This window comes from Cynocephalus volans, chromosome 1 (assembly GCF_027409185.1).
Source record: "Cynocephalus volans isolate mCynVol1 chromosome 1, mCynVol1.pri, whole genome shotgun sequence".
Taxonomy (NCBI): domain Eukaryota; kingdom Metazoa; phylum Chordata; class Mammalia; order Dermoptera; family Cynocephalidae; genus Cynocephalus; species Cynocephalus volans.
The window spans coordinates 60,203,026-60,346,895 of NC_084460.1; the positions used below are offsets into that span (position 1 = coordinate 60,203,026).

General features: G+C 49.0%; 1 protein-coding gene and 1 long non-coding RNA gene across 4 annotated transcripts; one reads left to right on the top strand and one right to left on the bottom strand.

Annotated features, from left to right (window-relative positions):
• Positions 1-11,443: 11,443 nt before the first annotated feature.
• Positions 11,444-70,320, bottom strand: BIN1 (bridging integrator 1). 3 transcript variants are annotated; one of them, XM_063079601.1, is made up of 16 exons: positions 70,011-70,320; positions 40,598-40,678; positions 34,470-34,524; positions 34,253-34,347; positions 33,646-33,741; positions 32,051-32,158; positions 27,396-27,481; positions 27,158-27,233; positions 25,588-25,670; positions 24,140-24,184; positions 22,402-22,549; positions 20,966-21,094; positions 14,700-14,789; positions 14,339-14,449; positions 13,974-14,075; positions 11,444-12,065 (listed from the first exon to the last, which is right to left on the bottom strand). In XM_063079601.1, exons 1-16 carry the CDS (start codon positions 70,092-70,094, stop codon positions 11,958-11,960), a joined length of 1,497 nt encoding a protein of 498 aa, XP_062935671.1. In that variant the 5' UTR covers positions 70,095-70,320; the 3' UTR covers positions 11,444-11,957. The 3 variants fall into 3 exon arrangements, with proteins under 3 accessions (XP_062935671.1, XP_062935680.1, XP_062935688.1); XM_063079610.1 differs by lacking the exon at positions 20,966-21,094 and having other exon boundaries at positions 70,011-70,301; XM_063079618.1 differs by lacking the exons at positions 14,700-14,789; positions 20,966-21,094 and having other exon boundaries at positions 70,011-70,307.
• LOC134363864 (uncharacterized) lies at positions 68,156-88,247 on the top strand. The gene is made up of 4 exons (XR_010021777.1): positions 68,156-68,339; positions 85,126-85,166; positions 86,732-86,805; positions 88,146-88,247. It is a non-coding gene; the product is annotated as an uncharacterized LOC134363864 (long non-coding RNA).
• The last annotated feature ends 55,623 nt before the right edge of the window (positions 88,248-143,870 follow it).

Sequence of the window (143,870 nt, forward strand, 5' to 3'; positions counted from 1 at the left end):
GGAAATCCTATTATGGTAATCGAAGGGTGGAGCCTTGAAGAGGTGATTAGATTGTAGGACCATGCCGTGGCGAATGGATTAATAATGGTGGTCAGGGGCATGGTTCTTAGGGCTTTAAAAGGAAAGGAGAGTCTGTCTTCCTCTCTCTCTTGCTCTCTCTGCTTTCTCTGCTTCCACCATCTTGCAGTGTGAGACCCCTGGGTGACTGTCACCACCATCAGATGTGTTCCTTGGACTTTGGACTTCCAAGCCTCAGAAACTGTAAGCAATAAATTTCATTTTCCTATAAATTACCCAGTTCCAGGTATTTCTGTTATAGCAACACAAAACAGACTAATGCTCTAGACTTTGAAAAAAATTCTTCATATTGAAGCTTATAGACATTTTATAAATCCAAGTGTACATAATTAAACCTCTGGCAAATCAAATTAGCTTAATAGTTTGAGTTTTTAAAAAATGGGTAGATCTTGTCTTTGATTTATAAGTGTTAAATATGAGGGATCTTCAAAAATTTCATGAAAAATGCATTTTATGAAAACACTATGCACAGACCGCAAAATTTAGGGGCACCAAACTAAATTCGTACTAAGTTGTCCTAACATGTCTGAATAGGATCTAGTTTGAGGCACTAAGAAGGATAAGAAATCAGTTTGAAAAAAGCCCCTATCAGAGCACAACATGAATTCTGCTATAATTGAAGTAAGAATAAACATCAAATTTATGGTGAAGCATGGGTGGAAGAATGGTGGAATCATTGATGCTTTACAAAAAGTTTATGGGGACAATGCCCCAAAGAAATCAGCAGTTTACAAATCAGCAGCAGGATAACTCATCTGAAAAAGGCACGAGACCATGTTGAAGATGAAGCCCACAGCAGCAGACCATCCACATCAATTGGCGAGGAAAAAATTAATCTTGTTCATGCCCTAATTGAAGAGGACCAACGATTAACAGCAAAACCAATAGCCAATACCGTAGACATCTCAATTGGTTCAGCTTACACAATTCTGACAGGAAAATTACAGTTGAGCAAACTCTCTGCTTGAAAGGTGTCAAAACTTTGCACCCAGATCAGCTGCACACAAAGCCTTCAATGGAAATTTTAAACAAGTGGGATCAAGATCCTGAAGCATTTCTTCAAAGACTTGTAACAGGAGATGAAACATGGCTTTACCAGTGTGATCCTGAAGACAAAGCACAATCAAAGCCATGGCTGCCAAGAAGTGGAAGTGGTCCAGTCAGAGCAAAAGCCCACCAGTCAAGAGCAAAGGTCATGACAACAGTTTTGGGGATGCCCAAGGCATTTTGCTTGTTGAATTTCTGGAGAGCCAAAGAATGGTAACATCTGCTTATTATGAGAATGTCTGGAGAAAGTTAGCAAAAGTTTTAGGAGGAAAACACCAGGGTAAGACTCACCAGAGAGTCGTTCTCCACCACGACAATGTTCCTGCTCATTTCTCTCAACAAGCAAGTGCAATTTTGTGAGTTTCACTGGGAAATCATTAGGCATCCACCTTACAGTCCTGATTTGGCTCCTTCTGACTTCTTTTTGTTTCCCAATCTTAAAAAACCTTTAAAGGGTACATACTTTTCTTCAGTTAATAATGTCAAAAAGACTGCATTGACATGGTTAAATTCCAAGGACCCTCAGTTCTTTAGGGATGGACTAAAGAGTTGTTATCATCACTTAGAAAAATGTCTTGAACTTGATGGAGTTTATGTTGAAAAATAAAGTTTTTTTTATTTATTTTTATCTTTTAATTCCATTTTCCACAAACTTTTTGAAATCCCCTATTATAAGTGCATATTCTATTTGGTTTGATCTCTCATGAAGAGAATAGGTGACCTGAGCTTCCTAAATAGTTTATTAATCAAAAAACTAACATTAATATAATGTTACAGTTATGAACACCATAAATTTGTATTGATCTAAATTGAATCATTATTTAAACAAATTTATAATATCTACCTATGTTTTGTAGTGTATCAGATTAAATAAATTTCCAAGGTCTTTCGATAACTTCAAATCTTGAACTGACATTAAATGGAGCTTACAAAGGGATAATCACTGGATACCTAGGTAAATTTCTCAGTAAAATATTATACTAAAATACAAATTAGTAAGCATAATTTTAAGCTTATATGCTTTTGCTTCTTCCTTTTCTGTGCTACAGGAAGGCTACATCTTTGGGTTGTGTCAATAAATGTATTCATGTTTGCCACTCAAGGTAGTAAACTGCACATGAGGCCGAGGAAGTGCATTTGCGTGTGTTCATGCACTCTGCTAGCCTGCAGAAATGCTTGCCTAGGGCACCTCTCAATTCTCCACCCACCTCCCTAGTTTTTTTTCTATGAAATAGAAGTTGGTTACTTTGGATAAAAGTTATCATTAATATAAGTAATTGATGTTATACATGAGCAATAGTGAAAAAGAAACACAACTGTGTATGTGCTTTTATCTTGTGAAGCAATAAAGAATAGTTTTGTTCCAGAATGTGAAAGAACACAGTGAAGGACAAAAAAAGTGGATTTTATTTGCCTTGGTTTATAATACCTGAGTCTGGAGAAAAAAACAAACAAACATGAAATATGTTAAAATTTTGGCAAAGTTCACTCGCTTTTGATGGGCTTTGCTGCCTTGCCTCTGTCTACAACACGAAAGGCCATTCTTCACCTTCCATGTAGCCTGTCTGCACAGCACATAGTCTGCATCTCACCCGAAAAAATCCTGTGCTTTATGCTAACGTTAGTATGTCCTCGATTCTTAAAAAACAAAACACACACAAAACCACTTGTTTTTTAAGTGGAACTGAGATAAAGTTCCTCGAAATCACGTCATCTTTCTGTGTTCACTTTAAAATTTGTTATTATTACTCAAAGGGTGCACACGAATTATTTCTTGGGCACCCGTGGTACTCTCTGAATCAAGTGCCTAAATCTTCTCTGACAACTCTTTTGACTTTTCCTTCCTGAGATCAGATCCTAAATATAGAAACAGTAAAATAAAACTTTCAGGATATCTTTGGCTAAAACATTCTTTGCATCTTCCCGGAAGGGCCCTGGAAATTCACCAAGATTTGTTCTTTCACCTTATGAAACGAGAGAGAGAGATGCTAGAAGTAACTGTTTCTTATTCCTTAACCAGCATCTGAAGAGATGTCCAGCTTTCCCTGGGTTAAGTTTGTATTGTTAAAATGTCATTAATATAAATATTTCAGACCCTGCACACTTTATGGGAAGGCCCTGAAGGTTCGTCAGTGCCCTTGCTGTCTGTAATATGTTTTCAGTTATAGATGCAAGGGAGATCTGGTGGTGACAGTTCCTTGGGCTCAGTTTCCTAGCAAATAAAAGGGGCTTTTAAAATTCCAAGCTGAGATTCCTCACGCAAATGCCCAGCCAAAAGCTAATCCCAGGGCCTTCGCAGTTGCTCATTGATGCACAGCTCTCTAGATGTGAAAGCTGACCCTAGGAGGCCTATAAAGTCATGAACACTCTTGCTGTACCTGTGTAAATAATCAGGCCAAGCCCAATGAGACCCATCATTTAATGATCAAGAATAATTTTTGGATATTACTATGATCCTGGGGGAGGAAGTGGGAGACTGTTCAAAACAATTGTGAGAGGCTTTAAATGAGCAAAATCACTGAGTATCCCTGGGCGCTGTCTAGTGGACCCTCAGGAGTTATCTGGTTCTATGGGGACACATGCCTTGATTGCGTGGGGCTGGGCAGTTCTGCAGTTCTGTAGAGTTCTGCAGTTCGTGCTTTGCATATAATTAATTCCTGTCCAAGGCATGCCCATGAAGCTCATCCAACAGGGAATATGAACCTTCGTAAATTCAGTTATTTCAACTGCCTGTAGCATCTTACTGGTTTCCCATTAATTAAATAAAATGTGTAGCTTTTCTATGTATGAGATGTATGTGTACACATATGTATGATTTTTACTGTTCTTTAGAAGTGTCTTGTAATACTTATTAACTCACAACAACCCTGTGAGTTGAGAGTTTTCACCACTATCTTATAGGAAGTGAAGCTGCAGCCAGAGGCCATGTCTCACCATGAAGGTTATAAATACTTCTATACCAGAGCTCAGCTCCTCACCACCCCAACTCCTGCTTCCAGGTGTCTGAATACAACCCAAATATCTGCCTTGTCATTGGCCCTGTGCCCTGGAATCTTCTGAATCCCCCTCTTCTTTGTTCCCAGGTAAAAAGGCTCCATGTCCCTTCCTCTAAGCTGAAAATTTCAGTTCCCACCCGCGCTGTCCTAGGAGCTTTGCTGGGCAGGGCTGGGGACAGACTGCACTTGCCCATTCACTCCTAGCAAACCCTCTCCTCTGGCAGCCGCTCCCCCGCTGCCTCGGCTCCAACGTGGAACTCAGCCCCTTCTCCCTGATTTCCTCAAAGCAACATTGACTCACTCAAGATTTCAGGTTAGAGGTGGGGTTTTCAGCCCAGCACAGAGCAGAACCAACTTGAAATTGAGTGTCAGTCCTCAGCATCCTGCCGACTCAGCCGGTGTTTGCAGCGATGTTTCTCACAGCATGGTCCTTCAGGCGGGGCCTCTGCCCTCTCCTCACACCCCTCTCTCCTCCAGACTCTCCTCCTCATTCTCTCTCCACCCTCCCCTTTCAGGGAGTTCTCACACAGCCCCCCACTTCGGTGCCTCAGGAACAGAGGCAGAACTACCGTGTCTTCATCATGCAGAACAGCTCACCTCCTGGGCTTCTCCCAACCAGCCCCTGGTTGGGGGAGATCATCTTTCAGAACCAAATATGCTCCAACAAATAACCTGTGACTCCATGAGAAGAATCTGTTGCTTCCTCCTGGTCCAATCTGTTCCAACTTCAAACTGTAGGCAACTTTTCAAATAGAAATAGTTTTTTTCCTATTACACAAAAATCAAATTCCCCAACAGAAGATTCATCAGTATAGAATACAGCCAGACAAGGCAGCCACCAGCCTGAAGACGTTTCCCAGAGAGGAAATTCTACAACATGCGAGCAACCACAGCCTTTTGTTAGAGTAACACACACACACACACACACACACACACACACACACACACACACACACACACACACACGACATACTACTTTGAAAGACAAATGAATGTTCAGGTGGATGGATGCTTTCTGCTGGCTCACAAAATTATGGACACACATATTAAAATGTAATCCCTGCAGTGGGATCCCATGGTCTCTCATAAAATTCTTGTGAACAAAATAGAGAAAGATTAGCAGACTGCAGGAAAACAAGGGGGTATCAAAATTGGAGAAGCCAACATTCCAAATGAAAATGTCTGAGCGAGCGCGAGTCTACAGTGCTGTGCCCCGGGGCTCTGCAGGTGGAGGTTAGCAATTTTATTACAACACATAGTGTCATCCAACCTCCTTACTTAAAGATGAAGAAGCTGGGTTCGAGGTGCTTAAGTAAGCTGCTGGAGGCCCCACAGCAGGCTCCATGCAGAGTCAGGACTTGTTCCCCTGTCCCTCCATCTGAGCACGACCCTGGGCTCGGTCTGGATGACAGGCTTAGCCCACGTTAGGACACAGACTGAGATGGAAATCTGCCAGCCAACAGCACAGAGCTGACAAGGTTTTAACCAGTTCAAATGTGGCCAGGAGAAATGCCAGCATCTGCTCTTGAGTTTTTAAAACCTACAATCCATATAGGCAAAAATGAAAAAGATTGCTGGGCTGGGGTGAAGGGATTATGACATTATTTTCCAGTTTTTAGGACACAATGCCCTGTGGCTTCTGCCTCTACAATGAGCAGCAGTGGCTACATTGCAGGACTCTAGCAGAACACAGTGGAGCACAGCATATGCTCGCTGAGCACCCCGAGCTAGACCCTAGCCTGGGGCAGGGGGCTGCACAGGAAGCCAGCATCCAGGTGGGGGTCAGAGGAGTGGGCAGCTGCCCACATCACAACAAGTGTGTGATGGACAGACAGACAATGGGCTAAGCTCAGAGGAGGCAGCCAACTCCTTGGGCTGAGCCCGTGGGTCCTACAGGGAGTGGGAGTCAGCTGGGGGTGGGGGAAGGGCATGTCCCTGAGGGGTGCTCAACCACAGCATGGCAGGGAAAAGTTCGACAATGACAGGAAAAGGACTCCTGCTTGTTTATGTTCCTGGGACAGGCCATTCAGGCAGAGTGCGGTGAACACTGCGGCTAGAGAGATGGTCAGAGGCCAGTGCATGAAGGGCCTGGATTAGGGACCAGGGCCTGTGTGTAGGGCTGAAGCACACAAGCAATACGGTCACAAATGAGCCACGGAAAAATCACCCTGGCAGCCACGTCATAGTCTAGGGGACAGGCTAGAGGAAGACACCATAGAGGCAGCTGGACCCCCCACAGCATTAGTGCAGGAGGAAACGAATGATGAGGCTGAACCAGGGGGGTGGGGGTGGGAGGAAGAAACAGACGCACAACTCTTTAAGGGGCCAAATCAGAGGTCTTGGAGAAAGGACACGTGAGCTATCAGAAAGGCTTCAAGCAGCAGAAACCCCTGCAAATGTGATGGGTTTATTTGTTTCACATAAATGTAAGTCACAAGGACAACAATCACGTTGGACTGACCACTCTGTTAGGCCATCCCTCCACCTTGGCACTCTGCTATTCTCAGTGTGTGGCTCTGTGTCTTCTGAGCATGGCCTCAAGGTCACAAGACGGCTGCTGCACCTCCAGCCCTCATTCCAGGCAGGGAAAGGAGGCAAAGCCCTTTCTCTTAGCAAGGCTTTGACTTTTTATTTGGGAAGAAATGCCCTCCCTCATCTTATTGGCCAGGACGTATAAGAAGAAGCCACACACAGCCACAAGCTGAAAAATGAATGACCTCAGTGGAGTGCATTGGTATCCTGAACAAAATCAGAGTTCAGTGAGGAATGAAGAGAGACTGAGGATTGGGTGTGCACCTAGAAGTGTCTACTCCAGGGCAAGGACAGAGGAAGAGTCCAGGCCATGGCCCACGTTTGACAAACCCAGCATAGAGGCAGTTACAGTTCAGGGAGCCCACGGGCAGGGGGAAGATGGACAGCTGAAGCCATAGATTCGGGTCATTAGCTCATAATGGAGATGACTTTCCAGAAGCTTCCTAGCCCATTCTGTGACTCTGCTTGATGGAAACTATGTCCCCTCTAGACCTACCAAAATAAGACTGGGGTGATGTAGCAGGCTTCCAGAAGAAAGAAGCTGTGCCTCAGCTCTGGGATGTTTTCTGTATCAGACTTCATGCACCACAAGCTTAGCATGTCCTTTGAGGAGGAGCTCTGCCTCCTTCCTGGTCACCCCGGGTAGTTCACACAGGCAGGGAACGTCAGGGACATGGGATAAATGCTTGGGGTTGACTGACAGGGGACAGGGCCAGGGGGTGCAGACCTTCCTGGTCTCTGCCCACCCTGAGATTCAAAGCTTTTCATTTAGTGAGACTCGGTGTCCGCCTGTGCCACTATGTGTTGACGTTGGCTGTTTGGGAGAAGGGGAATGAATGTCCCATCTCCCCTTCTCCCGCAGCAGCCTGGATCCTCACCTGTAATCAGGGGCTGTCAGGAAGGCAGCTTCCTCACTCACTGCCAATTATCCTTTTTAATTATCCTGAGAAGGGCCTTTCCTCAGTGATTTGCTCTTCTGCATAATCAGAGTCAGGGCCTGGAATATCGTTGGCAGCAGCCTGCCTGTGTCCCCTCCCATGGAGCCCCAGGGACCCAGTGCAGGCTGGGCCAGGCCATGGTCTTGACCGTCTTCCCCTTCCTCTCACCCGGTCGACCTCAGACAGCTTCTTGAGGGAGGCTCTTCCTAAGAGAAGGCAGTGGGCAGCTCCTCAGCAGGGTGCTCTACAAAACCTCTTCCTCCTCCCTCCTGTCAATGGCCATGGTCACCCAGCTGCCCCTGGCCCTCTGCCCTCCTGATCTACAAGCTCTCCGGGGCCCTCATCTCTTCCCTGACCCCAGCCTCTCTCCTGAGCTCCAGGCTCCTCAGCCAGAGGATGGAGCCCGCACAGGCCTCTCCAACTCAGCCAACCTCCTGCCCCATGCCTGCCTCTTCCACCCGCTGCTGTCTGCCACACGCCAGCCCCTCAGGAACTCTGCTACCCTAAAGCGCAGCTGGGACACTTCCTCCCTTGAGGAGCCAGGGTGGAAGCTCCTCCTTTTTGTCTCCAGAACCTTGGACGTGCCACTGATACAGCTGTCTGATTTCTCCCAGACTGTGAGCACATAAGGGGTGGGAACCACGTTTTAAACTTTTTCTGTAACTCAGTGTCCATGGGGGAGATGGTGCATGAATGAATGAATGAGTGAATAAGTGAGTGAAAGTTCAAGAAACTGCATGTACACAGACGCAGGCACCTCCACAGGGAGGCAGGCGGGCATCAGGTGGCATTGCTCCTAGAACATGGGGGAACGAACTCTTGAGGCCATCCCATACACTGGATGGAATGAATAAAGCAAGGGTCTCCCAAATGTCACACTCACACTCTCTCACACACACACACACACTGACATACACAGCTATATGTAGTTTCCATCCAGGCAAGTTCCCTGGTCTCATAACCTTTTCTGGAAGCCACTGTGGAGTGGACATTCTTGGGTCTGAGCTCCTAGAATCCATCTCCCCTTCTCTTTGGAAGCCATACCCCGATTTTTGTTCAGGTGTCCACCCCTCCCTCACCCAGTTGGGCCCACCTCCAGCACCAGGCCATTTGTCTTGGGCCAATCAGCAGGTCCCACCCCCAGCCACAGCAATTGGTTCAGGACTGGGGACCTGACCCAATTCAGGACAAGGCCAGAAACGAGATTTTCTGGGGGGGATTGTGAGAAGGAAGTGTGCAGACATCGAACCTGGCACTGCTGGGGACCCAGCCGGAAGATGAAGCTGGCACCCAGAGGACAAGAGCCAAGGATGGAGACCCCCTTGCAGAGGGCCCAAGCTGCAGCCTGAATGCCCACCCACTCAGGCACCGAGGATGCCCAGTCAAGGTGGCTGAAAGAGCAAACCCAATGTCTGGCCACCTCTCACAATATCCCTGCTGGGAGCCTGGCGTTTTGGGGTGGACAAGGCCAGAGGTGTGGATATTTAAATTCCCAGAGGCAGTGCCGAGGGTCTCCAGACCAGTGGAACTGAGACAAGTAACACCAGCCTGGTTACCAAACCCAACCAAGGGCAAGGAGCAAGAGGCCAGGCCAGCAGGCTAGACAGTATCCAAGCCACTGTAGAGGGCCCCGGAAGCTGGCAGGAAGGCAGGGATGCCAGAGGAGCTCCCTGAGCTGGACTGGAGACTTCCAAGACACTGTGGCAGCTATTGGTGCAGAGTCTGGCCTTGGGCAGGGGGCAGGAAGGGCAGTTAGCACTGACAAGGTGTGCGCTGTGATTTGAGATGACAAGTCCCACGACCTAAAATTCTGTTTCCTGACAGCAAATTGGTTCACACATACAGAGAATAAGTAAATAAATTTTCTAAAGATTTTCATGAGGCCCACACCCTCCAGGAAGACATGCCTTTACCCGGGGCCTGGCCCCCCTCGAGCACCTGAGGTGTTGCAGCCCCCCAACCACACCACCGCATACAAGTGTCCAGCCTTCCTAGGCCTGCCTCTGTCCAGGCCCAGCTCCACACCTCCACTGTCTTGCCCACACACTCTGGCTCCTGGAGGCTGGTGGGGAGCCACAGAAGGAGGGCTGATTGGACTGGGCCTCTTCCTGAGCCCTAGCCCAGCACTCCCAGGGTGTGGGGTCTGTGAGAGCCACCAGCTTGTGTGGGTCCCAGAACCCACAGCCCTGGCCTATATGTTATGTGAGCTAGAACCCCTGCTCAGGGACTGGGCCTCCTTGGCCAGGGCTTGCCAAATCTTCCAGAACATTGCATGTCCAGTCACCAGGAGTGGAGGCCAGCCCACACCTGTCCCAAGCCCCCACCACTCACCTCCTGCCCATTTCCTCTGTTCCACCCTGGCCTCGGCCCTGCTCTCCACCGTTCAGCTCACTGACCTGGCTGTTCACTGCCTGGCTCTGAAGTCCCCTCAGACTGACACAAACCTGGCAAGGTCACAGCTCCCAGATATACAGCCCAGCACAGGCTTTGGGCGGCTGCCCCTCCCTGGTGGGATGGGGACCTCCCCTTGGCTCCCTAGGTCTGGGAGCTGTCTCTGCAGCAGCCAGAGCTCCAGCCCTGGTCCTGGCCCTGCTCCCTCCCTGTGGGGCCCAACTGTGAGGTACAGAGCAGGGCTTTTCCTGTCAAATTACCCCAGCGTCAGAAACTCCTTGAGGGTCAGGGAGTAAGCTCAAAGCCACCGTCTGACATATCATGATGAAACCCAATGCATTCTCCCACATAATGTATTTTAAATGAAAATGTTTCAAACTTTCACACTGAAATAAAAGGGAGACTCCTCATGTTGACACCATGGCTGCACATTCCTCCACCACCACCACAACACAGGGCACACACAGGCTCAGAAGCACAGTGGGGGTCTGGGCTCCTCGCCCCCAAACCCAGCTCCACCAATGAGCTGTGTGGCCTTGAGCAAAGGAATGAAACTGTTACTGTGGAAGGAAAGAAGGAGTAAGGCAGGGAGGAAAAGCTAAAGCTTTTGAAGCAGCTCCCTGCGGCTGCCGCAGTGACTATTGCTCATGGATGCTGCGGTTGGCACAGCCAACACTGCCACCCACAGGACAAGGCAGGGCCACAGCAACTACAGTCCTTCCACCTAAAGCAAAGCCCAGGAGTTTTACTCGAAAATAAAGCTCCAATTCTGACATTCACCTGCTTTTATTGGTAGTACAGATTTATGTAGATATAAATTCCTTCTACCAGGAAGTCCAGGCTTGTCCCTGGGCCCCTGAGCACAGCTCCCACAGCTCCTGGGAAGCCACTGCCCTACTGCTCTGTGTCATGGGCAGCTCAGACCAGCCCAGGTCTGCTGATGGAGATATGGAGCCCAGGGTTATGTGCATGGGAGCAACAAAAAGAGGGAGAAGCTGGGCCAACGAGCTCACCCCCAACCCAGGAGCTTCAAGCTCCCAGACTCAGGCACTACCATGCTTTGAGCCAAGCGCTCAGACTCGTCCCAGTTCCACCCTCCCCAGCAGGTAACCGAACCTCCTTGGGCCTCAGTTTCTCATCTGTGGAGTCCTGGTACCTGACCCCCAAGTTCCACATGTATATTAAGGTCTCTTAGGGCAGCACCCAGCGGACTTCTTGGCCCGGAGCTGGCTCTCCAAGCCCTGTCACCCAGTCCGCATCACCCGAGCTCTAACCACCAGGAAAAACGCCAGACCCTAGGACGGGGTCGGGCCAAGATGAAGTGGCGGCCACGCAGCTGGCCCACCCACCAGCACCTGCCCGGGACAGAGGGCCTGCAGGGACAACTGTCTCAGTGGAAAAGCCACAGATAGCCACGGTTCCATTCACGCTGGTAGACAAGAGGGAGAAAAAACAAGCAGGTGTTTTCTGAGTGTTTTTGTCAGTTTTTTGTTTAATTTTGTTTTGAACACTAAGATTTATTTTCAAACAGCACACAGACGGTCTGCGGGGCGGGGCCAGGCTGGGCTGCTGTCTGGGCCCCACCCACAGCAGCTGCCAGGAAGAGGACCCCTGCCCCAGTGGCACGGCCCAAGCTTCAGGCAAGTGGCCTGGCTCCACGGCCCCGCCCCGCCCTATGGCTGGGCACACATGCGGCACAGGAGGGCGCCGGGAACTCAACTAGAGGTCACAGCAGCTTCAGGAACACTGGCAGATTCCACGGGGCTTGCTGGGCCGGGCTCTTGAAAACAACCTAATCTTTGGGAGAACACCTCTCAGATAAGGTCTCTCCTCTTGATTTCCCTTTGCTTTTCAAAAGTTTAAAAGCAAAAACGGAAAAGAAAAAAAAAAAAAAAAAAAAAAAAACAGAGAGAGAGAAACACACATTTTCCGGGAAAAGGCGTTCTTCACACACCCAGGCTGTTCGGTGCCACCGTCACTGAACCCGCTCAGTGAAGTTCTCAGGGAAGACACCCCGGCATTTCTCCAGCTCCTTGTGCTGGTTCCAGTCACTCTCCTTCACGCCCATGAGCCAGCCTTCATCCTGCGGGAAGCCGCACGCAGGTCACGGAGGGAGGGGAGGGAGGGCACAGAACCCGACAGGGCTGCTTCTCGCTTGGGATCTGCGGGGAAGATGGTCTCTCCTCCTGCTGTCTTTCCTCTTACCCTGCCACGTGCATTGTAACACCTCCTCCAGGCAGCATTCCCTGATTCTTGCTGAGACCCACACTCACCAGCCTGCCCTTAGCAGGTGAATTTAGCCCTTTGCAGCTGAGGTTGACAAGTCCTCTCCACTCCAGAAAGGCAGCCTAATTGCTGCACTAGTCTGAACGTATCTAAACTCTGTCAATCCCAGGCCAAGGAGCTTCCCACCATCTGGTGCCTACAGAGAACACGTCCCCTTGAGGAGGACACCAGCTGTCCTTCCAGGCTTCCAGACTTCCAGACTTCTACAAACAATACCAGAAAGTTCTGGTTGCAATGGCCAATTAAAAGCTTCTAGTGGGACCCAAGCTGCCCCACCAATCCCTCCAACTCCAACCTGCCCTTTGCTTCCACACTTACTCCTTACTGGGCTCTTCTCCCCAGACCCTGACCCTGGGACTGCAGTGGTCTTGCACCCTGGCCCAGCTGGTCCATCACTGCCCCTACAGCTGGGCTATCTGGGACCTAACTAGTGTTTCATTATTTCCCTCTGTGTCATTATCCACCTTGTCACAGACCTTACTTACATCCCATCTGGGCCCCCTCCAGCCACTGTGGGCGGGGGGCCAGGATTCTGCTTCCTGAGATCCCACCCAGCCAGAGCTGGCCACTGGGGAGGCCAGTGGAGAGCTGGGAGCACAGGAGAATCAGCCGACTCAGCCTAGGCCCAGGAAACCCTTGTTACTCAGGCCTCCCATCCCTTGTAGCCTCAGTAAGTACCCAGGGCCCTCAAGTCCCAGTCCAGGACCCCCAGCCACATTGGCCTCACCCCATACCCAGCCGGACCCACCCCCACCCTCAGCCACCCTGACCAATCATTCATACAGATGCATTGATGACTAAATGCATTTTCTGAAAGCAGGAAGAGGATGACCAGGAACCTTGTGCATAGCGAGCAGGTGTCAATTACTGAACTGCAGGTGAAACCTGGATGTCCACATGGGCACCACCAATCCTCCACAAGCAAAGGCTCACCCTACACCAACAGTGGGTTCCTGCTGAGGGTCAAGGCCACCTGAACAGAGCAGCTGGCCCAAACCCAGGAAAGACACACTTAGCACCAATCCAAGCCCAGCAGGAGCCCTCACTTTGAGGAGAGTAACCAACATGGAGAAGCCATAGCAGGAGGAGAAGGGTCTGGAGGGCATCCGGGGTGAGACTCAGCTGGGACAGGGCTGGGGATCACCCAGCTGGGAAGCCTGTGGTCCTGCAGACAGGTCAAGGGCAGCCAGGAGGGGCAGCACGTGGGGCCAACATGAGCCCAACAAGAGGCCAGTGCTGGGGCCGTGGCTCTGTCCGGCTGTGGAGCGGCCACTTGTGGGCAGTGACCTGGGCAGGAGGGTTCAAGGATCCTGTCCTGGGTGGAAAGCTGGCCTCTGAGGGAGGGGCAGGGAAGGAGGGGACAAGGGAAAAGAAACTTGAATGAGAAAGCTGAGAGAGGGACAGAGCCCAAAGAAAGAAGTGGGAAGATGAGCAGAGGACACTGAGAAATTGAAGGAGAGAGGGAGACAGGGACAGAGAGAGAGGGGACCCAGAAGAGAGCAGAGAGAAAGGGGAGGGGTTATGGGAGGCAAAAACTAAGATGAGAGAAAAGGCAGGGAATGGCGAGGAGGGGAGAAGCCCTGATGGCGCCCGAGCCTGCGGGTCCCTGCGACAGTGGGCCTCTACTGCCTCCTGCTGGTCTGTCCCCGCCACAGCCGGCCCAGCGGCAACTCAGGGAGTTCAGGAGGCCCCTCCTGGGGCTCACCTGCTCTTCTGGGTTCTGGAAGGGGATCACCAACACCACGTCGCCAGCCTTGAGCTGCAGCTCGTCTGTGTCAGTGGCTGTGTAGTCGTGCTGGGCCTGCACCTGCAGAGATGGGGGGAGAGCGTGTCACAGGCCCTATGGTCCCAACTCCACACCCACACTATGCACTAGGCCTGCAATGTGCTGATCTGGAGACCAGCAGGACTAGGATCACCAACTGGGAGGGGGATCATGGGGATAGTTTGACTTTGGGCAAACCACAGAGCCTCTTGAGGCTCACTGTCCTCATCTGTAAAAGGGGGAGATCCCGCCCGTCAGGGCACCATGGGACAGTAGCAGTCAGAGGTGAGCTAGCTGGGGCTCACCTTGAACATGAACCCTGGGGGCAGGTCCAAGCGCCCAGGCCCGCTGCCGCCCTCCACGGTACCATTCACCGTTGCTGGAAAGGTCTCCACCACAACAGCAGGAAGAGAGCTCTGGGGGCAGGGAGAACAGTCAGCCAGGGACAGAGGTGGGCCAGAGAGGGCAAGGGCAACAGGGGAAGGAAGGGCAGGTGTCTGCGCCTGGTGTCAGACCAGCTGCCCCCAAGGCTCCTTGACAGGAACCATGGCCTGCACCAGCCCCATGGTAAGGAGTGCAGGGGAGTGGCGGGCAGACAGACAGGCAGACAGACAGACAGACAGACAGCAGGGAAGAAAAGACAGGACTTGGACCCTGCCATCTTACGGAGGCTGCTTCACTTGCTGCTGTCTCCCCAGGCTCCTGGGCACCAGTGGCAGGTTGGGTCCCACCCGCCACCTCCGAGGCCTCTGCTGGCTGCAACATAAATCCCGGCATGGGGTCAGACACAGGACAGGACACTGCAACCAGGACAGGAAACAGCTGCAGGAGAGCAGCACTGAGTGGGAAGGCTGGGGCACTGGCCTGGCTGGCCTTGGGTTCAAGAGTTGGCCAGTGCCTCGCACAATCCAAGAAGCCCCTGCAGGACAGGCAGGGTCCCGGGCAAAGTAAGCAGCTATAGAGAAGATGCTAGCAGTACAAGAATGCTGAGTGATGTGTGCTGAGAAGCCTGTACAGGCCTCTGGGGTGCCCCCCCCCACAGCCCTGCCTCACAGGCCCTGCCCTCTAAGCCCCAAGACCTTGCCAAGCCCCAGCCTCCTGCTTACAGGTTGGCGGGTCTGTGGAGCTGGCAGACAGCATGCCCAGGAACGGCCATACACACCTGTCCCAGCCCAACACAACTCAGGGCAGCCCTGGCTCAGCCCTGGCCAGCCTGAGGAGGGTGTGGCACAGTGAGGGGCACCACAGCCTGGCCCCAGCAAGGGCCCGCAGTTGAGCTGACCTGGGCCAACACTCAGACTCGGCCACTTCTGAGTGCTCGAACCAAGTTACTCAACCTTCCTAGTCCTCCATTTCCTTATTTGTGAAAGGAGAAGTGTGTGGCTGACAAGGTTACGGTGAAGATTAAATGAGAAAATTCTAGGAAGTGCCCCGCACAAACCGGCAGGTGCTCTACATGCTCCTCCCTCCCCACTCCAGAAGGCCTCAGCTGGAAGGCTGGGCTGGGGAGGGGGAGTGGGAGAGGGGCTGATGTGACTCCAGCCACACTTACCCACCCCCAGCACCCCTAGAGATAAGTCCATCCTGGGGCCTCCTGGCTCAGGCCCCATCCTCACCCCCAGGCCCATGGCAGCCTGGTCCATCCTGCGCCCCCTGCTCTGGGCTCTTCTTCCATGCTACACCCCGAGATGGGAGACAAGCCAGACGGGGGGCAGGTGGGCAGACACTTACTTGGGCAGGCCCTGGCTCAGCCGTCTGACTAGGCCAGGCCACAGCAAAGGTGCCCTCGGCAGCGCTGGGCTCCCCAGAAGGCAGGCTGCCAGCTGGACTCTCTGTGGGCTAGTGACAAGCCACCAGGAGAGAACAGGGAGGGAGGCAGAGCGGGGAGGCCGGGGTAGAAAAGGTGTTGGGCAGGGGCAGGAACAAGGGAAGATGTTGTGAGCAGCCAGTGTTGGCGGGCAGTGTGCGGGCCCAGCAGGTCACCACCTCCCACCTTCTCACTCCCGCCACCACCAGGGAGACAGCCAAGTGAGACTGTGCCATGCACAGCTCAGCACCCACCAAAATCCACTCGTCAAAATGGCCTGGCCAGCTTGCACCAGGCTGCTTTCTCTGGCCTCCTCCAGAGTGAAATGCTACCATGGAGCTTCCGGGTGTGTCCCCAGGGCAACAGCACACCACACGGTCCTGCCCCTGCCCCTGCTCCTCCAGCACCATAGCCTGTGCCAGGGAGTCTCAGGGACCGAGCCCAGGAAACCCAGGTGGAATTCCAGCTCCACCACAACCAGTTGTTGGGCGAGTCCCAAGGTGTCCCAAGCCCTCTCTGAGCCTCCAGAGGATGGTGACACTTGTGCTGCCTGAGCCTTGTGCCATGCTCTCAGAAGGCACCCGCCTCACCCTGCCTTCCCTGCCTCTCAAACTCCCCCCCTCTCCCTTCCCCCTTCCCCCAACAGCTCCCAGATGAGGGCGAGAACCCTGGACCCAGAGGCCCTCCTGCCTCGCAGACTTCAGGCCACCAAGAGGACAAAGGTCCATTCTGAGTGACTGATGGACTACTGTCTAGAGCACTCACGGGCCCTGACAAGTGGCCACTTCTCGGAGGACCTCATCTCAAGCTAAACCAAGAAACTCCTTTCCCACATCCTGACGTGGAGAGAAGTTGTAGAACAGGAAAGAGCAGCCTCGGCCAGCTTCCTGTGCATGTGAGCATGCACCCATGTGTGCTGCATGTGTGTGTGTGCCATGTGCATGCACCTGTGACCGGGCCAGGTGGAGGAGGATGCAAGTGGCCTGGGCACACACAGAAGAGGAGCTCCCCCAGGGGCCCGGCACAGAGCCAACACTCAGCTTACCTCCCAGAGGTCCCACGGAATTGGCTGAGCGCAGCAGTGAGGGGGAGAAGGACAGAGTTAGCAAAGAGGTTAGAGACAGGCGGCAGGCAAGCAGTCCCTGGGACCCCCACCCCATACCCAGCCCAGCAGGCATGGGGGCAGCACGGAGCTGGCCGGGCTCTGAGGTCTGCAAACGGCCGAATCCTGGACACCTCTCAGGGGGCTATGAGATGCCAGGCCTGGGAGTGCCCAGACAAGACAAGGGGTGGCTGCCAGGAGAGGGATAGGATGCTGAGATGAACCGGAAGTTGCCGGGAAGTGTTTGGCTAACCCTCTCCTGACGGTCCTAGCAGCTGACCCGTGTCTACTCTCTGCCCTACAACCAGAGAAGGTGATGAGGGTCAGGGGAAGGGCAGTGAGTGGGAGGAGGGCCTGGTGACCCTGGGACCCCCAAAGGCCTTGGCCTACATAGGCCCACATAGGTGGTGGGCAAACATGAGCCAGGGCCCAGCCCACGGAGGGTAGTGGGCCCATGGGTGGTGGTGGGTACAACCAACCTGACCAGAGGGCGTGGGTGCCTTCACAGGGCTCGCCACGGGTGGAAGGGGGTCGAAGTCTAGGTCCAGCAGACTGGCCTGCTCTGAGAAAGGCCCCGGGGCCTCAAACTTGGCAGCAGCAGCAATGGAGGAGGAAGGTGGTTAGTGACAGGAAGGGAGCCCTTGCCGCAGGTGCACACAGATGCACATCCCAGGCCCAGCCCATCTACTGCACACACACACAAAGCACCGCCCATGGCCACACACCCTGGCACAAGCTCCCATCCTCACGAGGACAACACCTGGTATCCGCCGCAGACACCCGGCAACAGGCCGCTCTGGGCAGCCACCCTGCGGGACCAATGCCATGTCCCAGGTCCCTCCTGTCTCTGCCCCAGGCTGGTGTGGCCTCCCATGCCTGCACCTCTTTGCTCCCTGTCCTCATGAGCTCCGCTGGCCTGGCCCTTCTTGCCAAGAGCAGCACCAGGCCACAGCCCAGGCTAGACATGACCACCCTCGGTCCCCACAACCAGGAGGGCCCAAAGTTAAGAGCTCTATGCTGGCCTTCCCCCTGCATCCGAGAGAGACTGGTCACCCTCTGGCGATACCCACCCACCAGCCAGCTCCAGGGATCAAGGATATGGCTGAGCCAGCCCACACAGCCTAGAAGGCCAGTCTTTAAAGTGGTGGTTCTCAACATTAGGGGGCTTCAGAACTACCTGGGGCACCTGCGTTAAAACTGCAGGCTCCCCATCCCCCACAGCCACCCCCAGGGATTCCCTCTCAGTGAGCCTGGGTGCATCCCAGGCCTGTCATGTAACAGGCACGGCCCCACTGTGAGAAGCCCCACTGGAAGCTGGCCCAGACCACCATGGAGGAAAGGGGATTTCCCAGAGCCCCCAAAGTAAGGATCCTGGATGGGGCAGGAATAAAGGCTCTGATGGGCCCCCTAAACCTGGAGAGGGTAGGCCGGGGTGGCACCAGTGCCCAGAAGACACGTTGCCTTCCATGGAGGGCTTGCTTAGCTGCAGCCTCCATGTTGTACCTGGGACCTCTCTTTGGGGACAAGGAAGGACTTCACCCAGGTCCAAGAGAAGAGGGATGTGGTTGGTGTCCTCTCCCTCCCCAGCCCTCTGGCAGTTTGAGAGGGTCCCCAGCCCCCAACAGCCTAGCCCACATCTTCCTGCCTCCGCTCCCCTTTGATGGGCGCCTGGCACCCACAGGGGTCACCCTCCAGGGCCTCTACCCAACCCACAGCCTCCATCAAGAAGGACCCAAGACCCAGGGGTGTGGGCAGGGGACCCCCTGAGGGGCCTCCACAGCTGAGTTGTCAGCAAACAGCAAGGTCCTCAGTCCTGAGAACACTCGGGGCCAGCTGCCCACAGCTCAGGGCACCAGGCATCAGGCCAAGCAGCAGAGTCAGAGAGCCCAGGCCAAGTGGACTCACTTCCTGGAACCAGTGAGCCCCTAGCCTCAAGCCCCTGCCCAGGTCTACCCTCAGCAACAGACTTCCCTTCAGATCTGGCCCTGTCCCATGTGCCCAAGGTGGAGAGGTCACACTCTGCCCTGTAACCTGGCTGTCCCTGAGGAATGAGTGCTCAGGACACTGCAGTGTTCGGCCTCGAGGTGCCTCCCACCAGTCAGGGACGCTCCTCAAATACCCCCCATCCTGCTCCTTCAACACCCCTCATTCCCTCCTCAGAGAAGTCAGCTAAGCCCAGACAGCAATGCCCCCTCGTGCTCCAAGAGGGGAGCTGTCAGCCAGGCTGACCACCTCCTCCCTGCCCTGCCCCGCAGGCAGCCCCTCGCCATGCAGGACAGTCTGTCCTTCCATAAAGGGACACAGGCTACTCTCCACACCTCAGCAGAGAAGCCCTTCTGGCAGCAGCAAAATGACCAAAGACGAGCCCCCTGCCCCATGAACACCACCCAACATGTCCAGCTCTCCCCCTCCAGGCTAGTCTGGGCAGACCCGGCTCCCCAGAGATGGGCACGAGGGAGCAGTAAGGGTAGCATGTGGGGACATGGAGGGACAGGAACACTCAGAGCCTGGAGTGGGGGTAGTCTCTGGGACACCTCCTGGTCAGGCCCACCCTGCCTTATCCTAGTGCCAGCCCACTGGATGGGCTGCAGGTGGGGCCTATAGGTTCCTCGCCTGCTGAATGGGGCAGTGGGTGGCTGCAAACCAAGCAAGGGGTGCAGGCAAGTGGCTGGCACCATGCCCTGTTCAGTATCTGCCAGCGCTCCTGTCATCTCACCCCTCATCTGTACACATGCTGCTGCTGGCTGGCCAGCAGCCCAGCCAGCTAGAGCCAGGAGAGCCCCAGCAGCAAGCTGCCCCACAGGTCACTCAGCCCATGCCCACACTGCTCTTCCTGCCCACCCTCTGCCACCCCTCTGCAGAGCAGCTCACATGTCTCCGGGGCCCCTGGACCCGGGCATCACCAGCCCAACAGCAGCCTTGGAATTGAAGTTCCTTGGTTCTAACTCAAAGTCCTTCCACAGAGGCTTGAAGCCCACCTTCCCCTAGGTCTCTCCTAGCAGAGACCACCGTTGTCAGCTCCCCACTGCCTGTCCCCACACTTACACCCTCAACCTGTCCTTCCCCTGCAGGCCTCTGAACTTGTGCAAAGAAGCCTGCAGGAGGCAGAGTCCAGAGATCCCTGGGCCGGGCTCTAAGCAGGGCTCCGGGCAGGGTCTGAGCAGCCCCAAGGCACTTGGCCCAAGTCTCCCACAGTCTGGACTGGCCACCCACCTCCACAAAAGTCAAGTCCTTGCATGGAAAGGGCCTTGGCTTGCCCACAGCGGGGAGGCTGTGAGGCCTATAGAGCCAGCCTCAAACAGGAAGCTCTCTGGGGGTGTAGGGAAGCCTGCTGGCCCCCAAGCTGATGAGACAACATGTCAACCCACTCTGGTGTTAACAAAATGAGCTTCCACCACAAGTGATGCCTCCCTGCTCTGCCCTCCTCTGGTCGATCTGTGACTGGCCATAGCACACCTCTTAGGGCATCTAAAGGCAGCTAGCTCTGCTCTGCAGCCCAGACACCGCCCCCACTGCCAAGTGGCCAGCAGCAGCTCTGGGAGCTGAAGCCTGGGTTCCTCGGCCACGCCAAGGCCTTCCAACTGTGCACCTCCTCCCACAGCCACACATCAGTGTCACTCTCCCACCACACTGAGCCTGTGTCTCACACCTCCTGGACTATGCATAAGCTGCTGTCTGCTCATAGCAACCAGGCAAATGTCACCAGCTCCAGGAAGCCTTCCCTGACTGCCTCAAGACGTCCACGACCCTTGCTCCCCTCTGCCATAGTGTCAACCACACCACAAGGTGGGTGAGCACCTGTCACCTCTGTGTCCCTGCATCTGGTCACAGTACATGCTCAGAGATGGATTATGGATGATGATGGAGGGAGACAGGAAGGGAGGGATGGGAGAGGAAGGCTCAGGCCAACCTCACCAGCCAGATTCCTGGCTCTTGACCCAGAAGCCCAGGGTGTGGGATGAAGGATGGAGGCCATGCATGCCCCGAGAGAGCAAGAGGGAAAGAGCCGCGGCCGCGGCTGACCTGGGAGGGGGTGGTCACGCTGATCTCAGGGACAAATGTGTCCTCAAACAGGCTGAGGATCTGTTCCTGCTTGACCTCCTTGGACGGGGTGTGTTTGGGAGGCGGAGGGACTGGTGGGCCTTTCCGGAGCTGCGGGTCATCAGCAGGTGAGGGGGCCGAGCGGGGAGGCACCACGGAGCATGGGGTCAGGGGAGACAGACAGAGACAAAGCCACGGTTAGTCACACCCCGGGCCACGGCCGCACCTGGCAACTGAGGGAGATGAAGCAAATGAAATCACTGCCCCCCAGACACAGATGCCAGGACCACAGGTACCCCTGGGAGGGAGACCAAGGCAGGAAGTCCAGCAACACCGTGCAGAGAGAGAGGAGAAAGAGGAGAGAGAAGTGCAAGAGGAGAGGAGGCGAGAAACGAGGGGAGGGGAGAGGCCTGCCCAGGCTGCCCAAAGGCCCCAGCTGCCCCCGCCCACCTCTGCCCTGCCCACAGATTCCTCCCTCGAGCCCAGATCAGCCTCAGTCTGTCCCTGTGGAAGCCAGCTCAGAGCCGGGGCCTAGACAAGGCCACACACCTGCCCACAGGTGGGAGACCTCAGGCAAGTCCCACCCCTCGAGCCTGGGTTTCCTCACTTGTCGAATGCAGGTAGTAACAGTAGCCACCTCACAGGCTGGCTGCGAGGACTCAGTGGATGAAAATATGGACAGTGCTGGCCCAGTGGATGTGCTGTTCAAGTGTGGGCTTTCGTTGCCACCCTCGACATCATTATCCTAATCAGCCATCTGATGCGACAACAGCATAAAGCCAAGAGAGCAGCGGCAGGAGCGAGCCAGCTGCGAGAGAACCCCGCACAGCTCAGAACAGGGCCGTGTGGTGGACACCAGTGCCCCCTCCTGCCAGCCCCACTGGCTGGCCAGCTCCTGGGGGCTCTGCAGAGACCTGGGGGGCCTGGTGGGGCAGGGACAGTCCAGGAGCCCAGAGCCTATGCCTCCTTAGCCCCCCACCCTCCCCTCACTGAGCCCTTCCTCTTTCTGTCCCTATGAAAGTCCCACAGGGCCACCTGGTTGGGCTCCTCCTGCAGCCCCCTGCAAGAGAGAGAAGGCAAGTAAGAGGGAAAGGTGGCCGCCTCCAGAGACGCTGGATGCCAGAGCCTCTGTCTAGGGAGGAAAGGGAGATGAGAAGTGCCCAGCAGCCAAAAGACCAGGGGTAGGGGAAGGGAGGACATGCAGTGGGGGTGTGGGGACACCTGGCCAGGAGACAGTGTCACATATGCCCCCTGAAGTGGACCAGGGCCACTGAGCAAGCTGGACAAAGCCTCTGGCTCCAAACCTGCTCAGGCCTAGGCCCAGGAAGGGGATAGATGACTGGGAGGGAGGGGGATGATGGGAAAGCAGGAGGAAGAGGAAGGATGGGAGGAACAGGCCACTGACACATCATGCCTACCTGAGACGGGGACTTGGGGATGGTGGCCCCGGCTGTGGCCCCGCTGGCCGGCTCGGGCTCATGGTTGACTCTGATCTCAGGGGTGGTGGCAGGGGAGCCATCTGGCGGAGGTGAAGGGCTCTTGTTCCCAACTGCAGGGGCGCTGTCACTGTGGGGACAAGACAAGAAAGGGAGCCGGATGCAAGGAGGCCACAGCGCAGGAGAGGGGAGGAGGAAGTGTGGAGGAGCTGGAGTGCAGAGTGTGGACGCCCCCATGGTTGCGGATCCACATGTGAAGTTGTGTGCACACGTACACATGTGCAGCCCTCTGGAACCACATGTGAAATTGTGTGTACATGTGCATACAGACCAGAGGAGGGCCAAGCAGGGAGGGGTCACTTGTGGGTCCACATGTAAAACTGTGTGCACGTGGGTGAGAACAAGTGGGAATGAAGGGGCCTGGGCACCTGCCTGCACGAGTTCGTAGGCCTGCCTAGGAGACAGTGACAGCACAATACAGGACTTTGGGCTGGAAAACTGTGGTCCCCAAGGGCTCAAGCAGGGCCGTGGGAACCACCCGCTGCTGGAGGCCACCCCACAGGCTCCATCAGGCTCAGACCCAGCCTACACTGATGGCGCAAGAAAGCCAGGCATCCTAGAGGCCAAGTGAGTCTCGCCCACAAATCACACAGCAGCCCCTCTGCTCAGGGTGGGCCCCCTCCCCAGCCTGCACCCCCGCCTGTCTCCACCCACTCGCAGACGCTGACCACAGCCCCCATTACACCACATCTTCACTCGCCTCAAACATCTGCCCACAGTCCTGCCAGCCCTGTGTGCCCCTCTGTCCACAAACCCTGATGAAACATCCAAAATCCCAGAGGCCCAGGGCAGGCTTGGGTGTCTTCGTGGCAGAGGAGCAGTAGCTGGGGATGGAGAGGGCCACATCCCCGAGCCAGCGTCCACTGCCCAAACACAGGGGGCAGGTTGTGTGCATGACAGGCGCGTGGATGGGAAGGGGGCAGAGAATACTGTCCCATGTCTGTGCTGGCATGAAGAAGCTCCAGAACAGCCCGATCCAACACAGGAGCCACTAGCCCCAGTGGCTATTTAAACTTAAATTTACAATTAATTAAAGTTTAATTTAATGAGAATTAAAAGCTCAGATCCTCAGTCACACTGGCCACATTTCAAGTGCTCAATGGCTAAATGAGGTGACTGGCTACTGTGCTGGACAGCTCAGGTCTAGACAGACACATCAGAAACTAGCTACCAAGTCCCCTGGGTGGGTGGGGGCTGATGATGGGACAGTGTGAGACATTGCTGGCACCTTCTCACTGTTTTTGAATTTCTGTTTTACATTTTTGCCTCCTTACAGAATGTAGATATATAGTATACACACGCAATTAACAAAACAAAAAGATACATGCTGCAGTGTCCCCTCCCCTGAGCCCTCCCCAAGGCCTCCTCCCTGGCTACCTTCTCCACCCACAAGTGCACTGGTGGCCCGGGCCGCCACCAGGGCTGGACATGAGATGGTGCAGAGGAACGTGCTGAGCTGAGCCTCCCTCCTCCTTGCTCTTCCCACCGACACGCAGACACAGCCCAGCCCAGCCAGGCCAGCAGCCCTGCGGCACACCGCACACGGGGGCAGGTTACGGGTTAGTGGCACCCTTGGAGCAGGGTGCAAGGCACATGCACAGGGCCACTGGCCAGGGCACTGGCCTCTGAGGCCCCACAATGCAGCAAGTACTGCCGGTACCTGTTCTTCTTTCTGCGCAGCCGGGAGAACAGTTTAGTTTTCTTTCTGCGGGGATGGACGGGACGTGGAGGCCTTCATTTTGGGGAAATGCCCAGATGCGGGGCTGGCCCATCCCCTTTCCTCTTTGACAACCTCTCTGCTCAGAGGCGGGCAAAGGGGCAAAAGCCTCCCCTCATCGCCCAGAGGCCATGAAGATGACCTGGGCCTGCCCTTGGGCCCCCACTGTCTAGTTCGGGGTGCCCTGGCTGGCCTCAGCACGCTGCCAGCTGCCAATGGTGCTGACAGGGCCTGACAACTGCAGGAGACTCGGGACAGGGAGATCTGTCATGCCTGTGGTCCCAGCCCACAGCTCCAGGTGGGCCCAGTGCTAGTGCGGGGCCCCGAGAGGGAGAGGAGGCCACTCAGAGAGGACAGGCCACACAACGGGCCATACCAGTGAAAAGAAGGCTCACAAGCCTCCACTTTCCTCCCTCTCCCCTAGGATCCCTTTCCCAAGGGGGGCTGCCTGCACTGCCCAGGACAGCCACGCGTGGCCCACCTCCCTCCCCTCCCAACCTGGAGGCTCCCACCTGTGCCTTCCTCACTACCCCACCCTAGCCTGAGGGCACCTCAGTCACACACGTTTTATTTTCACGGTAGGAAGAGGGTATAATATCCACTGAATACCTTCCTAGTCCTAGGCAACACCCAGCTAACCCAAGAAGCAGAGACAATTTCCCCATTCTACAAATGAGGGAAGCGAGGCTCATTGGTGCTCTCTGCGCTCTGCTGTGACACACGTGTGCGCGCGCACACAGCCAGCAGGAAGAGGAATCCCCGACTGGCTGTTGTTCTTCCTGACCCACAGCCAGAGGAGCAAAGCATTTCCCCTCCTCCCTTGTGATTTCCCTCAGGAAACACAGCTGGGGCCTCCCTGAGGGGCCAGGGCTGAAGACAGGAACCAGGACGGCTTTGCAAGTGTGCAGAATGCCACCATGCAGGGGGCTTGGGTCTTCCCAGGAGCAGGAAAGGGAAAGGCAGCTCTACCTCTTTGCTCTGAAGAGTTCGGCTCGCCCTCCAAATCCTGCACACCCGGGAACCATTCAGTTCCCCCGTGCCCGCCCCTGCCTTCCCAAGCTGAGACCAGATGCTCCTGCTCCACAAATGAGAGGGTGAGGCCCAGGCTCAGGGGCCTGCACACTCCCCAGGGATGCTCCTTCCTCCGTAGGACACAAGTGGAGGAGCAGGGGTGTCCAAGGACAGTGACCTGCCCTCACCTGCTTCTCTGAGCATAGGGAGGCTGAGCCAGGAAGGTCCCCAGACCCCCAGGGCCAAACTCACGGGGCACCAAGAAGGGCACTGATGGGGTCACAGGAAGGCGCCTCCCCCCCAGCGTGCACTACCTCAGCCTGAGCCAGGCCCCACCCAGCCCACCCCATACACCCACAGCCCCAGGGCCACTCACACACCTGGGCTGGGCCTTGACCGTGAAGGTGTTGCTCCCATGCTGCTTCTCCAGGCTGACCAGCACATCGTTGAGGTTCTGGTGGAGCTGCAGGAAGGACAGCAAGGAGGTGGGGGCCTCCAGGGCCACCACACAGCCACACCTTCCCCAAAACACCTCTGCTTCACCCCCTCCCCCAGCCCCTACCCCCAACAGTTAACAAGCTCTTCTTTCCCCATCAGTGAGAGCTGGGAACCAGCACACCAGACCCCAAAAAACCAAGGGAGAAAGAAAACAGGGGAAGTGGGCTGCATTACTAATAGTTATTTCTGGGGACCATCTTTTTCTCTTCTTACTACTTGTAGGGATATCCTAAAATACCACATAGAGTTTGTACTGTGTTTACACACGTTCTTCTTAAAAATTATTTTTGCATACCGTTGATCCTGATTAAGGTCATTGGGCCAAGATTCTTTCAGACCACACTTCAACTGCCAGAGATTTCACCAAAAGCACATGGTGATTCTCATTATCCCATGCACATGGTGATTCTCATTACTGAGAATATTTCCCTCTTTGCTTTGGCCACTAGGAAGCTCAGAGCCAAATTTTCCTCCCATTTGTAATTAGTTGTGCTTTGTAACATATATTTCCATGGACTAACTTTACATAAAGGTTTCCTTTCCTGAAACACCTCTCTCTATATATTTTTTTAATTTTCATAAGTTATCTCACATCTTCGAAGGGAAGGAGGAAAAGTAGGAATGAAAGAAGGGTGTAAAAGGCAGGAAACCACACTCAGAATCGCAAGTCAGGAGAGGCCCCAAGCTGGATTTTCCTCCTCCAACCCTGGGCCTGAATCTACCATCATCACTTCATTCCTCCGGGCCCAAGAGACAAAGTGAGACCCACCCACCGCACGGAGTAGGGAGCTGCCAACACTGTGTTTCTCCAACAGCAGTTGGGAGAGTTTCCAAAACTGGGTTTCTCAGAATTCAAAGTTAAACAGCTTTGCATTTTAACTGCCAGTTAAGTTTAAATGAAAATAACACAACAGAGAACTTCAAGCTAATTAGACCCCTGCATACACCAGATTCTGACAGATAAAGACAGCCTGCTTCAATGTCTTAAGAAACATGGGAGAAAAGTAAAAAACTGAGAACATTCTAATCATTTCTTTATGATTTTCCTTCAAACTGGGAAACCACCACCATTTTCTAATGCTTAGCTCCTTGGGCCAAGGTTGCCTGAGAGCACATTTACAGTTTGAGAGGAGCTGGTCTGCATACCCCAGCCCATCTGTCCAGGCAGGGAAAACAGGACTGGGAGTGGAGAGGGGCCAGTGCTGGGCCCAGAGACCCACTCACAGGCTCTCCAGAGCCCCCAGCAGCTCCCACTGTGCCTAGGCACCCTGTGGAGGGGGCTCCTCAGAAGCAGGCACCAGTCAGCTCCTCTCCAGGGCCCTGAGGGGCACAGTGGTCACCAGTGTGTGCCAAACCCCAGCAAGGAAGGGGAAGTTCAGGCCGTCCCTTCCAGCCTCCAACTCTGACCCTTGGTCAGGGTGGAACATGGCCCAGAGGCTCACCAGGGCCTACCTTACTCATCTCCTTGTGGAAGTTTTCCTCCAGGCCTGCAATGCTCTGAAACGTGTTGACATAGAAACCTACACGGCTGCAGGAGGGAGGGAAGGAAGAGGGTGAGGTGAGCAGGCAACTCACCTGTGACCACGTACACCCTCATCAGAGACACAGCCCTGAGAGGGCACGGGCACCACAGACAGACACGCAGGCCGGGCGCTCTGGGCAGGCACATGGGGCACATTTTGGCCCTCACCTATTCCACAGGGATGGCAGCTCCTCCTGAAGATCCACATTCATCTCCTCAAACACCTTCTGGGCTTTGACGAGCTCCTCCTCAGCCTGGGGGGCAGGACGGGTCATTCCCCTCTGCTGGGCCTTGTCCCAGCCAGCCTAGGCCAGGCCAGGCCAGGCCCACCCCTTAAGCCTGCCCCCCGTCTCCTGCCCAAGGCACTGGGACCAGGGCTCTGAGCCAGAGGCTGAACTGGGTGTAGACACCCACCCCAGTGACCTCCCACTGCGGCCCCTCGGGGACTCTGCACCAAGCCAGTGGTGCCACTCTAGGAAGGGGAGGGCAGAGCAGCCATTGCAAAGGGAGAACCGCCCTACCTGGCCAGGTGGGCTGGGAGAAAGGTGAGTGCTGAATAGGGCACAACGAGAAGATGCAAGACAAGGGGCCTGGAGAGCTGACCCCAGCCCCAGCCGAGAGGGGACCCTTCCCACTTCCAGCTCTCTGGGCTGCTGCTCTTGTGGTCCCCTCTACAGGCTCCTCCCCCTGTCCTAGGGCCAGTCCTGCTCAGCCCCAGCCACCATCCTTCACCTCTCTGGGACCGTCTTTTCCACTAAGCCCTTCTTCTGTGACCTGTCTCCACCAGGTAGAGGCCAGAGGCAGCAACTCAGGCACCTCTAGGAATGGCAGGAGGTGATGGCGGAGAGGGCAGGGCCAGGGGAGAAGGGAGCTGGGCTGCTGGGCAAGTGGTTGTGCCCACTCCCCCCATGCTCCCGCCCTCCCCAGGGCAGGCCCAGGCCTTCCAGGATGCTCACATCCACCAGGCAGTGGTGTTATGGCCCCATCACATAGTCAGAGAGTGATTTGGGGGGCAGGGAGTGAGTCACAGACCCCTGGCCTAGCCAGGGCAAGGAAGGGTCTCTGCTAGCTCACTTGTGGAGAGCAGTGCTGAGGAGAGTGACTCAGGGGGGTGACTAGGATCCAGAGTCTGAGTCATAGCCCAGGAACGTGGCGGCCCCACCCAGGGGAAAACTTCGCACCAGCAACCTCACGTTCTCAGGCTGGAGCTGGGGCTGGGGCTGGGGCAGCCTGCTGGCCAAGGCAGCCAGCTGTCTGGAACGCCACTTTGTCACAAAACACTATTTCCCCCAGCTCAGCCAGCTGTCCCATCCACCTCCACATACCAGGACCAGCCCAAGTCGCCCCCTATCCCCAGTGTGCCCCCAGTGGGGCCCTCAGTGTTACTTGGGGGTGGAGCTGGAGGAGAACCACCATGGCTTGGACTACAATTACCTCCAGGCTCCTTGTCTGACTTTTTAAAATCTAATAAAAAAGGAAAGAAGGAAGGCAGGGAAGGAAGGCTTGTTGATCTAAACATGCATGCCTCTCTTGGAATGGATAAGATCTGGGGGCCCTGGGCACCCCACTCCAGGACCAGGTTGAGGATATTGACCCTGCCTATCTCCAAGCCATAGCCAGGCCCATTCCTACCTTACTCCTCTGGGCACCCCAGCACCTGGCAGGGGATAGTTTGTGCCACCCACAAAATGAGTGACCCACACCTCCCACCCTCACCTACCAAGTGTCTGCCTCAAGCCCCACACTCCCCGGGACCCAGCTGAGACCACCTCTCTGTGAGGATGCAGCTGCCACCCCCCACACTGGTCCTAACTCCCCAGAAGAGCAATTGTGAGGACGGCGGTGGCGACAGCATAGCAAAGTGTATATGGAGCACATCTCAGCACAGGGCCCTGCCCACAGCCCAGCAACGTTGCAAAGAATGGGGCAGTTCCACTTTAGAGTTCCTGGAAGTCAGGGCCTATGTCTTTTATTCCCTCTGGATTACATTCTTCATATTCTGGCTGTTTCGGAAGCACTTGGGGCAAAGAGTGGGGGGACAGCTGTCCATTGTGCGGGACACTTTGCAGCCCCAGTGGCTCTGCTATGTGCTGACAGACAGGGAGAGAGGTCCAGAATCAGCCCAGGGTCCTGCAGGCAGGTTTCAGAAGGCTATGGCAAGTGTGGAGAGCAACCCAGAACTGGCTCAGGGGACACATGGAACTGGCCAGCTCCCTTGAGCACAGCCTCAAGAGGATGCACTGTCTCCCCAAAGTCAAGTTCACCAACAGGGCAACCCCAGGCCCAAGTGCCCAGCTCACAGCCATGGCCAAAAGTTCTCCAGCTTCCAGCCAGGCATGAGGCAGGGTGGGGAGGAGGAAGATATGCTCAGACAAAAATGGAATCCAAATGTGAAAGTCAATTTGGCCAAAAGGCAAAACATCTGCAGTCCAGCATCCAAAGACGTGTTCGCGGGCCTTAGCCTCTCCTGCTGCTCCCACAGGGTTGGGGTGGGAGCCCTCCCAGGAGGATTTCCAACCACGCCAATTGCAGGAGCCCAAAAGCAGCAGGCAGGCCTCAGCCCAAGAACCACAGCCTCCCAGGGGCTCCCCCTACCCAACAAAAATGTTTTACTTGTTTCAGGAAAAATTAAGCAGAAACCTTGGCTCTGAGTCAGCAGTCCCCTTCCCCCTCCAGTCCCAAGTCCTGAACTTGACAGGCAAGACATGCCCACTCCAGCCCCTTGCTTCTCTACCTACCGAGACACATGAAGACCCCATTCTGTCGAAGACCCCCTATCCATCTCCCCCAGACCCTGGAGAGCCAGGGTCTCCCCGACCTCAGGATGAGGCTGTCAAGACTCAGTGCCTCCAAAGTCAGCCCATAGCCTTTGCCTAAAAGAAATCAGGCAGCAGGTCAGGGAAGAAATTGAGCATCGAGCCTGGTGAGCCCAGTGCTCTCCACATCATAGGCACTCAATGCATGCGGGCTAAAGATGATGAAATCAGGAGACAGCCTAGAAAAAATGGGGCAGTTGCCCAGAGAGAAACCCAACCTCCTGGGTCAGCCTTCTGTCACCTGCCCCCACTCGCACCCCCAGGACTGTGAAGGGGTGAGTCTTGTCCAGGCTGCATCTACGCTGAGCTGAAATGTGCCCTGGCTTCACTGGAGAGAAAAACGCGCTGTCCACCACTCATGAGACACCGCCTCCAGTGGTCCCTGGCCACACTGTGGCCCATTCCAAGGGCAGGGGGCTAAGAAGCATGGTGGGATGGTCCAGGAGTTTTGTACAAAGAGCCTCCTCCAGGAAGACCCCCTGGACCTCGGTGGTGCTGAGCATTTGTCCTCCATGAAACCTGCAAAGGGCCAACCCCCCCCCCCCCCGGGACCCAAGTTTCTGCCTCCAGGTCCCAAGATCCTAACCAGACTGGAGAGCCCTTCCCAGTGTCTCTTCCAGAGTCACTGCCGGAGCTCACAGGACCCAGGCCAGCACTGGCAGGGACCACCCACATGGAGCCCCCAGACCGGGAAGCCAGGATAATGACCCCAGGGCTTGAGAAGTGAGCCCTAATTCTGCTACTGATTGCTCTGGGACTCTGGGCAGGATATTAAGTCTCTCTGGGCAGGTTTCTCTCCTCAGTAAATTCAGGATAACCTTCTCATGAGGCTTGAAGGACAACACAAGCCATGATAGGAGCCCTAACGCTCTCCCCTCCCTCTCCACAGGAACCTTCACAAGGACAAATGGCTCAAAGGCAGTCCTGGGCTCCTGGCACTAGGCTTTCAGAGGAGTCTTGAACAATCACAGTTCCAGACACCAAATGGACAAACCTGGGCCCACAGCCCAGGTCAACAGGAGCCCCTCAGCCTCTATCTGCCTCAGAGATTTGGCCTCATGTCTGCTCTGAAGCAGGAGCTCTCCCAGCAGAGGCATTTGAAAACCCTCTGCCCGGCTGCAGCTCCAATGCCAGCCCTGCCTCCCATCCCCAGAAAGAGGCTGAGCCCTCCCCGGCCGAGGGCAGCGCAGGGCAGCTGGGCAGACAGGCGCCCAGAGAGAGGACAGGACGACAGACCGGAAGGCGCCAGCACGTGCAAGGTTAGAAGCCAGTGTCACCTGATTTCGGAGCAGGTTAGTTTGAGCTACGAGATGAGCCTGCAGTTTGCCTTGGCACCACTGGGGAGCGGCTTTCTCAAGCAGCGAGACAGGCTGGGGTGGGGAGGGAGGTCAAGGCAAAGGAGAGTAGAGAGATGGGAGGGAGGTAGGGAGAGAGAAACAGAGACACAGATATTAAACACCAAATCCACTCGCCCCCAATGCAGTGACAGACAAGCCAGCCACCCCTCCAGAGGCAGGGAAAGGCCCAGTGGCTGAGAATTAAGGGAAGCCCAAGGCGGGCATGGGAAGGGGGTGAACTTCAACTGCAAAGGCAAAATGAGAGTCGTTAGCAGGGCAGAGGGGCTCAGCAAGCAGGGTCCTGCCCCTGGGTGGGGAGAGGGTCCAGCCCTATGCCCACCAGCTTGTTCCAGCCAAGACAGGGTCACATCTGATCCCATGACAGAATTCCACTGGAGCACACCAGGCGAAGCGGCACCATTCCAGTGAAACCCAAGCCAGGCCTATTCTTATTCTGGAAAGTGGCCTCGGGAGGGTGGAGGGGCCGAAGAGCAAATATGGGCAAGGATGGGCTGGAAGGGAGCCCCCACCCAGGCATCCACAGGGCCTGTCACTCACGGCTCTGGGCCCAGCAGCATCTCCCACCTTTGCTCCTCCCCAGGGGCTTGGACACCATGCTCTTCTCCCTGGCTCCCCACAGAGCCCCCTGGCCTCACCGTCCAGCCCTTACCTTGGCAATTTTGGCTTCATCCTTCTTTTTGGCAGTTTGAAGGGACTCGTAATGGTGCCGGGCACTGTCGTAGTCCACCAGCTTCCGCCCCCGCTTGGCGATGCGGGACTGGGAGACAGACAGAGGAGAAGGGGGCTGACCAGTGCCTGGCGCCTATGCTGAGAGGCAGGTCCAGGAGGGGCCCCGGTGAGCGTGGGGGCCTGGATAACCAGGAGGGCCGGGCGGCGGACCCCGCCTCAACAGGTCCGTCTAAGGCATTGTTAAATAAAAATCATAGGAAGGCCATTGTTTTGGACTAAGTTCCTGTACTAGGTCCCAAAAGACCAGACTAAAACTCAAAATGGAGTCACCCCTGCTAAGTTCCATGTCACTTAGACTGTGGTCTGACCTTCTGAGAAATCAGGAGAAAGATAACAGCCAATCCCCCGCCACCCCTCAACCCCTGCAACAGGCCAGTTTAAATCTTCAATAGGCATGATAATGAAGTTCTCTCTGCTTCAATCCTTGCACAAAAGAGAGAGTGTGAAGTAACCTAATGTTATTTTTCCATTGTTCTGTCTTCCCGTCCCCACCTTACAAGGAAAGTAACTTTGAAATGACCAATCTACTTTTTGTTGTTTCTGGTTTCTTTAGCATTTTTCTATCTATAAAACCAACCTCCTCTGCTTGGCTCATTGGAACACTTATTCTGTTTTATGGAGTAATGTGTTGCCTGATTCTAGAATCACAATAAAGCCAATTGAGACCTTCAACTGAATTTGTTGTAATTTTGTTTTTTGACCGCATACTGGAGCCCTTTTTGCCCACACCCTTTTGGAGGCAAGGAGCTCACCCCTTCCAGGCAGTCCGTGCCCTCTTGTCAAACCATTTTCTTGCAACATGAACCAATTTGTCAGTACCTGCCAGCCAGTACTGTGTCGGCCAGCCCTCTTCTTTGGCCTGGCCCTGAACTCCTCGAAAAAGCCCCCTGGGCCCCGGTTTCTCCTCTCCAGAGTCACCACCTTCAGCGTCAGGGAGCCTGAGGCATTTGCACTGGGTGGCCCATGGGGCCAGCATGAGCATGACACCCCTCACCTGGGTGGTCAGGTCCAATAGGACGGTCACTCTCCTGGGTTCTGGACACCTGTCTTTGCATGGATGCTGCACCCAGGGGCCTGTCGGCCTTGGTGGAAACCTGGGCACATCAACAACTCCTGATACATACCCAGGCCCGGCAGAGGTAGCCAGCTTTATGGACATAAACAATCATACAAGTACACCCAGACTTACAGACACAGATAACAGGGGTGACAGGCACATCTACACACACACCCTTCCAAGCATACATAGCACACACACACACACACACCCATGGGGTTTTCTCCCATAGCCCTAAGACACAAAGGTGCAAGAAGGCCCAGGTCTGGGCTGTCAGGGAGCCGGTGGACTGGCTGCAGAGGGAGCAGCCCCGGAGGGATGAAATGCCAGGCCAGCAGGTGCCTGCCTCCAGGGCAGTCCCCTCTGCTCCTGAGCCAGCCTGTGTCGCACCGTCCTCTCCAGCTTCCCCCTACAGGCTACCAGGCCAGAACAGAGAAGACCAGCCAAGAAGCCCTCACCTTGATGTCAGGGAACTGGCCCAGGTACGTGTCCATGGTCAGCAGCGCCTGGTCCACCAGCTTCTGGTGGAAATCCATCCATAGCAGGTCATTGTTCTGAAACAGGCAGGAGCTCAAGAGTGTGCCACCAGGGGCACTGGGCAACACCCAGTCCCCAATTCTCACCTCCCAGGGACCTGCGGGTCAGCCCCAGCCCCATCACTCCATGCAGCTTGGTGGCTTCTCAGAGCCTCAGTTTCCCAATCTGTAAAATGAGGGCAACAGCTCCTGCCCTAAAGCCTCTCCCAGGGTGACTATGAGGAATAGATATGCTCAGGACCAGTGGGCAGGTAAGGGAGACCTTGTGAGTCATGAGCCATAACACACACACACACAGACACACACAGACACACACACACGAGGATGGCTAATCCACAATAATGAGTGAGTGTGAGGGCGTGTTGAGAGAAGAAAGACCCTCAGAGAGGGAAGGTGACTTGCCCAAGGGCACACAGCATGTGAGTGCTGAGAACCAGAGGGCTTGTCCCAGAGGGCGAGGCAGGGTAGGACAGGAGCTGAGGCCAGAAGGACTCTCTGGGAAGGACCAGGCCATCTGCCTCATGCTTACCTCTGCAATCTTGTTTGCCTCATCCCTGCCGGGCCAGTCAGGCTCATATACCTCCTGCAGACACTCGTTCAGCTTCTTGGAGGCTTCGTGCATAGCTGTGGGGCAGAGAGGAGGTGTGTGGGCCTCCCACTGACAGCCCTGGTGGCCCTGCCACCTCCTTTCCAGCTCTGTACCCACCACCTCCACACAGGCCAGGTCTGCCCTGCCTGCTCCTTACCTTTGACCGAGGCCAGGTAGGTCCGGAGATCCTTCTGCAGTCGGGTGCCCTCGGTCTGCAAAGAGAAAGAGGAGGACCAGATCAGGGCCCAGGGCACACCCCATCCCTGACCCTCTCCTTCCTGCCACTCCTGCAGGGACAAACAGCAGCCACCAGTTAGCAGTCCTGCCAAAAGGCCCGGCACTGAGCACACGTCAGAGGATGGCAGCCATAGCCTCTCTGGCCACAAATTCACACCGAGCAGCACTGCATTTCTGACACTGTCCCTGCCTCAGAAGCCCTGGACCCACAGGGACATTTGCCCCATATTTCTTGGGCACCATTTACAGCCCTGTAAGGAAGGCAGGAAGACAAGGACCCCTCTGCCCTGGATGACATGTTGAAGGTACGGCTGAATGACGCACACACGGCACAGCACACATGTACAGTGGGACTGGGACGTACAGACCTGCTCTCAGACAATCACGGACAAGTCACCAATGAACACAGAAGCACAGGTCAGGCAGGTGTGGGGACCAGGCACCTCGGTCCACAAGCTCAGCGGGTGTCCAAGAGCAGAGGGCTCCCACTGCACTGTACCAGGTAAGAAGAGCTCAGTGTGAGCCTTTACAGGAACAGAAGATTCTGATGGATGGAGGATGGACCTCTGGGGAGAGGAGACCTCCAGAAGGGAATGGCATTAGCAGGGGTGCATAAGTGTGGGGATCATGCCCAAGACTCTGAGGACACTGGCCCAGCTGAGAGGGCGGATATAGGACATATGAAGAAAAGGCTGAAGAGGGGGAATGGGCGGGTGGTGAAGCTCCCTGAGACAGCAGGACAAGCAGAGAGTGGGGAGCCATGGGCCAGGCCTCAAATCTCCCACAGAGGGCCAGAAGGAGCCAGGAAAGCTGGGCTCCCGGTGCAAGGAGGATTGGTGAACAACAGACGAGGCCAGCAGTGGGGTCTGGGACCACCAGCCATGAGATGCCAAAATTTCCAGAAGCTGTGTGAGAAGAGGGGTAAGCACACACATGCTTTGGGGCCATGCAAACCTAGCTCTGTCTCTTACTAGCAAGTAAGTGAGCCTCTCTGAACCACAGTCTCCTCGTCTGTCAACTGGGGTGAATGATCCCTGCCTGGCACACCGCAGGTGTTCAGGGAATGGCTCAAGTGAGCCAGGCTGGGCCCTTGAAACTTGAAGGTCAGCCTCAGGGGATGGGCTTCATGCTGAGGACAGGGATGTGAGGCAGAGAGGGAACTGGAGGGACATCAGGAGAGCAGCAGTGGCTGAGGCTGACCCGCATGGGAGAAGGCACACCCTCCTGACCACTCCTGCCTGCCGCCAGCCCAAGCCTCATGCCTCAGAGACAACCTTGCTCTCGATCCCCTGGCTCTGGGGGTAAAGGGTAGGGAGATGTGGAGCCAGCAGCTGGCCTTGGTCCCAGGAGATCCAGCACCCCTGCAGAGCCCCAGCCTGGCCAGCCTTGAGCTTCCGCAGGAGCCAGAAAGTGGTCTCCACTTATGCAGGTCAATCTCCAGGCAAGGGCCACTGGGACAAGGCCACCTTCACAGGCTCACCCCCCAGCACCCTCAAACCTCTCCTGTCCCCTCAAACAGGCCCTCCCTCCTCAGCTGGGGCCTGTTCCTCCTCCTCTGGGGTCCACAGAGCTCCATGCACCAGCTGCCCACTGGGGCCGGCACATTCCAGGCACCATCTTCTCAATGCCACTGTCCCCACCTGGTAGGGGAGGAAGCGGAGGGGGCTGACAAATTGCCCAGAATCACACAGAGACTGAGAGAGCCAGTGAGACCCTCTAAGGCCTAGGCACACCTGGTAACATGTGGCCCCCCCAGGAAAGCAGGCATTTGCCTATGTATTATGATGAATGCTTCCACGTTACAGTAGAGTCAGCCGCGAGGAGAGCTTCAGAGCAGCACATAAGGTGCTGTATAGTAAAAATAAAGAAGGGCAGAAGAGAGAAAAATAAAAAATCTTTTCTAAAATTCCTTCAGTCCCCCACAGAGTATATAACCCTGGCCAAACGTGATTCTTATGAACATCAAAGTTCGAGGCTCACTGGTTAAAGATTAAATGAAGAAGCAAAAGGCCAATCCCCAAGCATTCAGGCCTCTGGAATTCCATCTTATCTTAACAAGTGAATGCTTTGTTGGTTGAGATGAGGATGAAAGTGTGTTCATGAGGTGATGCTACTGTATCATCTGATGTCACAGAATCTTTCAGACCCAGCTTCTCTCCCTGCCACACCTCCACCATCCCAGCCGAACCTCTTATCCCCTCCCAACCATCCCCCAGCACCTGCCTCTCCACTGTACCCAAGCCAGGGGGGCCCCTGGGGCTGCTGCACTCACCCAGGCTTCAGGCAGTACCAGGACCCCTTATGCTTCCCAAACAACGCTGGGCTGTGAGCAGGCACATGGTGCACAGATGTGCAAGGGGCTGCCTGTGCTCTGCCTCCCCTGTGCCCACCGCAGCTGGGTCCCTGAGCCACACTTCCCAGCCAATCCCCAGGACAGAAACAGCCCTCCCCAACCTGGGGCTTCTGCAGGAGGCAGCACCCAGGCAGGCCAGCACAGAGTAATGTGTGTTCACTTCCAAACTGGCTCTCTCAGCCCCCTAAATACGGCATCTGAGAAGCAATTCTCTGGAGGTTCCTGAGGTTCTAATTACACTCCTTGTGGAGCCCAGCTGCGGGGAGAATAAGATTTTGCAGCCACTGTCCACCTCAGCCTGCTCCCAGGTCTAGGACTCAGGAGTCAGTGAGGGCCTAGGCTCAGCCAGCATCCCCACACCCCCACTGTCCCCCTCTCAATATCAGTCCCCACTGGTAGCCCAAAGACCCAAGCCCCCATCTTCCCAGTGGGTCTAGAAAACAGAGATGTCATTTCCTAAATAAACCCCCTTCTAGCTCCAGCTCTGATTCTTGCCCCTAGCCAACAGCACCAGAGAATCAATCTTCACTCAATAACCAGGGATGCCCACTTTGAGCAGAGCCCTGAACAGGCCCTAGGGACAAGATGGAATCAGACATGCCCCACCTCAGTGAGACACAGACAAACAGCAACGCTGAGTTCCAGGGTCCTGCAAACTATAGGTGCCACTAGGAGGAAGAGCTTGGAGAAGTTGGGAGAATGGCCTCTAAGGGGGCATGAGTTGGGTTTGCAGTTCTCTGGGGGTAGGGGCCAAGTGGGCCCTCCAGGGTCTGTCTGCTTAGGGGCAGAAGGCAGGGGTGTTTCCTGTGACCAGCACCAAGTGGGCCTAAGAGGGGCTGTGCACCTGGATTGTTGTGAGAGGTGACAGCAGGGTGACCTATACTCTCTCCTATGGCCCAACCCCCTAGGAAGGAGTGGGAAATTCACTTCCTTGAAGACTAAAGGGTCATCTTTGCTCTGCCTAGTGCTGGGCCCACTATGCTTGGGATTCACAGGTAAAGGTGCAGGAGGAAGCATAGCCTCCAGGCTTCCCATGCTCAATCTCCATCTCGCCTTTCCCAGGGTCTCTCAAGCCCCACAGCTTGTCTGAGGCCAAGTCCACCACAGCTCCCTGAATTCACTTCTTCAAGAATAGTGACCTCACACCCTTCCTTCCCAATCCCAGCAGCCACCCCCATGCCCCAGGCATCCCCACGCACCAATCCAACCCAGAGCTGCCAGGCTGCCTTAACCCCTGAGGGAGAGCTACTCCTAGACTTGAACGAGACCTCAAAACCACCCTCCCTACTACCACCCCTAGCCCCTAAAGAGCTAGCCCCCCCACCAAAGCTGAAGGAAGTCAAAGCCCCAGCTCAGGTGACCACTCCATGCCCGCAGCCAGGCAGCCACCTGGCAGCCACCAGCACAGGCTATCTTTAGCCCTGGCCTTTCTGCCCAGCCCCTCTGCCCAAGGATGGGTGAGTGGTTCCTTGCCCAGAACCAGGGACCCAGAGCGGGTGACTCAGGGATGTATGGGGAGAGTAATGCTGTGGTTTCAGCTCTGGGGCCAGGCCACAGAGAACCTCAGCTCCCAGACCTGTGCTTCCTCACCCTCTACCAAACAGCCCAGCCTACTCTGGGGAGACCCCACCAACTCCACCCCAGGACTGCAGCTCAGGAGCTGCCATGACATTTCTCCCCAGCCCAGCCAGCTGCCCTCAAGATGGGGGGTCAGCTCCAGAGGGAACTGAGAGTGAGTTAAAGGCTCCAGGGCCTGGATGTAAATCTCCAAGCCCCTATACCAGCTGTATGGCCTTGGAGGAGTTCCTTAACCTCTCTGAGCCTCAAGTGTCTCATCTGCAAAATGAAGAGAATATCAGCACCCATTTCAAGGATTGCAAGGATATGTCTGTAAAAACACATAGCAGTATCTGGACCACAGTAAGTACAAAAGTAACAGCAATTCCCTAAAAGGCCTTCAGAGCAGCCCAGACCAGAGGAAGCCAGCTGGGTAGGGGACAGTTCCCAGGACTTCCAGGAAACAGAATCAGAAGCTAAGCCTTCAGGTTTCTTGTTCAAGCCTGTATTTTGCAGGTGAGGAAACTGAGGCTCAAAGGGCAAGGGTTCGCCCAGGGCCACAGAGGCAATAGACATCCCTCTTATGGGGCCTAACTGGGCCTTGAAACACCTCCCATTACTGGTCTGGGGGACAGGCAGCCATGATGGCCCCCATACCTGCCCTGGAGAGCCTCTCAGGCTGAGCCCCTCTGGCAGGCCAGGGTGGACACGGTGCTGGAGCCTCTCCCAGCCACTCCCTGGCCCTCTCCCAGAATGCTCCCAGCCCTCTCCCAGCATGCACCCTGGCTCTCTCTCCCAGAATGCTCCTACCCTATCCCAGAATGCTCCCAACCCTTACCCAGAATGCTCCCAGCCTAACTCAGAATGCTCTCTGGTCCTCTCCCAAAATACTTCCAACCCTCACCCAGAATGCTCCTACCCTACCCCAGAATGTTCCCTGGCCCTATTCCAGCTGCTCTCCAGCCCTCCCAGCTGCCCCCATCCCTGGCCAGTGGGTTCTCCAAAGAAGGCCCCTTCCCCTGGGTTCCGCTCCAGCTGTAGAGGCTTTAGTGGGAATTTTCAGTTCTTTCCAAGGCCTCAGACATAGACAAGGATTACAGAGAGGCCTGGTGCCCCCCGCCTGGGCCCACCCCGCCTATTTCCCAGCAGAGCTTTGACCCTGACCTCACTCCCCATGCCTCACTGGTCCCTTTCCTTGTAGCCTCCTCTGGCCTCCATACCCATCTGTCACTCACTGGCCTGCAGAAACCATAGAGCTATGGCCCAGTTTTCCATCCCTTCCTGCTACCTTCCCCCTCCCCAGGGGGGGGAATTGCCAGGGTCGCCTCAGATACTGCCACAAAAATGGCTTATTCTGAACTTAGCAGATCTCTGGGGGAAAGTTTCAGGGCCAGCCCAGACAGGATATGCAGAGCTCTTCAGTCAGGAAGTCTTAAGTGGCTACCCCACTTTCGCAGCTGTAGGCTGCCAACGTGATCAAGCCCCTTCTGTCACTGGCCCCTGGCCTATAATGGGCCTTGGTCAGGATGCCGTGGAAGTCTCTTCCAGGTTTTGGAACTAGACAAGTACGGACCTGAATCCACTTCCAAAGCTGGATGGCCTTGGGCAAATAACTCAACTTCTCTGGGCCTCAACAGTTTCATCTACAAAAGGAACGATCATACGGGCCTCCTTCCAAGGTTGTTGGGAGGCATCCACATGCCATCTACAAACAGCCTGGCCTGGAATCTGCCACATAGCCAGGAACGGTTCATGCTCAGCAGATGCCCAAATCAAATTCAGCCTGCTTGGCCCCCACACTAAGCCCTGCAGATGCCACTCTCCTGTCAAGAAGCTTCCATAGCTCCCACCTGCCTTGACCTGCAAGGTTTTCCAGAGTCTGGCCACAATCTGTCACCTGCCAACCACCCCCCCTTCCCTCACCACCCTTTCTGCGTCTTACCAAGAACCCAACCTCTTTCCAGAGTTTATGGCCTGCCAGTGCTCCCTCCTCAAAGAAGTCTTCTGTGACCTTGCCAACACTGATCCCCATCCCCTGAGCTCTCCTATGCCACAAATTCAGCTCCTGCCATCTTCCACCTGGCAGTCACTGTTCCATTTTCACAAGCTCCCAAAGGCCAAGGGCCACCCACACTCACCAGCTGCTTGTTGAAATTCTGGACACACTGTTCAAACTGCTCATCCTTTGTCTCATCCGCCTTCCCCAGCTTCTGGAGGACCTGCAGAGGCAGAAAGAGAAGGGGAAAGTGTTACCTTGAGAAAGAGTGGCTACACCAAGAGTGCTCAGTCACCAATACCACAGACCAGGGTCTGGGAGGCCCATAGCAAATGTCACCCAGCCTAGGGTGCCGGGACTGTCAGGTCTCCCAGCTGCTGTGTTCCCCAAGACAGGACTGGGTCCATCGGGTCTGGAGGGCTCCCCACCCTCTATCCAGGGCTCAACCATCGGCCACGAGTGGGAGCTTAGGACAGGCTTGCTGTAGTGACCGAAACCAGGAGGAGGGAGGCTTCGAAGACAGCCTGAGGGATCGGGCCCTCCTCCTTGCTGATCTCACACTGAGCCTCAGGGTGCTCAACCCCCACCCTGATGGCTGAAAAGGGAGCTGAGCAGGAGGGGGCAGCAGGGGCTGCCCCCACTTCCCCACGATTCCATTTCCTGGGCCTAAGGCCCATGAATACCCCAGGGGGGGCAGAGCAGGCCCTGAGCTGGCAGGTAACCATCCCAGGACAAGGAGGACAGTGAGGGGTGGCGAGGTCAGGCCAGGGGTCAAAGATTCAGCTCCCAATCTGATTGTATTTTTAAGTGTGATCTGCCCCAACCACCCTGCTCCCTCCCTCCCTCCACAGCCCAATAGGCAATGCTGGGCCCATGCCTTGGCACTCACACTCACTCACACACACACACACACACACACACACACACACACACACACACAGGCGTGCAAGGACACACATGGGCTCACAGCCACATACTCTACTCCCCACTGGAAATCTCAGACTCCCCCTCTGATGAGTCACAGCTGTCCCTCCTCTGCTGTGCTGGTGGAGAGGAGGTGGGGGGAATGGGTGGGTAAGGGCACAGAGGGAGATCCAAGGCTAGGAGAGGGGGAAAGACCTAGAAAAAGGAGGGAGCTAAAGCAGGAGGCTAAGAGAAAACCCTGACCCAGAAGGGCCAGCCCACTGGGTCCTCCCAGACTCCCCTCTCTGTGCCCTGCTCCCTCCAACCCCAGAGCTCTCTCTATGAAGGAGGGAGAGAGGTGGGGTCAGGGCAGGCAAAATAAAGAGGCAAGAGAAACAGGCACAGCAGGAGAGGAGAGAGGCAAAGATGTGGGGGAGGTGGGGCAGAAAGAGGTGGGGGGTGCAGAGAGAGAGGGAAGCAGAGGCCAAGAGGGAGATGAGACACACCCATCTAAGCCCTGGGGAGGCACATCTATGGGGGGGCGGGGGGGGCAGAAATGACAACACTGACACGTCAGCAGAGGTCTCTCCCAGTGGCGAAAACCCAACAAAGACCCTGAGGTGGGCCACACTGCCTAGAGTGCCAGCTTTGCCTGCCCAGGGCCCGGGCCAGGGTCCCAGGGCCAGGAGCGCCCAGTCCCAGGACAGAGCCGGGGCCCTTCCCACCCTGACTGGCCCTTGCAGGGTCTGAGCTGCCCTGCTGCACCTTCCAGGCCCAGTGCAGGAGCCACGGCAAGGCCAGCCGATCTTGGTCATCTCTCGCCAAGCACCTGCTCTGTGCCCTTGAGCATCTCTGCAGCCGAGATGAACCAGACACGGAGTCCAGTCCTGAGAGACAGGGAAGCACACAGGGCTGTGGGAGCCCAGCAGGGGGAGATCCCATCCAGCCTGGGCAGTCAGGGAAGACTTCCTGGGGGAGGTGGCAACTCAGAGGGGAGAGCTTGCAGCAAAGGCAAGGAGACCAGGGTGATGAAGAATGTTACCAGAGAATATCTAATTGCTCAAGGTGACTGGAGGCAGCAGAGAACAGTGAGGGAAGGTGAGAGTGGCAGGCAGGAGAGGCAAGGTGGGCCTTGGGAGGCAGCCACCAATGACTTTGTGCTAAAACAGTCAGGACACAGTCCATTGGCAGCTGGGTCCCCAGGGCTGACACTGGGGTGAGAGGAAAAATGAAAACAAAACCTCCAACAGCAAGAAAATGGACACTTCACACAATCCACGGACTCCCCGCTACTCCTCTCAGCAGCCAACTCTGGTTGGGATCCCCAGAAAGGGGTGGATCTGGGGAGGTGCCTGGCCCAGTTCAACACTGAGCTTGGGAAAGTGACTCAGCCCCTCCAGTCAGAGGCTCGCCCTATAGCCCCATCACCTCCAAAGAGAAAAATGGACCAGCACATGGGACAGACATTCCAGAAGTCAGCAGGGGCCACCACAGCAGAGGCTCTTAGGGAGCAGGTCAGCAAAGGGTCCCTAGTCCCCACGCGGCTGCAGTTCCCACACACTTCTCTACCCAGACAGCTGGTACCACCAGGGAAATCTTCAGGCCTTGAGAAAGAAAGGCCAGTGAGAACCCAACTGGCACCCTTCTGAGAAAAGGGACACCTACTCTCTGAGCATCAAGTGCCTCATCTGCAAAAGAAAGAGAAAGCACCCACCTCAAGCATTACAAGGATTATGTCTGCAAAACATGTAGCCCACGGTATTCAAGTAATGGCAACTCCCTAAGAGGACTTCAGAGCAGTCTTCCAGCCCTCACACCAGGTCCAGACTGCACCATCCCAAGATGCTACATAGAAGTCACACACACACAGACTATATGTGCACACAGCAAACTCCTGTGCATCCTTCAAAACCCTGCTCAGGAGACACCTCCTCTGTGAAGCTTTCCCTGACCTTTTCTTCCCCCAAAACACTCTGCACCACTTAGGGTCTGGGACCTACCATACTCATTGCCACATGATGTGCCTCCACCCAATGCACATGAGCAGCTTGGGGTCAGGGACAGTGCCCCAGTCATCTCTATGTCCCCAGCTCCTGCTCAGGACTAGGCACAGGACAGACACACAGATATTTTTGGTGACCGCTGGCTCATTTGAACCACAGGCTTTGAGGACAGAAACATGACCTTGAACAAAACACCCAGCCTCTCAGCCTCAGTCTCCTCCTATGCAAAATGGGAGGGTAACGTACAGAAAGTACTCAGCCCTGAAGAGCGGAACCATGACAGTACGAGAGGCTGGGCCATCCTCCCCACTCTGTATGCCCTCCGGCCAGCTGTGTAACCTCTCAGCGCTTCAGTGTCCCCCCCTCTGAAACAGGTGTAGTAGCAGCAGCCACAGCAGGGCCGGGATGCAGGGAAGCATCCAATAGGTCATTGCTGGCCTTGGCCTCACTAATCCTCACATGCCTCCCCCCATCTTATAGATGAAGGATTTATAATCCCTGGGTTCCCATCCTCAAGGAGCTCCTAGTGTGGCTACTAGAGGGAAAAACAAGATGAGCACCACCTGCCCCAGGACAGGGACCAGGACAAAATTCAATTCAGTAAAATCCTACCGCCTCCCTCGGGGTTGGCTTCCTATCTCCACCCTCCATAACTGGGACTCCTGCCTTGCCCCAGGCGCTGGGGAAGAGGCCTTTCTGGCCGGCACCTGTGTGCACAGGCCATAGCCACTCCCCACCCCGCTGCCTAAATGCTGCTCAGCTATGCCAGCATCTGTCCCCATCCCATGCGCACGGGCACAAGCCGCTGTCTCCAGCCCCACCAGTGCCTTCCCCTAGGAGACACACTCAGATTCCTCTACTGGCTGAGTCAAGGCCTTGGGGACACAGGTCCTCCATCCCATCCATTCAACACACAGTAGGGCCTCCCCTGTGCTGGGCTCACAGAGAGACCACTGATGAGTGCAGGGGGACTCTGGGTGCCCAGGAGGGGCCTGGCCCAGCACGGGCTCAGGGAAGGTGGGACAAGTGAGCTGGGTTTTGAGGGATGAGCAGGAGCTGGGTGAGGAGGAGGCCCTGATGGACCTGTCAGGATTCACACTCTCTGTCCAGACACTCGGTATCACTTACTCTCATCACACATTTACCAGGCATGTCTCACTCTGTAATAAAGAAAGGGGAGCCTGTGATATTGTGACAGAGGACAGGGCACAGGCCTCCACATCTCTGTGTGAGCACAGGAGACCCAGGTGCAGAGAGAGGGAGGAAGGCAATGGCCCAGCAGGGCCCACAGAGCCAGCAGTCCAGGAAGCCTTACTGGTGCCACTCTGTGTCACCTCCTATCAGAACTTCCTTTCACCACGTCCTCAGCCCAACGCCAGATGTGAGTGGAGCTGAAGTGCCTTAGAGGCACCAGCCTCTCTGAGCCTCAGCTGTGAAGGAAATGGGGCCCACGGCCCCTTCCTGGGGGACTGGGAGGTTCTCAGAGTCTGTGCAGGTGCCTCCTGATGCCAGGACCCACAGGGGCTCAGTGAGAGCATCCTGTGTGGCCGGGGTGCTGTGGGAGAGGAAGGTGGCCCTCCCCAGCCTCTCCACTGTGGCCTCAGACAAGGTCCAGTGCAGCAACAAAAGGCTCTGGAGTCAGCTCACTCCCTACCAGTATGGGGAGTCTTGCCAGGCCTCCTCCACTCCTCCTCTTCCCCTGGGCAAGTCAACAGCCCCCATGTGACAGGCAAGCTCCTGATGCAAAATGTCACAGGGCACATGTCAGTTCACGGCCACCAGCCCCAGAGGCAGGAGGGCCCCTCCTGGCCAGTCTTGTTTGAACCAGGAGCAGTTCCTCACTGCCTGCCCACCCACCTGCACAGACACCAAATGCTTCCTCCTTGCAAGGTGAGTGTCCTCACCTCCATGTGACAGATGGCAGCAGGGCCCAGGGTACCACATGGCTGAGCAAGTTTGTGTAGACTCCTCTGGCTGAGCCCCAGACCCCAGCAACCCCCTCCTAGGGGCTCTGATCCCTCCCTCAGCCCCAGAGAGTGGCAGGGCCCCTGCACTTGTGGTGACACATGCCCACAATCTGCATGGCATGGCACAGGGCAGGGATAAGCACTTTCCGGAACCCAGGGCCCATGAGAAAAGCCAGGCCCAGGGGTCCAGGAGGGAAGCCCAAGGGAGACAGGGACGAGGGCTACATCCCAATCAGCTCTAGCCCTGGGTTCCAGGACAGGCAGGAAAGCTGGGGGCTCCTCCACCAGCCACAAGTACCCCTGTCCCAGTTGCTGCAGGAGGCATCTCAAGTGGCTGGCAGAGATGAGGCCCACCCCACCCCTCACTCAGAGTGTTCCCAGCACCCCCACCCCATCACACACACAAACGCACAGAAGGGGGGCTTCATCCAGTGCATCTCCCTCACAGGCACCCACAACCCACTTTCTGAGACCCCAGAAAATGCACCTGACCTTCACCTTCCTCATCATCTCCTCCAGCACCTGCCTGGCTCCCACCTCAGGAAGGGCGCGAGGCAGAGTGAGCCCCACCAGGCAGCTGGGCGGCCACACCTCACTGCTTCCTCCCAGCAGAGCCTGTGGTTAGGGGACCACAGCGACAGGCGGCACGCCCTCATGCCCTCTCACCGAGTCTCCCCAGACAGGCAGACAGGCCGACAGACAAGCAGAGAGATGGCAGGCAGGCAGGCAGACAGCCACCATGAGACACCCAGCCAGGACTTCCCTGTGCCCAGTTCTGAGGAGACACCCCAAGAGGCGAAAGTGAGGAGGGGCCTGGAATGGGGCCAAGGCTACCTGGTGGCGTCCTCTGCTCACCTGCCTCCAGGCTTCATGCTTGCTCCCCGACACCCTGGGGTTCTCTCTGTGAATCTCTCCTTTCCCCTCCTTCCCCACCATCTCTCTCACACGCAGCTCCTGAGCTGGGAGCTGGGCAGACAGCACAGAGCTGGCCTGTGTCCCTCTGCCCTGATGCTCGGGAAGGGGGGACCTCCCAGGAAAACAGAGAGCAGGTGGACGGCTGCAGGCCTTGCCTGCCACTGCTGGAGACACTGAGGATGTCAGAGGACAAGCCTGCCCCCAGTCAGGGTCTGTGTGGGCAGGAAGTGGTGGGCGCCCAGGTAGCGGAAGGGATCCAAGACTCTCCTGCCTCCCCTCACTTGCCCCAAGGGGCCTCCCATTGTCTGGCCCCCAAGGCTGGGGCAGCAGTGGTGAAGGTATGCAAGGTGAGTCTTGAGCCCTCGGGAGCAGAAGGAACCCAGCCCGAGGACAGTCCTGCAGACCTCCACTCCCCCACCCCCCCATCAACACAAGGCCCCCCACCCAGCCTCCCAACCCCCCTCCAAGCCCATCTCTCAAAGGCAAGCTGTCCCAGCTGCAGACCCACAGGAGCCCTCTCTCCTGGCTGTTGTGGGCACCTCCTTGCCCTGAGGGACAAGGGACTTCTCCCACCCTGGGGTGGCCTAAGCCTGCCCCACACCACCAGGTGGAGTCTGTGCAGCCTCCAGGAATCTAGTGCCAAAGAAGCACCCACAGGAGAGCAAGGGACACGCCAGGCCCTCCACTCACTGCTACATCTCACCGCCCCTCCCAACTTCTCGTTTTGAAAATATAAACCTCATAACAATTTGAAAGCTTAGTCCAAGGAACAGCCATCTACCCTTCACCAATTGTTACTGCTTTGCCGCAGTGGCTTTTATCTCTCTGTATAAAGTTTGGTTCATTTGTTTGTATGTTTGCCCAACCAATGAAAGACGTCATGACCCTTCACCCCAAAATACTTCAGCACATGTCCTAAGAACAAGAACATTCTCCTAAATACCCATAATACCATAAGCACCCCCAATACATTGAATACAAATATTCACTTAGTGATATTATCTAATATACAGCCCATATTCAAATATCCTTAGTCGTCCCTCAAAATGTCCGTATGTCTAGGTCGTTTGTTTTTCAATCTAGGATCCAATCATGGTGCACACATTGCTTTTGATTGTCGTATCTTGTATCTCCTTTAATACAGTATATTCCCCCATGTACCTGTTTATTAATTTTATTTATTTATTTGTCTTTCATGATACTGACTTTTGGAGGGGGAGGGGCAGCTGGCCAGTAACAGGGATCAAACCCTGGACAACATTTTTTTAAAAGTACAAACCAGTCTCTTGAAGAATGCCCCCACTCTGGATTCATCTGATTATTTCCCTGTGATTAAGTTCAGGTGTAACATTATTCTGGCAACAGGACCACAGAGTGATGAGTTCTTCTGACTGCATTATAATGGGATGGCCCCTGATCGGTGAGCTAAGTTTGACCACTTGGTCTGAGTCATGTTTGCCAGGTCTCTCAGAGACAAAGGTAACTCTTCTCTTGGTAATTAGTCATCTGCAAGGTGATCATTGTCACTGTGTGAATGTCCAAGGCCAACAACTCTTCGGCCAGTGCCTTAGCATCCATCAGTACTTTGCTACTCAGAGTGGGGTCCACAGACCAGCTGCTTCACAGTCATCTGAGATCTTGGTAGAGATAAAGAATTTCGGGCTCTTCCCCAGATTGGCTACATCAGAGAGTTCACTTCAACAAGTCCCTGGTGCTTTGTATGTACGTGCAAGCCTGAGAAGTGCTGCATTCTGCTGCATTCTCATCATTGCCAGAACCCCTGTATCCAGCTTCCTCCACGTGACCTGGCATTCTGCAGAGAAGGGCTTCCCTGGTCTCACCCTTGCAGGGAGGGCAGCAGGGCATCACTATGGACTTGCACCTTCGTTTTGTATTCAAAGTGTTATAATCTATTGCCATTACTATTCTTTTCGATGCTCAAATGTCCCAAATGTGAGTGGGGGAGAATTTGGACGTGTCCTCATTAGTCTTCGAGCACTTCCTCACTTCCTGGCACTATCAGATGCTCAACGCTCAGCCTGTACTTTCCTGGCCCCAGCCCTAGGATCAGCCATTTCTTGGAGGAGCCCTGGTTCTCTCTGGCAAAAACACTCATTGCTACTGGGAGTCCATGCTCCTAGGCATTCAGTCTTTATACCTATATTAGTCCTCTTCTGTTGCTTGTAACAGAATACACTGAACAGGGTGATTTATAAGAAAATGAAATTTATTGCTTACAGTTTCAGAGGCTAGGAAGTCCAAAGTCCAGGAAATGCATCTGGTGAAGGCTTACTTTGCTGGTGACTTCAGTGACAGCACGATATCACATTGCAAAATGGCAGAGCAGGGACAACAGAGAGAGTAACCTCCTCATTCACTCTCCTTTTAAAGCCCTCAGAACCACACTCCTTACCACCACTTTTAATCCATTCACTACTGCACTGTCCTACAATCCACTCACCCTTCCAAGGCCCCATCTTTCAATTACCATAACAGGATTTTCCACCCTCTTACAGTCACAGTGGGGGCCAAGTTTCTAATACATAAAACTTGGGGAATACAATTCAAGCTTCAGTGAGTTTGGAGGGGAAATGATTCAATCCATTACAATACCCTTCCTTGAGCTACAGATTAACCCCACTTTAGAGATAAGAAAAGGCTGAGACACCAAGGGACTTGGCCACATGGCTAAGGAGCAGAGCCAGGATTCTGTGGCTTTGTGGCGGCCATGAATGAGGGGCACTCAGATTCGTCTGCAATGGGAAGCCAGACAGACCATAAACTGATGGCCCCAATAGCTGCCCTCCAGGTCAGTCCATCACCATGTTCCTGCCAAGGCCACAAAGCCCAAGGGCTGCTCTGGCCAGTGATGAGTATGGTGGGTCTCCAGATGGACTCCTCCAATAGGCGCCCTTGGCTTGGGGATGCCCATTGGCCTGGCTGGACCCTTTTCTGTGCTGCACTCTGACCCTCTTCTGGCTGAAGCCGCCTTCCTTCCCCCTCTTCTACAACAAGTGGACATTGGGCAGTCCCACTTTGTGAGTGAGGGGACCAAGGCACAGATGCTGAGGTGACCTGGACCAGGACTAGACCCAGGGCTCCTGCTTCCTTTTCTGGTGTGCCACTTGAGGGTGTTGCTCTTGTCCCTAGGCGGTGACTGCACAAGGGGCAGCTCCCTCACCTCATCTAGCCCAAACAAGCTCTGCCTCTCCCTGCTCAGAGGCCAGTGAACTCATACATGCAGAGGTGTCGGCAACTCTGCCTCTTCAGAGTGACAATGCTTAATCCAGAGGCTGGCGATCCTATTGGTGATGGCTTAGGCCTGGCTAGCAGGACCCGAGCTGCTGCTGTGCCCTCAGATTCAGAGGGGATGCTGCCCATGCCTACGATCAAGAAGAGAGGGGCTAGAAGTAGGGGTGGGGCTTCACTGGGAAAGCTGCAGGCCGCTGGGTGCCTTGGCCCTGCACCAGCCCCAGCTGGGGCCCAGCAGCAAAAGTGGCCCAGCTTCCTGCCTCAGAGCAGAGCCCCGGGGCCACTGGGAGCTCAGTCCCAGAATGCAAGTCCAGAACACAGCAGAATCCCCAGCCCTCAGGCTTTGCCTTCCAACTCCCCAAAGGCACGATGACTTTTGAAGAAAGGTACATGTTGAGATCCTGGCCTTAGGCAAGAGCCAAGGACAACATTCCATCCCCAGGAGACAAGAATGCTCCCCAGACTCGGGCCCCCTAAACAGCAGCGCGAGCTTGGCTGTGCCCTGGCTGCAGGCACCTGCAGGTGTGAGACAACGCTCGCAAATGTGTCTGTGCACACGCATTCACACACACCCTCCCTGGCAGGGCTTCCTGCCCACAGCCCTCCAGTCGCCTCTGGGCACATCAGGGAGGTGGCAGGAACAACAATAAGCCACAGAGCTAGGCAAGAGGCAGAGCGGAGGCCCAGGAAACAGCAAGAATCCAGAATGAGGAAGGAGAGCTGGAGAGAAAATCAGAGAAAGGGAAACCATAGTGAGCCCAGAAGGGCCCAGCACCTCTCGAGGGAGTAGAAGGGACATTCCCACTCCCCAAGAGAGGCATCCCTCGGCATCCTCTATGCCCCCACCCTCAGGACCTCTGTTCCCCTAGGCTGGCTGCAAGGTGGTGGCACAAGGGGCTGGTTTTGGGGACAGGCTATCTGCCAACCTGCTTTTGCAAGCTCAGCTCACACTCCGGAGGGGACCTTCCCCATCAGATTTCCTCTCTCAGACATACACCTGCCCCATGGCTCCCCACTGAGGGCACTGCGTCTGCCCCTCCCCCTCAGCTCCACAAAGCTCACAATGCAAGCCATGACCCCCAGGGACCCACCCTGAGGGGCCACCACCCTTGACTCCCCTCACAGCTAGGCTCATACCACTAGGCCACCCTGAGGTGGCAACTGTTGGTCCCATTTTATGGATGAAGAAACTGAAGGTCAGGGAGGTCACTCAGCTAATGAGTAGCAGAGCCAGGACCCCAGCCCTGATCAATTATAAAGCCCAAACTCAACCTGTGACTCTCAAACTGGGGTACAGGGACACCTGGAGCAGAGGGCAGCGTGTCTGGTTCACTGTGGAAGATTCACACTGCATCTTGCTGTGTTTTGAAGAGTTAACTGGTTAAAAAAAAAAACAACAAAAAATAACGCTTTCATGATATAACCCACACAGACAGACTGTGGATTAAAATGCAAAGTTTGCAAGGATTTTTGCAAAAGAGTACAAAACTAGAAAAATGTATCTGGGTTCCTACTGCCCAACTGGGTGGCCCCCACCCCAGGACTCCCAGCCTCACCCCAACGTGGCGGTCTGTCTTTTTAACAAGTCCTCATGCTCAGGAAGTCGCTGTCCCCTAACACCCATACGTACACGAAGACTCCCACACTTCTCTGTGGGCCCCTGGTAAGAGCAGCTGACTGAGGAAGCCACTGGCCTCTCTTGAGAGACTGTCACTCTAAAATTATCACTGCCTTCCTCTTTTTAGCACTTTTCCCTTTCCTTTGTAAAATACTGGTGAGAGTAAAAAGTGGTGTCTGGTTTCCTTTTTTATGTCCTTAATTGACTGAATAAAAACTTAGTCACCCATGTCAGCCCCACAACAATCCCTTGAAATGTCACTGATTGATCAAAAATCAAGGTGCAGAGGCCCAGCTGCCCTCTAGCAGGCCTGGCCCCTGGAGGCCATTCTGCATCGAACCCCCGCCTCCCAGGACTGGCAGCCTGAACCTCCCCGAGAAAGATGGGGGAGGAATGGGAAAAGTGAGGGGTCTCCTTCTCCTGTGTCCCCATCTCTCCAGCTGGAAGGGACAGCTCCACCCAAGGGAAGGAGTGTCCAGTTGACTCTGGGGACCCAGGAAGCCCCCCCATTCCTCCTAGGGTGCCTGAAATTCTAGCTAGTTCAGCAGATAAGCCTGTGGCCAGGGTCCAGGGTGAGGTCACTCAGACCCCAGAGGAAAGCCAGGGAGGGGTGGGGAACCCCAAGGAGCCAGAACAGTACACAGCAGGAGCAGAAGCAGCCGGGGCCAGAGTCAGGATGGGGAAGGGGAAGGGTAAAAAAGCAGAAGGGGCCGAAGGGGCTGAGACTGCCAAAGATGGGGCGGAAATCCTGTGAGATGAGGGAAGCTTTCCACCATGAGAAAACTGAGGCTCAAAGGTTAGGTAAACGATGAGCTGGAATTTGCACAGGGCAGCCCATCACCTCCCAAACCCATGGCTCTTATCTATGGCCTTCCCTAGGCCTCGGGGAGGAGGAGTTGGCCTAAAGGAGGTGCAGGCTAAAAGAGAGCCTGGAGAAGACTGCCGGAGGGCCCCTCCTTTGGTCGTGACTGGCTCCCTTCCCCTGAAGGACCACCCACCAGGCTCAGCCCATCCTCAGTCTTCAGCAAAACCAGGCATCCACCAGTGGGTAGGAGGGTTTTAGAAGGGCCAGGACCACCCAGAGCACAATCAAGCATCCAGCCAGTTTCTCAAACCTCCTGCACCCACCCTCCACCCCACTGAGGAACTTTTCACCAGCCTCTGAGAGTGGGCCAAGCTGCTCACACACACACACACACACACACACACACACACACACACACACACACACACACACACACACACACACACACACACACACACACACACACACACACACACACACACACACTTGATTTCACCCCTCATCCCAGACCTGATGGCCCCCTCACTGTGAAAAGTCCCCAATTCTAGCTCCAGGACTTGACACGTGGGCTGTGAGGGCTGGTGACTGGGGATGGGTCATCTCTGACACCCTCCCCAGCCTTGGTGCACTGGAGGTGAGCTGGTCGAACATGATCAGTCCCTGTCACAGCTCAGCACCAACTCAGAGGGGGGGTGCCAAGAGCCCAAGATCACACCGCAGGGCAGGCACGGAGAAAGGGCTCCTCCCCAACTCCCACCCCAGGGCAGCTTCGTCTCCTGCACTTCAACTTCAGGACTCAGCAAACATGCCCTAAGGGCCACTAAATCCCTGGCCCTGTTCTGCAGGGAGCCAAGCAAGGTCCCTGCTCGAGAAGCCAAGGCCCCAAAAGAGAGGCACATAAGTCTCTGAGCAAAAATGCAGCAGGGCTTGGAGGGTCAGGGGACAGGCGTGCTGCCCTCAGGGTAGGGCTCAGGAAAGTGACATCTGAGCAGAGAACTGATGAAGGAGCTAGACAGGAGGCCATATGGAAGAAGAGTGGGCCAGGAAGAGGGCACAAGTGCAAAGGCTCTGAGGTGGGAGCAGGCTGGGGGTGTCCACGGAACAGAAAGGCCAGTGTGGCTGAAGAGAGGGTGAGAGGGTGGGTGTGGGATCAGGAGGCCCTGAAACAGCAGGTCCCAGGTTTCCTGCTGAGCCCTTGGCATGATTCATCAGAAAATGCCCTCTATGGGCCAAGCCCGTGGCGCACTCGGGAGAGTGCAGCGCTGGGAGCGCAGCGATGCTCCCGCTGCGGGTTCAGATCCTATATAGGAATGGCCGGTGCACTCACTGGCTGAGTGCCGGTCACAAAAAAAAAAAGACAAAAAAAAAAAAAGAAAATGCCCTCTATAATCTCATGAAGGAAATACTATTATATCCCCACTTTACAGATGAGGAAACTGAGGCACTGCTTAAAAAACTCCCCAGGGTCACCCAGCCAGCCAGTGGGGCAACCTGGATCCCAGCACCAAGCCTGGCACCAGAGGCTACGAACTTTAACCACTGCAAAAACAGCCTCAGCAGCCAGAGCTAGACTGAGTTCCCCAGAAGACTCTGGCTCTTAAAATCCAGTGTGGAATAAGATCCCTGGAGAGCTCCAAGCCAAGTTTTGATCTGACCTAGAGTCTGTAAAGACCCCAGGCTGCTGTGTGGGGACACGCTGCAGAAGGATAGGGCAGGGAGCCCACTTAGAAGGTGACTACAGGGACCCAAGTGAGAGGCAACGGTGGCTTGGGCAAAGACAGGGAATGGTGAGAAGTGCTCACTAATATGGGTGACAAAGCAAGCAGCAAAGGGGACTCTGAGATTTCAGCAACTAGAGGGGGATTTCAGCAACTAGAGGGAAGGAGCCATTGTCACCCAAGATGCAGACACCTGTGGGGGGGTGACTGGGTGTCATGGTGAGTTTGAGGTGCCCAGAGATGTGGGGCAGAGAGACTGAGACACAACAGGGTGTCCAGGACAGGGCCCACCATCAGGTTCCTGCCACTCCCCACCCACCTGCCCCCTCAGTCCGTCCCACTCTGAGGGACCAGCTCGGAGCAGTGACCAGCTCAAGGCAGTGACCAGCTCAGGGTGGTGACCAGCTCAGGGCATCTACTCTGTATAGCTGGCCAGGGATCCCTTTTAGTGGGAGGGGCCGCCAGGGCAGGAGGTGCAGGCAGCAGGGCCAGGCTGTGCAACCCTGAGCAGGTAACTTCACCTCTCTGAGCCACTGAGTCTCATCAGTAAAATAGATCCAAGTGCGATTGTGTGGAGAAGAGGGCCCAGCAGAGCATGGCTGGTTTCCCTCCTATCTCCTTACCCCTGTCTTGACCTGGGATTCCTCTCACCCAGGCCAGAAAGCTCCAGCAGCCTCCCCCGGCTTTAGTCCCCACCTTGTCCCATGCCCTAGACCCCAGGCCACACATGCCTTTCTCAGGGCCCACTACCCAGTGCACCTGCTCCCAGGACTCACTTGGGTAGAGAAAACACAAACGCAGCTCTCAACCCACCTTCTCTCAGACCAAGCTCCCCTCAGCAGCCTCCTCACCCCACAGCTCTGCAGGGACCCTGCGAGCTACTACCCCATTTCCCTGGTCCCCTTTGGTAAAAGATTCCATGGAAATCAAACAGCAGCCTGAGGGTAGTGGCCATCCTGGTGAGGCCAGCCTAATTTGACCAGCAGCAGCCACCATGAGAAGCCCTGGAAGGGCCTTGATACTCCACATTCCAGTGCCAGCTGGCAGAGAGGGCATGGCCAGCAGGATGTGAGCAACATAGGGTGACCCTCGGGCCTCTTCTGTTGTGCTGGGTGGGGCCTGCTGAGGACAGCACCACTCCACAGTCATGCACCCCACCCTTGGCCCAGCCCACAACCCACCTGTCCAGAGATGTCAGCACAGCCGCCCCCACCTGTCCCCTCCGCACAAGTGTGGGTGCTATTCTGAGCCCAGGCTGCAGGACACTGGCCATAAACAGAGGGGTGGAATCTGCTCCTCCAGCCCACCCGCCTCCTACCCACCCTCACCACCTGCTTCCTGAACTCAGTTGAGGAACAGCCTGTGCAGGGGAGAAGCAGAGTATCAGCCCAGCCCCAGCCAGGGCAGAGCTCAGGGCCGGGCAGAGCTCAGGGCCAGATGGGGCAAGACAGCTCAGAGCCAGGGGAGGGAAGGTCTTACCAGCACTCATGGGCCTTGGGGCCAAACAAGGGTCTAGGCTGGGAGGGAGATCCACCAAGTCTTCCCCCAGAGGCACCCCCACAAGTCTTTGTTAGAAAACCCCACATAGCGATGCCAGACATGTGGGCCCTACACATCACCTCCTCCAGGCAGACTTCCCTGACTCCAGCCCAGGCACAGGAACTCACAGTCCACCTAAACACCCTAAGTTCTTTGCATGTCTGTTCCTGTCTGAGAAGCTAGACCTAAATCTGCAACCAGGTTATGCATTCATTAATCAGTCATGGGTTTCCTCATCTGAGACACTAGAACTATTAAATGGTACCTTATGGAGATAAAATATGTGTTTATTTCAAATACATCAGTTATTATTTTGGATATTATTGTTGTTATTCTGTTATTCAAAGGAGTGAATGCCCAGAGTCAGGTTTAAATTATCTCCACCCAGTCCTGCCCACAGGGGGTAGGGCTGCCCGCACCCAGCCGTGTGGTCACTCCCAGGGCCTCATCTGCCCAGGTGCTGTACTAAGGACTTCCCTGCCTCAGCCCTGGACTGTCTACAGTACCCAGTACCATAGGGACTCTCCCACTTTGCAGATGGGGAAACAAAGGACAGGGCTGGCTGGTTCAGTCCCATAGCAGAGGAGGGTGGTCCCACTCCTAGCCCAGAGCTGGTTCCCCCCTATTTGGCCCCAGAAATCAGAAGTCCACGCTGGAAGAGAGTTGGGAAGGGACCAGAGGGAGAGAGGATGTTTGATCAACTGGTAATCAGATTAAGGATGGGAGCTGGGAGGTGAGAGGGAGTGTGGAGCAGAAGCAAGAGGGAGCCAGAACAGGCCAAAGGTGTGGTGTGGCTGGCCCTGCCCCTGGCCCTGACCCCGCCCCTGGCCCTGACCCTGCTCCTGGCCCCACCCCCGGATCCGCCCCTGGCCCCAGCCCTACCCCTGGCCCTGGCAGATAGAATGAATGTCAGGAAAAAAGAGGAGTTTTTCAGGCTTCCTCCTGCTGATCCTACACCTTACTATTCTTGTGCTGGCAAGGGTGAGTGATATTAGAGAAATGAGGTGGGCAAGGAGGAGACTGAAGTGGGGGATAAAGAGGCCAGGGGAAAGCACTGTCCTCCCATCCCCATCAGATGCAGGAGGTCAGCACATAGTGGGACAAGAGCAGGGCAGGGAGGGAGAAGGGAGGGGACCACCCCACCCTGACAGGCTGTGTGACTTCAGCAGGTGCCACCCTCTCTGGGCCATAATCCAGGTCCTGCTAACCTCAGAGGGAGGTACCAGGAGAAAAGGGGCTCAGAGGGGCCAACCACTGCCCAGCAGGCTGCCCAGAGTGGGAGACAGAGCTGCTGATTAAATGCCCTGCAGGCCTTCTGTCCAGAGCCCCTGGCACCACCAGGCTCAGCCCTGGAGATGGGCCACCAGCTCAGGGGGCAATGCAAGGGGCATCAGAGTCTCTCACTAAACCATAGCCCTGAGCAGGTCAGCGACATCCAAGCTCAAAAAGTCCTTCCACCCTGGAGCCCCATTAGCACCATGTAAGGAAGTTCCGGGGGGGGGCCCCATACTCCCCTCAACATATCCATGCCTCCTCCAGAGGCTCCAAGAGAAGGGCTGAGGAGGTGAGCTCAGGGAGGGGTGAGAAGCCCCCAGATACCACAGCCAACCCCAGCACGCCCTCTGCACCTGTGGGAAGGGCTGCTGCTCTCCCAGCACATCCCTACCTTGCCCCTTCTCTCCACAGGGCCCTCTTCACCAGGAGAAACACCGTTCAACAGTAAGGGGGAGCTCAGCAGCCAGAGTTACTAATCCATTTTTTTTTTTTAACAAAAAGTCAAAAACCACAAGAATGAGCCAAAAGAGGACAGCAAACAAGAGCAGAGTGGGGGGAGGCTTGGGGTTGCATATCTACCCCATAGACTCCAGGAGCCCAGCCCCTGGCCACCCATGCTACAGCTGCCTGCAGGATGGTAGAGCTGAAGGAACATGGAGATTACAGAACGTTGCCTAGAGCTTGGCCCCCACAAGACTGTCAGGGAACAGAACACAATACTCCAAAGTACGGTACTTTGGCATGCTGAGTACTTTGAACCAAAGGAGACTAGAAGGCCTCAGAAGCAAAGTCTCTCTGATCTGCTCCTACCCTCCTGTCTCCTGCCCCTCTTTATCCCCCAAAGCAAGTCACAGAAATCTTCTTCCCCAAGGCAGGTCACAGCAACTAGAACCCCTCAAAGCAAGCCATAAAACCTAGAAATACTACTTTAACCTCCCCACACCTTGTTGGATATGATCTGACTTTATCTGACAGTAGGTCATTAGACCCTCCTTCCAGAGAGGTCCTGCTCTGTACCCTGGAGGAAGGAATGCTACACAGAGAGGCCAAGAAGAATCTGAACAGATAGGCCTTGCTGGGTTCCCCCCGAGTCTATTATCATAGATCATCCCTTCTGTTCAATCATATTTCTACATGGTGGTCCATTCTTCATTGAACCTAAGCATAAAAGCAGACAGTTTTCCCTGGGTCTTTGGGTCATCCTTTCTGAAGGCTCCTGTGTCATGTAAAACTTAATAAATCTGTTATACTTTTCTCCTGTTAACCTGTCTTTTGTTATAGGAGTGTTGGCATGATCCTTATGATGGGTGAGGAAGGGGATCATACCCTTCTGCCCCCTCTGAACGATCCCCTCCCCTTCCTCTTTCCCTCTGAGACCTTAGGCTCCACCATCTGGATCCCAAGCTGGGCCTAGACTCAGGCAGGATGGCCCAAGAAAACACAAACAAAGGGCACAGGTGCGGCTGAACACCCCACAGAGGGCTGAGGCCCCATCAGAACAGGGCCCAGCCCATGAGCTGGCACCCTGACCCCCCGTGTCCTCATGTGTGAAATGGAGACAGCCCTTTTCATGACTTAATCCTCATGACAATCCTCCCATGTAGGATATTATCCCCGTTTCACACACGGGAAAACAGACCCAGAGGGGATAAGTAACTTGCCCAAGGTCAAAGGGCTTAGGGGTAGCAGAGCTGGGATTTGAACATGGGCCTCGGAGACTCAGAGCTCATATTCCTTCCACTTTGAGGCACTGCAAAACCTTTTTCATCCCTTATCCACTACAGTCTCACTCTCCAACTCGCTTAGCAGTAGGTGCCTACTATCTGCCAGGTGCCAGAAAAACAGTAGGACTAGCCTCTACCCTTGAAGACGGGGGCCCAGCAAGCAATACTGTTACCCACTTTACGGAGGAGCAAACTGAAGCCAGAAGGTCAAGTAACTGGCCAAAGTCCTGGAAGGGGGGAGCAGAGCAGGAGCTACAATCCTGGGGTCTCTCACTGCCTGCCAGTAGTTCTCTGTGCCTGGGAGCTCTAGGTGGTGACATTCCAGCCTCTCTCTTCACCGCATTGCTCAGGCACCAACTCTGAGCACAGGAGTGGCACTCAGCCCGCTGCAGACTGTGGGGGTAGACTCCCCTGGTCTCTGGCGGCACCGCAGGCAGGGTGACCCGCGAATGCAGTGGCACAAGTTGGACATCGGCATCAGGTTCTATCTTGGCTGCTGAGCACAGTTCCCCAGAGCGCTGACTCAGCTCTCCTGGCAGGGCCCTGCAGCCCCACACCCACTTCTCAGGGGAGATTCCGCAGCCTGCCCTGGGCCAGCATTTGATCAGCCTCCACTCAGCCCACCAGATCCAGGACAGTGCTGTCCCCAAAGTCCTCAGGAAGGGCCCAGAGCCCCCTTGCCACGGCCTCCTCCAGGCCCACAATTCACCCAACCAGTAGGACAGGGCCGGCTGGTCCACTTGGGAAAGGTGGTGACATTCCAGCTCAGCCAGGCCCACTTCCAGGACAGACTGCCTCACTGAGTCCTTGGGAGGAGTGGGGCACACAATTAAACTCCTGGCTTAGTTTATATCTCAGAAAAAGAACAATATTTGGGTCCTGTCCCACAGTCAGCAAATGCATCCAATTAATCATAGATTCTGTTTTCAGTTTAGAACAAGACAGCTCATACTCCTGGCCATTAACTCATCCTTAAGTCCCCGCCCAAGCTGCTAACATCCTCCGCGCCCCCATCCACATCCTCCACCTCCTCCTTCGTGGGAGGTGGGAGGGATGGTATCTGTGCCCAGCTCTCCCCCACCTCGAGGCCGTGGGGAGGGAGGGTGGCAAAGAGTCAGACCAGCTTCATTCATGCCTAACCTCAACCCTCTGGGGCGCCTTTGCTTCCCACAGGTACCTAGGTCCCTCCACACACCCCTGGAGTCACTGGGGATCCCAGGGCCATGTGGAAATCCACTCCGGTGTGCCAGCCTCCTGGGGTAACAAGGGCCCCACCCGCACTCCCAAACATACTGCAGGTGCTCCCTACAAGGGCAGCCCCACGTGCTGGAGACACTGAGGCACTCGCGTCTTCACTTCAGTGGTCACTGCCAGCCACCCTCACCACCACCCTCACTCTGGGATGCAGGGATAGGGGTGGCAGCACCTTGGAAAGGCCAACCTGGGGCCAAGTCTGAGGCCCAGGAGAGAGGACTTCCCCAGAGCCTCAGTGTTCTCACCTGCCAGATGGGACCTTATCCATCCTGCCTACCTCACACAGAGAAACAAAGGCACAGCAGCGGGGGTGATGGTTCTCAGTCAATTGCAAAATGCGGGGGAGCTGCTCAGAGGGGCCTGCCCTCCTGCACCAGTTCTGTCCCTCATCTGGCCCCTCAAACCCCAGCCCTGCCTGGAACCATATGTCCTCCATTCAATCAGGGGAGCTCAGGGGACCTCCAACGCCCTTCCTTGGGGAGGTGATACCACCAGCCCCCACTTCAATGTGTTCAGCCCATACAGGAAGAAAAGAAAAAAAAAAAGTGTATTGCAGTTCATTTTCAAAAAACCCATCCTAAGCACAAAGAGCTCAAAACATGAAAGCCAGAATGGTGGGGCAGGGACTCTTATCACCCCATTTAGAGGAGAAAAGGAGGACTCAGAAAGGGCAGTCAACTTGTCCAGGGCCACAGAGCAGAGGACTAGCTGCTCCCCTCTCTCTGAGAGTTTAAGCTTCTTAACACTCCCCTCAACACGTTCCCCCTTAACTCTCTTCTCCTTTCCCCAGTTCAATCTCTGCTCTCCCCTTGCCCACCTGCCAGTGATCCCAGATCAGCTCAGTGTCCCCAATATCATTACAAATGGACTGGAGGGCATGTAACAGGAGACCTGATGCCACCTCAGGCCAGAGAAATAGGGGAGCCACAGAGGGCTGGGTGGGTGGGAAACAGGGGTCCCATGGAGGGGTCTCTCCTGGCCTAGGCCTCTCTGTGCCAGGTGGGTCCCCAGGGCACAATCACGGGCCCAGGCTCACCCAGGACTCAGGCATGTTGGCCACAGCCCCAGGGAGAAGGCAGCTGAGCGAAGGGCCCAAAGAAAGTAGCAGCAGCTGTTGGAAAAAAGGCCGGCTGGCAAGGCTCTCCTGTCACCCCACCCCCTGCCAGCCAGCTGCTGCCCCCCTCCAGTGCCCACTCCCCACCCAGCAGTCTGCGCCTGGAACCAACATCCCCACTGCTGCCAGGACCACTCCTCCTTTGCAGCTCTCCCCACCTCCAACCCAGGAGCAAGGGGACCCCCCTCCATGGCCTTATGGGTCAATGGCCTGGCCACCAGGGCAGAACACAGGGTGCCCTGAACAGCATGGGCGGACCCACTGCAGCTTCCCAGCCGACACGCTCTCTAGGCCCAGCAGTGTGAGCCCCTCCTCAGGTCACCCTGGGACTCTGAAGCAACAGAGAAGCAGCATGTATGTGTGGGGCAGGGGCAGGATGCTGTCCCCCACCCTCCCAGCAACAGGCATCATCCTGCCCCTGTGACCCAGCCCTAACAGGGGTGGACTCCAGGACACCACTGAGCCCTGCCCCAGACCCCTGTGCCTTCCTGGGCACGGCTGGACTCTAATCTGGCCAGGGCCACTCCTCCTGTGGCTCAGGGCTCATCCCTCACCCCAGCCTCAGCCTCCTCCACCTCAGAGAGCCAGGGGCTCCCACGGCCCAGGACAGTAAGACACTGAGTCGTTGGCTGAGCCCAGACCAGGAGCCAGAAGAACGGTTGAGGCAACACCTGAGGAAGAAAGCCGAGGCACACCGGGGTCTGCGGCAGAGCGGCCCCTTCTAGAAGCCACAAGCTGTATCCCAGGCCAGGACCCCACCTATCTTTTCAGACTCGGGCCTCATTCCACTCCACCTCGCATTCACACACTTTCCAGCCGCCCTGAACAGCCACCTTGGCAAGCGCTGTTCCCACCACTGCCAGAAACATCTCCCCACCCCACCACCTGCCTCCTCTGCCCTTCAAACTCGGCTCAGGTGCCACCTTCTCTGAGGAGCCTTCCCTGACTGCCCGAGTCTGATGAGAGCACCTCAGGGCTCCAATGCTCTGCCCCGAGCCCGGTCCTGGGAGGGACACTGTGTGTGAGGCTGAGAGCTCCTTGATAGCAGGGACGGGTTTCCTCCTCTCAGCTCCTCAGCATCCTGGCCCATTGTGGGCAGGCCATGTGAGAGAATGACTAAGGGGATAATAAGAAAGCCACCACAGCCTCTGTCCCTAAGTGAGCTAGTCTCCTGGGGGTTGGGGGAGGGGGCCTAATTCAATGAAAGAAGTTGACACATAAGGAAACAAGGAGCACATTTCAGGAGCCAGCAGGGGTGCCCCTGACAAAGGTTTCCTGAGGGGTCTGAGGATGGAGAGGCCTGCAGTGATCTGGAAGGCCTGGGAGTCATGGCCTCCAGCCCTGGCAGTGAGGACTCCCTCCCCTGACCCAGTGCAGTGGCGGCAGCCCACCCACTCCCATGATGACCAGGGGCCCTCACACCGCAAAGGAGATATGTGTGCAGCTCAAGGCCCTTTCAAAGGGGCAGTGGGAGCTGAGCACCATATGGGGGACACAAATGCCCACTCCCGGGGGCAGTCCTCAGTGCCCCAAGGCTACTGTCTCCCCCAGGCTCCAAGGCCTGACACCTGGCCCCATGCTGTGACCCCAATCCCACCCCATCTGCTGTTGCACTCAGGATCTGGGTCAGGGACTAGCTGAAGGTGCAGGTCCAGGAAGCAGAGGAAAGAGGCTCAGCAAGGAGCCAGAGAGTGACTGAGAGCAGTGCTCACTGGCCCTAACAGTGACGTCTGGGGTCCAGCAAACCATGCTGACCTCCCCCCGACTCCAGCAGCCCTCTCCAGTATCTCTGTCACCTGAAAGCTTTCTCTATGTAACACCCCTCTGCAGAGGACCAAGGCCAAGCTCTACTTGGCATGTGGCCTAAAACTAGGCAGGACTCCCCGCAGGGCCCCAACCAATCACAAGGACCCCATTCCTGGGCACCAAGCACTGAGCCACTGGCTAAGGTTAGGCTCCAGCATGGGCCTGAGCAGTTTACTCATCACAGTTTGGAGTGACACCTGGGTCACCGCAGGGAGGCCTGGGCAGGGTGGGACTGAACCCTCCAGTCTATCCCCTAATCCTGCAGTCACAGCATCCCTCCCCTCCCACTGCACCCTGAAACCCAGGGAGCCTCCAGGGCCTCTGTCAGCCATCAGTGCTGCCTTCTCACCGCCTGAAGAGTCCACACACCCGTGAGTGCAACAGGTATACAAAGAGCACCTCCTACGTGCCCAGCGGGGGATTTGGGTGCCAGTGACCACAGGAGCCAGGGCCCACTCTCATGATGCAGAAACACATGGGTCTGCCTCAGGCCTCAAGCCCAGGCCACAGAGCATGGAATTCCACACCAGGAAAAGTCTTCTCTGTGCGCGTGTGCGTGTGTGCACATGCATGGGAGTGGGTCAGCAACACAGCTATTTCCTCCCCCAAAACATTAAAAACAAGTAGTACAGTATTACCATCATTTCATAAAAGAGACATTGCAGCAATGACAAAAACAAAAGGAGACAGGATATAATTTCAGAATAGAGGGTGTTCCTTTAGATGGAATACATTGGATACTGCTTTTATCATTTTGGAAAAAGCTCACACCACTTGGTCTTGTCTATCTTTATCTGCATGCAATGAACTCCTGTCTCTGTACTTGCATCTGGTCTTCCTGTTGCCCAGAGTCCTCCACACACCCCAAAGTGTAAGCCTAGGTCTTGTTTACAATCTTGTTTAAAGGGGGAAGGTTCTGGGGAACAAAGTCTGTCACAATGATGCCCCTTCACCATCAGGTCTTTCTGGGGGTCACACTGGACACCTCCATCTCATTTGCACATGTCAAAGGCCTCCCCCAACTCCAGTGACCCACCTGCTGACCACAAGAGAGGTGGTAACCTAGACAGTTGGCCCAGACAGCTGGTGGGCTAGTCACACACTGCACCCAGCCTCAGTTTCTTCCTTTGCTGGATGGGAGTCATAAGGCGCTCACCCATTTGCAGTGACAATGGCACGTGGCAGGTACATGGTAAACCACGCCTGTTACTACTAAGTTAATATTTGACAAAGGCTCCCCTCGGCAGGAAGAGCTGCCTTTCTCTTCCCAGTTTCCTAGCCCGGAACCCTATCAGCACTTGGCATGTCCACAACCCTGTGGCCTCTTTAGGAGGTGGCAGCCTCTGGAGGGAGCCCAGGACCCTGGTGCCTTCCATGGCACAAGAAGAGCAATAGGCTAAATCCTACGAGTGAACTTCAGGAAGCAGACCCTTAGCCCTGCACAGGGCTAGCAGCCTCTCCTGCATGTCTCCATTTAATCTTCACAATACTCCATGGCAGGTATCATGACCCCTCCTTCAGATGAGGAAACTGAGGCTCAGAGAGGTCAGAGTGACTTGCCCAAGGGTAGGAAAGCGTGGAGAGACACTCAAACCCAGCTCGAGGTTTCCACTACACCAAGTTGCTGCTAGGTGGGAAAATCTCACAAGTAGCCCTCCCTGCTCTGGCCCATCTTTGGACCTCCATCTTCCTCTTTTTGCAGCCCCTCCTTCCTCCTCCATCCTATCCTCTGGGCAGGAGCCCCTGCCCCCTGTCCCTACACAAACCCCCTACCGAAGCCGCCCATCTGCCTGGGCCTGCCGTCCATCAGTGGTTTCAGGGTTCGTGTCCTTTTCTTTGCACTTTTAATCCCAATGACTTGCCAAAGAGGCAGCTTCAGAAAAACACCACACTCGAGGGTGGCATCTGATGGGAAGTCCTCCTCCCATAGGTGCCTCGTCCTCACCTGCAGACCAGAAGCTGCCGATCTGCCTCTCCCCACCCAGTCCTCCCGCTGCCTGAGCACCCACGTTCACATTCACGTTGGAATCCCCAGCAGCTGCACAGGCCTCGCATGCAGGACAAGCTCGGGACATGCTGAACGAATCAGCTGATTTCCATTGAGGAAAATCCAAAGGCTACCTCCTGTTTTACCTGCCACCACAGTTGTTTCTCTACTGTGTCTCCAGCTGGAATGTCAGCTCCATGAGGGCAGGGGCTTGGTTTTACTCACCCCTATATCCCACTCCCTGGAACAGTGCCAAGCACACAGTGGGAGCACAATATTTGCTGTGTGAGTAAATTAATGAATAAGCAAATCCCATTGTCACTTTACCGATGGTGAAAAGTGAAACCTGGAGATGGGAGAATATGTACTCAGGGTCACAGAGTTCATTTGTAGCAGTCAAGACTCGCCCCAGGGCTGGCTGGTTAGCTCGGCTGGTTAGAGCACGGTGCTGGTAACACCAAGGTCCAGGGTTCGATCCCTGTACCCACCAGCCACCAAAAAAAAAAAAAGATCCACCCCAAAACTGTCTGATTCTACTCACCATAGGCTGCCCATGTACACACATACACACACACACACACACACACAACCCGCCCTAGGACTGTGACAACATCGTAAGCCCTGATCAGCTAAGGGCTCAGCAGGGATTAGCTGTCTACAGAGGCCTGTAATGGACACTCCCAGGGACCCGGCTGGAAGAGGAACATGTGGAAAGGGAGGGGCTCCCAGGATGGGCTCAATGTGTCAGCCTGCTGCAGAGCTGACACTTAATGAGCACTTGCTATGTGCTGGGCACCTGTCCAAGGCTTTACTTCCCACAGCGCACATGTGAAGAGGAAACATCATTATCATGATGTTTCGCCATTTTATATGTGAAGATATCACCTTGAGAAGGTCCTGCAACTTGCCCAAAGTCCCACAGCCAGTCAGGGGAACCCAGAACCCACGCAACTCTCTGCCATCCTCCATGATCTGCAGAACCAAAGGCCTAACGCAGACTCAGGGATTCTAAGAACTTCATGGAAAAAGAAAGAAGAGATAGAAGCATTCTCCTCACTTTGTCCCAGTCACACAGCTTGTAAGGGACAAGCTGGGCCGAGACCACCTCATCCCAGGGCAAGAGCCTGGTCAGATGCCAGAGAGCGAGGCTGAGAAAGGAGCCCTGATGGGGCTGTGATGGTCTATGAAGAAGGTGGGAGAAGAATTCAAGCTTTGACTTCTCTGAGAATCCCTGGGACACATGGATTTCCCCGGCATTCAAGACTTGATAAAACTTAGCTGAATCTACCTACAAGCTGCCCCTGACCACTCCAACCCACCTGCCCCTTCTCTTCAGTGTCCTTACTCTCACCTCTGCACCTTGGCCCATCCTGTGCCTCCTGGAACACCTTTTCCTTCTCCATGACCCAAGCAGCCTGGCAAGCTCCTCCTCCTCTGGCCCCTGGACAAAACAGCCTTTGCCTGGCTTAAGCCCTGCTGTGAGACAGCAGACTGTACTGAGACCACCCAGGGCCCAAGGGGGCTCCGGGAAGCCTGGAGGCCATGCTTCCAACCTTGACCACATGCCTTAGGCAAATGCCCACAAAGCCCCCACGCACACCCTGCCCACCCAGAGAGGATACCCAGCTCAGGAGCCCTCCACCAGCAGGCGATATGAACCATCTACATAAATAGCTCAGGCTCAGAGAGAAGCTGATCTGAGCCTGAAGAGGTACAGGAAAAGCCAATGCAAGCTTAGAGGGAAGAGGCCCAGAGCTCAGAGATACAGAGGGAGACGGAGGACATGACAACATGACAGTCAGGAGGGGAACGAGGGAAGAGCCTCAGGCACTCAAGGACAGAGTTGGACAACAGGATGGAGAGACAGACGGGGAATATGGGTGGAGGACAGCAGATGTGGACTGGGCCTGGGAAGGGCAGGTGTAAAATCCGTGGCCAAGGTAGTGGAAGCCTGGGGCCTCTGGGGGGCTCCCAGCTCCATCGCAGAGGGCCTGTGTGACCCGGGCAGTGGTCAGGCCTGCCTGCGCTCCAGTTGCCCCTTCTGTTAAAGGGGCCACGTACACCCACTCTTGGGTGTGGCACAGCTACTCTTAAGGCTGATGCAAGGATTAGGCTTGGTGCACAGGCCTGGCTCCTACTGAGAAGGCTAGCATGGGTACCGCATGAGGAGACCTTGACCATGCAGAGAAGCACAGAGTGATTCATGGCCATGTGTCAGGTCCTATAAATAAGTGCCATGACACCTTCCTTTAGTGAGCACCTGCTTGGCTGCACTGTTCACTGACAGCCCCAGGCCCGCCCCCCTCCCCACTGTCCCACCTGCACCCCTCCCAGCATGCTCAGGGCTGGCTGGTAGAGACGGACAGGGCGCACACTCCCACCCCTGCCAGGGCCTTCTTCCTGTGCTCACCCCCGGCCCGGCCTCCCTCACGCCTGCTCCATGAGGACTCCTGCGCAGTGGACCTTCAGGGGCCAGCAGGCCAGACTCCAACCCCCACCCCAGCTGTCCTTCTCCCCAGCCACCCCATCCCCCTGGGAGCCCAGCCTGCCAACCTCTAATCCTCTGTCATCTGACCCAAGCTCCACCCAAAATTGGCTTTGCCCAGCCACCCTTATGAGGCCCAAAAATGGACACAATCATTTATAGAGGGTCCAACAAGCCAAACGCAATGGGAAGATGACCTCACGATGCCCCAGGCCTGAGCCCCAGGCACACACTCTGCACCCCTGGCACACTGGGGGCGGCTGGGGATGAGCCGCGGTGGTGCCATGCCAGTGACCCTTCCTATTTATTCTCATGCCCTCCTCACACCAGGGCCATGGGCTACGGGGCCTTACAAGAATAAGCCCCACGCAGTCCTGAGCCACAGGCACCCTGCCTGAGACAGCATCCGGGGGCTCAGACCAGGCAGGATTTGATGACCGAGGGAAGGCAGAGTAGCACAAATCAACCCACCCACAGGCCTGCATCAGGGCTCCCAAGCCGAGGCCCCAAATGCCCTTGTTTACTCGTAAACATTCACTGAGCACCTCCTGGGGCCAGGTGAACACCTGAGGTGCACACACATGGGTCTGCCATGCCCTCAGGGAGCACCCAGGCAGTGGTGGAGGCAGTGGGTCCCTGAGTAACAAGAGCCCAGGATTCCATGAAGGAACAGAGGAGAGCTGGCTCGGTGACCCCTACAGACCCCCACAGCACCAGTGGGCAGACTGCCCTTAACCACGCTGCCACAGTCTGAGTCTTGAAGGATGTCTGGACTGAGAGGAGATATAGGAAGATCGAGGGAGAAGAGGAAAGGATGAAAGATGGGAGCCCCTCTTCCTATGAGAATACTCTCTAGGCCTTACACCATAGCTCCTGCTGTGCTTGGTCAGGCAACGCCCTCCTATGGCAACAGGGAAATTGGAAATGCCTTGTTATTTATTCATTGATTTGACAGAGGCAAGGTGGTACAGTGGCAGGGCTGCTTGTAAGACATTAGGATTCAGGTCCTAATGGGTTAGACATGGTACTGACTTTCACTAGAAGATGCTGAGGAGCATCCCAGATAGCGGCACCCAGGTTGGGGCACAGAATCTGAGTCGCAGGAAGGGAAATAAAAGAGGTGGGAGTAGGTTGAGGCATGGGGCGTCCTTCCTGGGAGCAAGGCCTGTAGCTGGGCCAAGAAGAGAGGGGATGGAAGGAAGGCCGCTTTCAAAGACTTAGCCAGGATGCCTGTCATGCTGCCTTGGCTTCTGATGGAGGGAGGGTCCATATCTAGTGCCCATCAGGCAGAGAGCAGCTGTAGCACTAAGCAACTCCAGTTCCATGAAGCCCAGGCTCAGACAGGTCCAGCAGCTGACCAAGGCCAGCACCCATGGTTGACCAGCTGTCAGCCAACTGTCCATGGCTACAGAACAGGGGCTGAAGAGGGAGAGATCAGTGACCCATCACCACTTACATGGAGGGGACACAGCCCACACCTACTGCCCCTATATGGCGAAGATGCTGCTGCAGAGAAAAGGTAACCAGGGCAAAGGAGACACACCAAGAGTAACGGGGAGCCTGGGAGGAGTTGGACTTTAGTGGAGTGGGGGTGGGGAGCTTGTCTCAGCTCACCTAGAACTCCCGTTCATCTCTCTCCCCACTCAGAAGCAGAAAGCAGGCTCAGGCCCAGGGCGGCCTTCTCCAGGCACCCAGTTGGATTACTCCGCCATGGGGGTGGGGAGAAAGCAAGAGTAGCTGTATCTGCACTGCCGGCCCCCCAACCTGGGTGACTGAAGTCTTCCCAGCCCCCAGCCAGCTATTCGGTTCTAATCTCTCCTCCTCCTCCCCTGCCGTGGGGGTTGGGGAAGCTGGGTCTGGCCATATCTGCAGCTTGGCTGAGGGCCCTTCCCTCCACGCACACCCACCCACCTCCTTAGCCAGCAAGCACAAGGATGAGCAGGAGGACACTGAGGGAGGCGCAGGAGGAGATCTTACCCCCCCCCCCGCCATCACGTGGTGGCATCCTTAGGGAGTCCGCGGGTCTCAGCTGCAAAAGTCATTGTTTATAAACAGCCACAGAGCCTGGCAGGGAAAGGCCGGCCTGTCCCCGGGTCCACACCCGGCTGCGATGGGCGGGAGAGGGGGCGGGCTTCGCCGCGGGGCACTGGGGGACCACCCTTGCAGAAACACAGATTCTGCAATCTCAGATTTGTGATTCGGGGTCGGCAGGGGAAGTGGCGTCAGCAGCTGGCGTGATCCAATTCAATAAACTAGAGGAGGCTTGGGATAGGAAGCTAATAGGGCGCAGACCCCTGCCCCCGAATCCCTGCATTTCCTGCAGTCGGGGTGCCCCGGGAAGCCCCTGCTCCACCCCCACGCCAGCCGGGTGTCGCCCTCGGCGAGCAGGGGTCGGGTTTCCTGCGGAGCCCTACACGCCCCTCCTCCGGGCCGGCTCCCACCCCGGCCGGCAGTGGGCTCCCTAAGCCAGCGCCGCCAGCCCCTCCCGGCCGCCGGAAGCGCGAAGCCCCTACTCTGGCGAGGGCTTCTCCTCCAGGGTGCGCAGCCCTTTTCCCGGCGGGGCCCGGCCGAGCTCCCAGTCCGCAGGCACCTCTTGGGAAAGGAAACCCGATCCCACCTTCGGCCGGCAGTGGACGAAGGTGGAGAGGCAGTGGAAAGGAGGGAACCGCGGGCGCCGGGCTCCCGCACCCGCGGGCCAGGAAGCAGCCTCGGAAGTACCGGGATACAGTGGCCCCCGAGGCGGAGGGACAGGCTCCCTCCCGCCCCCAGGGTCGCCACACCCGGGTTGCCTGCGTGAGCCTGGAGAGCTGGGGGTCGCCACCTCGCCTCTCCCGGCTCTCGGCCTCCAGGGCAGGGTTAGCCTGGACCATGGCCCCGAGAAAAGCCCCGAGCGAGAGCCGCCACTTCTCTGCACATGAGCCGAGAAGGTACAAAGCGGCGGAGGAGGGGACTGAGGGGACAGCTGAGCCCTCCCCTGCCCTGGCCGGGGGTGGGGAGACAGAGGACGCGAACCGAAGAAGGCGCTCAGAACGCCGCGGGGGACACAGCCTGGGGACTCCAGGAGGCCCCTAGAAAGCTGTCGTCCGGAGGTGACAGCGCCCGACTCCGAGCGGGGACTGGCCCCGGAGGCGGGGGCATGGGAGGACAGGTGGTAGGGACAGCGCGGCGGCCGCAGCTCCGGCTCGCTCACCTTCTCCTGCGCGCGGGTGAGCTTCTTCTGCACGTTGCTGGCGATCTTCCCCGCCGTCACCCCCTTGCTTCCCATCTCCGCCATCCCGGCGCAGGCCTCGCCCGGTGGCGGGCGCCGATCTCGCGCACGGAGGCCGTGCGCGCCGAGCTCCCAGCCCCCAGCCCCGGCCGCGCGTCCGGCCCCGGCGCCGCTCCACGCCGAGCACTAGACAGCTGGGCCGACTGACGGAGGCGGAGCGTGCGCCCGGCAAGCGGGCGAGCGATGCGGGACCGGGAGAGGGACGGACCCAGGGAGGGGGAAGAGAGGAGGGGCCGGGCCTCCGCGGCGGTCAGCATCCCCCGCCCGCCCCCTCCGGACAAGACACTGCCTTTTAAAGGGCCACTCCGAGCGCCGGAACCGCGCCGCCTGCGAGGAGGGAGCGGCGCGCGCGGGCGCTCCAGGCTGCGGTGAGCTGGACTCCCCGGACGCTCCGGAGACACCGCCCCGGGGCGGGGACTAATACGACAGTCCTGGGTACAGCGCCGCCAGGGGCCAGGCGCCTCGGTCCTCCTCCCAAGCAGTCACCTCCTGCAACCCAGGGAAGGAGACCAGGTGGAGAAGAGGCGTGCTTTCGAAAATCAAAGATTAAGTGTAGCGATTGGTGCGCAGCCCGAACAGAGAAGCCGCGCTGCTGGGAGAGCGCGGTGGGAGCCCGATCTCTATCCCTGGGCTCACCTCCCAACCCGCGCCTAGCATCCGCCTCCTCTGGGTCTGTCTCCGCACCGCGGTTCTCTGGGCGCCGCAGGGACATCTCCACATCTCTGCCCCCAGCGCCTAATCGCCTGCCAACTAGGCGCGCGGTCTTCCAGTTTCCCAATAATTATTATAAGAACAACCTAACATTACTGAGCTCTTACTGTGTGCCTGGCACTGTGCTAAGTGACTTGACAGACATTATGTCACTCAGTCTCCACTACAGCCCTATGAGGTAGGTGCTATTATTATTTCCATTTTACAAATGAGGCATCAAGAGGCCTGGAACTAGATCTCTGTCTCTACATTCCAGGCTCTCCACCACTATCCTCTACGTTGTCTCCTATTCCTGCAAGAAGGAAAATGATTAATGATCATTATTCGTGGAGAAAATAAGGTATTATTAGGCGGCTTTGCCAACAGACCAATTACACTTATTCTAAATTAATAAATATCTATTGCTGATATCCACCCCCTACCTACCCCCAAAACCTGTCAAGGGCTATGAAGGATGCTACAGCAGTTTTCTGGCCTGGAAGTCAGGGTCTGGCCCTGGAAGTTTCTCAGGAACTGTGGACTGAGTTGAACAGAGAGATGAGTCCTGCTGGCTTCGATGTGCCCATTGCATGGACAGGGGCCAGGGCTGGGGCATGTGGGGCCCACACAGCAGTCTGAGGAGCAGAACTGGCAGAGGACAGGAGCCTCTGGGAGGTTTCCTGGAGGAACAGGAAGGGCTCTTGCAGATCACACACCAAGCCCCTTGTACAAATGGAGAAACTGAGCCCAGGAAGGAAAGGTTCAGCCTGGGTTCACATGGGTGGTTCTCTCTTCCCTGGAAGGCCCTCCTGCATTTTATCTGGCTACTCCTGGTTCTCCTATTATTGCCCAGCACCGCCTGTGGGCCAGGATCTTAATTAGTCCTCCCTGCTGGCCTATTAATATTCCTATTCTGCAGAAGGACACATGGAGGCTCAGCAGTGCCTCATTGCTAAAGGTCACACAGATAGTCAATGACGAGCAGAGATCCAGACCCAGCCCTTCCTGCACGAAAGCCCTAGAAAGCACCAACCACTGCTTGAATGGTAAGCATTCATCACAACTATCATAAATTCATGCCCGATTTGTGAGTCACAAAAACAAAACCTAAACAGCCTGGGTTTCTAATGCAGCTTTCTCCTAGAAGTTCAACATGCTTTCACCTCACAGTCTCTTCCCTCCTAATCTCATGTTTGTTCTTCTAATCATTCTCTAAAAGTGATTTCTTCCAACACTCCTCTGAGGAAAGGCAGAAATGAGCAGAAGTCAAATCATATTACAGTCAGCCCCCAGGGTACAGAGAGATTCTACTTCACTGGACTTTGGTGCTTCCAAATATCACTTTACAGGAAGATTGGAAGCAACCGAAATGTTCATCAGTGGAATAGGGTCACTTTGACAGCCCAGCCACAGGAGGGGCCCTTAGGGAATCAATTAAAATGACCATTATGGAAATTATAGCAATACGAAAATAATGCGTATGGCATAATTATGCGTGAAGAGGAGAAGAGTGGAAATTGTACACGCACTATCATTGCAACCACATAAAACTAAATTAAATGCTCATCATCAAAGTCTCCAAAGAACAATGCATAAAAGAAGTAGATGTGTTAGGGTCAAGGCATTATGGCTGATTTTTTTTCCCCTTAATTTCCTAAATATTCAGTAATATGTCATATTGCCTTCATAAAAAGAGCCACAGCTCTGTTTTTAAAGAAGGTGATTCTTTATCCAGTGTCTAGATTGGAAAGACTTTTCTAAACACGAAAGTATTGGAGGATATATTGAAATTTTAAAGCGCTAATTTTGAGGTACATAAAAATTAAAATTTTTGAGCCTCGAAAAATAGCATCAATACATTGGTAGGATAAAAGTTTGTAAAGAAATACTCTAAAAATGTTAGTACAAGTTCAAGCGGTAGAATGTAGGAAGTTTTTACTTTCTTCTTTATAATATCCATAATATGTGATTTTTTTAAAAACCATAATAGCCCATCATTTTAATTATCAGGGGGGCAGAAGCTATTTCCACTTTGAAAATAAGTTTGACATAAAAAATTAAACTGTAAGAAACTGGAAAAAGTATTTTTGAAAATAAAACTCTTATAAATTCGTAAGAAAAACATTAAGATCACAAAATATAAATGGGCAAGTGGCACAAGTGGACAAGTCACAAAATTGGATACTCAAATAATCAATAAATAAGTTTTAAAAGTTCAGTCTTACCAGAAAAAAAGAAATGTTCATTAAATCAGTGAGATACCATCCTTGTTCCCACTTTCCTCAAATCAACAAATTGTTTTTTAAATTATGTTACTTAATAAAACCAGAGAGACAGAAACTCTCACATACTGCTTCTGAGAGTATAAATGGATATAAAATTTCTGGAAAGCACTCTTTCAATAGAATAAGAATCACCAGAACGTCCATATTCGTCAACCCTATAATCCAAAGTCTAGGAAAAAATTCAAAATTTTAGCAAAGCTTCAAACACACAGATGTTCATCACATTATTTATAATAGTGCAAAACAGAAAACATCCTAAATATAACCAGCTGAATGCTGAATGGTTAACTAAACTATGGTATGGCCATACATGAAATGTTTACCAAAACAATCATGCTCGTGAAGTCTTTTGTGATGGGGAGATGTGATGTTAATAGATGAACGCAGGATATTAAATTGTATTAACTGTGTCATGCCAGCTGCTATCCAAAATCGGATTGATGTCTCTGGGTGGGGCAATTCGGGGTGGGGTTTATTTTTTTGTTTTTTTTTTGGTTTTTTTTTCCTGCTTCTTCCTTTTTTATTTTCCAAATTTTGTACATATACTATTTTTGTCATCAGAAAGAAATACTGTTAAAAATACAAGTTGAAATGAGGAAACTGTCTCCCGGACAATAGTTGGGAAACCGCAGTGTGGCAGAATAGAAAGAGAAAGCACAAAGCGGTGCGAGGGTGCCGCCTGCTTCTGCACTGCCAAGGGGTGGGAAAGATGTTCATTCGCTCCCTTGCTTGTTTGTTTACTTGTATGGTTTTAATCAACTTTATATTTTAGAGCAGTTTAGGTTCACAGCAAACTTGAGCGGAAGGTACAGAGATTTCCCATATACCTCCTGCCCCCACACACCCACAGCCTCCCCCACTATCAGCATCCCCCACCAGAGTGGTGTGCTGGCTACAGTTGATGAACCTGCATCGGCACACCATTACCCCCAGAGTCCACAGTTTACACTAACATTCATTCTCGGTGTTGGGCATTCTGTGGGTTCAAACACATGTAAAATGACATGTATCCACTATTATAGAATCATACAGAGTCGTTTCACTGCCCTAAACTCTGTGCTCTGCCTGTTCAGCCCTCCCTACACCCCAACCCCTGGCAACCACTGATCTTTTTACTGTCTCCATAGTTCTGCCTTTTCCAGAATGTCATATAATTGAAATCGTACAGTAAGTAGACTTTTCAGACAGGCTTCTTAGCAATAGTCATTTAAGTTCCCTCCATGTCTTTTCGTGGTTTGATAGTTCATTTCCTGATAGTACTGAATAAAATTTAATTGTCTGGATATACCACAGTTTACTTATCCATTCACCTGCTGGAGGACATCTTGGTTGCTTCCAGGTTTGGGCAATTACAAATAAAGCTGCTCTAACCATATGTGTGTAGGTTTTTGTGTGGACATAAGTATTCATCTCCTTTGGGTAAATACCAAGGAGCACGATTGCTGGATCATTTGTTAAGAGTGTGTTTTGTTTTGTAAGGAACTGCAAAACTATCTTCCAAAGTGGCTGAACTATTTTGCATTCCCATTAGCAGTGAATGGGAGTTCCTGTGACTCCATCCACATCCTTGCCAGCATTTGATGTTGTCAGTGTTCTGGATTTTGGCCAGTCTGATAGATGTGTAGTGGTATCTCATTGTTGTTTGGGAAATAACTTTTTTAAACCATGAAGAACACAGGCAAGTAAAGGGCAGTCCTCCTTTCCCTTAGAGAGGAAAGAGCACCGCCCCTAAGCTTCATTCTTTCGGAACTCCTTCCTTGGTGGGTATAGTTTAATAAAACCTTGTCCCTTGTGCCCTGATGTGCACACACCCCAGGTTCAGGGATGAGCACATGACCCAAGCAGACCCAATAAGAGCCTTGCCTGGGCTGACCTATGCTTGTAGGAACCAGCAGTTTCTCTTTCCACTAGATTTGCTAAGTTGGGAGGATGTAAGTCTACATCCACCAGAGGCCAGCTTGCCCACCATGTGAAATATCTGCTAGAAGTGGAGGTCAACAAAAGTGGAGAGATGGAGAGATGGGGACAGAGAAACAGAGACAGAGAGACAGAATTAATGATTTTGCTTGAGAACTGGGTCTCAGTCATGCCTGCATCCTGCCCACTCTCGTCTCCAACTATCCAGCTACATGAACCAACACATTTTTTTCTTGCTAAAGCCAATTCAAGGTCACTTGTGATCAAGAGTCATGACTAATATACTGTTATCATAATAACATCCTTCTAAGAGGCAATACTACTGCATCCCTAATGCTACAGGTATCTTCAAGCTAGTCTTTCCTGAATACCTGAACCTGGTGCATCTGCATTAATATGGAGTGTCCAAACTGGGACAGTTGAGTGAAAGGGGAAAAAAATAATTACACCGGGGTAATTGGACTGTTATGGGCAAATAGGGATGTGTAAGGACCCAGCAAGGGGTCAGACTTAAGAAGAAAGTGGGGAAAAGAGGCTAAAGACATGCAGTTCACAGTCTGTGCTCTGGCTGGTACTGGACAGCTGTCCATCTCTCCCCAGGTCTTTCCATCTACCCCAGGCCTGTCTATCGTGTTCCACTTCTGTCCAGCTTTTCTTGAGGCAATCCTTGCAAAAGTGGGAGGGCAATCCCCCAGAGAATCCTCTGAAAGGACCTTTGCCAGGGCTTCCAAATCACCTGACCCAGATGTTTAAGTCCAGTGTAGCCAGGCCCTGCAGGAGAGGCCTGTGGAGGGGCCAGTTACTGGGCTACCAACTACCTCCAAGATATTAACAAGGCTTTTAGCAATAAGTAAACCAGTTACTTCCTTTTACCATCAGCAAACGAAGTCTCCAAGAGCAAAACATTTTTCAAGATTATCAGCTCACCTATGTTTCTCTTCCATGTCCTTAAACCTTTGTTGACCTCTGTGTGGTCTACACAGGTCTATGGTGTGGCTAAAAGGGAGTAGATCAAGAATCACTGCCTGCTCCTTTTAAATGGAGCAATGATACCCACCAGGTAAGGCTGTTGTTGAGAATGAGAGGTAACATAGGCAGTCCTGGCTCAGGGATGATAGGCCTTGGTAAATGGTAGTTGTTATTGTGAATCCAGTCTCTTAGTTAATCAGGTACGTGGCCCTTACTGCTGGTGAGACAAAGCAGGCTGACCTTTGCCAGTTCTCAAATGGGTAAATAAAGGTGCAGAAAAGCAAATAGCCCTTTGCCCAGCACTCCTTCAATAAATCACTGCTTAGTCCCTATAGAAGGAACATTCCAAGCTTTGGAAATGCTCACTGGAAATTTACTGTACAGTACGGTCGTCCATCGGTATCCATGGGGGATTGGTTCCAGGACCACCCAAGGATACCAAAATTTGTGGATGCTCATGTCCCAGATATAAAATAGTATAGTATTTGCAAATACTACATCCTCCATATATTTTAAATAATCATCTCTACATTACCCATAATGCCTAATACTATGCAAATGCTGTGTAAATAGCTGTTACACTGTATTTTTTATTTGTATTATTTTTGATTGTTGAATTGTTATTTATTGTTGTTTTTTCCGAATATTTTTGATCCATGGTTGGTTGAATCTGCAGATACAGAGAGCTGACTTTACTTATCTTTGTATTATCTATGGAAAAAAATGGCTGGCTAAACAAAGTGCAGAGACAAAATTGTACATGTACATTTTTAAGCATTTCTAAGGTTTTATTTATCTATAAACAAACTAACAAGCTATAGGACCACTAGGAAGACTGGCCAATGCCTTGAAACTGGGCTTCATTTACAAATTACTAGGTAGCCTTCAGGAGTGCAGTTTCAGGGTATATAATAAAAGCCTTATAAACATTTGCATCCTGAGATGCATCTGAGACTCTGTCCTTAGGACATAGTTATAGGTACAATGATGTTTCTCACAACAAATAAACAGTGAAAAGTTGGAAGCAACCTAAATATCCAAGCATGGGTTGGTTAAATAAGCTCATTTCTAAGTTCTGGTTTATTTTGAATACTTTGAATATTAAGCTACTATTAAAACTTGATAAATGTGGGCCGGCCCCGTGGCTCACTCGGGAGAGTGCAGCACTGGTAGCACCGAGGCCATGGGTTCGGATCCTATATAGGGATGGCTGGTTGGCTCACTGGCTGAGCTTGGTGCAGACAACACCGTGCCAAGGGTTGCAATCCCATTACCGGTCAGGAAAAAAAAAAATTTTTTTTGATAAATGTGACTTCACAATTTTAAAAGCCTACTCGCCCAAAGATACTATTATTGAAATGAATTAATTCATTCAGATAAAACTATGATACGTATATCTAACAAAGGACTTGTATTCAGAATATATAAAGAATTGATGTAATTCAACAATAAGAAGGCAAACAATCCATTCAAAAAAAAAAAAAGCAAATCATGTGAAGAGACCTTCACCAAAGAAGATGTACAAATAACAATAAACACATGAGAAGAAGCTCAACTCAATTAGTCCTTAGGGGCCTGGCTGGTTAGCTCAGTTGGTCAGAGCACAGTCAGAACCCAAGGTCAAGGGTTCAGATCCCCATACCAGCCAACCACCAAACAAAATAAAATAATAATTAGTCTTTAGGGAAATGCAAATTGAAACTACAATGATCTGACACTACACACTCACAAAAATGGCTAAAATTAAAAAGACTGACACCTCCAAATGTTGGTGAAAAGGTGGAGCAACTGGAACTCTACCCAAAGCCACTCTCCCCTTATACCAGACTCCTTCCCTCATGATACATTTTTCTTTTTCTTTTTATCTTTTTCTCCTACCTCTTCTCCTACCCAAGGTCATTATATGTTTCTGAAATCTAATAGTGGGCCCAGCTGAGTGTTTTACCCCGAGCATCCCCATGGCTGCAAATAAATACCTGGATGGGGAGGAGCTCTTAAACTCCAGAGCCAACATATCCATCTCAGCCTTGCCCAGACAGGCCCCCAATACAGATGGGGGTTGGAATATATCCCTCCTAAGGACACGCACATGCACATCTGACTTACCCACTTTTCCTCCCTCATTTCTTCACCCAGCTACTTGGCAACCCCTCCCCACACTTAAAGACACAGTTCAGGCGTCACCTCCTCCAGAGAGCTCTCTCTGGCCCATCTAACTCAGGCAGGGCCAAGTGACCCTCCTCTCTACTCTCCCAGAATCCAGGACTTGCCTTTCTCTCACACACAGCACCCCCTCCAAAAGTCATTCTGTAATAGCAGGGGGAAGGGTACTCTGGAACCCAGTTCTTAATTCTGACAGATAATGAGGGCCCATCCGCTGTGTTTCTTCTTGTCTGGGGATGATCTGCTTTGAGGAGGAGGCAATGCTCATTTGGGAAGAATCACTTCCTGCTCAGATACTTAGTTGAGAAATGACAACCCCTTGAGTAGATGTGATGCTCAGTTTGACAACTGCAGCCTCAAGCTGTGGCTCCTGGGTGTGGTTTGCTCTGACCCCCAGTTCCTTCCCTGAGGCCAGGCAAAGAGCAGACACTCAGCAAACAAATGCTCTTTGCTGCTGTGAACCTGGCTATGGGCAAGGTCCACCTAAGCTCGGAAAAGGTGCTCAGCACTGGGAGGGTGGTGACCTACCTGGAGCTGGGGTCTCATCAGTGGGCAAGCTGCATTCATCTGAATGCATTCATCTGCCTATCTGTCTTTTCACTTATACCCCGCCCTGTTCCCTCCTGGCTCTCTTACTGACATTGGCTGTATTAGATATGCGCGTGACATTAGGGTTTTACAAGTCATTGGCCATGTTTAACTCTCTTTCTTCCTGCTGACCTGCATGGCTTCTAAAGCTGGCTTCTCCCACCTGCCTCATTGCTGGATCCTGGGAACTGGCGGGTGCGCCTGGGACATGCTGGGCTCGGACTGGCAGGAGCTCCAGGAGCAGGAGCGTGGGGCAGACAGAGCTTCACATTCACCAGCGCAGGTGGCCAGCGTCACTCTCACAGTGAAATCATGTTTCTCGCATTTTATATTTCACAGAGGAGGCCACAACATAATAATCTTTTTGTTCATTCTAAGTAAACATCTGACAATGCACAATTCGGTGCATTCTGCCCCCCAAACACAACAATGCTGCCTTAAATTAAAAAATGACTGAAAACATGTGCATCTCAACCCACAATCCTGGCTGTGCAAGAAATACTTGACATCCTTTACTCTTTCCCTCCAAGTCCTGATTTCACCAGCAGCCCCTGCTGCCCCAGCCCCTGTCTTAGAAAGCTGCGGCCCCCCTTGGTCTCCCTGCCAGGTCCTGTGCCATGCATGCTGGCATGCTCCTTCTCTGCTCTCATCAGTCTGGCGTCAACTGAGTCACCCACACAGCTGCATCACAGTCTGTTCCAGGGCATGGGAGAAACATTCTATATCCCTCTGGTGGGTGTCTCAGGCAGAGGGACAGACGTAAGGAGTTGTCTTTCTCCCTCCATGTTGGGGCTGTGGGCCACTCTCTAGGCTTCCTTGGGCCCTCTGCCCAGACAGAACACGCAGATGTTTCTCCCACCTTCTGCGTGACTGCAGCGGCAACTCTGGGCAAGTCGATGCTCTCAGGTTCCCCCACACCTAGCTGGGATTTCCATCAATCTCTGCCTGTCCCTGGAGATTGAGGATCCTGAGGCCAGGACATCTCTCTGGAACCTAGAAGCATCTAAATTCTCTTCACTTCCTCTCTGATTCTCTGCAATCCCACCCCAAGAATGGCTTTCTGGTAAGACAAGAGGAAGCCTTGCTCTCAGCTAATTCATCATGCATTGCCCCCAGTCTGCTGCTTTATAAACAGGTCCAGGCTTTTAAAAGTCAAAAGCCAGTTTTCTGGTCCATTCCTTGAGGCGATGAAAGCTGAGAGCTCATGAACTAGGGAGGGTAGAGGTAACAGGAAATGTGGAGGAAGAAGTTTTGGTTGACATTCCACACGCTATCCTGTTTATCATGCATATATCTACAAAGATACATATGCTAGTTTATGCAAACCCCACTGTAAACTTGAAGATGAAGTTTATTGCAGTCTAATAAGGCCCCAGCACAGGCTGTCTCTAAGTGCAGAAACAAAGGCTATTACAACTGAGTTCTGCGGTGAAATCTCCCCAGTCAGCATTCACTGAGCACTGAGCAAGTCTGGACACTGGGGACACACACACACAAAAAAATTGCCTGGAAGGAGACTGACAATACTCTATGAACTGCTCATAGTAGATAATATCCAGTAACATAAAATGCTGCCTCTTGCCAAAACTTCTACAAGTGGGCGAGAAACCTGAACAAGGTAGACATTCTGCAGACGCACAAACATAGCCACCTTTGGAAGAAAGCGACTGCCTCCTGTGAGACCTCTACCCAGGCGGGCCTCACTAACTGCGCCTGCATCTGCCCAGGATGGGGAGGTCCCTGCAGCCAGCACCGTGTCTTACCCATTCTAAAAGGCAGGCCCTCGTGCAGGCCATCTGGAGGAGCAAGGCATTCCCAGTCAGTGAGCAGGCTCTTGGCCCAGCTGCTGAGAGAGCTATGAGGCAGCCCAGAGTGAGGCCCGCCCGGCCCCAGGGTCCAGGTGGGGACAATTTGGCAGCCTGGAGGAAGCCACATTCCAGGATTCTTGGAGGAAGCCTGGCTGGGCTCTTTGCTCCCATGGTGCTCTGTAACAAGCTAACCATTACAGCTACGTTGTGTCTGCACAACCCGGGTTGGCTCTGCCCCCGAAGACCACCTTCCTGAGCCCTCTTCTCCACTCACCTGCATTGCCCCCTCAGTTGCACCTGGCCTCCCTCTCCAAGCTGCCCTCCTCACTGCCCAGGGGAGATTTTTCTAAATTGCCCATCTGACCGTGCCACTATCCTGCCCTTCACTGCCTCCCCAGAGATTTTAAAATAAATTCTAAATATTTTAGGTTAGTACAAAGCCCCACCTCCCCTCCAGCCCGGCCCCCACCTGCCTCTGTGCACTCCTCTCCCTGCACTTCCAGGCTCATCCAGCCCCAGCCCCGCCTGCCAACCCTCACCTGCAGGCCTGGGCACAAGCTGTCCCCTGCAGTCTTTGCCTCGCTGGTGGCACCTCATCTTTCTAGACCCAGTTCAAGACTCCTGCCACCAAGGAAGCCTCCCAGGTGCACCAGCTGGGCCAGCCCCTTTGTCATGAGGCCTCTCAGCACCTATTCCACCTTATTCTTACCTGTCTCTCCCAAGGAGGAGCCACCCGCCTTGTTCATCTCTGGTCCCCCAGCATCACATGCACAGCACACGTGAATGCACATGAGGAAGGAGAAGCAGAAAAGGAGAGCGGGAGGAAGGGTGTACAACTTGCACCTTCTATGACAGATGCAGCCCTCCGGGGCAAACCCCGCAGACTGCATCAGCTTGCCCTCACAGTGGGCCGGCAGGCGCACGGAGGAGGTGCACAGAGACGTACAAGAAGGTCCATACTCTCTACTATATTTTTTTTGAAGAAATCTTTATTTTGCTGTTTTTGTTTTTTAATTTTAGTTTGAAATAATAACAAATTCACAGGAAGGTGCAAGATATTGTAGAGAGATCCTGTGTACTCTTCACCCAGTTTTCCCGAACAGTGACATCCTGTATAACACAAGTATCATGTAAAAACCAGGAATTTGACATTGGTACGATAGATGTCTGAAGTCCTTTGTCATTTTATCAAATGTGTAGATTCCTAGTAAGCACCACCGTGATTGAGGTACAGCCTCCCAGGAGCTCCCTGATGCTACCCTCATCGTCACACCCTCCCCCCGCCGTCCTTCAACCCGGGTACCACTAAACTGCTCTCCCTTTCTATGATTTTGTCATTTCAACAATTTTATATAAATGGAATCAGAGACTGGCTTTTTTCTCTCAGGATAATGCCCCTGGGATCCATCCAATCTGTTCCATGGTATGGGGGGGATAGATCATTCACCTGTTGGGGAACATTTTTGTTGATTTAGTTTGGACGACTACAAATAAAGCTGCAATGAACAATCGTATCCACATCTTTGTGTGAACATAAGATTTTGTTTCTCTGGGATAAATACTCAGGACCGCAATTGCTGGATCATAAAAGTGTATGTTTAGTTTTCTAAGAAACCACCAAACTGTTTTCCAGACTGGCTGTACCATTTTACACCCCCACCAGCAAAGTATGAGAGATACAGTCTCACTGCATTCTGAAAGGAATAAAATTTAGCACCAGTTAAAGGATGAGACACAAACGCAAGGCAGCTCCCCGGAGAAGGTTTTTTATGCAGCGGGCACATCTGCTTTTATGGGGTTAAAAGAGAGCTGATAGGTTTGTTGAGGACACGGGACGTTCGGGGATTGGATGGATTGCAGTTGCTAAGGGGCCAGGAGCAGGGAGCCTGTGCTGATTGGCGTGCGATTCGCGCCAGCGGGAAGGAGAAGGTGGAAGAGAAGGGTAGCCAGCGCCATGATGGGGCGTGGCCGAAAAAGGGCTCTCATACGACCTAATACATCCTTGCCAGCATTTGGTGTCACTATTTTTCATTTTAACTGTTCTAATAAGTGATTAGTGATATCTCATCATGGTCTTAATTTGCATTTCCCTAATGGCTAATGATGCTGAACACCCATTCAAGTGCTTATCTGCCACCTGTATCTTCTCTTCACTGAAATGTCTATGTCTTTTGCCTGTTGCCTGACTGGATTGCTTCTTTTCTTCACAATGAGCTTGAGAGCTCTTTACATATGAGGTGTATTTGTCTGTTCCTGTTGCTTATAGCAAAATACATGGAACTGGGTACTTTGTAAGAAAATGAAATTTATTACTTACAGTTTCAGAGGCTGGAAGTCCAAAGTCCAGGGAACACCTGTGGTGAGGCTTTCTTTGGTGGTGACTTCAGTGACAGCAGGTTATCACATTGTGAAAATGGCAGAGCAGAGAGAGACTAACTGCACATGTGGTCTTCTTTGAAAGCCCTCGGAACCTCGCCTCTGACCATTATTAATCCATTCACTATGGCATGGTCCTACAATCTAATCACCTCTTCAAGGCCCCATCTTGTCTGTATCTGCAAAATTTCTTGCTGAGATTTTGATAGGAATTTCATTGTATATCAATTGGGGCAGAATTGACATCTTTTCAATGTTGAGTCTTCTGACCCATGAACGTTATACATCTTCCATTTATTTAGATCTTCTTTGTCTTCTTTCATCAGGACTTTCTATGAGGACAATCATGTCATTTGCATATAGGGATGGTTTTATTTCTGCCTTTCTTATCTGTATGCCTTTAGTATTCTTTTCTTGACTTATTGCCACAGCTAGAATTTCCAGTCCTGTGTTAAGTAGCAGTGGTAAGAGTGGACATTCTTGGCTTGCTCTTGATGTTAGGGAGAAAGCATTCACTCTTTCACCATTAAGTATGATGTTAGTTGTAGGTTTCTTGTAGATGTTTTTATCAAATTGAGGAATTTCCCCTCAATTCCTAGTTTTCTGAGAATTTTTATCATGAGTGGGTGTTAAATTTTGTCAAATGCTTTTTCTAGATCAATTAATATAATCATATTTTCCTCTTTAGCCTATTAATAAGATGGATTACATAGATTGATTTTTGAATATTGAACCAGCCTTTCATCCCTAGAATAAGCCCCACTTGGTCACCATGTATAATTCTTTTTATATATTGATTAATTCTATTTGCTAATATTTTGTTAAGAATTTTTGCATCTATATCTGTGCCACATATGGTAATATAAGGATTTAACATTAGTATTTTCTGAATTAATCATTTGGGAATGTCTTTATTTGCAAGTTAGATCAACAAACACTAACTTAAACACGTAAGAGTTTATTTTTCCCATGTAATGGGAGGTCTAGGGCAGATACAACTGTTCACAGATGTCATCAACAACAGAGATTCCTTCTGTCTTCCAACTCAGTCACTCTAGTGATAGTTTGTTGGAAGCTTATCCTCACAGCTGTAAGATAGCTGCTGCACCTGCCCCATTAGGCAGGGAGAAGGGAGGGGTAAAGGGTAAAGGACTAAAGCTACATGCCTTCCAAGTGTGTCCCTTGTACAGAGATGATCCGGAAGCCCAGCCAATGAATGACTTTTGCCTTCATCCTGTTGGCCACAGCTGGGTCATGCTCCATGCTTGGCAACAAGGAAATTCGGGAAAATGAATATAAAAGCTGTCACAGTTCTGTGATCACTGTGCTGATAGTACGGAGGCAGAGTAGGCAACCACCAGCGTTGGTACCATGATCATCTTCATAACCACCTTATAACTAGGTTCTGTCATTCAGCTGGAATTCATGTTCCTGTTTAGGATCATACTGGAACCAAGTAAATTCCTGTATCTCAAGGTAAAAAGAAAAGAACAGGGCAGATTTTACATGTCAATGTTAGCATCAAGTCAAGAGAAGGCCAAACAACTTATAATGCCCCATAAAAAGGTTTCACAATAGTTTGGATAGCGAAAGTGGTTAAAGAACTGAGTCTTCCCATGACACCGAGTTCTGGGGGCATGCTGCCCCTGAAAATTAAAACAGCACAGCTGGCCAGTTAGCTGAGTTGGTTAGATCATGATGTTATAACACCAAGGTCAAGGGTTCAGATTCCTGTACTGGCCAGCTGCCAAAACAAAAACAAAAAAAAAGGATATCACATATCTAAAAGAGGATTCACTGGAGGCTGGCCAGTTGACTCAGTTGGTTAGAACATAGTGTTGATAACACCAGGGTCAAGGGTTGGGATCCCCATACTGGCCGGCTGCCAAAAATAAATAAATAAATAAAAAGTAAAAATAAAAATAAAACAGCAGCAACAGCTGGTGTCCAACTTATCACCCAGCAAAGTATGATTAGTAAGACAATATCTTTCATCACATTGAATTTATGTTGTTTTGATTTTATTGGTTTTTACAGATTTTTTTCCAATTTTTCCTAATGGAAAATTTCAAACATAAAAAAAACTAAAAATAACACAGCAAACTTCCATATACCCATCACCTCAATGCAACAGTTGTAAACACTTTGCCACCTATATGAGGTAAAAAAATTATGTATACATTATAAATGTACATATACAAAATATATATGAACTGCTTAACTCTTTCTCTTTATTTTCAGAATAAGAAATTGTGTAATAGTCATCAATGGTGGCAAATGAGGTGAGTTTTTCCCCTTTCTCTTTCTTTCTTTTGAAACATTGCTATGGATTCATGGGTTTTTATTTATTCAATGTTTTCCATCAATACAGTCCTTATTCTTTTTGATGCTCAAATTGTCCCAAATTTGGCAAGTGGGCGTCCCTTCCAGCTATCTCCTTGTCCTTTGGATATGTCCCTATCAGTCTTTAAAGTTGTATTAGTTAGGGTTCTCTGGAGAAATATATATATTTATAGATAAATTTATAAATATATATATCCTCTTGGTTCTGTTTCTAAAAGAAATTTTTTTAAAGGAATTGCTTCACCCAATTGCAGGAGCCAGGCGAGTCTGAAATATGTAGGGCAGGCCAGCAGGCTGAAAACTCAGGCAAGATTTCTACATTACAGTCAGGTAGAATGCCTTCTGCTCCAGAAAACCCCCGTTTTTACTTTCAAGGCCTTCAACTGATAGGATGAGGCTCACTCACATCATCTTGGGTAATCTCCTTTACTTAAAGTCAACTGAATATAGATGTTAATCACATCTACAAAATACCTTTGCAGAAACACCTAGACTAGTGTTTGGTGAAACAACTGGGCACCATAACCTAACCAGGTTGACACATAAAATTTACCAATACAAAATGCTTTTTTCTTTCTTGTGTAAGACATTTCGGGCTCACTCCTATAGATTAAATGTTTGTCTCTCCCTCAAAATTCATATGTTCAAATCTTAAATACCCCCCTTCCCCCCACTACCACCAAGTGAAGTTATTTGGAGGTGGAGCTTTGGGAGATGATTAGGTCATGGGATTAGTGCCCTTACAGAAGAGGCCCCAGAGAGCTGCCTTCCCCCTTCTGCCATGTAAGGACACGGTGAGAAGATGCCATCTGTGAACAAGGAAGAGGGTCCTCATCAGACACTGGATCTGCCTGTGCCTTTATCTTGGACTTCCCAGCCTCCAGAACTGTGAGAAATAAATCGCTATTGTTTATAAGCCACCATCCTGTGGTAGTTTGTTATAGAGCCTGAACAGAGTAAGATACTCACCTTGAACTTTTTCTCTATCCCTGGAATCAGCCGTTTTTTCTCCAAATGTCCTAATTTCTTTCAGTAGAAAATGGTATTTAGAACCCAAAATCTGGATGCTAAGTGTGCTCACTTCTACTGAGACATGATTGCTCCTGGGCACTTTCAGTGGACCAAGGTAGAAAATCCACATTTAGGGCCGGCCCCTGGCTCACTTGGGAGAGCGTGGTGCTGACAACACCAAGTCAAGGGTTAAGTTCCCCATACTGGACATCTTTAAACAGGAAAGAAAAAAAGAAAATCCACATTTAGAAAACCATACATTATTATTGATGTTTCTAACTCTTTAATATTATAGGGTTTTCTTCCTCCTTTAACTTTTTTGATTTTATATTTGTATCTCTTTTCCCTTAAACTAAAAATCTTGGTTTCACTTAATATATTTATTCATTTACTTTATCCAACAACATGCATCAAACAGTTTCAAAATTACAAGTTGAAGGACTAAAACTATTAAATGAGGTTTAAGGCTTGTTTTTACTTCTTCTGTCCTTAGAAGCATAGGCATGCTGAACAAAGACATGACCAAAACAAAAGCAAAAAGTAAGCCTCACACCTCTCAGTCATACGGTAAGCTGTCACTTATTTTCAGTAAAACTTTGTCATCCCTCATGTTAAGGTTATTATTTTGAATTTCATTGGTCTGTAATGTTGTTTACATAAGATTTCTAAATTTGTTTTGGGTTTATAGTAGTATAAGAGCTATCAGCATAAAATTTTTTTTTTTTTTTTTTGTCGTTTTTTCGTGACCGGCACTCAGCCAGTGAGTGCACCGGTCATTCCTATATAGGATCCGAACCCGCGGCGGGAGCGTCGCCGCGCTCCCAGCGCAGCACTCTACCGAGTGCACCACGGGCTCGGCCCAGCATAAAAATTTTATGCCTAATTTTATATTTGTATATATTTAAGAAATATTACAATCAAAACCATTTAGACCATAGTTTCCAGTAAAGATCTCATAGTGAAGCCAGTTATAGACTCTCTTGAATAGCAAGTAAAAAGTTAATTTAAAAAAAAAGGAACAGCAAAAATTCACTAATTCAGTTTTCACACTTTTCCATAATGAATCGATTCTTTATAGTAAGCCTATATCATCCTCAAAAAGTAAAAAAATAATAATTTAAAAAACACATCTATTTTTAAAATACAGTTTAAGCCCACACTTGGGGTCAGTAATCCTTTCTTCCTTCAAAAGATGACAGATAGTTCCACAGGCCCAGACTTGGCTTTCTTGGGTCAACTCACTGCAAATGACCCAAAGGTCAGTGATAGTATGTAACGTGATAATGTTGAAATTTCATTTCTCTCTCTCTCTCTCTCTCTCCGTGATAATGTTGAAATTTCATTTCTCTCTCTCTCTCTCTCTCTCTGTGTGTGTGTGTGTGTGTGTGTGTGTGTGTGTGTGTGTGTGTGTGTGTGTGTGTGTATTCTGCTGTTTTTTCACTTTCTGGGTAATACAGGTCCAGTTTTAGAAGGAGCAGAGAACACAGACAAGTTCAATACAGAATAGGCATTCTTCTTAGTGCTATTAGGGCTAATGATAAATAGGTACCTCCCTAGAAGAAAAGGCAGAGGAAGGAATCCGAGATGCCCTGACTCATTCTTTCATGACAGAAAATGAAAGACCTTCCCATGCTGCCATCTCTCTCCGACACGCTGTTGTGTCCAGCTGGAGCAGCTGGAGCCATCCTTGAGCCCACCTACCATGCTTGCTACACAATAACCCAGAATAACCCACAGCTTTCTCACTTCTGTCTGGGTTGACCCAGTGCAGGGATGCTTCAATCCAACATCTTAGTTCCTATTGCCTACAAAGATATCCGTATCTGTGCCTACATATTCATGTACAGACTTTTTTTTTTCTGACTCCTTGCCTTTCAGCCTGTTGTTTCTCTCTGGCCTTCACACAGGGTTTCATGAGGCTAGAGAATAAGAGCTGGAGGGGCTCTTGGACACCATCCTCTCCAACCACCTCATGAAGGAGACTGGAAACCAAGGTCCAGAGAGGGAAACCGACGAGCTAATGGTTCCACACCTAGTAAAACAAACATCCTACCTCAAGTCCTGTGTTCTATTCTTGGCTTTCCCTTCTCGTGTCCGGTATTCTAGGCACAATCCTGATAAGCTCATAAAATACCTCTATTTCATAGTCTCATGAGAAAGAGGAAGGCAGGAGGAACTGGGGCAGACTGCAGTTGGCTAAACTGACTAAGATTTCTGTTCCCTTTTGCCTTGCCACCTCCCCTAAAGAGGCTAGGAAAGTTAAATATTCACTTTACCAGCCTCCCCTGCAACTGAGGGAATATTTTGACACAGCTCTGGGAAATGGGACTTAAGTGAAAATCTTCTGGGGTTGGGAAAGGTTTCTGCTCTTCTTGATGAAAGGGAAATGTGCAACTGGAACCTTCTCTTCCTCACTCTTGCTACCTTGAACACAGTAAAATGTCTGGAGCCACAGCAGGTCTTTTGCGATGCTGCAGTGATGAGCAAGAGCCTAAGAGACCTGCAGGTGACGCTGCACTGACACCATGCAAGCAGTTGCCCAAGTTGCAGAATCCTCTTATATGACTATGCCTCTATGAATGAGATTTTCTGTTTCTTGTAGGAAAAAGCATTCTTAGTTGATACATACACAAACAACTTAGTTCAACAGCTATTTACTGAGCACTTATTGTGAACTTCACTCTGAGGATCCAGACATGAATAAGGCATTGTCCCTGACCTCAAGGAGTTCATAGTGCCAAGATTAAATTTATGTTCTTTACACAATTCTGTAATATAAATATGATTGTCCCCACTTGCAGATAAATGGAGGCTCATAAGGGTGAAGGAAATTGGTCAGGGTCACACAATGCTTAGAATTGACACCTGACCATGGGCAATCAATACATGAGCAGGCCTGCAACCTAAGACATGATCTTCAATGGCCATGAGCCCAAACTCTCTCAGACCTTTTCCTCTCAGGTTTCTTTTTTCTTTGGACTGGGGAAACTCAGAGAAAATCAGCTGGTTGGCAAGAAACACTGACATGAAAAGTTATGAGGTGGAGATACCCCAAGAGTGGGAGAATGCGTGGGACCTGAGAAGGGGAGACAGAGGGAGGGGGACAGAGAGAGAGAGAGCACACAAGAACAGGAGCAGGAGCATGCAGTAGAGCTGGGCTCTGGCCTGGAAAGTACCAAGGTCCCAGGTATACCCAGGGTCCCCACCCCTGCCCACTGGCTCCAGTGAGAGGCAGCTAGAGCTGGACCTACTGAAGTCACAGGAGAGGTACAAGCTCCAGTGACACCATAAGAGGCAGGAAGAAGAGACCCAGGGGTGCCCAGATCCAGAGAGGAGCCACTGGAGACCCACAGTGAACCCCTCCTCAGACTATAAGAATATGGGTCAGTCACTGCTCCCTAAGACCAAACCAGCTTCCTCTGGGATTCAAAGAATAGAAACTGAGGCCAGCTCAAGCAACAAGGGGGATGTCTGCCATGGGAACAGATGGAATCAAGGGACCCTCCTGGCCCTGCACTCACCTCACTGCCCCACCCCTCCTCACAGCAGACCCTCAGCCCTCAGAACAGTTGCTGAGCAGACACACTCAGAGGAGGAGAAGCTCTGAGAGTAGGGGACCCCAGCACCCAGCCCCTGATCCCCACTAAGACAACTTCTCATACTCCCTGCACTTGCCCCATGACCTACTCTGTTTTTTCTGGAAACGGGACTTTAACTTGAAATAGGATTAAAAACAAACCAAAGAATACTTCTGTTCTGCTTTTTAAAAATTCCTTTTTCTCCTTTTTACTTTCAGCAGAAGTACTCAGGGATGACCAGAGATAGCATGCAGAGAAAAAGTGGAAGGAAAGAGGAAGGGGAAGTCTGGATACTGACTGAGAGGCCCCTCATCCTTAGGCTTGCAGGGGACTGCCCCTTCCCCCAGCCCCTAAGGGGGCAGGGTCCTCACTGGCCATGCCAGCCACTGTGCCGGGCTCAGAGCAGATGCCCACTGCTGGTAATAAAAACAATAGCGGCCGCTGCCATTTCTGAGCATGTGCCCTAAGTGTCTGCTGTGCCCGATGCTTTTCATGCACTAACTAATCCAACCCTCATACCAACACTATGCAGCAGGTGGATCTCACCCCGTTTTACAGAGGAAGAAACTGACTGAGGTTCAGAGTGGCTGAGTGACTTGCTCTCAGACAGCAAGTGACAGAGCAGGCTCTAAATCTGAGGCCCTGGGTTGATTCTAGCCTCTACACCTGTTTTGCTGGACTCATACAATTGGGCCTGTCCAGTGTTTTTGATTTAACAATCAGCAGAGTTTACATGAAAACTCCCATTGCCGGATTTCCTAGAAAATTCAGGATATCAGGTTCGAGTGGGGTCACATCTCCTCCTGGCAATAATTGCTGAGCTGGGTAGCAACTGACCCCTTTACATCAGACTCTTCTCCTGAACATGCCACAGTCCTCAACAATCCCTATTGCACCTCCAATACAAAAGGCAAGAGTCGAGAGCCACCTACCATCCTCTTCCTGGTCTGCTCCACTTACTCATGGTACCCACATGGCCCTGTGGACAATGGTGTTTGCAACTGCACTTAGCTACACTGCTTCATGGATGGATGGATGGACAGATGGATGGGCAGATGGAAGGATGGAAAGGGCTTGGCAGACCTCAGCTGCCTGCCCAGGAGGTATCTATGGACAATGCCCCAGCCTCCTGTCAGCCAGCTCATCAAACCCTAACTGTGCTCCAGGATGTCTGCCCTAACGAGTCAGCCTGGCTGCTCATCCCCTTCCCCTGATGCCCAGGCACCATGGAATGACTCACCCCTCATTCAGCATTCCCTGTCAGAGCGTCCACTCCGTGTCAAAGCCTGGGGCAGAGAAGGGCAGACACTGATTCAGATGAAATGAGACGAAGCAGGCAAGAGCCTGGCCTGTGACAAGTGCCCAGTACAAAGTGGGCACAATAGAAGGCGGGTGTTAGGCCATGTGAGCAATCGCCATGTGAGCTCCCGATGCTGACACGAATTGAAATGGGAGGGGCCCAGGCATCAGAGAGCAGAGAAGGGCTGAGGTGAGACATGGGGGAATAGAGAGGATAGCATCCTGGGGTGGGATAAGCCGTGAAGGAGGAGAGGCGTGGGGAGTAAATGAGGAAGGAAGAGCAAAGGCCTGGAAGGGGCCTCAAAAGAAGCTGGGAGTCTGCTGACCCCATCTCCACCCCAAGATGGAACAGTCAGCATGAGGGGTGACCAAGGGACTTGAAGGAAGCAGTATGGCCTAATGTCCACTTCCACCCACCAAGGGAAGGAAGTTTGGAGGTCTACACAAAGGTTAACGATGTAGGCTCATCTTAGCAATAGAACAGGGGCTCCAGGGAGCGGGGAGGGGCGTCAGCACCCACAGGGAGGACATTGCTAGGTCAGCATGGCTGGGGTGTGGGAGGCAGAGGACTGAGAGTAGATCTCACCTGCAGGGGGGACGAGGGGGCATGACTAGCTCCCTGGATGAGCCCAAGGCAGCCTGGAGGAACTCCTGGTCTGAAAGCCAGGAGGGCAGTGTTGGCAGCATCTGAGAGCCTCAGGCCTGCATATCCCCAAATGCAAATGTTACCGACAAGGCCTGATTTGAAGTGGAAGCCAGACCTGAGGCTCATGGCAATTTTCCCTTCAGCCTTTGAAGTCCCTGGCATGCTAATAATCTCTTCCTGCAGAACTGGGCTGAAGCTGCTCTCCTTCCAAAAAGATAGGAGGCAGTTTGAGGAGGTATCTGTCCCTCCTTCAAGGGCCAGTGTGTCCTCCTTTTTCAGAACCCCTGCAGAACTGAGGCCTGACCCCACAGTGAGCTGCCTGGGGGATCAGAAAGAGATGGACAGGTCCCTAGGAGCCAGCAGACACACTGTGTAGAGGAGCTCAGCCAGACAGACTCAGAGGTCCCTGATGTCCACCAACCCAGGGGACAGGCCCAGAGCGCTCATCACACACATGCATCAGAACAACAACTTCAGTTGCCAAGGGCCTGCTCCCCTTCTCTGAAACTGCCATGGCCTCTCCCAGTGGGGACACAGCCACGGACCACTCCGAAGTTCTGGGTGAGACTGACATAGTGCAAACGGCAACAGTTGACCAAACTCAGTGGCCCTGCCCTCCAGCTAATACCATCTTGAAACCCCTTCTCAGGATGGTCCTGCCATAAGGACCATGAGGTAGGCTGGGGGTCAAGAGCCAACCCCTTTTTCTAACTGCCCTGTGTGACACAGCTTTCTTCAACTGGGTCCCACGCCCTGCCCTAGATGAGCAGGGTCTATTGGGTAATGCCACATCAGCTCTCTCAGGGCAATCACTCGCAGGCCTGGGTCCCAGAGGCACACCCAGCGCATGAGCGGCTGTGGGCACTACCACTCTGTGCGGCCATGCCTGATGGGCGACCTTGGCCACTCTAGGCACATGCCATCAGTCTGGTGCCGGCAGGGCCACTCTTCCAGTCCCTGGACAGGGGTGCATGTCACTGATCACTCATTGCCAGTCACCCAGCAGGCAGACTGAGCACTACTGGGCAGCCTCAGCAATACATGAGGAGGACCTTCTGCTAAAACATTTGTGATGAACCCTGACCCAAGCAGCCTTACATCACAGGGATGGTCACCACCAGCCATAACGGGACGCCTGGAGGTGGACGGGCTCCTGGGCATGCTGACTAGGCAGCTCACCTGTCATCTGTGTCCCAGGTTTGCCACATCTGTCCACTCAGCCTTTCTCACTGTTGGCTTCCTCCCCACCGCTCATGGCTCCAGAGAGCTGCAGCAGACCCAGCATCTGCATTTGCAGCACACGCCTCCAGTGGTCCTGGGGTACCAAAGGTCGAGAACCACTAGCTTAGGCATTAACCCTCTGTTGGGATGCCCACTCCGTTTCGTGGACTTTGTCTTGCACTCGGCCATCACATGTGCTGTCTCCTGGACAGCTCCGCCAGGAGGGAGGTGGCCTGGGGGAGAGGCTGGCCCGGAGCCACCTCTGCCCCCACACACTCCCCTTGACAGCTGTGTCCCGCGAGGCCTGTGACTGTGGCTGCCACATTATTTCACCTCCTCCCTTTCCTTTCAGGGCACCTCTCACTGCTGGCCAAGTGTTCCTCTGTACCAACCACATTTGGTCCTGCCTGAAACAGCAACTCTTCAAGGGTGAGCGAGAATCAAGGGAAGACCAAAGTCACCCCTGACTCCCCCACCTAGCACCCTCTCTGGACCATCCTCCATCCCTCCGGCCCACCCTGGGCTGAGCACTCCTCACCTGCTCCTGCTCTGTGCAAAACGATGTTCAGCCTGAGATGTCAAGGGATTCAAGACAGGTTTTCTGGAAAGCTTAGTTTTGAGAAGGCAGCCTGCTGATGAAAATAAATCACTAACATGGACTGTTGTGGTGGTGGCAGTGGCATTTTCAAATTGGTTATTGTTGGGACAAAGGAAAGGCCTATGTTAGCCTGATGATATTCTAACATGGCCAGCACCTCCCTTGGATTAGCTAGTAGAAGGTCGTACTGTCTGCTAAGAACAGTTTTGTCTCTTCCTTTCCAGTATCTATGCCTTTTATTTCCTTTTTTGTTCAAAGGAATGTCTATTTTAAGAGGCACCAAAGGGTATACAGTGGAAAGACAGTCTCTTCTTTCATGCCCCAATCATCCTGTTCCCTTCCCTGGGCATGGCCACCGTGACTCCTGTGAGCTCTTCTAGAGACATCCATGCGTGTACACACACCTACATATATGTATTCTCCGCCTCCTCACCATAAAAGTAGTCTTGAGGTATCTATTGTTGGGTAACAAAACACTCCAAACTTCATGCCAGAAAATAACAACCATTGTATTAAGCCATAGATTCTGGGTGAAGAACTTTTCAGTTGGGGGTGTATTAGTCCGTTTTTGTTGCTTATAACAAAATACATGGAACTGGATGATTTATACAGAAAAACAACATTTATTGCTTACAGTTTCCGAGGCTGGGAAGTCCAAAGTCCATCTGGTGGTGGCAACAGTGACCCAGGGGTTTCACATTGCAAGATGGTAGAAGCAGAGAGAGCAGAGAGAGAAAGACAGACTCTCCTCTTCTTTTAAAGCCCTCAGAACTACACCCCTGACCACCATTTTTAATCCATTCACTACTGCATGGTCCTACAATCCAATCACCTCTTCAAGACCCCACCTTATAATATCCATAACAGGATTTCCCACCCTCTTAACAGTCACAGTGGAAGCTAAGTTCCTAATACATAAAACTTGGGGGACACAATTCAAACTTCAGTAAGTTTGGGGGGGACATAACTCAATCCACTACAGGGGGATAGTTTACCTCCACTCCAACCATGTCTGGGATCTCAACTGGAAAGACTCCAATAACTGGGAATGGAATTGCCTGGAGGATTCTTCATTCACGTGTCTGGCCCCTGTGCTGGGATGACTTAAATGCTGGCTATAGGATGGTGGACAAGATGTCCTATGTGCGGTCTCTCCAGGTGGCTTGGACTTCTTCACAGCATAGAGGCCCCAGGTCTCCAAGAGCAAGTGTTATAGTGAGCCAAGAACCTGTGTGGCCTTTTGTGACCTAGCTTTGGAAATCACATAGATGCACTATCGTCACAATGGTCACAAAGCCTGCCTAGTCTCCAGAAATGGAGCACAGACCTAACCTCTCAATGGGAAGAGTGTCAAAGGATTTGTGGCTATGTGTTTAAACTGCCAGACGAATGATGCTATCACACCACTATGAACATTGCTTTGTTTTGTTTTTTCCTTAATACATCTTGGCAAGCTTAATATATACATTTAAATAAAGTGCATATAAGGCTTCCTTATTTGTTTTTACAGCTGCACAGAAGTCCATATAAGGACGCACATACTTTGCCCAACCGGTCTCTGTTGATGGAACTTTGTATTGCTTGTATTGTTTCCAGTCTTTGTTGTTACCATGCTACAATGCGTATTCTTGACCATGTGTCCTTTCCCATGCCTGCAAGTATATCTGGAGGAAAATTAAATTTGACAGATGTTGCTAAGCTGTTCTCCACTGAGGCTGCCCCAGCAATATAAGTGACTGTTCCTTCACATTTGCTCCAAAAAGTGTGTTGTTGAACTTTTTGATCCTTGCCAATACGACAGTTGAAAAACTACTCTATTGTAGTATATATCTTTTAAATTATTTTTTATTGTGGTATATAATTTTATTTTTATTTCAGTTGTGGCAAATTACACATGACATAAAGTTTGCCCTTATTACCATTTTTAAGTATACAATTCAATAATGTTAAGTACATGCATAGTGTTGTGCAACTAATCTCCAGAACTCTTTATCTTGCAAAACTGAAGCTCTATACCCATCAAATAACTACTCCCCTTTCCCCCTCCCGCTAGTCCCTGGAAACCACCATTCTACTTTCTGTCTCTATGAATTTGACTACTCTAGGTTCCTCATATAAGTGGAATCATACAGTGTTTGTATTTTGTGACTGATTTATTTCACTTAACAAAGTGTTTTCAAGGTTCATTCATGTAGTAGCATGTGTCAGAATTTTCTTCCTTTTTAAGGCTGAGTAATATTCCATTGTTTGTGTATACCACATTTTACCTGTTCATCCATCAGTGGACACTTGGGTTGCTCCCACCTTTTGGCTATTATGAGTAATATTGCTATGAACATGGGTGCACAAATACAAGGAGTCTTCAAAAAGTTCATGGAAAGATTTGTACTATCTTTTAATTTATATTTTTCTTTAAATGCTATTTTTGAGTACACTCGTGTCTCTTCCAGACTCTGCTTTCAATACTTTTGGGTATGTACCCAGGAGTAAAATTGCTGGACCATATATACAATGGTTCTATTTTTTAATTTTTTGAGGAGTTGGACATTCCAAAAGGATCACCATAGACAACACGCCATAGCCAGGGACTCTTGTAAACCAGACAGCCTTTGCTGTATAATAGTGTTTTCCACGGTGGATGCACCATTTTACATTCCCCCTAACAGTGCATAAGGGTTCTAATCTCTCCACATCCTTGTCGACACTTGTTATTTTCTATTTTTGTTTATGTTTTGGGTTTGTTTGTTTGTTTGTTTTGGTAGCCATCCTAACGGGGGTGAGATGGCATCTCATTATAATTTTGATATTCATTTCCCTAATGATTAGTGATGTTGAGCATATTGGCCATTTTTGCATCTTCTTTGGAGAAATGCCTGTTTAAGACATTTGCCCACTTTTTAATTGGGTTATTTTGTTGTTGTTGTTGTTGATGATGAGTTGTAGGAATTATTCTGGATGTTAACCCCTTATCAGAATATGATTTGCAAATATTTTTTTCTGTTCTGTGCATTGCTTTTTCACTCTGCTGATTGTGTTGTTTCATACCCAAAATTGTTTTGTTTGGCATAGTCCAATTTATTCATTTTTAGTTTTGTTGCCTGTGCTTTGGGGGCCATATCCAGGAAATCATTGCCAAATACAATGTCAAGAAACTTTTCCCCCACGTTTTTTTAGTTCTAACATTTAGGTCTTTGGTTCACTTTAAGTTAATTTTTGCATATGGTATACAGTAAGGGTCCGACTTTATTCTTTCACATGTGGATATCCAGTTTTCCCAACACCATTTGATAAAAAGACTGTCCTTTCCCCATTTAATTGTCTTGTTTTCCTTGTTGAAAATAGTTTGATCATATATGTAAGGGTTTATTTGGGGATCTCTATTCTATCCCATTGGCCTATAGGTCTGTCTTTATGTCAGTGCCACACAGTTTTGATTACTTTAGATTTGTAACAGGTCTGGAAATCAGGAGATTTCAGAAAGAAATCAGGAGACTTCCAACTTGGTCTTCTTCAAGATTGTTTTAGATATTTGGGGTTCCTTGAGATTTCAAAAGAATTTTAGGATGAATTTTTCTATTTCTGCCAAAAATGCCATTAGTATTTTGATAGGAATTGCCTTAAATCTGTAAATTTCTTTGGATAGTATTGAGATCCTAATGACATTAAGTCTTCCAATCCATAAACATGAGATTTCTTTCCATTTATTTGTGTCCTTTTTAATTTCTTTCACCAGCATTTTGTTCTTTCCAATGTACAAGGCTTTCAGCTCCTTGGTCAAGTTTATTTCTTAGTATTTTATTTTTTTGATGTTATTATAAATTGAATTGTTTTCTTAATTTCTTTTTCAGATTGCTCACTGTTCATATACAGAGATATAACTGATTTTTAAGTTTTCTTTCCTACAACTTTGCTGAATTTTTTATTTGTTTTAACAGATGTGTGTGTGTGTTCTGTGAAATCTTTAGGGTTTTCTAGGTATAAGATCATGTCATCTGTGAATAGAGATAATAATTTTACTTCTTTATTTCCAACTCAAATGTCTTTATTTCTTTTTCTTGCCCAGTTGCTCAGCTAGAATTTCTAGAAGTATGTTAAATAGAAGTGGCTAAAGCAAACACCCTTGTCTTATTCCTGATCTGAGAAGAAAAGCCTTCAGTCTTTCATCATTGAGTATTATATTGACTGTGGGCTTTTCACATATGTCCTTTATTAGGTTGAGGTGATTTCCTTCTATTCCTGGTTTGTTGAGTGTTTTTTGTTATGCAAGGTGTTGGATTTTGTCAAATGTGTTGTCTGCATCTATTGAGATGATCATGTCGTGTCTTAGTCCATTTTGTGCTGCAATAACAGAATAGCTGAGACTGGGTAATTTAAAAAGAACAGAGATTTCTTTCTTACAGTTATGGAGGCTGGGAAATTCAACATAAGAGCATCTGGGGAGGGTCTTTGTGCTACATCATCCAATGCAGAAGGAAGAAGTGCAAGAAAATGTGCATGCATGCAAGGTAGAGAGAGAGTGCATGCACAAGTGGAGGCCAAACTTGCTTTTATAACAAACCCACTCTCTGATAATGACATTAAGCTCTGCCCTCATGATCTTATCACCCTTAAAGGACCCACATCTCAACACTATTGCATTGGGGATTAAGTTCCCAACACACAAACTTTGGGAGACCCATTCAAACCACAGCATGTGGTTTTTCTTTCATTTTGTTAATGTGGTGCATTACATTGATCGATTTTCATATGTTGAACCATCCTTGCATTCCAGGCATAAATTCCAGTTGGTCATGATGTATAATCCTTTTAATGTGCTGTTGAATTCTGTTTGCTAGTATTTCGTTGAGTTCTTCATTGTAGTTTTAATTTGTTTTTCCCTTATCCTGAGTAAAGTTTAGCATCTTTTCAAATGTTTAAGAGTCCCTATCCTGAGGAAAGTTTAACATCTTTTCAAATATTTAAGAGTCCCTTTATTTTCTTCTCTGTGAACTGCTCATTTCACTAATATTGGGCTGTTGGTCTTTTTCTTACTGATTGGTAACAGCTCTTTATAGAGTAAGGAAATTGGCTTTTTGCCTGTGATATGAACTACAACTCAGTTTGTTAATGGCTTTTTGACTTTTTTCGTGGTAATTTTTGCCATGAGTGACAAGTTGTATTTTTCAGGACAGTCATGTCAATATATACCCACCCCACAACATGGTCTCTTTTCTATGTGATGCTAAAACTCCTCCATTGAGAGGTGGGGTCTTTGTTCCTTCCACTAGAACTTGGGTGGGCCTGTTTTCTTTGTTGACAAATAGATTGCAGCAGAAGTGGTACTTTCAAATCTGGGTTATAAAAAGCAGTGCAGCTTCTGCCCAGCTCTCTCTCAGGATGATTACCCTTGGAACTCAGCCATGTGCCACAGGGACAGGCCACATGAGAATATTCCTGCCAACAGTCCAGCTAGGTCCCCAGCTATGGCCAACATCAACTGCCAGACATGTGAATGAGCAAGCCTTCAGATGATCCCAGCCCCACCTTTAGGTCTTCCAGCTGAGGCCCCAGCCACTGTGGACAGAGACAAGCCAAGCTTGCTCTGCCAGTTTGAATTCCAGCCTGAATATATGAGACATATCAAATGATAATTGTTGTTTTAAGCCATTAGATTTAGGGACAAATTTTTACACAGAAATATATAACTAATCATACTTTATTTTTACTTTTATGTAGCTAAAATTAGTGATCTTTTCTTGTACAACTTCTAGTTTTGTGTCACACTGAAAAGGCCTTTTCTACTCAAAGGTTATTCAACTATTCTCCCACAGTTTCTTTATGGTTTTATTTTTCAGATTTAGATGTTGGATCCATTTTGGATTTGCTTTAGTGTAAGATACAAAGTAGGAGTCCAGCCTCACTTTTTCTGGAAGGCTGCCCAGTTATAAAAACTATTATTAGATAGGCCATATTCTCTCCACTGATATAAAATGCCACTCTGATCATAGACACAATTCTCAAGTGTATTTGGGTCTATTTCCAGACTTTCTATTTCATTCCTTTAATTTCAATGTCTATTCATGTGGAAACATCATACTGTTTTAATTATTTTAGTTTTATAATGCATTTAATAACTGGTAGGATTGTTTCTCTACCATTATTTTTCTTTCTGAGGTTTTGTCTAGTTTTCCCTGTGAACTTTGGAATTATCTTGTTTATCTCTCAAAAGTGTGATTTTGGCATTTTTATTGGGTTCTGTATCATTTAGAAATTAGTTTGGTTGCATGTGACAGACATTTAACCTTCACAAGAAGGGAAGTTAGCTTCTGGTAAGCAAGGCAGAGCAAGTCACCAAGAATCCAGGCTCTGCTGTCCTTGGCACATGGGTTCACCCTCATGGGTCACAAGAGGGCTGCCCTATCCACAGGCCTCATATCTTCACTCCCAGAAAGAAGAAAGAGAAATGCAAAAAACAAAATACAGACACTTACTGGGTCTGTGCCACATGAAAAAAACCTCAGAAGCTCTACCCAACCACATCAAAATAGAACCCATCACTGCTCCTAGCTGCAAGGGAATTTGGGGGAGTGAGTCTAACTAAACACATTGTCACATTGCACACAGTAGGGTCTTGCCAGTAAGGAAGAGCAGAAGAACAGATATTGGGGAGACAACTAGTGGTGTCTGCCCCAGGACTGCACTCAAAGCACAGATTGAGGAGAATGGACATCCTTGAACCAAGACAACCTTTCTACTCGTTCATCTACTTTTGTGTCTCTCATTGGCATTTTAAGATTGTCTTCATATGTCTTACACGTTTTAAAGTTTATTCTTTACTATTTCATCTCTTTTACCACTAGTATAAGTGGGATCATTTCTTCTGTTATATCTTCTGATTGTTTTTATATATGTAGGTTATTGATTTCTGTATATTAATTTTGCATGTAGCCAAATTTACTGAATTCTCTCATCATTTGTTATAGTTTTCCAGTCTTGAGTTTTCCAAGTAATTGGCCATAATATATACAAATAATAATATTACCCCTTTCTTTCCAGTTTCTAGAGTTCTTGTCCTATTCTCCAGTTCAGTGATGTTGTCTGATATATCCAGAGTAATGTCAAATAATATTGATGATAAGGGACAGACTTCTTACTGACCTTAACAGACATATTCAATTATTTCTCCTTTGGGTTGTGGTACAGTATATATATATTTTATTAGTTTAGGTAAGAGTCCATTTACTTCTATTTCATTAACTTATTTTATTAATAAGGGACATCACTGAATTTTATCAAATGCCTTTTCATCATCTACAGAAAAGATATTACAATTTTTAAAACTTTTAATTTTTTAAACCTGTTACATTCATTAAATAAACCCCATTTGATATGGATTTCATTTTTTAATGTGTGCTTTCCTGTCAATATTTTGATGTTAGGTTGTTAAGTGAATAAAAGTTCATAATTGTTATGACATTATGAAATATTATCTTTACTCCTAATGTTTGTTTTGCCTTAAATTCCATTTTTCCTGACGTTATTTTCCCTTTTTGTTAGCATATATTTGGCATATCTTTTTTCCATCCTTTCATTTTCAACTTTTCTGTCATTTCATCTTAGCTACTACTATTAGAAACAGCATGTAGCTGCACTTTGGAGATTTCATTTCCTTCTGATTTGCTGTTTTTCATAGGACAATTTAACTTATTCATGTTTATTGTAATTACTGGCATGTCAATGCTTGTTACTGCCATCTCATTTTGTATTTTATATTTACCATGCTTTCTATTTTTCCCCATTATTTTCATTTTTATCAATTGATTGGGTCTTCTTGATTTAATTTCTGAAGTTCAAGTGCTTATCTTTACATTTTAACTCCAATACTTGATCATTATTTCATTTTCCTTTTGTAGACTTTCATGGTATATAATAGCTTTTCATAGTATAGTGCCACAAACCTTGGCCAATTTATACTTCCTCTTCCTCTCTTCCCCACCTGCAATGTTAATACCATTTGGAATTTCATTTCCAATTCAATTAATACTTATTCTGACTTATCAGCAAATTCTACTGATTTCTTTACTCATCACTGCTTCTTGAATCTTATTGCTTTCTCTTGGATTTAGTTTCATTGTATTGGAGTACATCTTCTTATTCTATTTCACAGATATTGAAATCTATGAGTCTACTCTTCAAATATCCTAACTTCTATTTTATGCTATCTCTTCTTTTTGCAGTGCATTCCAGAAGAAGTCCTCAATTTAATTTTCCTAATATGTTATTAATTTAATTTTCACTAATATACTATTATTTATCTCTGTCCAGTCTGTTCATACTGAAAAAGCCTATTTTTGAGTATACTTTTCAGAGTCTTATTTTGAAAGGTGTCTGAAATTATCTTTATCTATTTTGCCCTCATACTTGAATGATAGCTTGTCTGGTTCAAATAATTGTCCCTTAGATCTCTGAAATTTCCCTTGGATCTCTGAAGATATTCCAGCATGCAGTGTTATAGTTGAATCTAATATTAACCTGCTTTCTCTTATGAGTAATCTGTGTTCCTTTTCTCTATTCTTCATGTTCTAAATTTTACCATGGCCTGTCTAGTCATCTTATTTTCTGTTCTGCTTGTCATGTTGTGAGCTCTTTCAGTATGAGGACTTCTGTCTTTCATCAACTTGAGGAAACTTCCTTCTATATTTATCTCAGTAACCCTCACTTCCATTCTCTTTATTCCCTCTTTCTGGAAACTCTATTTAATAGATATTGAAATCTCAGAATCCTTCATAGATCCTAACTTTCATTTTATGCTTTCTACATTTTCTTCTTTTTGCAGAGCATTATAGAAGTCCTCAACTTTATTTTCCAATTTATTAATATGCTATTATTTATCTGTGTCCAGGCTGTTCATACTCAAAAAGCCCATGTTTAATATACTTTTGAGAGTTTTACTTTTTATTTCTAAGATCTCAGACTTTTCTCTAATAACACTCTAAAGATAACTATGTTTATTCTAAATGTTTAATATGTCTGCCCTGCCAGTTCTATTTCTTTGGGTGTCAGTTCTTCTGTTTATTGTGTTCTGTGCCTCTCCCATGGTAGTGGATTTCCTCAATGTTTAATGACTTGGTGTATGCTCATCCTGTACTTGAGATTCTTTGTTATCCAATATGTGGATGATGTCTCCAGTTACAGCATGGTAGAGATGATACAGGGTGGGAAACAAGATGATGGATAAGGAGTGCTCGTACCCAAGGTACATTCTTCCTGCGTGTTGCCTTGCCTCTCTAGGCTGAGTGCCCACACTTCTGTGATGGAGGCTGATATCTCTGCTGCCTGCTGTTTGGAGAGGAGTAGGTAGTTGATTGGCTTTGTCATTCCTACTGCAACATCCCAACACATTATCCTGTCATTTACCACCATGCCCATTCACTGTCTTCAAGCTTGAAGCACCTTCAAACCACTCCCACCATTGACAGCAGATCTCCCTGTACATGTTTTGGGTGATGGTTTTTTCCATCCAATCTCACCATCTTTCTTCTTTCAAGAATTTTTTTTTGAACTCACAACTTCAAAACCCTTTCTTGTTTTCCATAACATTTATGGATTGTACATATTTATCTTTTCTGATATTTCTAAAGATTTGGGGTAGGAAAAGTGGCTAGAGTTCAGTCTGCCATTCTGAACCAATTTCTAAAGAGCGTGAATATTCAACCCTATGAGCTGGATATTCATTAGTACTCTAATTTTACAAATGAGAAAACAAGCTTAGAGAAAAAGCATAAAATTAGCTCTAGATTTCACAGCTGACAAAGAGCAGCATTGAGACTGGAACCCAAGTCTGTTCAACACTAAGCCCAGACCTCTAAACCCATCCCATGTTGATGAATTGAATGTAAAGATCAGTCTCGTGATTATTACAAGGAGTCCAGAAAATGCCTCACAATCTCCAGGGCTTCTGCCCCTGGAACACATTTGAGAACCACTGGCACATGCCCTGTCTCCAAAATTGCTCCATCCATCACAGCATCTAATTCCATTCATTCATTCATTTGTTCACTTCTTAACTTGCTGTACACTGAGTACAGCCTATGTTACAGACACCGCTAGAACAAAATAGACATGGTCCCAGCTTTTGTAGAACTTCCTGTCTACTGGACAATCCCTCATGTTACAGACAAAGATGCCAAAAACCAGAAGGATAAGGATTTGCTCAAGATCACACAGTTAGAGACAGAGCTGCCGTTAGAACACAGAATATCCTTATTCCCAAATAAATGTCCCCTTTTTCCCTATCTTTTTAAAATAAGTAATACATGGATGTTGTTGAGAAATTAGAAAATACGGGCCGAGCCCGTGGCGCACTCGCACTCGGGAGAGTGCGGCGCTGGGAGCACGCGACGCTCTGCCGCGGGTTCGGATCCCATATGGGAATGGCCGGTGCACTCACTGGCTGAGTGCCGGCCACGAAAAAGACAAAAAAAATAAAAAATAAATAAATAAATTAGAAAATACAGGTGAATAATGAAGAAAAGAGTAAAAATCACCCATAATCCCACCTTGCAGAGGTCCAGAATTAACATTTTGGCGTTTATCCTTCTAGACATTTTTCTATGCGTAAATGTATTTTTTTTTCCCTAACGATATTTATAAGGTCTTATGACACTTGTTTTGTCTTACAAAAATGGAGTCACATTATATATACTATCTCTTTAAGATATACTGTGCAATTTATACGAAGGCACTTTAAAAAGTTCATGAAAAGATTCATGTTATCTTTCAATTCTATTTTTCCTTGAACTTTTTTTTTTTTTTTAATTGACCAGTAAGGGGATCTTAACCCTTGACTTGGTGTTGTCAGCACCACACTCTCACCCAGTGAGCAAACCGGCCATCCCTATATAGGGATCGGAACCCATGGCCTTGGTGTCATCAGCACCACACTCTCCCAAGTGAGCCACGGGCCGGCCCCTTTTCCTTGAACTTTTTGACGTACCCTTGTAAATATTTTAATACGGTATTTTGTTTCATTCTCATCCATATAAAATCTATCCTCTGTAACATATTTTTCTTGGTTAAATGATTCACACAAAAAGCTTATGAATATCAACTACATTAAGAAAATGAATGTCACCATTTTCATAACAAGAAAATAAATGGCATATGAAATGAGATAATTTGTTGGGTATTAAAAGCAGACTCATAACTAGATACTTTCTATAGATAAAAACTACACTACATGGTTTAGGAAATTGGTAATGGGAATTTGGAATATATCACCACTTTGAACTAAGCCCCTGTACCCATACTATTAATAAATACATATGTATCTTTTAAAAAGTGTATATCGTGCAAATAGTCCCATGTCAATGAATACTGCAACATCATTCTTAATCATTGTAAAATACCCCATTGTGTGGGAGTATTACACATTATTTAATAAATACCCTATTGGGCCGGCCCCATGGCTCACTCGGGAGAGTGCAGCACTGGTAGCGCCGAGGCCGCGGGTTCGGATCCTATATAGGGATGGCCGGTGCGCTCACTGGCTGAGCGTGGTGCTGACAACACCATGCCAAGGGTTGCGATCCCCTTACCGGTCAGAAAATAAATAAATAAATAAATGCCCTATTGTTGGAAATCAAGGCTGACTTCTAATTTTTCACAATTACAGATCAAGCCTTCAATTAATATTTTCATATTTGATGATACTAATCTTTAACTCAGACTGTGGTTGATATTAGCTTTGCCACCTGCATGATCTTAAACACATTTTAACCTGAGTCTCAGTGTCTTCATCGGGCGAAATGAGATAAGTGACATGTTATACAATGCATATTTGTCATTACTAAATGAGATAAGGCACACGAAAGGCCTGGTGCAGCTCCTAGTTCCTTGCAGGTGCTAAATCAACAGCTGCTCTGTAAAGGTGGTGATGATGAGTTGCCACTTTGTCTCCTAGGAGTCTTTTGTCTCTCCTAGTGTAAAAGAGATTTTTTTAAATGGGAGCTTCTAGTCCACCTCAAACATTTCCCAAAGGAATGAGTTTATTTGATCCTAGTGCTGAGGGGATATTACAAAATAGAGCCAGCTCCAGGCTAATTAGATCCATGGGTCATCCACTTTCCTTGGCCACCATCTCTTGCCCCTCAAAACTCTTCTCCCAGCTCAGGAGCACCTGGGAACTGGTGAAACTCCCAAGAGCAACTGACATACCTCTGAGGTTTTGGAGGGAGAGGGTCAGTGAGACCCTTCTGCTCCGGAATGACTAGGGGTAGCCAGGACCAGGATCTTACAAGAGCTAGTTCTCCTGTTTTGAGCTTTACTGTCCAGGGAATTCTACACAGGACACACAGAATGGTTTAAAGGAACCCAAATCTAAGATCAGGACAGATTCAACAGGGAGCCGAGCTTCAAGAGACATCCCTGTTTTAAAGGATAAGGCCCTTTTCTTTTTCTGCTTTTATTGCTTTCCTTCCTGCTCCTCTTTAGTGTGGAAAGCAGGAGAGGCAGGAGAGAAAGGAAAGAGGGTGACAGGGACTGGAAGAAGCAGAGCAGAGGGGAGGGTCACAGGCCTGCTCACAGCAGGTGGAGGGCGAGGCGGGAGGAGAGGCTCAGGCCACTTAGCCACTAATTCATACTGAGGTAGATGCTGTCGTTTCCATTTTTAGAGCCGAGAAAGTAGTTCTAAGAGATTAATCACTAATATGAACAGCTAATATTTGTGGAGTGCTACTCATCTGCCTGGATGCTGTTTAGCTCATTTCATTCTCACTATGAGAATAGATACTGTTATCTTTCCTATTTTGCAGATGATTTAACTGAGACAGAGAGGGAGAATCTGAAATCAGGTCTGTGGCCCCCCTTGACCATTGAATCATCCTCTTTTCCAAACCAGGCTTTGAAAGTAAAGAGCCATTTATTTCTTGGGCCTGCCACTTCGCCTCTCCTTTCAGGGTCACAGGGCACACAGGGCACACCCAGGACTGTCCCCGGTCCTCCTGGCTTCTGATGCAGAGCAAATCTCCTAAGGCTTGAGCTTTAGGGATCAGTGCCCTCCTGACCAAGGACTTTGAAGAAAAATTGGAAAACGTGGCAGCCCTAAAAACTCATTCCTTCATCCATTTGTTTATTCATTCACGTACTCAGCGCAGACACATCTAGCATCTACTCTGAGCCAAACTCTGGGTAGGTGCTAGCGATACCAACATGAACCAGACTCAGACCTTTGATAAACAGTCTCCAGGTTGCAAATCACCATCCCTCAAAATATTGAAGGCATTGTTTCATCACCCTCAATTTGCCCGTGTTGCTGTCTGATGTTACTTAAGCATGAAATAAAAATTTTTCTTTTCAAATTATGTGTATTACTTTTTCAAATGACGACTAAATTGTTAGGACTGAAATAGGTAAGTTTTTTGGGCCTAACCACTTAGTAAACAGAACTACTAGGTACTTCTTTTGGCCTAGGGGCACCGTGAAAAAATCTCTGAGACACTAAAGGCCCCAAGAACCAAGAAAGTTTGGGAAACTCTGCTCCAGGATAATTTCCTATAGTTGTATTTGTTGCATCAAAAGGTAGGCAAGCCTGATTTTTTTTTTAATACATTAATCCAAATTACCTTCCAGAAGGTTTAAATGTATAATCTCAGCATCAGACTATGAGGGAGAAAGACAGTTTAAAAGGAACATTGATGTAGAGACTGCAAATATCTAATTTCTCCCCTCGAGAAGACTTCCTTGTTATAAAGAAGTGAAGGACTTTCTTGAAATTACTATTTACTTCTATACATGCAAATTATGCATTTTTATTTTTAAAACCTATGGAACTTTAGGGGTTTAATGCAAAGTATTGGGAAGAAATGGATCAATCTGCCAACAAATACTTCCCTCCAGATGAAGGATTTCCAGCAATTATTGCTTTCTTCTGTAGAACTTTCTGTATGACCTGAATTTTTTACAATGACCATATTCAACCTTTTTAATTAGAAAAAAAAAACCCATCTCGGGGAGAAAAAAAAGCCCTGAATAGTTTGGATTAAATTTGTACCCAAATAACATTAATAAAAGCTAAGGACACAGTACTAAAATATCCACCTCCTGTCATCCTCCTTTTGAGAAATGAAACCCCTGGTCATAAAAATAGCCTTTGCTTGCAGTTAGAAGGGAGAGAATTGAAAAAAAAAAAAAAAAAGGAAAAGCAGAAAGAAAACTGTCTGTTAGCAAGTCTAAATTCAGACAAACGTAGAGCGGCTGAAAGATGGAGAAGGTCCAGACCCAGCTCCCACAAAGTACCCAAGCCCTCCCTGGGCCGAGGAGGGGGCTGGAGGCTTTACACAAGGTGCTGATTTTAGATGTGGCTGTGATTAATTTTAGAAGTCCTGACATTCTAACTGAGTCATCCTGAGGTGGCCTGATTGGAACTAATCGGGCAAGCCCATTTCAAGCTGGCTATCTTCTCAAGTGTCTCAACACTCTGGGGCTCTGCCAGCTCCTGGAATTAGGAGGCCTTGTTCCCATCAGCAAATGCCATCTCACCAACAGGGAGGGCCAGGATCACCAACCAGAAGTGGCAGGACGACCACCTCAGAACACGCAAAGAGGATCCTGGCAGCTCTACGTCCTGGGCAACTCAGAGACGGCCAGCATGATCATACCTGGAACGCTGACTCCAGACCTTCTCATTCCGCCAGCAACTGTAAAGCACCAACTCTATTCAAACACAGTGGGACAACGATTCTCAAACCTATTATTCACATTTCCTGAGGAGCTTATTAAAAGTATAAATGCCTGGGACCAGGCCAGAAATGCTGATTTAGTACATCTGCAGAGGGGTCTCTAGGTGTTTGTCGGGTCATTCAGATCTGGAAGCCACCACTGTGGGGCACCCAGAGCTGAGTGACATGCAGCCCCTGCCCTCAAGGTGCTCTCGGGCTGCTAAGAACCATTGCTGTGGTCACCAGGAATGGACTACGCTGGCTGATGGTTTGGGACATGTGTTCTCCTCCTGGGTCTGCGTGGGTTCTCATCTGAGCACAGGGGAGTGATCCTCAAACGAAATTGGGGCTGCTGTTATGGCAAAGGGGATGTTGGCCAGGTGACAAACAGTAAATGTCATTCTCAGTCTGATGTCCCAGGAGTTTATCATGCCAAACATCCTCAGCAGCAAAGAATCCAGTAAGCACTGCATAACAAGCATCATCGTTTCTCTGCCCAGTACTACTCCCATTCCTCTGAAAAGGCACCCGCTTCTTTGGAGGATTTGCCCCCTCCCCCTCAGCCAGGTAGCCTGACCTGCCTCCCAGCCTCAGTAATAGGTTCAGAGGCAAGCACCTGCCCCAGGTCAGGACAATTGGAGCCCTTTCCAAGGATTTTCTGAACTGAGAGCCAGGAGGAAACCCATTAGGTGTCAAATACATGAAGAGGTAAGTCTGGAAGTTTCCACAGCCATGCCCTTCACTGTGTGGAGAAAGTCAGTGTGCCATGGAAGAAGACAGAGGCAACTTTCAAAGAGAAGCAGAGGCCCAGAGGAGAGGATGTCTTGATAGCACTGAGTTTTGGATTTCATCACCCTGGCTACACTCAAGTTCGGCTTAGGTTTCTGTCACTTGCAACCAGAAAGTTAAAACTAAAACTTATGCTATACATCAGCTTATCCAAAAAGAGGAGAAATAGGGTGAAAAGGAAATACTGGGGCCAGGGCCCTTCCTCACAGCCCAACAGACCTACTTCTCAAACAGCACTGCTCTGTTCAGCCAAATTCAGGTTTAGTCATTTGAGAAATTAAACCAGAGACGTTTGGTTAAATCAAGGTATGCTTCCTGAAGGAGGGGAATTTGAGGCTAGACTTTGACGGGAGAGACCACAAGACACTCCCAAAGCAGTACTGCAGACTGAGGACTTCTTTATTCTGGGAAAGGCTGTAAATACTCACAACTCCATGGGAAGATCTCCAGAGGCACACATACTGTACTCACTATTCTTAGCAGAATGCCATAGTTCAGGAAGGGCTCAGGATCCCCGCAGCAGCACGTCCTGGGAGAAAGATGAGCTGCCCCCCAGCTGTGCTGCTCTGCTTAGTTCCTGAGCTTAGCAAGTGAGCCCAGCTCACATTGCAACCGGGAATTTAAAGCCGAGGGGCTCCAGGAAGCCTCTTTTGAGAGTGCCAGAGTTGGAAGTGTGTCCAGCCGATATGCCTCTTAAATCCCAAGGGACAGGGCTGTTGCCTCCTGACAGCTGGGAAGGACCCACCCACCACCACCACCCCCACAGGCTGCACAGCACTAGCAAGTCATCCCTCATCACGGTATCTTTTCCTGGGCTTCTGGACCCACCTGTCTCCCAGCATGGACTCTGCAAAGATTCTCAGATGTCTCTGCTGAACTTTCCGATGAATATAGATCAACAGAGCCTTCCACAGGGTCAGGGTTTCCTGAAGTCTCAAGTTTTCTCCTAAAAATACCCATACATGTTGTTTAACAGCTTTATTAAAATATAATTTCCATACCATACAACTCACCCATTTAAAGTGTAAAATTCAGTAGTTTCTAGTATATTCACACAGCTGTGCAACCATCACCACAATGAATTTTAGAACGTTTTCATCACTCCAGAAATAATCCTCTTATCCCTTAAGCCATCACCTCTCAATTGCCCCTTCTCCCACAGACCCAGATCTGTTTTTCATCTCTGTAGAGAATAGATTTGACTATTCCAGACATTTTTGTATAAATGAAAATATGTGGTCTTTTGTGGCTGGCTTCTTTTACTTCACATAATGTTTTCAAGGTTCATTCAAGCTGTATGAATCAGTGTATTTTTATGGCCGAAAAATATTCCATTGTATCAACATATTACATTTTGCTTATTCATTCATCAGTTGATGGATGTTTGGGTTGTTTCTACCTTTTGGCTATTATAAATAATGTTGCTATGAATAATCATGTAAAAGTTTTTGTCTGGACATATGTTTTCATTTCTGCCGGGTATATGCCTGAGTGAAATTGCTGGGTAAAAAAAACTCTGTCTGAAGAATTGCCAGACTGTTCCAAACTGGTTGTACCATTTTACATTTCTCACCAACACTTGTCACTATCTGTCTTTTTTATTCTAGCCACCCTAATGGGTGAAGTAGTATCTCGTTGAGATTTTGATTCACTTTTCCCTCATAACTAATTATGTCCGGTATCTTTTCATGTGCTTTTTGGCCATTGTATATCTTCTTTGCAGAAATATCTATTCAGATATTTTGCTCATATTTTTCCTTTTTTTAAAACATATTATACATATTGATATTTTACATATGATTGTACATGTTTATAGGGTATAATGCAATACATGTATGCAATGTGTGATGATCAGATCATGATAATTAGCACATTCATCATTGCAAAATTTAATCATTTTTTTGTAATGTTAACATTTGCTCTCTTCTTCTTGATAACATGCAGTAAATTATTGTTAATTATAAAAGCCTGGCTCAACTATACATGAATAGAATTTATTTTTCTTATCAATCTCTAATTTTGTGTTCATCAACCAGCCTCTCTGCAACCCCGCTCCCGCCTCCCCTTTCCCACTGCTAGTAAACACAGTTCTACTCACTCCTAAAAGTTCTACTTATTATTATTTATCTGTTTGTTTGTGTGGTTTTTTAGCTCCCATATATGAAAGAGAACATGTGGTATTTCTCTTTCTGTGCTTGGCTTATTTCACTTAACATAATTTTCTTCAAGCTCATCCATGTGGCTGCAAATGGCAGAATTTCATTCTTCTTTATGGCTGAGTAGTATTCCGTTGTGTGTAAATAGACCACATTTTCTTTATCCGGTCATCCATCAATGGACATTTAGGTTGGTTCCATATCTTGGCTATTGTAAATAGAGCTGCAATAAACATGGAGTGCAGGTATCACTTTGACATGTTGAATTCCATTCCTTTGGGTATATACCCAGCAGTGGGATTGCTGGGTCATATGGCAGTTCTATCTGTAGTTGTTTGAGAAACCTCCATACTGTTTTCTATAACAGCTGTACTAGTTTACAGTCCCACTAAAATGTATCAGGGTTCCCCTTTTCCACATCCTTGTCAGCATTTGTTATTTTTTTGTCTTTTTGGTAATAGCCAATTTAAATAGGGTGAGATGATATCTCAGTGAGGTTTTGGTTTGCATCCTTTGAAGATTAGTGACATTGACCATACTTTCATATACTTGTTGGCCATTTGCATGTCTTCTTTTGAGAAATATCTGTTTAGCTTCTTTACCCATTTTTAAATTTTATTTATGTATTTATTTATTTTTACTATTGAGTTGAGTTCCTTGGGTTGTCTTTTTATTCTTGAATTGTAAGAGTTATTTATTCTAGATAAAAATCCCTTATTATATTTGCAAATATTTTCTCCCATTCTGTGGGTTGGATTTTCACTTTCTTTATGATGCTCTTTGAAGCACAAAGGTGTTTAAATTTGGAGAAGTGCAATTTATGTACTTTTTTTAATGTGGCTTGTGCTTTTGATGTCAAATCTAAGAAACCATTACCAAGTCCAAGATCACAAAAATTCATCCCTATGTTTTCTCCTACAATTTTTATATCTTTAGCTTTCAGATTGTTCTTTAACCAATTTTAAGTTAACTTTTGTATATGGTGTGAAATAGGAGTTCCACTTCTTTCTTTTGCATTTGGTTATCCAGTTGTCCCAGCACCACTTGTTGAAAGGGCTGTTTTCTTCCCATTGAATTGTTTTGGCACCTTTGTTGATAATCAATTGACCATGAATGTGAGGTTTTATTTCCAGATTTTAATCTGTTCCATTGATTTTTATATGTATCCTTATGCCAGTACCATACTGTCTTGAATACTGCAGCTTTGTAGTAAGTTTTGAAGTTGAGAAGAGTGGAAGTGTGAGTTAACTGACTTTGTTCTTTCTTTAAAGATGATTTTGGTTATTCTGGATCTCTTAGACTTCCATATGAATTTTAGGATCAGATTGTTAATTTCTACAAAGAAGCTAGCTCAAATTCTGATACGGAAGATGTTGAATCTGTAGAACTATTTGGGAGTATTGCTCTCTTAACAATATTAAGTCTTCTGATCCATGAACACAGGTGTCATTCCATTTGTTTAAGTAATTAAGTTTATAATTAAATAAGTAATTTTAAATAAGTAATTAATAATTAATAAAAATTAGCAATTAATAAGTAAGTAATTTCATTTCTTTCAACAATGTCTTGTACTTCTTTTGTTAAGTTTATTCCAAGTATTTTATTTTTCTTGATGCTATTGTAAATGTAATTGTTTTCTTAATTTCATTTTCATATTATTTATTGATAATGTAGAGAAATACAACTGATTTTTGTATATTGATCTCATATCTTGCAACATTGCTGAATTCACTTATTAGCTCTAATCATTTTTATTTGTGGCTTCATTAGGATTTTTTATCAACAAATAGAAGGCTTGAACATCATGAACAAAGTCATGTCATTTGTGAACTGAGATAGTTTTACTTCTCCCTTTCCAATCTGGATTCCTCTTATTTCCTTTCCTTGCCTAATTGCACTGGCTATAACCTCTAGTACAATGTTGAAGAGAAATTGTGAGAGTAGCCATCTTTGTCTTGTTCCAGATCTTAGGGGAAATGCATTCAGTCTTTCATTATTAAGTATGGTGCTAACTGTGGGTTTTGTTTTGTTTTGGGGGGTTTTTTGTAGATACTTTTTATTAAGTTGAGGAATTTCCTTTCTAAACCTTCTTTGTTGAGTGTTTCATATCATAAAGAATGGTAGATTTAGCTAAACAGGTTTTCTGCTATTTCCTGCTGTCTGGTCTACTGAAATGGCCACGAGGTTTTGTTTTGTTTTGTTTGAGGGTCCATATTTATAATAGATATTGTCTCTAGTTTTCTTTCCTTTTAATGTCCTTGTCTGGTTTTAGTATCAAAGTAATACTGGCCTCATAAATGATTTGCAAAGTGTTCCCACCTCCATTTTTTTGGAAGAGTTTGTGAAGAATTGGTATTAATTCTTTTTTAAATGTTTACTTTACCAGTAAAACCATCTAGCTTTTCATTGTGGCTAGTATTTTGGTTACTAATTCAGTCTCTTTACTTGTTATAAATCTATTCAGATTTTCTATTTCTTTTTAAGTCCATTTTGGTAGTTGTGTATTTCTAGAAATTAGTTCTTTTTATCTGAGTTATCTAATTTATTGGCACACAATTGTTCATAGTATTCCTTTATATCCTTTTTGTTTCTGTAAAGTCAGTAGCAGTATTATCTCCTTCATTTATGATTTTAGTTATCTGTGTTTCTCTCTCTCTCCCTCTTTTGTGTGTGTGTGTGTGTGTGTGTGTGTGTGTGTGTGTGTGTGTGTGTGTGTGTGTGTGTGTCAAATTAGGTAAAGATTTGTCAATTGTGCTGATCTTCTCAAAGGACTAACTTTTGTTAATTTTCTCTATTGTTTTTCTATTCTCTATTTCATTTATTTTCATTCTAAATTTTATTATTTCCTTCCTTCTACTTTCTTTCAGATTTGTTTGTTCTTCTTTTTCCAGGGTCTTAACATGGAATGTTAAGTTATTGATTTGAGGTCTTAATTGCTTTTTAACATAAGTGTTTACAGCTATAAATTTCTTTTTAAGCACTGCTTTAGCTGCATTCCATAAATTTAGGAATGTTGAATTTTCATTTCATTTATCTCAAAATATTTTATAATTTCTCTTGTGATTTCTTCTTTGAGCCATTGGTTATTTAGGAATGTGTTGTTAATTTCCACATATGTATGCATTTCTCAAATTTCTGTGACTGATTTGTAATTTTATCTCATTTTGGTGAGAAAATATACTTTGTATTATTTCAACCTTCTTAAATTTATTTAGCTTTAATTTATGGCCTAGCATATGGTCTATACTAAAGAATGTTCCATATGCATTTGAAAAGAATATATATTCTACTATAGTAGTATAGAAAGTTCTACAGATACCTGTTAGTTCTAGTTGTTTTACAGTATTGTTAAAGGCTTCTGTTTGCTGATCATCTGCCTAGTTCTTCTATCCATTATTAAATATGTTGTATGAAGTCTCAACTATTACTGTTGAATTGTCTGTTTCTCCCTTCAGTTATATTAATTATTGTTTTATGTACTTTGGGGCTCTGTTGTTATGTGCATATATGTTTGTAATTGTTATATCTTGCTGTTGGATTGACCCTTTTATCATTATAAAATGTCCCTTTCTATCACTAGTACCACTTCTTTGTTTTAAAGTTTATTTTGTCTGATATTAGTATAGCTGTTTCATCCCTATTATCCTTGCTGTTTGCATCATAAATCTTTTCATTCTTTTACTTTCAATCAATTTGTATCTTTAAATCTAAGGTGTTTCTCCTATAGACAATATATTGTGGGATCTTAGTTTGGGGGAGGTTTATTTTCTTGTTTTAATCCAGTCTGACAATCTGCCTTTGCTTTGCTTGTTTTATTCACTTACATATAATGTTGTCATTGGCAGAGTTGGAATTATGTCTGCCTTTTTATTTTTTGCTTTCTACATTTCATATATATATATATATATATATATATATATATATATATATATATATACACATATTTGTTTCTCTATTCCTCTGTTACTGCATTTTTGGATTAAATAGATATTTCTAGTGTACAATATTTTTATTTTCTTAGTAATAGTGCTTACTTAGTGCTTTTTTTACTATATATTTTCAACACTTTTTCTTAGTGGTTACTCTGATAATTATAATCAACATTAAGATTTATATCAATCTAGTTCAGCTTACTACCAACTCAGTTTCAATAGTTTACAAATCTTTATTCTTATAACACTCTGTTCCCTTCCCTCTCCTTTATGCTGTTATTTCGAACAAATTACAACTTTATTTTACATGTTTATATTGTGTGCCCATCAACATAGATTTCTTTTTTTTTTTTTTTTCCCGCACTCAGCCAGTGAGTGCATAGGATCCGAACCCGCAGCATCGCCGTGCTCCCAGCGCAGCACTCTACCGAGTGCGCCACGGGCTCGGCCCCAACATAGATTTCTAATTATTGCTTTATGCAATTGTTTTTTAGATCAGATGGGGGGGAAAAAGAGTTCCTAAGTGGAGGAAACTAAAGGAAAACACCTGTTAAAGATGGAGGTACTCTTGCTCTGCTATATTTTGCCCATCTCAGCAGGATGTGAATATACTGTGTCAGAAAGATTTTGCAAGGCTTAACTGCAAACCACAGACTTCCTATTGAGTTACCCAGGAGATGGGGAGGTGAAGGGAGGGGTTTGCAGCTGGCTGAAACATATATAATACCTGCTTTTTCCCTAATAAATTTGCTTAGTGCATGCGCTAAGTCCCAGAACTTTGTGTCTGGTCTGTGGATGACCACCTCCAGAGGCAGCGACTCCTAGCTCAAGGTGTGCTTTGAACAATTCACCTTCCTGCACTCTCTTGGCAGGGTTGCATGTGGCCCTGCTCCCTGAGGGACTCCTGGCAAAGACTACATGTAGTCCTGCCTCCTGAGACCTCCAGGACCAAGAGAAAAGTGCACCTAAGAATACATATTTATACTGTCTTTTATATTTACTATGTAGTTTCTTTTACCAATGCTCTTTATTTATTCACATGGATTCAAGTTACTGTGTAGTGTTTCCTTCATTTCAACCTGAAGGACTCCTGTTAATACCTCTTGTAGGGCAAGTCTGTTAGTGATGAATTTCCTGTGTTTGTTTATCTGGGAATATCTTAATTTCTTCTTATTTTGAGGGATAGTTTTGCTGGACATAGAGTTCTTGTTTAACAGGCTTTTTTTTTTTTTTCTTTCACCATTTTAAATATATCATCCCACTGCTTCCTGGTCTCCATGGTTTCTGATGATAAATCAGCTTTTAATCTTATTGAGGATCTGTTGTATCTGAGTCATTCTCTCTCACGCTTTAAAGATTCTCCCTTTGTCTTGGCTTTTAAGAATTTAAATATGATGTGTTTAGTCATAGGCCACTTTGAATTTATTCTACTTTAATTTTGTTGAGCATTTAGATGTATAGATAATATTATTCATCAAATTTTGTAAGTTTTCATCCAATATTTCTTCAAATATTTTTTCTGCCCCCTTCTCTCTTCTCTGCTTCTGAAACTCCCGTTATGCATATATTGGTATGTTTGATGATGCCTGTAATTGTCTGAGGCTGTGTTCATTTTTCTTCATTCTCTCTCTTTTTCTGTTTCTCAGACTGGATAACCTCAATTGTACTTTTCAACTCCAGAATTTCTCTTTTGTTCACATATAGCTTATAATTATATATATTTATAAATATATTTTTTTTTCTATATTTTTATTGGTGTTCTCTATTTCTTTTGACATTATTCTCTTTCTTTTAATATAACATAATTTTTTTAGTCCTTTGAACATATATAAAATAGCTGATTTAATATCTTTATTTAGTAAGTCTAACATCTAGGCCTCCTCACGGGCAGTTTCTGTTGATCACTTTTTTTCCTGTGGATGGGCAATTCTCATTTCTTTCCATGCTTATATTTTTGGTTGGAAATGACATTTTCAAAAATATATTATGGCAACTCTGAAAATTAAATTATTTCTCTCCCCAGGGTTTATGGTTTTTGCTATTTGTAGTATTGTACGAGAGTACTTTTAAAAGTTCGTGAAAAACAGAATTAAAAGATAATACAAATCTTTCCATGGATTTTTTGAAGACCCCTCACATTTTTATTTGTTTCTTTGGTGTCTTTTTTGACTAATTCTGCATAGTCTGTCTTCTATATATATGTTGTATATAGCCACTGAAGTCTCTGCTAGAGCCTAATGGCTAGTTAATGATTGGACAGAGATTTCCTTAAATATCTAGAACCAATAATCTCCCAGTCTTTGCTGGGGGGCTCTTTGTGTGTGTTAGGCTAGCCTTCAACACTCAGCCAGGCAGTTTACAACTCTGCTTTAGCCTTCACTTCCTGTTGACACAGTTCCTCAAGGTCAGCCAGAGGTGAGAGCTTAGGAACTTCACAGGTATGTCCTGACTATGTATACAGCCCTGAGCATGCTCACAGCCTTGCACAAGAGCATGACCTTTTTGAGTCCCAGGAATACTTCAGACTTTTCAAATGCCCCTATGGACATCTTATTTCCCAGATTTTCCTTTTAAGCTTTTTGGTTAGTTTATTATTTGCCCCAACTGTTATCCATTGCCTCAGGCATCCATGAAGTTAATCAATGCCTCTAATTGTTTTCAACAGATGCCCCCTGGGAAAAAGGCTTTTCACACTGCATAAGCTGAGTCAGGTCAAATAGAGACAACCTTACACATGGGGTCTTCCAGAGAACCATCGAACAGGTCAAATAATGACAGCTCTCTGGTAATGGGGATTTGGAAAAGTTCTGGGCCAGTTCAGTTCCCTTAGGTGGTTGCCAAGCTGCTGATTTTTACTGTGAATTTGGGCTGTTATTTTTCAAGGTTACCATTGGGAGTGGGACTAGGACAAGATAAAATGCCACAAAGCTCACTGTTCTTAACAAGATTTAGCCACTTTTCTTGAATAAACACTCCCCAAATTGCTGCAATTTGATTAATTTCCAGGGTTCAAAAAGTTGATTTTGACAATTTTTGCCAATTTTCTCCCATTTGCTTTTTTAGAGAGAATTTTCAGAGGTCCTTACTCTGCCACTTTCACCAACATCTACTTTATATTTACATTCTATTCCACAATATATTCAAGTGTTTTAATATAACCTAATTTGGTTTTAAATTATTTACCATAGAATGAAATACACTCTCCAGAAAGAAACACTGAGTCTATTCTGGGAATTCACACCTCCCAGCATACTCCCAAGGAGTACAGTTCACTATAACCTTCTAATCCTTCTAATTATGTGCTGTTTCCTCTACCAGACTGTAACCTCCCTGGGTCCAGAAGCTAGTAGCCTTCATTTCTGTCATTTCTCTTCATGGCATAGAACTTGAAATAGGGTGATTATAAATGTGGAACCAATATGAATGGCCCATGTTCTTATTTATCTGACTGTCCCAACACTGGGCAGGACAGCCTAGTAACAACTGGGGAGAATGCCCACATAACCTCACTAGACTGAACCCAGTACTTATTCCCAAGCTCTGACATAAACCTCAATCATTTTCAAGCCGTGTGTTCTCTGCCATGGGCTATAAGGATTTTCCTGATAGGAATCACCATCTTAAAATTCTAGGTTAGAAGTCTCTGATTCTAAGAGAGACATTTCTTTCACAATGAATAAAATCAAATAGACTAGAGAATGGCTGTTTCCATGGACATTTCCATCACAGCTTCTTTCGCTGAACTCAAAAGGCAGTTGCTCAAAAGAACAAACGTAAAGAGTGAACTCCAGTGACTTGCCCCCATCCAGCCAGTGCACATATATGTGTTGTCATAAGATTCTAAAATCAGCAAGAAATGATCTTTTATGTTCAGCTTTGATGCTGTTGTTGGACATTATATTTATAGTTCCTTTACCAGTCATTTCAACTGCATGGTGGTTACTCATGTTTAAAACACCACAATTTCTTGGCCACTGTAATGGACATTTGATATTTGGAGGTTGCCCAGCCAGGGCAGTTCTCTTCCTACCTATCTGGTGGGAGTCCACTTAGTGAGACCCGGGCTTTGCCTCCTACTGTGTGGCTGGAGCAGGCCAGGAACTCTCCTGCCTCACTCCCTGGTAGCTAGGGTGGGTCACATGACTCAAACTTGGCTGACCGGGTGTTTCTGCCAAAGTCACAGAGTCAGTGAGATCATCTATCCTAGCAGAGGAACTGAGGATCCAGGGAGGGTGGCAGTGGGTGTCAACCAGCAAAGGTGCCAGTGCACCAGCCCTCTCCAGATGGTTTCCGGGACAGGGCTTGGGTGTCATTCAGGCCCTCAGGCCATCCTTGGCTCCTGCCCACTTTGCTGGTCACCTCCCAGCCCACTCTGCAGCCTGCGATGCTCCCTAAACAGACCCTACTCTGCTTCAAGCAGCCAGAATCAGGTATGGCTACAGCCTTTTCTCAGACCTTCAGCTGTTCCCAGTTTTTTGTTTTGTTTCAGTTTGGTTTGGTTTGGTTTGGTTTTGGTGGCTGCCAGTACAGGGATCTGAATCCTTAATCTTGGTGTTATAACACTGTGCTTTAACCAACTGAGCTAACTGGCCAGGCCCCTATTTTTATTATAAACAATCCTATACATTTTCTTAATGATTAAGAACCAAGAGCCAACTGGTGTAAGATTTGTGATGCTGAGTTTAAGCAGTGGAGTTCGGAGCCTTTGGAGAAGGTAGTCTCACAAGTTTCTGTTTTGCACACCAGTGCACACATGGATCCTCTGGATTCCAAACACTTACTCAGAATCTCCAAATGCGGGTGTGGCAAGTCCCTGCCCCTACTTACTTCTTATGATCCTCCTCCACAGTTCAAGTGTGGAAGTCCTCAAGGCTGCCTCCCGAACCTAACCACATTTGACAATTATTGAGCGGCTAAGGGGTGGGACCCTGGGGCCCTCAGTGGGGGGTCCAGGAATAATATTCTCTGAAGGGAAAGGGAGCTAAAGTGAGTCCCAGGGGTGCTCGTTGTGAGTCTGGAGGAGCTCGCAGGGCCAGAAGGTCCCTGGAGAGATGGGCCTGGAGAGCCCACCTGTTGGCAAGATCCTAGGTAAAGGGAGCATGCTTCTGCATATTTAGTTTTCCTATTTCCCAATAACTGGTTTTCTATTTCATTCTTTCTTTTGTTTTGGTAGAAAGTACAAATAACAGTACCCCCACCTCACACCAGGAAATTCTGTAACCGCTTATCCATTCACTACTGTGACTGATTCCAAATACACAAGAAATGCTGCCAAGAAAACCAAGTGCTGCAGCATGAATACCCAGTGCTCCTGAAATCTGTACTAACATGAGCACATTTGGGCCACGGGGTTGGGGTTCAGAGGCCTTGAGAAGACCAGGATTACACAGTGAGCACAAAAAACTGTAGAAATCTTATATAAAACCCCCAAATAGAAAAAAGAGGAAGTGCAACAAGACACTCAAATACATTAGATGAATTTACTATATGTTTATTTTACAAATTCAGTTTGTAATATACACTTATTGTGCTGCTAAGGTGTGGGATCCTGGGTACCCTCAGAAACTGTGAGATAAGAAACGTGCTGTTTTAAGTTGCTAAGTTTGGGGTTAATTTGTAATGCTGACGTGGATAACGAGTACAGAGGTATTCTCTATTATGATCTTCACACAAAAGATATTTTCTTTTTAATGTTTCCATTGTCAAATTAATATACGCTCTTTAAGAACATTCTAAAAGGAAAGAAAAGTTAAAATCACCAATTTTGTCACCATTCAAATGACATCATATTAATAATTTGATCCACTTCTCTTTTACTTTTTCTTCTGAGAGGTTTTCACTTTTTGGTTTTTTGCTTAGTTGTAAAGTCACTCAGCATATATACTTTTTTCCTGTTTTGTTATTTATTCTTTTTTTTTTTTTTTTTTTTTACTTAACACTTTTGGGTTTTAATGTTCATCTTTGTTAATTTTTTTTTAAAAATTTTATCATTACACAAAGCATCCTTATTAATTTCATCCTGAATAGGCACATGGGGCTGTCTGTGTCCAAGACAGATTTCACATCAGTGCTCTTATAGTAAATCATGCCTGGGGCCCCTCTTCGCTCCAGTCCCTACCCTTGGGTAACACAGTGAGAGCCAGATGGGAACCCTCCCTGAGCAGCTGGGCACTCCTGAGGTGAAGGGAGAGAGCCGTGGATTGTGGCTGGTTACATGCAGGAGCAGCAGTGGGCCCTCCTCTGCTGAAAGGCAGGAGACACACCCGCTCTTTGGAGACTGCATGGCAGAGATCATGCCTTCTCAGTCTAGTTTGTGGAATGTAAATACATCTCTCTAGAGACCAAATAACCTAGAGCTCCTTTCCTCCTTAAAATGTAAACCTGTAACTGCAGAGTTAGGTAAACCTCTCTAGAGTTCTCCATTAATTAGTTCTCTTTGCAAGTATAAACTAACTTTTAACGTTTGATCTTCGCCCATTGTTATGGACTGAATGTTTGTGTCCCCCCAAATTCAGATGTTGAAACCCTAATCTCCAGTGTGATAGTATTAGGAGGCAGGCCCTTGAGAGGTGATTAGGGTCAGGTGAAGTCATGAGGGTGGGGCCCTCATGATGGGATTAACACTCTCAGAAGAAGAGACACCAGAGAGCTTGCTTGCTCTCTGTGCCATGTGAGGACATAGTGAGAAGGTAGCTGTCTACAAGCCAGGAAGAGAGCCCTCACCAGACACTGCAGCTGCCAGTGCCTTGATCTTGGACTTCTCGGCCTCCAGAACTGTGAGCAATAAATGGCTGTTGTTTAAGCTGTCCATTCTATGGGACTTTGTTTTGGCAGTCTGAACCAACTAAGATACCCAGGACTCCAAGTTTCAGTAAAATTTGTTCAGAGAGTCTGCAGAAACATAAATATTTTCTGTACATCCCACAATATCATAAAATAATACTACTTTTCTTACAAACCCAGAATGCTGTTGAGGAATGTCATCTTCAAGATTTCAAATACCTCTTTGGAACTGATCACAGAAAGATTAACAAAATCAATGAAAGTGTTTTACAAATTTCAAATACAGTTCTAGCTTAATACATAGACACAGTTTTTTTTTTCATTTTGTAACCACATGTGGGTCATATATCTCTGCTTCCCACCTGGCTTTCAAAATATCACTCCTGGCTTCCCTACTGAATGGTAAATATTAAAGAATAAATAAACAGACCATAAATAAATAAACAAAACCAGATTCTTTGCCTAGTCATGCATTAGAATCACCTGGGGGGCTTTTTAGACAAGCAGCCCAGGGGTCACTGTCTGGAGGACAGAGAACACTTGCAAAGAAAGAAATCAAAAGTACCACCAGGAGCCAGAACAGCCGTGTTCTCATCAGCAACTTCCACCTATTCACAGCCACAGGACACGCCAGGAGAGACACTCCCAGATGGGTGGCAAGAGGCTGCAGCCTCCAGGCCTCGATCCCTGTGCCTGGACACAGAGTGCCCAGGGCTGGAGGACAGTGAGGCTGGGGTGGAGTCAGCCTGACTTGTGGTAAGTCAAAGCATGGACCTAGAATCCCTTTGTCACACTTAGGGGAACAGTGGCCACTTGCTAAGGGAAGCAAGGCCAAAGAGGTGCTTCTTGGAGGTTTGGGAGACCTCTCTCAGAATGAGAGGAGTGAGATCCTGGACGGAGGGCTGGAGGCTGCACTAACAGGCACCTGAGCCTCCTCTCCTTGCCCGGTGTTAACTCCAAAACTCTGCAGCAGAGTGAAGGCATCTGCCCCAGTGGCCCAATCCCTTCCCAGTTCAGGAGCCCATTTCCCCATGATTTCAACAGCACCCAGAGGCACAGAGCCACCAGACCCCTCCAGGCTCCTGAGAACCTGCCTCTCCCCTTGCCCTCCCCAGCCCGTTCTGCATGAGGGCCATGGAAGCTGCCCAGCAACGCAGCCCGGGGCCTGCAGGCCAAGTTCAGGATGTCCATCTCAACTGTTTGAAGCATAAGCCAGGGAAGGGGAAAAGCTGCGTGTGGAACTCAGCCCCTTACAGTTGGGTCACCTTTTTACTTTTGGCCTGACACCCCTGCAGTTAGTTCATGGTAGGCAGTTTGCCTTGTGGCAGGATTTTTAAATATTTTAAATAAAAAATACTCATGCCTGGCCTCTGCCCCAAACCAATCAATCTCCAGGGAGCAGTCCCCAAGCTCTTGGCATAACAAGTGCCTTTATCCAGACTCTGTTGTTTCAAGTTACATCACAGAGATGCCAGCAAGTGGTCACTGAGCTTCTGCTGGATGCCCAGCCCTTGGGGACTCTGGACCATGCTAGGAAGGGACCAAAGGAACAACATACCAGTCACTGGCTTTGAGAAGCTTCCATCTGCAGGTTTACAAATATAGTTCAGGCAACCTGGAAATCCTCAAGACTCTTCAGGGTGTTCATGGCATCAAAATGATTTCCATAATAATACTGAATGTTATTTACCTCTTTCATGTTGTTAGTGTTTGTATCGGAGGCATGCAAATGTGGTGGGTAAAACTGCTGGTCTTAGCACGATTCAAGGCAGTGGCACTTTTAGGAAAAAATAGCGAGTGCGTAGTGAAGAATCACATGACTACGACTACTAAAGTGCCGGTTGACCTTAAGATTGTCCTTGATGAAGCAGAAAACAATATGAACTGTATTAAATCTCAGCCCTTGGGCTATGGTCTTTTTTATATTCTTAGTGACAAGTGGGAAGGTGTCGTACAGCACTCCACTGCACACCGAGGGTGGCGGTTGTCTCGAGGAACACACCTGCAGAATTGTTGGAGCTGTGAGCTGATCGGGACACTTCTTTTTTCCGTGAAATACTAATTTTACTTGAAAGAATGAATGACAAACAATAGTTATTCAGGCTTGGGCATTTAACAGACATTTCTTTGAAAATGAGCAAAGTGAGCCTTTTGTTTCAAGAAAAATAATGACAGTGTTTGCTGCCAGTGATAAAACTTGAGCATTGGAGCAAAACTTAGAATTTTGCAAAACTTATATTGCCCGTCCTGAGTTCGACAGCCTCCAAATATTTGAAGACTTTTCTGATGAGATCATTGGCTACATTATCAAGTTTGATTTTGTGATATATGATGAAAGATACCAACATTCTTTATGCAGAAAAACTGCAAAATTCAGTGAACCAATCTCTTCCCAATGACCCACAAGTGCCATTACAAAATCATGCCAAAAATCGTAGGCAAAAGATCTGCTCTAAGTGCAAGTTAGACCTGTGCTGTACGGGCAAACAGAAGGTAAATGATTTCAGATTCCACACTGAAATAAGACTTTAAGAAACTACTGCTTGTCTTATTTTGGTGCTAGAACAAAGAAGCAGATCTACAAGTACATGAAAAGGCTATGAAAGAAAATACTTCTCCTGGTTCCAGCTACATATTATTTCACATACTTCAATCAAAATAACATATTGCAACATGCTGAATGCTGAGGCAGAGAAAAGACTCCAACTGTCCTCCATTAAGCCAGACATTAAAGAGACTTGCAGAAATGTAAAACAATGCCACTCTTCTCACTAAATTTATTTTTGAAACCTTAAGTTATTTTTCATAAGAATATATTGTTTATCTTTACATGCAATAACTGTATTTTTTTTTAATGAATTAATCAATATTTTAAACTTCCTCAGTTTCAAACAAGAAAAATACCAAAAAGACATAAACGAAAGCTTCTTGAGGGTCCTCAGTCATTTTGAATACTGGAAAGGGGTCCTGAGACCAAAAAGTCTGGTACCTGCAGCTTTCATGCAAACCTAAATCTGTTAGGCTAAAGATGAACCCCTAGCCGAGCTCTCGCAGATGTCCTGAGGCGCTTTGGGCACATTTATCAAGTCATTCCATGGATGCGTGCTGGGCGCCAGGCTTGTGCCTTGCATGTACAACCATGACTAGACAGTCGGCAGGGGGCACCTCAAGGCCCGGTGGGGGCTATGATGGTTGACTTTATGTGTTAACTTGTCTGGGTCACAAGGTGCCCAGATTAAACATTGTTTCTGGGTGTGTCTGTGAGGGTATTTCTGGATGAGATTAGCATTTGAATCAGTGGACTCAGTAAAGTAGACTGCCCTCCCCTGCGTGGCTGGGCATCCAAACCACTGAGGGCCTGAATAGAACAAAAGGCAGAGGAAGGAGGAAATCTCCCTTTTTTTCCTGCCTCCCTGCTTGAGCTGGGACATCTCATGTCATCCTCTCCTGCCCTCTGACCGGGATTTACACCATCGGTTCCCTGGTTCTCAGGCCTTTGAACTCAGACTGAATTACACCACCGGTTTTCCTGGATCTCCAGCTTACATACAGCAGATCACAGGACTTCTCAGCCTTCCTGAGCATGTGAACCAATTCCTCATAATAAATCTCTCAATAGATAGATACACAAATACACAGATACATAGATATTCCATAGATCCTATTGGTCTGTTTCTCTGCAGAACCCTGACTAGTACAGGGGCACAGCCCCACTGATAGTAAACAGCAGTGCTACATTTTGCAACTCTGAAGACAGACAGTTGTCAGATCTTACCTTCTTCAGGCATCTGCATTGTTGGAGATCCCACTGACGCTGGAGAGCTATGGGAATCATTTTAAGGGCTTAGAGGAAAAAGAGCAGAAACAGCTCTGCAGAGCAGAAAGAGTCTGGGAAATTCAGTCTAAGGACTCCACATTAACTGCCACAGATGTGGGTAGAATGTTCATGCTTTTGTCACATTGTTAAAAAGCCAAAGAAGGAGAGAATTCTTTTTATTATTTTCTGCCTCCTCTTTTAATCAGGTGTTTCCTGGAAGCTATGGAATCAGGTGTTTCCTGGAAGCATTTACACCTTAGCAAGACATGCATAAGTAAACTCTTTATAGCTTTTTCTTTGAGATCAGCTCCCCTGCAGTATCAGAGCATATGCACAGAAGGGGTAGGGTGCAAGGGCTTGAAACCTGCAGCTTCTTAGGGGAGAGCAGATGTGATGGGACAGCGGTGAAGCAGCTGAGGATACTAAGGGCCAGAGAATAAAGGGACTCAATGAAAGGAGTTGATGTTTTTAAATTTTAATTTATAGTATGTTAACTGTCTATAGATATAATCCCTATATGCTAAATCTCTTTAGCATCTTTTATAATTTTTAAGAGTGTCATGAGTTCATGAGACCAAAAAGTTGGAGAACCACTCCTCCACAGCAGTGGCCCAGCACCCTTAGGTCTCTTTTTGGCTCCGGGATTACTCATCATGCATCTAAAGAGGGGAGGTCTCCTCTTCACAGATGTGAGCACTGAGTCACACGTCTGCCCCTGAAATTCCATCACACTGGGCCCTCCAAGACATAGATGCAGGAGAGGTTGTTACTGAATTCCCTACTGGCCTGCCAGTCACACGTGGAGAGCAAAAGTGAATGGTGGCGTATTTCCAAAGAAGTTAGGGCTGGGCTGCAAAAGAAGGGAGGACCCCCCCACCGCCCCCAGCCAGCTGCTCTGCATCCCTGGGCTGGTTCTTGATAAAGGATCCAGAAAGACCCCACCTCCAGAGCACAGATGACTGTGCTGAAAAAGAGCATGCCGAGGCAGGTAGCCTGTGCCCTAGCAGAGAGGTCGCCCAGAGAGACACTGCCCTCAACGCCTCCAGCAGCCCCCACCCTCCCATGAGAATACGAAAGTTGCCCCTTCCCCGCTCTCCCTGTAGAGGAGACCACCACAGGACAGTCAGGGCATCTGAAACGCTGTGGGATAAAGCACATGGGCCAGGCAGCCAGGGCACTGAGAGGCCAGGAATGCCGTGGAACTGGACAGCCAGCGCCCCTCCAGCCCGTGGATGCTGAGTGGGACAAGATGCCACCACGGCCCCTCCCACCTGAGGCAAAGGATCTTTGCCAGAGATCAATGCCCAGCAAGTCTGAATGAATTCCTGACTGTTCTGTGGTACCTGGTTGCTTGCCTGAATTAGTCTACAGATTCTCTTCTTCATTTCTAGAACAGTTCTAGTGTGTGCATCTTCCTCACCTGTGGGGCAGGGCCAGGCTCAGCCTGGTCTGCATTCAAGCGTCCAGAGGTCTGAAACCAGGCTTGGCTCATGCAGCGTGCAACCAAGAGGGACTGACCAGGGCAGGTCAAGGGAGATGACAGAAATTCAGAGACCTTTCAGAAGTCACTGAACATTCAGGTGGCAACATGGAGAAGGGTGCTGACATCCCGACGGCCCAAACTGTCCTCTATCAAAGCCCCTACTGTTGTGACAGACAGCCCTCTTGGCCAGGGCAAGGCTCTAGAAGTTTCTGCTCAAACTAGGGTCCACACGGGCAACATGCGGGCTTTCCTCCCTGACAAATGGCAGCCCCTCACTGTCCCTCATGGGCCCCCCAGCTCCAATTCTGGGTCTGGCTCCAAACCTCCTCTCCAGAGCTCCCATTCCACACTTTCTTTGAACAGAGCAGTGCTTAGCACCCCCATGTTGACCTCTAGCCCCCCTCCCCAGTTCTTTGCCATGGAAAAAGACATTTTCTCAATGCGCTGTAAAGTGCTCCCACGCTCACCCCCAGCCGCAGCTACCGCTGGCTCTGAGAATCAGCCTCCCTAAGCCCCTTTTAGCAGCTGAGCCTCTTCCTGTTCCAGAAGCCTCCTGGGCCTTCCCCCTGCATTCAGACATCTCCTGGGCATGGGCTCTGGGGTCAAGGACTAGTGCTGGACACTGCCTGTGCCTGCACTGACTGTCCTGACAGAGCCCCCCACCCCCACCCCCGGGAGATGACAGGAGCAGAAATCCAGCCCACACTCGGCTCCACTGCCCTGCAAATGCCCCAGGGGCTGTGTCTTTTGTAAAGTCATGCCAGATACCTTTTGAGGGGTGGGTCAGGCACAGGCCTGTCCTCGGGAGCACCCAACCTAGTCCACAGCCAAGCCCCTAGTCAAAGCCACCACCATTTCTCCTCGAAACTACTATTGTAACTCACTAACTGATCCCTCCTAGCCTCACCCTTACCCCTTCCAACCCAGTCTCTGCAGCAGCCAAGAGTAACTTTCAAAAGTGCAAAGTGGTGAATTGCTCCCTGGTGGCTCCTTTGTGGCTCTTCCATAGCCATGGGCAGTCGTGACTGGGCTTTCCTGCTGTTCCAGGAGAAGAGACACATGCGTAGCTGCACCCAGCCTAGATCAGCCAAACTCCAGCCGACCCCCAGTTGCACAAGCAAGCCCAACTGAAACCAGCAGAGTCACCCAGCCCAGCCCAGCCAAAATGGGCCAACTGCCACCTGACCCTGAGATGCATGAGCAAGTCAGGTAGAAACCAGCAGAACTGTCCTGCAAGAACCGTTCCAGAGTCCAGCCGACATTCAGCTGACACCAGTGGAAGCCTAGATGAAGTCAAAAAAGCCACCCATCTCAGGCCAAAAGCAGCCAACCCCAGGCAACCCACAGACTTGCTGTCAAAAAGACAGCTGCTCAGTGAGCTGGACAAGGCCTGGGTCCCCCACGATCCACGGACTGGCTCCCTCATTGAGGAGGAGCTCAGGTGGTAGCCCTGGTGTGAGCTCCCTCCAGCATCTTACAGCCTGAAGAGCATCTCTCTTCTGTGTCATCTAACACTTCACTTCATGCAAGAAAAATTTGAAAATCCTGATTTCCTTGCTCATAGTTAGATAGCACATTTTGGAAAAAAGAAGACTGAAAATTCCATTTACTTCTCCTTCCTTAGTTTTTAGAGGTGAAATTACAGAAGTTGAAACTGGAGCCCTCTAGGATGGGTCTCACACCCCTCCCACGCACACACAAGGCCACACCACAGAGGGGACGAGAGTCAGGATTCTCTGTGGCCTTTGCGGGCAGGAGGAGGAATCCAGGGTCACAGAATGGAAAGCTGATCCAAGAGAAGGAACATCAGCAGTGTTGACAGCCTACGAATTCTCCACCGAGGCACTTCCCAACCTTTGGCCCGTGAATGGGTTACAGGTGCGATGATACACTGATTCCTTATTCCTCAGGGCAGCTGGCCTAGGTCTGGGATGGCCAGAGCCCCAGACCATCATCTCAGCCTCCAGCAGCCTATCCATGTCCCTGGGGATGGAGTCATGTGACATTTATTATCAGAGCATGTCGTGTCACCACATGAGCAAGGTTTGGAGGTAACTTCCACTACACTTGCCCCGATCCCCACCTCCACTGAGGTTTGGCTTTGTCCCAAGTGGAATGTTCCCCAGCGGTCTCTGCTCTCTTTGTGGACAGAAGGGTCCTGGCTACCTCAGGGGTCTCAGCCATGGGCTCTGGCCTGTGGAGTGTTCACTGACGGCCATGAGGCTCTCATCACACTGGTCCTGGAGAGGCTGTGCCAGGGGCAGGGGACCCTGGACCAGACCCAGACCCCCATGGTCTGCCGTGCAAGATAATGAAAGAAGGAAAGAATGAACAAGTGAAGGAATGCTCAGGAAAACGAAATCATTTGAGGAGCACGGTATCCCGTGGAGTTTTATATTAAATCCCCCATTGAAGCTGGCTCACCAGGCGCTGGCTGGTAAGCTCAGACGGCTAGAGCATGGTGCTGATAAAACCAAGGTCCCCAAGGCCCAGGGTTCAATCCCTGTACCGGCTGGCCACCAGAAAGAAAAAAAGGAAACTGGCTGGCCACAAGCATTACAGCTTCCTTTTTGGATGATTGGAAGGCTGAGTGAGAAGGAGGCCCTGCGGCCGGGCCAGCGGGGGCACTAGAGCCTCCCCGTGCTGCCAAGGCCCTGCCCTGCCCCTCTCCTCCCTCACGTCAAATCCTGAGTTTCAAAAACACTGCTTTACATTATACTTAGAAATGGAATTGCCAGGCTGTGGGGTGTTCGTATAGTCTATCACTATATGTGATATTACTGTGTATGCCGTGGTCTCGGTTTCTGTATCTGCCTTATTCTTAGTGAGCCCGAGTATCAGCCATTGTGAATTTGCTGATTTTCCTTTTGTTTTAATTCTTCTACCTCCTCTGCCTTTTGTGGGACATTATTTTGTAAAACTTTCCCATATTGCTATGTAATTATAATTGTTTTTCCCACCTTTAGATTTTGAAAATGTTCAGATCCACAGAGAGGCTGAAGGGACGGTGTGATGAGCATCCAGGCGCCCCCACCTGCAATCACATGTTGTGACCGTCCTGCCATGTCCGTGTCACGTCCCTCCATATGTACACACTGACACACACACACACACGCGCGACTTGAAAAAAAGTTTGTCATCATAATGCTTTACCCCTAAATACTTCAGGATGCATCTCCTAAAAATAAAGGTGTTCTCCAGCATAACCACAATACTGGTATCACACCTAGATAAATTAACAGTAATTCCATAATATACAATATACCACCCATCTTTAAAATTTCATAGTTTTCCATTTTCCAAAAATAGTCTTATAGTTGTTTTCCCCCTACTGAATCTTATTTAATCTGGAACAGTCTCTGTCTATTTTGTTTTTCATGCCATTGATTTTTTTGAAATGTCTAGACCAGTTATTTTATAGAAAAGTACCATTCTGGATTTATTTAGTTGTTTCCTCATAGTTAGATTAAAGTTAAACACCTTAGGCAAGAATTCTACGTAGATAACATATTAATTGTTTTTCAATGACTGTATAATATTCCATAGAAGGGATGCTCTAAATAATTCACCATTTCCTGCACTGTAAGAATGTAATGTTACCACCTTCCCTGTGCCCACCTGAATTTTGACTAGTTCCTTCATATTTGCAGCATTCTGGGATTACTGGATAAAGGTTGGGCTTTTTTTCACTCTTGACATATATTTTTATGTCATTTTTCCAAAGGTTTATATCAATTTATAGCAGTGGTAGATTGAATTTATTCCGTTTGCCATCATTTTCTGCTAAGAGTTGAGATTGTGAAATGGATCTTCTAACATTTTAATTTTTACCAAAATCCTCCTGTTGCAGAGAATTAAACTGAGACTCTTGCACACATGTTCAAATATCTTGTTGGAGGCACAGCTGATGCTAGAAACGAGCGTCCTGACTCCCACTCTGTTTGGCCGTGCAACTTTTAAGTGGTCTCTTATCTTCAGAATCACATCACCAATTTTGATCCATATCCAAAAATATGTTATTTAGTGAAGACTGGAACACCTTTCTAGTTATTGCCACAACACTTGGTAACATGCTGAGTGCTGGGCTCTCATGGACTTTCACAGCAGCCCTTTGAGACTGGTCTTGTATCAGCCTGTTTCACAGGATGAAAAACAGGCTCATGATACTAAAACGTTATTATGCTTACTTCTCAGAGTCAGGATCCAAACCTGTGCATCTGGACTGGAAAACCTACACACTTGTTCCTAAGATAAGGGAGAAAACCCCCTTGTGATAGCGCTCCAAGCCAAGAGTCCAGGATGTGCATTTCAAAGAACGTCGGTGCAGCCCTGTGCCTCCAGCTGGCAAGGCCAGTCACTTGTAAGCATGAGAACAAGCACAATGTTTTATTGATTAGCTGGAAGATACTGAGGATTTGTTTTTGTTTCATCTCAATTCTTACATATAAACAATACAGGAATGATATTACCTTTTTCCCTTGCAAGCATTATACTAACTCCCGAGTACTATGAACAATGTGACTATCAATGAAATCAAATACATGGACAGTGGGTAAAGGACTGGGCACTACCAAATATTCTGTATACAATGTGCTCCTACTATTGAATAAATCCTAGTCACAGTCATCATGTATTTATCACATTTACCCAATATTCCAAGAATATGTGAAATTTGGCTTCAATTCATGTTCAAATGCGAGATCTTTTCTTTTCCCATAGCAGGCTCTGAGCTATATGATTTGGAGCTAAAATAAAAAGGTAACGCCATTTGACAATTAAAACAGCTGACAAGTCTGCCCAGGTACCATCTCCCTACCCCAGTTCCCATTGCGATGAGAGAAAACCTGAGTAGCCTGGTTGAAGTCATGGGTTCAATGTCACATTAAAATTATGGCTTTTGCCAGGAAGAAGCAGGCTGGGGAGGTGGCCTAAAGGGCATTAACCACATGTGCCAGTTCAATGCTGTGCTGTGTCTGACATGTGAAATATAGCAGGAGATCTGAACTGTGAAAAATAGCAGAAAGAGTTCTGGACTGTGGTTTGCTGCTTCCGACCTAAAGCATTAACCAATTCCTTTAGGGCAGAATTGGCACATCTGTCACTCTGATAGATTAGCCACAACATCTTGATTACAATATGAAGAAAGGCACTGGAGAAATCTTAAAGTTAACATTAAAATCCCTTTCCTACCAGTTAGTTGAAAACTTCTCAAAATAAAGTATCAAGACAAAGTCATGATGTGGATGCAATTTAGGCCTAAATTTTTTCTCAAAGCAAATGAAGAAGGGATGACTCTTTTTTCTGTTTAAGGATATGCACATTTATTTGTTCGAGCAACAAAAACATAAACTGAATAACAGATGCATAATAAAATACTCTGTAGAAAGTAGCACTTCAATTTTTCACAAAAACTAGAGATGTAAAACTTATTAAAATTTACATATTTCATTTTAAATCTCTACAATTATTTGAGATAGCTCTCCAAAGTCTTCCAAAAGCATGCAAATATCAAATTTCAACAGAGGAAGATGAATAAACTTTTCAAAGGCAAATTAATTTCTAAGCAACTCAATAAGTCTACCTAACAACTAGAAATAAAGATCAGAAATCAAATATCTAAGTTTAGCAACATAAATTGCATAAAAAGCAATAAAACAATATAAGCACAAGGGCATTTCAAAAAGTTCATGGAAAAATAGAATTGAAAGGTAATGGAAATCTTTCCATGAACTTTTTTTTATTTAAGACTAAGATTATAGAAAATATATTCTCTGACCACAATAACAGAAGGAAATTTAGAAAACTCACAAATGTGTGGAAATTAAACAACACTCTCCTAAATAAACAATGGGTAAAAAGAAAAATCACAGGGAAATTGGAGAGTACTTTGAGATAAAGATCAAAGCACAACATATCAAAATTTATAGGATGCAGGGCTTATGCTGTGCTTAGTGGAAAATTTATACTTGTAAATATCTTATTAAAAATAAGAAAAATCTCAAATCAGAATGTAAACTTCTACCTTAAGAAAGTAGAAAAAGGAGGGCAAACTAAACCAAAAGCAAATATAAGTAGGAAATAACAAAGATTACAACAGAAATATATGAAATAGGGAATGAAAAAATAATAGAGAAAATCAACAAAACCAAAAGTTGATTCCTTAAAAAAATCAACAAAATTTGCAAACCTTTGTCTGGACTGACCAAGAAAAAGGGGAGAAAACCAAAATTACTAAAATCAGAAATAAAGTTAGGACATTATTACATTGTCACTATGGCTTTTTGTGATGGTAAGATTTAGGTTTTTTTCTCTTTCTCATTTGCATTTTGTTCTACCGGTGAGTTTTGTTCTTTCTTGTGTACTTGTAGTAATGATTATCGTTTTTCTGATTCCAGATGCAGGACTTCCTTGAGGATTTATTGTAGGGCTAGTCATATGGGGATGAACTCCTGCAGCTTTTGTCTGTCTGGAAAATACACCATGTTTTCCCTCATTTCTGAAGGATAGACTTGCTGGGTATAGTATTCTTGGCTGGCAGTTTTTTTCTTTTACTTTTTTTAATATATCATCCTATTTTCTTCTGGCCTGGAGAGTTTCTGTTGAGAAGTCTACTGTTAGTCTGATAGGGGGTCCCTGATAGGTGACTTGACACTTTTCTCTTGCTTCTTTTAAGATTTTCTCTTTGTCTTTGAGCTTTGCCAGTTTGACAAAATGTGTTTTAGAGAGGATCTTTTTGGGTTGAATCTGTTTGAGGATCTTTGAGCCTCCTAGATCTGAAGGTCCATGTCTTTCCCTACACCTGGGAACTTTTCCATTATTATTTCATTTAATAGGTTTTCCATGCCTTATCCTTGCTCCTCACCTATGATTCAAATGTTGTGTGCCTTAGGTTGTCTGCTAGCTCTCTTAGATTTTCTTCATTTTAAAAAAATTCTTTTTTCCTTTTTTTTTTTTCATCCAGCTGGGTTATTTCAAAAAGACTATCTTCAAGATCTGAAATTCTTTGTTCTAGCCTGCTGCTTAAGCTATCGGTTGTGTTTTTATTTTATTGAGTGAATCTTTCAGTTCCATGAGTTCTGCTACATTCTTTTTTAAGGTATTAATCTCTGTAAATTTCCTTCATATCCTGGATTTTTTTTCTCATTTCATTACGTTGCCTGAGTCTTCTTATATCTTAGTGAGTTTCCTTAAGATTATGCTCAGAATTCCTTCTCAGTCGTTTCAACGGTTCCCTGTTCTATAGAGTCTGGTATTTGAGAATTACTGTATTCTCTTGGTGGTGTCATGTTTTCTTGGGTTTTCATATTTCTAGTATCTCTATGTTGATGTCTGGTTGTCTGATAGGGCAGTTGCTTCTATTACTCTGGAGTGGGTTTCATGGAGAGAGACATCTTCTTCTTCTTCCAAGCTCCTCTGGTGGTTCTCCTATGTCAATGCAGTTGAGTGTCCGGTGGCTGCCTGCACAGTGGTTGTGACTGCTGCTGTGGCATCAAGCTGCTTTTTTGGCAGCAGTGGCTGTGGTGGGCCACCTATGCAGAAGTGGTGTTCTCAGCATGCTCTCTTGCTTGTTTCTGGGCAGAGGGTACTGCGTGACCCTTTCCTCCTTGCCTAGGACCCCAGGTGTGCTCTCTTGCCTGCTTCAGGATAACTCGTTTAAGCTAATTTCCTCATGTTTTCTCTCTTGGCAACCAAACTTCACTGGGGGGGTTTCAAGTTTTCAAGCCAAGTACATTTTCCTTTCCATTCTTTTCTTAAAGAGTAATACTGCCAAGAGAAGCATCATGGTCATGTCAGAGAATGTCCTGTGTCTAAGAGATACATGCTGAAGTGTCCAGGGGGAAGTGACATGTCATCTGCAGCTGATTTCCAAGTGGTTCACATGCACAGATATGCACACATATGTGCACACACAGGCACACACATGCACAGTGTGAGAGACTAAGCAGATGCAGACAAATGTGAACAAGTAACAGCTCTAAGTGAGGTAAAAATGGATGTTCATTGTACTATTCTTTCAACTTTTCTGTAGGCTGGCAATTTGTCAAAATTAAATTTGCAGAATAAAAACTAAAAATGAATCCTACAGTTCCAGGATTATCTCCACCAACCTTCTGCTAGTGGAAGTTGAGCTTAGGTTCATCTTCCTGTGTCTTTCTGGGCCACCCACTTCCAGAGCCTTCCACAACTGCAACTTTTTTTTTTTAATTTAATTTAATTTAATTTAATTTTGTCGATATACAATGTAGTTGATTATTGTGGCCAATTATCAAAACCTCCCTCCCTCCTCCCCACAAACAATGTCCTTTCTGTTTGCTTGCCGTATCAATTTCAAGGAATTGTGATTGTTATGTCTTCTTCCCCCCCCCCCCGGTTTTTTGTGTGCGTGTGTAAATTTATTTATTTATTTTTAGCTCCCACCAATAAGTGAAAACATGTGGTATTTCTCTTTCTGTGCCTGACTTGTTTCACTTAATATAATTCTCTCTAGGTCCATCCATGTTGTTGCAAATGGCAGTATTTCATTCTTTTTTATAGCTGAGTAGTGTTCCATTGTGTAGATGTACCACATTTTCCGTATCCACTCATCCGATGATGGACATTTGGGCTGGTTCCAACTCTTGGCTATTGTAAAGAGTGCTGCGATGAACATTGGGGAACAAGTATACCTTCGACTTGATGATTTCCATTCCTCTGGGTATATTCCCAACAGTGGGATAGCTGGGTCGTATGGTAGATCTATCTGCAATTGTTTGAGGAACCTCCATACCATTTTCCATAGAGGCTGCACCATTTTGCAGTCCCACCAACAATGTATGAGAGTTCCTTTTTCTCCACAACCTCGCCAGCATATATCATTCAGAGTCTTTTGGATATTAGCCATCCTAACTGGGGTGAGATGGTATCTCAGTGTGGTTTTGATTTGCATCCCCGAATGCTGAGTGATGTTGAGCATTTTTTCATATGTCTGTTGGCCATTTGTGTATCTTCCTTAGAGAAATGACTACTTAGCTCTTTTGCCTATCTTTTAATTGGGTTGCTTGTTTTTAAATTCAGGTTATGAGATGGGGAGTCCCCCCTGCATCCCAACACTATATGGGAACCCTCTCAGTGGCTTCCTGGTGGCTTTAGAGTGCTCTCCTAGCATGGCTGGAGCCATCCTATTCAAGAGAATGCTGTGGACTTAGAGAGGGCCCACAGGGTGTAGACTGACCATTGATCACAACACTGCCCTAAGATGGCCGGGTAAGCAGCCCCATCTAGTGGGGGGACAGGAACAGCAAGCATCATCCCCTCCCCAGGGGCCTGGCGCCCACCCCGCCTCTCGCTCTCAGAGGTCCTGGGTCCTCAGCAACAGTGAGAAGCAGCAGGTGGCAGAGAAGGAACATGGGCTTTGGAAGCAGACAACACACACTAGGTGCTCAGAAAATCCTTACTGAATGTATGGACAGGTTGAATTCAAACCTAGACCTGCAACATACCATCATTATAGTACTGAGCAAGTTATTTAATATCTCTGAGCCTCTGTTTTCTTACCTGAAAACTGGGAATAATACCAGCAACTCAGTGAAGACTGAGAGAGAAAATCTGAAAGTTCCTGGAACATAGTAATCCCCTGGCAAAAAGACAGCCACTCCTCAGTTGTGGTTGTCCTAAACTGCATGGGGGTGGGTAGATGCATAGATGCAGCCAGAGAAGGCCCCAGAGAAGGCATTTAAGGGGAAAGCTCTGTGCAGTGTCCCTGGGGGCAGAGGAAGGGGAGAAGGGAAGGTGAAGAGTGAGGTGTCTTTGCCCTAATTTCAAAGACTCAGGGTGAGGGGACAAGATGGACTCAAAGCGCGGGACAGGGGCCTTCTCTTCATTTCTACACCCCTAACCTGGCAGAGATGGGTCTTACTCTGCAGGCAAAAGCAGCCTGGGCTGTGTGTGTGAGCGGCCCATGAGCAATGGACCTGAACAAGGGTCCTAGAGAGCAACAACCCCAGAGCACTGTCTACAGACAAGTGCAAGGCCTGGGAGATGAGGCAGGGAGGCGTGAACACCCTCAGTGAGGGAGGCCCAGAGCAGTGAAGTGTGGGAATCAGTGCAACAGAACCAAACTTTCACTCTGGGTGGGGGAGGGATGCAGTGATAAGCTGCACAGGTTTTCGCCAGTGCCTTGCACAAACATAGGAAGTATGGTTGCCAAAACTGTGAACAACATGATGCCAGCAGTCATTCCACATTTGAGTTAACAAAACCAGGATATGAAATAGGTGGAGCAGCAGGCAAAACCCAGCAAAGATAAAATTTGGCAGGGTTGAATACAACGCGTGAGATTCAGATGGCTAAATGCAGGGGGAGGGGAGCTCTGGCAGCTCCTACAGGAGGAAAGACAGGGGGTTGAATTTTTCTCAAGCTTCGTGCGGACTACTGAGGATCTGGTGCTGAGAAGATGAGCCACCTCGCTGGCTGGAGCAGGCGATGTGTAACACTCCCACCATGGGAGGATTGGTCACCCTGAGCTTAGAGCTGGCATGGCACAGCCTTCCCTGGTATCCTGGGCCCAGCTCTGAGGACCATATTTTAAGAAGGACATGGACACATTAGATGGAATGTGTCTGCTATGGTCTGAATGCTTATCCCCTCCGAAGCTCATGTGGAAGCTTGATTCCCAATATGGCAGTGTTGAGAGGTGGGGCCTTTGCCCTCATGAATCCATTCATGGATTAATGGGCTAATGGGTTAATGGATAAGGAGGTTATCACAAGAGTGGCACTAGTGGCTTTAGGAGGAAAGGAAGAAACACGTTAACATGGTCATGCCATGTTGCCATGTGATGACCTGCACAGACTTGGGACTCTGCAGAAAGTCCCCACCAGGACAAGGGCCCTCACCTGATGCTCCCTCAAACTTGGACTGCCCAGCCTCCAAAACTTAAGGAATAAATTTTATTTCTTTATAAATTTCCCAGTTTCAGGTATTCTGTTATAAGTGACAGAAAATGGACTAATACAGGGTCTAAAGGCAGGGCCATGGTGGCAAGGGCTCTGAAGGCCACCACAGTTGAGCCACAGCTAAGAGGACAAGGACATTTACATTGGAGAAGAAAAGACTTCATGCAGACACAGAGACAGTCATCTTCAAGTGTTTAGCCAAAGGCTGCCATGCGGAAAGGGAGGAGATTCGTTCTGGGAGGCAAACCTGGCCTGGAGAAGGAAGGGCCTTCTCACAAGGGTTGTTCCCCGTGGTAGAACGGGCTTCCCTGGACAGCCATGCGTGGGTCATGGGATGGAGGCAGGCAAGCCATGTGCTTAGAACTCTGGAGGTCTGGGAGGGGCATAGGTGGCCCAGGACACTTCTCCAGGCCTCCCAGCTCTAATATCTCATCATGCTATGAATCTTGGATGCTTAACCTAACTTATCTTAAGAGCTCTGAGGTGTAAAAGAAATGGGGAGACATTGGTCAAGTGTACAAACTTTCAGTTATAAAATGAATAAATTCTGGAGATTGAATGTACCACATGGTGACTATAGTTAATACTACTGCACTGTATACTTGAAATTGGCTAAGAGATTAGGATCTTAAGCGTTCTCTCCAAAACAAAACCAAAAAAAAAAACTATATGAGGTGATGGATGTGTTAATTCACTTGACTAAGGTAATCATCTTAAAATATAGACGTACATTGAGTCACCACATTGTACGCTTTAAATACATATATTCAATTATACCTCAATAAAGCTGGAAAAAAAGAAAGGCTCATACTCTTGGGCAATCTTTCCATTTTAGTATAATTGCTCCTAACTTGTTAAATCCAAGCCAATGTAAGCAAGACAATGATGAAGTGGAGCCAAGGCATAGTCCATGGGATTATTAAAGAATTAATACAAATAGTAGGGAGCCTGCAAAAGTGTTTCCCTCCTGTCCTTGAGATGTTCTGTAGAAAATGTTACATGGTCAAATACATTTGGTGGAAAACTCTGGACACATCCCACTTTTAGAGATTCACACGGCATGTTTGGCATACAAAGGCTCTGAGAAGTCCTGCAGTAGACAAACTTGACTGTGCCCCAAATGTCTTTGAGCCTGGGTAACTTTGATATATTAATAAGGCTGCATTTACAACCTGCAGAACTAGTGTTCTACCTGTTAACACTGGGAAACCCTGGCCCACACAACAAAAGCTGGTCTTTGTTGACTAGATGTGCATAACTTGTGCTTTCTTCATTAGAATTCTGGTCAAGGTGGGTTAGAAGCCACTCAGTATCTTGATCTACGTCATTAATTGAAGTCCTCAAGAGTAGAGAATAAGGAAACTGATGATCTCCTTCTCTTTGACATGTTCTGTACAGTATCTCATTTAACTCTCTCAACCTTTCCTGTGTAGATATTATTATCTCTGTTTTATGGATGAAGAAACAGTGGCCAAGAAGATTAGTAACTTGCCAGCATGTAGCAGAGCCAGGATATGGGCACGGGGCCTCCTGAAGATGTCATTCTCCCGTGCCTCTCCTCCCGAGGAGGCCAGCTTCTGTAGCTGTGCTGTTCAGTCTGGCAGCCACTGGCCATGGCAGGCTATGGAGCATTTGAATTGAGGTTAGTCCAAATTGAGATGTGTTGTAAATGCAAAACACACACCAGATTTTGAAGCATTTGAAAAAAGAATGTAAAATATCTCATTAATAATTTTTACATTGATTACATGTTGAAATTGTAATATTTTTGATACATTGAGTTAAATAAAATATGCTATTAAAATTAATTTAACTGTTTGTACTTTTTTAAAATGTAACTGTTAGAAAATTTTAAATTGCATCTGTGTTTCACATTTTATTTCTATTCAACAGCACTGTTCCCCTCCCTCCTCATGACCTAGCACATAGTAGGAGCTTCATAATATTGTCATTTTTGAGACAAATATTGATTGATGTCTTGATTTCTGAAAATACACTCAATCCAGGTTCATCTATCTCAGCTTTAGCATAGTGAGTAGTAAATGGGAAGAAAAATCCTGCAGACTATGCTGTGTGCAGTTGTGACACAAGTCTAAGAACATTGGTGAAGAAATTTTTAAAGAGAGAGAGAGAGAGAGAGAGAGATCAGCCTCCCCGGAGAGAAGAGTGTGATGTCAAGGGGCCTAAGGAGGCCAAAATTAAAAGTGCCCCCTCCTAGACCCCTATGGACATGCCTTCCCTAATGCAGCAGATACGCCAGTCAGGTACCCATTACTCCTGGAGGCAGTGAAGGGAAACTGCCCGTACACAGCTGTAGCTATGATGAAGATTAGCTGGCCGTGGTTTACATGCTGTGACCCATTCCTGTTCCTCAACCCCATCCCACCCCCACTGATAAGTCTGGGTGGACCTGACCAGAGGCTTGCAACATTGCCTGGTGAGAAAAGAAGAGTCTGGTCTATCGAGTGCCTGTTCTCAGAAATAGGAATAGAGAACCACGGAAAGGGAGTGCTTGGGGGAAGAGGGGCAGTGGGCACTGAGTTGTAGTTGTGTAATAAAGAATACGGCTGGTCTTTGTCCCTAGTTCCTGGGAGGCAGCTACTAAACCCCTGAAATTTTCATAGTGTTATTCATGGTGGACCCCTGGGAACACAGCTGACAGTTTATGCCAACAAAGTGACTCAGGATGGGGGCTGGTCATGCCAGAAAGATCAACCATGTGGTTAGAGGTTTGGTGCTTTGAGACACCAGCCTGACCTCAGGGTAATGGGGAGATGCTGGAGATCGGGTCATGTGGGCAATGATCCAATCAACCATGCCTACAGAATGAGGTCCCAATAAAAACTCTGAACACCAAAGCCCAGGTGAACTTCCCTGGTTGGCAACACTCTGCATAAAAGGGTACTTCAGAAAGTTCATGGAAAGATTTGTATTATCCTTTAATTCTATTTTTTCACAAACTTTTTGAAGTACCTTTGTACTGCCACACTTTGATGTGCGAGGAAGGTAATACGTGCCTGGGGATGATGCAAGCTTCGTGCTTGGGATGCTTGCAGACCTCACCCTAATGTGTCTCTCCCCTTTGGCTGCTCCTGATTTGTATCTTTGTGTATTAATAAAACTGTGATCCTACATATAGGGCTTTCCTGAGTTCTGTGAGTTATTCCAGCAAAGTATCAAACCTGAGGGGCTAGCGTGAATCCCTGAATTCATAGACAGCTGGTCAGATGAGAGGGTATCCTGGGGACCCCCAAACTCATGGCTGGGGTCTGAAGTAAGAGCAGTCTTATGGAGGATGGTGCCCTTAATCTGTGGAGTTTGGCCCAGCTTCAGGCTGATGGTATCAGAAGTCATTGCCGTAGTGTTTGCTCATTTTCATCGTGTCGTGAAAATTTCAACACCATGGGCGACTTCAATTCTTGCTTATAACATAACAATCAGCTCTCATACACCAGGGTGTTATAAACCAGCTCCAGCACACAACCAAGTGGGAGGCAGAGCTGAGCTGGCTCCAACACAAGCTGAGACAAACACATGGACAGAGCCACAGGGAGCAATTAGGACCAACCATAAGGGGAGAGCATGGAAAGACAGTCATCAGCAGAGGCTGTGAGCCAGCAAAGGCTCTGGGATAGAGAAAAGATCACAGGCATCGGGGAGGGAAGGAGGGAAGCCGACTGAGAGCATTGTGATGAGACAAACATTTATTGCATCTTTCCCATGGGCCAGTGTGAGCCGAGGACAGCTCCAAGAGTTCAGTACTGCTGTTGGGTGGGCATCCTGGAGTGTAGAGGCCACATCACTTAGCAAAGTCCTGCAGCTTGTCAGCACAGAAGACAGGACCCAAACCCAAGCAGCCTGGGGCCTGAGCCCACATGCCCTGCTGTGTGCTTCCCCACTGTGATTGTCTCCAACACGACCTGGGCTTCATTTCCACATCTTTTGTATTTTCCCCCATCTGGGCTGTGATTCTGTAATGGAGCAATCCCCCATGACCAACCTTACTGGTGTACCTGATTCCGGTCCTCAGTTCCATAGGGCTTACAGGCACCACACTAAACTGGGATTCACAACTCAGACCACTTCCCCAGCCTCACATTTAATCCACTGCAAATAGTGCTGGCAGTTACTCTGTGTGAGCTGCCCAATTAAACAAGGAGCACCAAACACAAACAGAGGCATGCACCAGGCGTCTGTGCACCTTTCCCCATTTAAACCTTGTCAAGGGGCTTCCAGTCAAGATGGTGGAGTAGACAGTCCCCAGTGTCACTCTCTCCCATAAATCAACCAATTTTTTAAAAATTTTTATTGAATCATAATTGATTATACATATTTTTGAGGTTCAATGTTGACATATGTTGATCAAATCAGTATTACTCGTATATATATTGTTACAAATCATACTTATTCTTTATGCCCCTGTCCAATCTCTCGCCATCCCCCTCTCACCTGTCATAACCCTAGATTTCTTCTCTCCTTCTGAAAGAGTAATGATTACTCTGGTAATTTGTTGTCTAGATGATCTGTCCAGTGCTGAGAGGTATGTTCAGGTCCCCCAATATTATCATGGAGCAGATGCTTCTTCTCTCTCTCTGGAATGGGCTTTGTGGAGAGAGACATCATCTTCTTTTCTTCAGTCTCTGCTGATGACTCTCCTTGTGTCAATGCACTCCAGTAGCTGGTGGACCATGTGCATGGTGGTTGTGGCATCTAGCTGCTTTTGTGGCAGCCATGGTTATTATGGTGGCTGTGGTGGGCCACCCACATGGAGGTGATGTTTATGGCATGCTCCTTACCTAGTTGGTGGTGGCGATGGCAGTGTGCCTGGTTATGGGAGGGGGGCCCAGTCCCTGGCTCCATACCTCTGGACCCCGGGCGGGCCCCTTGGTGCTCACAGTGTGCCTGGTTGGACAACCCGCCTTCTGGCTTGATAGACCAGGGGACTTCCAGTCCTTCTGGTGTTATAGGTGTTCTTTGGTGAAATGAGACCTTTACTACTTAATATCAAACTTTGTCTCTGGTTGTAGGTACTCTGTTTTTGCTTTCAGTTCTGTGTTGGATTATTCGCTGTTCCCACCACTTAAACTCTGCACTGGAACTAATTTGTTGTCCTTTGCTTACTTCTAAATTGGGGGAACTTCCTGTGAGGACCAGCACTTGAGCTCTGTGGTTGAGCTAAATTGCTGGTTTGCTGCTGATTCCCTAGGGAAGGCTTTTCGTGCAGCTCAGGTTTTAATGGTTGACTTTATAGGTACTTCCAGGTTTAGTGAAATTAGCTACACCTGGGTTGTGTAGAAACTCTGGTCTGGGCCTGAGTCTTTTCATCAAACTGCACCCCATGCAATTCTGCATTCCTGATCAGTCTCCTCTGAGTGGTCCTATGCTGATTGGGAGCCAGACCAGCTGTCTGTGCTGTGTCCCAGTGTGCTCCTGGTGGGCCAGTCTTCACCATTGCCCATGCTGCAAACACTTCCCATGGGATGGGCAGTGCTCCAGTCCCTTGCATGACTCACCAGCCTCTGAGTGGCTCTTTTTTTTCAGTTGTTCTGGCTCCTCACTCCTATGTGGGCCCATGGGAACCCTATTAGTGGTCATGTTGGTCTGCGGGCCACCAAGGCCCTCTTCTCCCCTGCTGCCTCCAAGCAACTTCATCTGAAGGGCATGGCTGTGGCTTTTGCCAGCTCCTGCTCCGTGCGCTCA

What these genes read in the sequence shown, in the direction of transcription:
- BIN1 (XM_063079601.1), bottom strand. Translation starts at nt 70,094, where the DNA reads ATGGCGGAGATGGGAAGCAAGGGGGTGACGGCGGGGAAGATCGCCAGC. An exon ending in ATGAAGCCAAAATTGCCAAG is followed by an intron (nt 27,482 to 32,050) that starts GTAAGGGCTGGA and finishes CCTGCCCCCCAG; the next exon opens with GCTGAGGAGGAGCTCGTCAA. An exon ending in ACGGTCAAGGCCCAGCCCAG is followed by an intron (nt 24,185 to 25,587) that starts GTGTGTGAGTGG and finishes CCATCCCCGCAG; the next exon opens with AAAGAAAACTAAACTGTTCT.